A 144,179-nucleotide genomic window follows, 5' to 3' on the forward strand; every position below is an offset into this window, starting at 1 on the left:
ATAAGTTAACAAATAAATATTTTCTTACTACTTTTTACTCTGCAATACAACAAACTTAATAAGTTTAGTACTGTAAAAAGCTTGTTGAGGATTTTTTTGCAGCAACAGGATTGGAGGATGGTATCGCACGTGTTAACCGCCTCAAATCGAGCAAAAACAAAACAAATTTGTCAAACTCGAACAAATTTGTCAAACTTGAACATTATCCATAATGAGTAATGCGCTAAAAAACTGAAAAAAGTTGACATTTCTAATCCTTTGCAAGTTACTTTATATATATATATATAGAGAGAGAAAGTCAGTTTTGCAGCTAACACCCTAGCTAAAATAGAAATAAAATGTTTACTAAAATTTTTCTAATTTATGAGATTTTGAATTTGACATACATAATAGTCCCTTCGTACACGGGCACATGGAATGTGTTTAAATTTTAAATTTATTTTTTGTAATAAAAATAATGTAGTAGACCTTTTTATGGGTATGCAAAATTTTATTAAAATAATAATTTTATTAAAATATAAAATAGGACTGGTGTACACAAATGTACACATCGTGTTTCAATTATTATTTTGTTTAAGTTTCATAGTGAAAAATCAACAAAACAAAGTGTGTACGTTTGTACACATGGTGTACAAAGGGGTTAGAAGAAGCTTCTAGACATTGAGTTTTATAATATATTTTGATAAAATTTCTTATTACGCAAGGTTATCGTAATTGTTAATTTTTTATTATATAGATTAGTGAAACACATTAATATATAAATAATTGAAAATGCTATAAAAAATAAGTGATTTTATCTTTGTGCTCTTTAAAAAAAAGGTAATTGGTTTAAAATCCCAGCTTCCATCCACAAATTGTCATAAATTTACCAGTTTTACTTGGTTAAATAAGAGAAGAAGCAGCTGAATCTTGCTAAACACCATGCAAGGTAAAAATACCGAGAAATTTATTAGACATTTACATTTAGCCATGTTTATATTCAAGCAATTTTTTTTTTACAAAACCTTGTCTTTCGACTTAAGGATGAACATAGTTAAGGTTAGAGTTAGTATAAAGACAAGCAATTTCATTTGTAAAACACTGAAAAATCCAAATTGCAACCCCAACGACATTTTTTAAAAAATCCCCTTTATACAATAATTTACATAATTTATTTGTTTATTTTTTCTTCTCCGGATATACCATATAAAATATACATTTATTATTGTGAAAAAAATACATATATATACAAAGTTATTACGTATCAGATTGATAAAATACATTAATATAGTATTAATACATTATTATAATATTGATGCAAGCTTTAATGTAAATTTTAATATACCAGGCCCGTTGCAACCGGGGGGTCAACAGGGGCATACCCCCCCCCCCCCCCCCAATAAAGCAAAAAAAAGTCTTTAAAATTATTTTGGAGCCCCTTAATACAGCACTGCCCCCCCCCCATCTTAATATAATTTTTGTTCCTACGGGTCTGTATAGTAACTGTATATATATATATATATATATATATATATATATATATATATATATATATATATATATATATATATATATATATATATATATAGTTTATATATATACAGTTAAATATATACAGTTATATATATATATATATATATATATATATATATATATATATATATATATATATATATGTGTATATATATATATATATGTGTATATATATATATATATATATATATTTGTGGGGTGGTAAAAACAACTTATTTTAAAAATGTCAGCTGACAACCCCTAAATGTGTTTTATATAATAAAATAATACTGGATTTAAAAAATTTTTGAATAAAAAATATTTTTACGGGTACCACAAGGCCCTTATACATCAAACAGGTTCCTAATATTATAAAAAAAAAAGTTTTTCAAAAGTTTATCATGTTGGGGCTCAAATGAAGCAAAATTATGTAAAAATTTCAAAAATAATCATTGTTTTATAAAAAGCAGAGATAAAAAAATTATAATTAAAAAAATCTTGTTAAATTCCCCTTTTTTGGTTTTAAATTAAAAAATGTCATTTTCTATTTACTAAAATCTAAAATAATTTATTATATAAAACACATTTAGGGGTTGTCAGCAGACATTTTTAAAATAAGTTGTTTTTAGCACCACCCTAATATATATATATATATATATATATATATATATATATATATATATATATATATATATATATATATATATATATATATACAGTATCGGACAAAACGAGTGCAACCAAATAATGTTAATTTAGTTTCTTTATATAAAAGTGCTTCCTTTTTTTCAATTTAGAGAAATAACTATCTAACTGTTTAGAGACAAAGTTCTTCAAGTTTTATTCATCACAAAGTTCATTATTTGTACACGAAAATTAATAAATTAATCAAAAGTAATAAAAAAAGTTGATTTCCTTCTGGACAAAACAAGTGCAACTCGACAAAATGTTGACCAAGCAGTATTTCGCTATCAATATTTCGTGGCGAATCCTTTGTTTTCGATCACAGCCTTGCATCTTCGAGGCATAGATTCGATAAGGTGATCAATGAAACTTTGTGGAATTGCTGCCCAGCTCTTTTGGATTTGTTTAATCAGTTGATCCTTATTACGAACACCTTCACGATTAATTCTGCGGTTGACGATCTCCCACAGGTTCTCGATAGGGTTGAGATCCGGAAATTGAGGCGGCCTATCCATCACCAATTGGTGGTTGACTTGAAACCACTGCTTGACTATTTTGCAGTGTGTTTCGGATCGTTGTCATGCTGAAAAACCCATTTTATTGGCATATTTCATTCAGCATGAGCTAACATAACATCTTTCAGGATATTTTTATACATGAAACGGTCCATTATTCCATAGTTTCGATGTATGGGACCTAGACCGTTAGCAGAAAAACACCCCCAGACCATTACATTGCCTCCACCATGCTTCACAGTCTTATGGCAGTAACGTAAATCGAGGCGTTTTTCGGCCGGTCGATGTACACGGCAAATGCCATTGCTCCCAATGATGTTGAACTTCGATTCATCACTGAACAGGACAGTTCGCCATTTCTGCACATTCCAGTCAATATGAGATGTAGCAAACAGGAGTCTTTACTTCTGGTTTTTTAGTGAAATCAGCGGTTTCTTTGCAGGGCGTCGAGAAAACAATCCGGCTTCAACAGCACGTCGTCTGATTGTTCGGTCCGATACAGGCAGCTCCTTCTTGACGGATCTGACAATCATAGAATCCTCTCTAGAAGTGGTGGAACGCGGTCTTCCACTTTTGTTATCTGCTGCCAACTTCCCCGTAGAACGATATTTGGAACATAGTCTAGATACGATCCATTTTTTCACGCGATATTTATCACAAATACTTTTTTGTGACATTTCACTTACGTAATCGCCAATAATTTTCTTTCTTAGTTCCAATCCAAGACTGTCGGGAGCCATTTTTGCACTTGAAGTCATAAAAATAATAAAAATAAATAATCACGCTTCTCAAGGCTTACCGTGTTACATTTACCTTGTGATGATACAATAATGCTCTGTGGAACACTAAGTCTTGGTTGGATGTGGGCTGTATTGATGTAATGAAACACTTGTTGTATTTCACTTTTTGTATTGATGTTCTTCGATAAAACACTTTGATAAAACTCACTTCGATAAACTGTATTGATAATACTGACTGATTGACTTCCATATACTGACTGAATTACATGTCGATTTACATGTCTCTTATACAGTAAAATGAACCTGTGTGAACCTGTTCTAAAAGATTCTAGATGCTTCTTTTCGATGCTTCTGGAAGCTTCTGGATGCGTCTGAATGTTTCTGGATATTTTTGGATGCTACTGGATGCTTCCAGATGCTTCTTCTGGAAACTTCTGGAAGCTTCTGCATGCTTCTAAAAACTTCTGGAAACTTCTGGAAACTTCTGGATACTTCCTTTAATTATTAAAAAACTTCCGTGACGTTGACACGGACCAGACTTAAGAAAATGAAACAAACCAAAAAAGTTGCACTTGTTTTGTCCACTGAAAAATGGCACTAGTCAACGAAATTCTACCTGTGTGCTGTCACCTGTCAGCTGATTGCTCATGTCATGGCATGCTATGACTCCAGACTCCTGAACTGTTTGCTGTGGTAGTATAGTTTGTTTCGTTTTTAAGACATGTAAAATTAGGAACACTTTTTAGCATTGTTCGATGTTGGTTGCAAATGTTTTGTCCAATACTGTATATATATATATATATATATATATATATATATATATATATATATATATATATATATATATATTCATATATATATATATATATATATATATATATATATATATATATATATATATATATATATATATATGAATATATATATATATATATATATATATATATATATATATATATATATATATATATATATATATATATACATATAGATATATATTTCTCAACTTTAGTACCTAAAAAAAGAAAATCAAAGAAAATTCAGCATTTTTGGTATCAAATTAAAAACAAAATCTTTTCGCAGGTTCCCTTAACAGCGCCATATGTTGCATATTTATGTAAATGTAAAAAGTTAATTTAATTAAATTTAGAAATAATTATTTTGTAATTAGCTTTGTAATTACTATTTCTACTGTTATTATATTACTATTATTTTTTTTTTTTTAATACTTTTTATGTTTTTTTATTTTTTATTTATCGTAATCATTTTTACACACTAAGAATATGCAGCTTTGTTTGCAGTTTAAGCGACAATATTCCATTTAAGTCTTTTAATTTTTGATTTTTCAAGTTTTTCCATGTTTTTGGGCCTTGTGACATAATTGAAAATTCAGAACCCCGGGTTTTAGTTTTTTTAATATAACAGTTATGGAAGCTATTTGATCGCAGATTATAACTTCGAGAAAATGATGACGAAAATCTGTCTAAAAAATAATAATCTGATGTAAATTAAGTTTTCCGAGTTTAAGACTTTCATATTTGTCATTGCATTAAAAGGATTGTCCATTTTACTTAGATAATGAATTACTATACAAGCATGGTTTTGAAAGCCTTGTAGTTTAATTAATTTTGTTTTTTGTGTTTATTAGCCTACACTATATTAGCATATGTGAGATGACTATGACTTGGACTAAAGTAAAGTTTTTTTTCTTAAACAGAAATCAAGAAACGGGCGACATTTATATAAAATACCTATTGGAGCTGATATTTTTGATTCAATGTGTCCGATATGATTCCTCCAATGATAAATTTTCATTAATTTGAACACCAAGAAACTTTGCATATTTTCCCCGTTTTATTCGTATGTTGTTAATGAGCAAATCTGAAACTTTTAACGGTAGAGACATTGATTGACCTGTTTTATGAAATAAGATGTATTTAGTTTTTTCACAGTTTAAGGATAGTTTATTTACTCCAAACCATAAATTAAATTTTTAACGGTAGAGACATTGATTGACCTGTTTTATGAAATAAGATGTATTTAGTTTTTTCACAGTTTAAGGATAGTTTATTTACTCCAAACCATAAATGAAATTTTTATAGTTCACTATTCATTGTTCCGAACATTGATTTTAAGTTACTATGATTATAAAACAAAGTTGTGCCATCAGCATACATTATTGGAGATACTATAGATGATGCTTTATGCATATCATTGATATAAATTAAAAACAATAACGGTCCTAAGATTGAGCCTTAAGGGACCCCACACTCAATATCAAGAACACTCGACTCTTTCTTTATTAAAAACTGCTTTCTGTTACTCAGATTTTTATCCATTTATGCATTAATCCTTTGATACCATAATGTTTTAATTTTGATAGTAAGATGTTGTGGTCAACTGTATCAAATGCCTTTGAAAGGTCTTTAAATACTCCCAGTGCATGATCTCCTTTATCAAAAAATTGAAATATTTTATAAGTAAGTTTAATGATAGCATGCTCTGTTGAACAACTTTTTTAAAAACCAAATTTATTTTCATATAAAAGTTTGTTTAACTTTAAGTAATTATAAATTCGATTGTAGGTTACTTTTTCATAAACTTTAGAGAACACTAATAGAAGGGAAATTGGACTGTAGTTAGACATATTATTACAATCTCCATTTTTATAAACAGGATTGACTTTAGAAACTTTTAACATATCAGGAATAGTACTATGTTCAAAAGAAGATAATATTAGATGAAATAAGGGTTTTCTAATACATTCAATGACGTGTATTGCTACATTTTTTTTTTTTTTTTTCAATTTAGGTGCCCCAAGAAGACCTAACGGTCATATCAAAGAGCACCGCGGAAGTGCATTTAATCAGGAAGTTCACGCCTCCTTCCTTACCGTGACGCGAAAATATGTCCAGACCTAGTTTTGAACCTGGATCTCCTGCTTCTAAAGCAAGCGCTCTAACCATTGCAGCACGGCCGCTCAATGTTACATTGCTAGTAATGTTGTCATATCCGCATGGCTTATTTCGCGTTAGTTCAGTCAGAGCTTTGTTAAATTCTTTATGGGATATTTTTTCATTTGATATACATGGTAGAGGTTTTTCTCCAATAAATTCATCAAACTACTTATTTGGCATCACTATTGTTGAAGCTAAAGACTGAGACCAAGATTTACAAAGTGTTTGTTAAGTTCATGGTAAATATCTGATTCATTTGTAATGTATTTAAAATATGTACAATGAAAATAAAAATGTACAAAATATGTACAAAATGAAAAAATAAAATGTACAAAATGTTACAAAAATAAAATGTAACAAAATGTAACAAATGTAAGAAAGTGTAACAAAAATAAAATGTACAAAATAAAAAAGTGCAAAATATTTTTTGAGGTATGCTAAAGGATTTCTTATTTTCTCTACTAGCTACTTCGTTTATAATCGACCATGTTTTTTTTATGTCTATGTTATTTTTATTTAGCAGATTAGAATGATAGATTATTTTACCTTGTCTAATACTTTTTTGAAAAAACTGTTTTTAGGCTTTGTATGTTTTTTCATCACCTTCATCCTTTGATTTCAAATATTTTATGTAAAATTTTTGCTTTCTTTTAAACGATTTTATAAGATTACTCGTCATCCATAGATTTTTTTTAACTTTTTGTTTTTTACTTATGATGTTATTACTGGACAGACAGTATCAAAAATACATTAAAAAGCAGCCGTAAAGTTGTTGAATGCCTGATTTTGATCCTTAGCTGAGTATACATTTTTCCAGGAGTCCTAAAATAGTATATATTTTAAATTATTGAAAATTTTTTAGTAAGATTTCTTTTAGTGACAAGACATTTTTTATCATCGCTATAGAATATTACGTGTACTGTGAAAAATTGGAAAATAATCAGAAAAATCAGCAATTATAAGAGTTGTTTGTTAAAATATTGTGATTGGCAGAAGTTTTTTGCGTAATTCCTGTTGGTTTAAAAATAGTATGAACTTTATTAAATTCAAGTAATGAATCAAAAAAAGTTTTAATGTTGGAAAACTTTTCGTAATCTAAAGCATCTATATTTATATCACCTGCAAAAAATATATATTTATAATGTTTACACATTCGTAATGTTATGCTTTTCAAGCAATTAATAAAATTATTCTGATTGCCACAAGGCGGTCGATATAATGAGGGAATATGTAATGATTTGTTAGTTTTATTTCAAACTTCTATGCATATGGTTTCGATATGTTTATTTGTTTTGTTAAATGTTGTTTTTTTTAATTCAAAATTTTCACGAATGTAGATAGCAACTCCGCCTCCAATCCCCCTCACTCGTGGTTGGCTAATCAATTTATAAAATGATAAATTATAAAGAGAATTTTCTAACAAAGGCATATTCGTTTCCTGCCATGTTTCTGAAATACAAATTATATCAAACAGATAATTTAAAGAGTAATAGAATTTTTTAAACGTTTCGAAATTTTTACTCATCGAGCTCATGTTTACACTTAAAATGCTGAAATTTTCTTTGACTTTATCTTTAATAAATTTATCAGGTTTATAGTATTCATTGCCTAGGCATTTAGCATTTAAATTGTTTATAAAACTGTATTCATGAGTTTTTAAGTTTTCTAAAATAGGAATTATAAAGTTTTCAAAGTTATTTGTTGGATTGTTATAAATTGTCGATTTTAGTCATATTGCTTTTTATCATTTAAAATTTAAATCAAGAAATTCAAAAACAAATTATTAAAGCTTACTTAAGTTACTTTGTCTCCAGCTTTACCCTCAATCGGTATTTTTTTAACGATTAGACATCTTCACCCTTTTCAACTCTCGCTGCTTCAATGAGCTAATTTAAATTCAAAAATAATAAACTCAGTCTCTATTTTAACTATTTAAAGCCTATTATCCACATAAATACAAAAGTTAAATTTTTAGCTATCTTTCTAAATGGAATGTTTCCACTGTGGGTGGGGAACCGGGGAAATCTCTAGATTGTATAAATTTTTTCGCATTTTTGTCTTATGATTATAACGTGGTCTCGCTATAGACTACAATGGCAATTCTTTTATTTTTTATCACAGAAGTTTTTTATAAAACTAAAAGTATTTAACGTTGCTCCTGTTGCTAGATTAACATTAGGATATTATCGATTACCATTGATCAATATTATCCATACAGCATGGCATTGGTTATCATTCGTAATATTGGTTATTTTGAAAGTTTTTGTAAAAAACTAATTAAACACTTTAGTAAATAAAAGATAAAAAAAAATTTAAATTAGAGCTAGCAACTTTTTTGCTATATTTGTAAAAAATTATGAAAGGAAAAAAAATTGCTTTGTTGCTTTACTCAGAAGCAACGGGGGCCTGCCTTCTAGGATTGTTGGTTGCTACAACTATTCTGTTCTTTACAAGGCTTGTTTTCGTACTCTCATTCTTCCAGCTTAACATGCTTGCAAAGCATTGGGAGACGTTTCATGATTCTAATCGTTTATATTTCCTTCGGGTTTTAACTTATTGTAATCCAAATATTTCAATGTTCGAAAGGAGTCGAATAAACATCAATTTAATAAAACACATATAATATTTCCCCAATGGCTACAATATCTGCAACAAAACAAATTTAAAACTAACTAATTTTTATATTTGTATTAATTATACAACTAATTATGATTAATTAAAGAGCGGCAGTTTCAAATTGCTCGGGATAATCAAGTCCCAAATATTTCGCGCGAAATGTTATGATTTGCAAAAATATCATCTTTTACTATAAATTATCTTTTATTGTACCTGCTAGCAAGATATGGCTCCAACTACTCCCAGACAAACTAAAAAACGTCCAAAAACTACTACTCCGCGTAAGAATTTTTAAGCATATTTTTTAAAAAAGTTTTCATATAATTTCATTTTTTTGTTTTGAAATAAATATAAAATTTAAACAAAAAAGTTTTAACTTTGGAAATAATAAAAAAAAGAAGCCTTTTTTGATCACTATTTTTGTAAATACAGTTGTATATTAAATAATTTATTTTTTATTTTTGTGGCACTCAAAAAATGTATCATCATTTTTGGCTTATTTATGTTGTGTTTATTTTAGCAACTCTAAAATTATAAACTTAGTGACATCATTTGTAGTGTTGTGTCCATTCAGTTATTATTATTGAGTTCATTTACTATTTATTTTCGTTAAGTCGTTACATATTCAATGGTATTTTAAAGTTGAAGTATAAATTTCTACTTTTAGGACCTATAGCCCGTTTAGATAATCTGAGGCTTAGGCTTGGTTTAAATTTTCTCTAGAATTGCAACAACCTAAGTGTAAAGTTTGCAAGGTTGTGTGAAAAACTTACAGCTCAATAATATGCATTATGAGAACTTATAAATGTAGCATAAAATTGACATTCTAAAATGCAAATCTTAACTCATAGGTTGTAGAAACTAGAAAAAAGCCTTCAATCCTTGTTTCCATGAATTGAAAGCTTTTGATTTGCTTTTTTGATTCTGGATTCAAAACTTCACCTGAAATCTTGTGCAAATTGAATGCTCAATCTAAAATAAATTTTACAACCGTTGCTAATAGTCACATTTTAAACATTAAATTTGTAAAATTGTTTATCTGTATGTAATTGATGTACTATTCATTTGTGTGTAATTAATGTGCTTTTTTTAAAAAAACAAAACAAAAAACAAACAACAACAACATGTTATGTTATCAAATCAATCTGGTGATATTGTTAAAGCAGTTAATCATCCTAATAATAATGAAAAGAAAAAGAAAATAAAAGTTCTAATATTCAATTATCTTATAAAGATTTGTTGCTACCATTAAATGTTGAATTTCAAGAGTCTAATATAAGAAAATTAGTTGAATTGTTTTGTAGATCACTAATGCAGTAGAGGTGGTAAAACTGCCCTAAAAACTTGTTTTCCTAAAAAACTGCTTTGTTTTACCAAGTTTAAGTTCGGAGTTTAGGTTGATAAAGAGTTGCAAATAAACTTAGGAAAAAAAAAAGATAAGCCTTAACTATAGAAGGTCCCTTCAAAAGTAAATAAAAATACATTTGAACATTAAATTTATTTTGCAAAGGTTAACTTAAAATAATTAGTAACCTTTCTATTCCTTTAAAGTGACTCACATTAGCAATTGAAGCTCTTTTTAAACAGGATGCTGATTTAATTTCTTTTTAAATTGTAGTTAAATTTAGTAGAAAACAGTTAGATAAAGCAAACACCAATTAGTTTACTTGTAACAATTTGACAAAAGAATCATTGAAAAGAGAAATGTAGACTTCTCCTAGTCAAATAATTGCCCAACTGATTATTTTTGAAAAAAAGTTTTCATATAGTTTCATTTTTTTGATTTAAAATAAATATAAAGTTTAAACAAAAAAGTTTGCTCGCTTTTAGTTGTTAACTTTTAGTAGGCTTTTAGTTAACAATAAAGGTTTACATTACATCTGTTATGAAGGTCTACATCAGTGATGTTTTTAATCAAGACAATCATGATTTATTGTTCAATGGAGTTATAAGAAAACCACAATCCAGAAGTACAGAGACCATAGGAAAGTCCATATTTAGGCATAATGTAATGTACATAGGACAATAATTTGAACTTAATAAAGATTAACTCTCAATACACTGTTAAAAAGATAATTTAATACTGAATAATATATATATTTCAAAAATTCATTTAATTTATTATCACACTTTGATTATCGAAATTATAAGTTAGTTATAAACTTATTCAATGCAATATGTTGTATACAGTATTTTGCAGCCGGAATTAGGAAAAATTAGGTTGACAATAATTTGCCGACCTTAATCTGTGTGAGGTCGGCATTGCCGAATGCTGACCCTAATTCTGAGTGTTGATTTTGTATAATAGTATAAAACTTAATATCTGAATATTTGCTAACAAGTTGTAATTTTTTTCATTTTTTTATGGGTCTTTTTTATTAAATCATTTTTTTTTTGTGAGTTTCTGTCATTTTTTCTTTTTTTTTTTTCAAATTTTTTACAAATGGTTTTTTTTTTTAATTTGAATTGAGTTAAGGTGTATTTCACTTCCAATTTATATAATTTTTTTTTTTAATTATTTTTGATAATTTAAATAAATTTGACAATAACTACTCTCGTTCAACCTGTTTTTAAAAGTTTAATTAAAATATTGCAATTGCTAATAATGATTGATAAGCTCAAATAAGTTTTGAAGTAAACCATACAATAGAATAAATGTAAGTATCAGTAAAATTACTGATAACTATTTTCAATTTTTAATAAGTAAATTTATAGATGACCTAGGGCGGATCCAGCATTTTTCGGTGTTTGAGATAACTTGAGCTAACTTCCAGGCATGAAGCAAACTCTAAACATTTTTATGTCAAATAAGGGTACTTTGCAAAATATTGCGATGGTTGTAGTTTGGGAACAAAAAGCCAAAAAATTTGCAACACCCTTGCCTTTTACGTGTGAGTAACAAGTTAATAAAATATTTTTTTTACTATTAACTAAATTAATATTCTTTGATAAATTTTAAATTTCATGCTATAATCTTTTAGTATTTGAAAGTTATGACCATGCTTAGTTTGAATCCCCTCAATTTGAGAGGGTTACAATTTTTTTGTGCTTAATTTTTGAAAACTAAGAGATTTTTTTGTGCATAATTTTTGAAAACTAAGAGATTTTTCTATGAAATTTAAAATCTATTGATTAATTTTTATTTAGTTAGAATATTTATTTAGTTAGAATAATAAAAAATATTTTTTCAACTTGTTGCTCTAACATAAGATTTTTTGCCAGATAATAATGTCATTATAATTATGCATTGCATTTTGGGATTGCCTGGGAGCAAACAAAAGTTAAATTCGTAAATATCCTGCTGTTTTCTAATTAGTTTTTTAAAAGTTGACCATTATTATCAATTTGGTTTACAACTATTTTTTTTTTTTATTCTCAACACGTTTTTTTAATTGGTAAGAGTGATCATTGTGCAGTTTTTGGTTTTATTTTCATACTTTTCTTGGTATCGACAATCGTTGATACAAAGAAAAGTTTGTTTTGAAATAACATGTTCGGAAGACATTTAGTTTCAGCGAATTAAAATTTTTTACTTGTAAAGAGAAATATTTTTCCACATGGAGTAAAATTATTAACAGAGAAATAGTCGACTCTTTTCAAATCACATTTTTTGACTATGGGAAGCCAACTGAGCTATCCCCTCATCCAAGGTTATATTTGAAAGGATACAAAATATCTCCTCAAAATAAAGGAAAATTACCAATGCCTCGATATACACCTATTAAAGTTTCTAAAAAACAAAAAAATACACATTTTTCAAGTACCTGTACCACTACTAGTAGCAGTATCAATAATGACAACATTCCCCAACAGTCTTCTCTGTCAATATCTCCTCCATGTCTATCATCAGCAGCATCTGATCAGCAACTTTCTCCACAACAACTCAATTTGATTACTAACACACTAGCAACTTATCTAACACCAACAACACTTTATAAACAAAGCAGTCATAAAAGATTAACATGGGAGGCAGTGCCTTCTTTACCCAAAGTCATAAAATTTTATACTGGGTGTCCAAATGAAAATGTTTTTTTTATATATTGTCAGCTGTGTTCAAGCATAAACATAAAAAAGCTAAACATAAAAAAGTTTCTTACTTTATGGATCATAAACGTTTATTTAAACCAAAGTAATATCAATTTAGTCCTGCTAGTAAACCTTCAAGTAGAAAGAAACCTGGTCCAGCACGACAGCTTTTTGTTGAAGATGAAGTGTTACTTACTTTAATCGGTATTCGACTTGACTCACCATTGGGTCATTCCATGTCAAATCAACTAAAAAAAATAATTCGGCATCATACCATCTCAGATTTTGCTGATTTTTGAAATACAAGCTTGAATTAATGAATGAAAACTTCACTCCAAATTTTAGTGTCTGACTCCTTACGGTTTCAGAGATACTGATACTTAGTCCCAGTCTCTTTTTCAACTTTTTTTTCAGCGCCATTTATTTTTAGGCTCATTGCACGACACAATTAGCTTTAACTTATGAAATACTTGTTTAATAGTGGTAAAAATTTCTACCTAACTATTTTTTAGGGAGAGGAACTCAAAAATTATGAGTAAAATACACAAAAATTTAAGCTTCTATATGAAAATTCAATTTTAAAATGGTGTAACACTTTTCGTAAGTTTTTTGATGCCCCGTACAAAAAAATGTTTATCTCGAGATGCCTAAAAGATAAAATTCTGAAATTTTTTCCTAATGTTCTATATGTAATAAGCTTCATAATACAAAAAAACTGCAAGGGTTTTTTTTTTAAATCATATTTATTCGCATTCAAAGTCTTATAATAATAAACCCAAAACATTTCGAAATTACACTAAAACCATGAAAATAATTAAATTGTAATGAGAAAAACTAAAACTGAAAGGCAATAAGAATTGATAATCTTCGACATTTAGTAAAAATTAAAAATCTTTGAAAGATAACAAATTAGTTCTCTGGTTTAAAGTTTACCCAGCTATCTTCAATGCTCTGGTGATCTATTTCACTGATTTTGTATTGTCTTCCTGTAACAGTTGTTGGAATATTAATCATTAACAATAAGTTTGTTGATGGAACCCAGCACACATCATCTCTTGAAGGCCAATAATATGACCTTGAAGGGTAACATGGATGCATGAATCTAACTAGAAAGTCTTTATTTTCAACATCAGTTTCCTCAACTAGTCCGATCCATGGATTGTTATCATATATCAAACATACAAATGCGCCAATGCTTATATTAGACAAGAATTCTTTAGTAATCTCATCAGTTTGAAAATTAAAAACAAATGAATACTCCAATTGTTAAGAAACAACTTTAGTTCCAATTTTTGTGTTACTTATTGGAACAAAATTGTGATAGGTGCGAGTGGCTGGTAACGCTTTTGCAGTTGCATATCTTTGCTCCATTTCACTTCGAATTATTGTGTTTGACTCCTTAGATATGTAATAAAAATTAATTCCTATGATTTTATTTTGGCAAAAATTAAACATTGCAGATGCTGTAAGAATATGATTTGTTGTTGTTCGATGAAGGCTAGCAATTGAAGTTAGTCTTTTTACAGTCCCGCCAATACCATCACAGGGTGATTTACTGTGACTTGTTGCAAAGAAAGACCATATACATTTCATAGCAAAATCTTGTTAATGGTGGCATATATTTATGAAGTGTTTGCAGTTTTTGTACTGGCCAGCACACCCATCTGAAAAGTAATGGACAGTTTCTATTTTATGAGAAATATTGCTTTTAATATGTTCAATTGCTAGCTTCATCACATGATAAACCATATCTACATCATGCAGTAAATCATCTGAGATTAAACATAATGAATCAAATTTGAGGACATTATTTTCTTTATAATAAATTACTGTTGGATGCAATGATGCTTGAATTTTGTTCCAGTGAAAACTTTGTATTTTGTCTTGTATAACAAACTCATAATTTTCTGAGAAATATAACTTTCTTAAAGAAGCATCTTGACTTTTTGCAATGTAAGAATGAACAGTAAGTTTTTGTAACTTATTTTTCATTATATTAAGTATCATACCGATCAACTGCACTAATCATTAACTATTAAGTATCATACCGATCAACTGCACTAATCATTAACTTGACATTTTGATGGTAGGTGCACACGCATACTGTATGCATACCAGATGCTCCTACTGTAATGCACCATTTTGGACGATGTAAGCAAAAGTTAGAAAAACAAGTCTTTATATCTGGATAACAGGTTTTAAACTTTGCATATAGCTCTTTTAGATTTGAGAGAATCAAACGCTTTTGCATGTGAGATCTTCGAGCTATACTAACAAAATCTTTTTTACCAGACATTAGTCTGCTATTTTCATCATTACAATAAAATTCAATAATTTTATCTACTGATTCTTGAGGTATTTTCTTTCCTCTTTTTTTTCAGGAAAAGATAAAATACCATTTTTCTGCAGCAATTTGTGTGATATCTGCACCATGTAATTAGTAACATTAAATTCTTTTTCTATATCTTTGTGAGACCAAGAAATTGGAACCAGTGTTGTAAGTTGAATTTTACGATTGAAAATTAATATTTTTTCTTTGATTTTTCTAATCCATGTCATTTGCTTTACCTTTGAAGGAATTGAAGGAATCTTCTTGGCTTAACTCTTCAGGATCTATATTTAAAGTCCTTGCAATGCCTAACTTTACTGTTTTTTGAACATGTAACAATTTTTTTTTGCTAAGAGCAACTCTAGAGTGACTATTTACTGCATGCATTTTGAGAGGATTTATGTTCATAGTCGTCAAAGAAGAATTAAGATTTTTTTTAACAACTCATTTGTATTAAGTTCATTATCTTCATCTTCATAAACTTGGCTACAAGTTGGTTCTCTTTGTCCATCATCCTTAAATGACATCAATTTAATCATACATGAGGGACATATCTTTTCTCCAGGAATAACATTAATACCAATATTTTTCAATTTCCCAGCAAGTTGCATATTAATTTCTTTACATCCTCCTAAAAACATGAGTGATAACTACTGCTTCAGTGAATATTTTGTAAAAATATATATAATTTATATACAATTACAACAAAGTTTTCAAAAAGTTTCATGATTAAGTAATAATACCTTTTTTTCTTTTTCCTTTGTGTGAGTTAAATGGATCATAGCAAGTTATGTGGATTGCGGGATAACGTTTTAAATAAACATATTCATGGTGTAGGCAAACCGTTGCATTTTCATCAAATTGAATGCCAGAACGACTAATTATCAAGTCTTTTTCAACATCATTAAGACTTGAAACTTTCTTGATATCATGGGATTTTACATATGTTTGTTTGTTACAAATTTCTTTATTTGTTATTCCAATTGAACATATTTCTTTATCATTCATATTTTTTAGTTCTGTAAGAAACAATTTTAGAATAGTTATTGTTTGAAGATTTGAAAATAGAAAATCCTTTAGCTATTAATCATAATGATCTTAGATGTGAAATGCAAACAAGTTTATATGTTCTAAAAAATAGTTAGGTAGAAATTTTTACCACAATTAAACAAGTATTTCATAAGTTAAAGCTAATTGTGTCATGCAATGAGCCAAAAAAATAAATGGCGCTGAAAATAAAAGTTAAAAAAGAGATTGGGACCAAGTATCAGTATCTCTGAAACAGTAAGGAATCAGACACTTAAATTTGGAGTGAAGTTTTCTTTCATTAATTCAAGCTTGTATTCCAAAAATCAGCAAAATCTGAGATGGCATGGTGCCGAGCATAAATTGAATTGAGCTGGAATGACCCCATTACAAGATTTAGCATTTCGCTTTAAAATTTCAGTAAGGGCTGTTGTGTTTGCTCTTAAATTTTTGGTTATTATTGTACTATGTTATGAGTTAGATTAATTTTTTACTTATATTTGCATTTTAATATCTTTGCTTGCACAATTAAGTATCATTTATTTTGAAAAACTGCAGTATTAAAGACAAAATAAGCTTTAATTTTCAGGATATATTGTCACATTGATTTATTTATACATCTACAATAATCATTATAGGCATGCAAACATAATAAGGTGTCAAATGTCCAGGGGCGTTCTCCTCTGAAGTGTATCATTGCAAGCGCGTAGCATGTGATAGAATACACCCCACACATTTTTTTATAAGGGATGCGGTTTAAAATCCCCAGTGACAAGGACAAAATCAGTAATTAAATTCCAGATGGCAAGAACAAGATCAGATAATGAATGCCAAATATCTAAGGCCGCATTAGACACTTAATTTCACTCTTGTTCTCACCATCTACCATTTGACGGCTGATGTCAAATGCCAAATTTAGCATTTGACATCAATAGGATTTGACATCAATACAATGTACAGTTTTATTACTTTTTATAAATATTTTTAACAAGCATTACTTTTTGTTATTTTTGCTAATTTGCCCGAGTATCTAACTTACAAGTTTCCGCATTTTAAAGAATATTTATATGATTGTCAGGGTTATTAGGGTGTATCAACTTTCACCTTTTGTTTAGTTTCTATGTACAGTTTTTTATTTATTGTAAATATTATTTAAAATAAAGTAATTTTAATTACAAAATACATACATTTAGCTACATTTTGTTACCCCATAGTTTTTCTTTTAAAATAAATCAAACTTGGTATTAAAAAAAGCGTAATTTATTATGGATTTAAAAAAAATAACCATTTGAAACATTTGTTGTCAAATAGCTTTGAGTCTAAACTTTCGCGAATATATCTAGTCCTTCATATGTGTATTCTACATAATTTAATAGATGACCCTGATTTTTCCAAAATTCAACCCTATTTCCCTGGTAGTTCTTTTTTTTTTTTTTTTTTTTTGCAGACATTTGAATTCCCTGACATTTCCCTAATCCCTGCATATGATATTATTATTTTATATATTATTACAATAAATTGTCACAAAGTGCTCGGGTATAAAAGTTTAATAATGTCAAAGTTTGTATTAAAAAAAAAAACGAAATAAAGATATTATGCCAAATAAAGAAATTCTAATTAAGTAAATAGTCACAGATGTAAATTGAAAATAAATAAATAGTCACAGATATAAATTGAAAATAAATAAAAAACTATACAAAGTAGTGTACTGCTAATAATTATTACTATGCTGTTGATATTTCTATAATGATAAATAGTAACACTCCTATTGAGACTTTTACTTTGTCTTTATGGATTACTTTTTTGTAACCACCTCTCGTGGAAACACTATAAACAAACAATTCCAAAGTTAGCATCTGCTAAGGTTGTCATTCATTAAAACGTGCTCACCATTTTCTTACTCCTGATTCCTACAAATTTCTTAATTGTCCCTGTATGGAATACTGTTGTCACATTTGGGCTAGTTCTTCCAATGATGCCTTTCTCTTCTTAAATGATAAAACTTATTATAAATATAGTTGGGCCAGTTTTAGCTTCTAAGCTTGACCCTGTGTCCCATGGTCGTAATATTGCATCTCTTTCTCTTTTTTAAAATACTATTGTTCCATGAACCAAATTTTTTTATTTATTATGCGTGACTTGTCATTCAGCAAAATCGCTTGGTTTAAATATAAAAATAGTGTTATTGCAGCATCAGTATCCATATCAATAAACATAATTTTACTGTATCTATTTCTTCTCTATTTTGTAACTCCTATTGAAATAGTGGTTGCTAACATTGTTGTTATTTCAATAGGAGTTACAAAAATGCATTGTAAATGTAGTTGGACCTGCTCTATCTGCCAGGTTTGGGCCTCTCTCCCATCATCGTAAAGTTTTATCTCTTTCTCTTTTCTTTAAATACTATTATGGTCGCTGCTCAAAGGGGAGCTATTATCTCTAGTTGCATCAACCAAAACTTATTCTTGCTTGACTCATCATTAAGCTAAGAGTCATCCTTTTACTGTATCTGTCTCTGCATAGTCTAAAAAAAATTTTTTTGTCTAGTTTTTTTCTTGCACTTTAACCTTTTGGAACCCTCTCCCATCTTCATGTTTACGTGACTTATACAACCTACAACTTTTCAAATCTTCTGTCAACTGTTTCTTTGCTCTTTAACTCTATTTTTTGTTTTCTAGTAACTCTCAACTTAGCAGTAGTTGCTTGCTGCCTTGTTGGGAGTGAATCAGAATAAAAAATAAGTTGTTCAAAAAATCAAATTGGTTTTAAAAAAAGTTGTGTTCCAGTACGTGAACTTTTTGTTGAATTTATTTGAACCATATTTTGATATCGGGAATTATATGGCAATTAATTCTGTTAATTTATATTATTTTAGACTTATGAAGGGCCTTTTGCTGCATGTTGAACAACACTAGTTATTGTTTTCATTGATATTTAAATGCATGAGTTAAAAACCATATTTCTTAAATTATTGAGATTTGTTCTAAATTGATTTTTCATAGAACTTTTACATTTAAAATGGATAACTAACAATTGATATTGTAAGGCATCATAATTTGTCAGTTGTAGCTAGATAAATTTTTTTGTTTGTCTAGCCTAATTCTTCTGATTTTTATTTAAATTATTTGAAAATGTGTTCAACTCCGATTGAAAGATTTTTTGTTTAGTGGCATCTTTTGGATGTCAAAAAAAAAAGGTTCAGCATTTTTGGCATAGAGAGTTTTCTTTAGAGTATAGCCATAATAGGTTGTAAATTTGAAGCTAACCATAATAGATTGTAATTTAACTCAATAAGAAAAACTCAAAACTTGTATAAGCTTATAATCAGTTTTAACAAACTATTTTTAACATAACAATATTGATAAAACATGATTATAACATTGTTAACACTAACTTGACTAATTTTTAACCAAAAATTAAATTTTTAATGCCTAAAAATTAATGAACTCTTTTTAAAATGATAATTTAAAATTAAATTTAAAGTCAATGCATTTTTAAAATTCAAACTTGCAAGTAAAAAAATTACCTGCTAATGTTAATTTGTTTAAAATTATGCTTGCATGCACAGGTTTACATTCAAATAAAAAAAGAAGTTTGATAATATCCAAGTAATTTAATGTTAATTTTTTTGTAAATATCAAAACAAATTTATACAATATTTTAAAAATTTAAACTGAATACTTAATACTAAAAGAAATCCTTTTATGAATTTTATGGAAAAATGAAAACCTTGTTTGTCTCTTTTTATTTTTCTTTAAGATGGGTTGAGGTAATCAAACGTCAACCTGTCTATAACAGTGCAATAATAGAAAAGGAAAAAAAAAATTGGAAGCGCACAATTGGTAATTTGATCAAAGCATTATATTTCAACCAATGACCTGTGGGTCACCACAGGTCATTGGTTGTTATGTGCATTATGTAGATAGGTTAAATTTGAAATTTTAGACTTCCAAGTACAACATTTCAGAAGTTATAGCCTTAGAAACATGACACAGTGGCCCTCCTCGATTTACAAATAGTCAAAACAGACTGCTTTAAAGCTGTATATCTCTTTCCTCACTTTCAACAAGCGTCTCATTTTTTCTAAAACTATTTCTGGATAGTTCTCTCTTTAAAAAAGTGATTTTTTTTAACTTGTGTTTAATTAGAAAAAAATTATGACCTCAACTTTGGAAAAAATCCTAAAATTGCTAAAATATGCTAAAATGAAACTAAATGTAGCATTATTCTAATCATCCACAAGTCTTTACCGATAAGTTTTCTGATTAGGTATTGTCTGCAATAAATGGGCAAAATATTGGCAGTCTCAAAATATTGCCAAAATATTGGCAGAACTCAAATATATCTAAAAGCAAAATGTCCACTCGCCTAAAAAGTCCAATTTTCAGCGATTTTGAGATGCTTGTAAATTTTTCCAACATTTTATTTTGATCTAAGATTAACAGCATGTAAGACCATTAGACTCAACTATCTGAAAATGCAAACATTATAAACTTGTCAAATTCACACCAAAAATGCCAGCATTTTTAAATAACTTTATTTTTCAATTATCAACTGTTGAATGTGTTACTAGAAACCAGTGTCCCTCTAATCTGCCAACTGGCCTATGTGAAGGGTGCATCAAATTATAATTCATTTCTTAATAAAAAGAAAGATGTGATTGATTTTCCTTTCCTTGATCTGGTCTTTATAGTAGATAGGGGCACAAAGAAATGGGGTAAGATATTAGGTATATAAATTTCAAAATTAATTTAAAGACCTTCATTATGGTTCAAATGAAGGTCTCTAAATTAATTTTGAAATTTATATACCTAATATCTAAATTATTTTCAAAATTAAACCATTATTTCTTTAAATTCTATTTTATTAAAGGTAATCAGTGGTCTGTATGTGTTCTGGACCCTCTCCCCCTACTCACTAAGGTGTTGGTGAGGGGTGGCACTAATCAAGGGGGGCGGGGCAACCATTTTACAAAGATGCAAGCATTCATTTTCTAACATGAAACATTCATGATTCATTTTCTAATGAATATACAGTTAAGGCTATTAGATCTTTATTGCATTTTTTCATGCTTTTACCATAAGATTCGAATTTTGATAGTGACTATCAAAAATGTGTGCCAGATTTTCCAGCAAATATACAATGTTATGATCTTAAAAGGGAATTAACAAAAGTTAAATGCCCCCCCCCTCCTTTGATTAGTGCTACCCCGAACCCCTCCCCCCACTTGTTCACTATTTTTTTAAAAAAAAATAGTGAACAAGTGCATTTAAATAAAAAAATGTTCTCAGTTTAATACATCAATTGATATATATTGTATATATATATGTATTAATATATTGTGTGTGTGTGTGTGTGTGTGTATATATATATATATATATATATATATATATATATATATATATATATATATATATATATATATATATATATATATATATATATATATATATATATATATATATATATATTAAAGTAGTTTGTTTTAAACATTTAAACTATTTTAAACGCTTATTTAAATTTAAAATGATCTTATTACATCTTAAAATTTAATATTTATTTAATATATATCATTATATAATATATTTAATATATATCATTATTATTTGTAAAACCTTGTTTTTCAAAACTCTGATTTTTTTTCATTCGATCAAACATGACCAGCAAGAAAACGTTTTGGGAAGTCAACTAAAAGATAATTAAATAAGGACACTTGAAATTTTATGATAAACTGCTAGTGTATAAAATTTTGCATTTGCTTTTTCCCTTATATATTTGTTCAAAATATTTAGTCATCAATATACCAATTGATCTGCCTCTTTTATTTTTACCTGATTTGATTTAAAAGCAGTCATACATGTTATGTGGTACATCTTCTGTTAGGAGGTTGTTACAGTTTTATTATCTTTATTTAATTTTTCTTCCCTACTTTGTCATTTATATGTTTGAATACATATTTATATTATTTATTTTATTTATATATACTGTTTAATTGGAGAACACATGTATAGAGTTATGTATTTTATATCAAGAAGATGTTTCTTGAGGTGTCGGAAAAAAGTTTTAACAAATTAAAAAACTTATTTTGTTTTGACTATATAAGCTTATAAAGCAATGTGGCGACACTGCAACCAAAATGTAAATTTAAAGAAAAAAATTGTTTCCTAAGGTGTTTCATAAAAGAAAATATTTTTAATTAATTTTCTCCTGTGCCCTTTTTTTTTTTGACAATTTGTAGAGCAAGATCTTAGCTCTGTTTCAAATATCGCGTCAAGAAAATTTGTCTGATCTTATGTGCTTTTTTTTGTCAAATAGAATAGATGTTTTTAAATAAGTTAGAAATAATGTAAGAAGTTCCTATTAGAATTGATGTGAAAACACACTTTTATAAATGAATAGTTGTTAACTTAATTTATTGTGCATTTTTAGTATATTTTTTTTTATATGTTATACAAAAAGATGAAAAATGTTTAAAAGAGTTTAAGTTTGGACTTTAAAACTTGGTTTCATGATTTGGTCAAATATTGTCAGTCACGTGGGGCTGAAAATTTTATTAAAACTATTACCATCCTCTTCTAAGATAAAGTTTCTTTTTTTAATACAAGATATAATATAATATATTTTTATATCATATTTAAAGTAATGTAATGTATTTTAATAAATTGTATTAAATTGAATTCATAAATTGTTAGTTTTTTAAATAGCTTTATTTAATCTAGAATCAGAAGTCTCTGAAAGATCAGCTCATCAATCTTCAGACTTGCATTCTTTATCAGATGATGTTTCTTTACAGCCACCATCACAGCGCAGGCGTATAGATAAAGATGCACCAAGCTCGCCTCTTCCTGAAGTTCCAGCCTCTCCTAATACTTCCCAACAAGACCATGGAGTGCTTGATACTTCAATGAACAGTCGTACAGGCATACTGAATACAAGTGAAATTGATCCTCAAAGTTCACCATTAAACTATGGAACTCCTTCTTCACGAATGGGAAGTGTGAGGAGTACATCGTAAGTTATTTGTGTCAATGGTAAAAGGATCACAACCTGTTTGAGTTGTTTTGCCTTTATCGGGTGATTTATTTGTAGCATACTATGATATGAGTTCGGAAAAATAATATATGTCAAGGGATAGTTGCAGGGTTGGTTGTATACATTAAGGTAGCCCTTAAAGTAATTTAAAAAAATATGTTTAAAATTTTTATTTTTTAACATGTTTTTTATTTATCAATGGTATTTTAATAAATTATTATACTAAATGAAATGTTAACAAACAAAACAAACATGGAGTAAATGTAAATAGATCTCAACTCAGTTTACATATTTTGTTTGTTAAAACGTAAATGGCTTCATGAGCATATTTTAAAGTACTGCATTGTAATTTAATTTTTTTAATTTAGAACCACGTTGAAAATTATTTACACGATATAATTATAGCAAAAGTTACTAATAAATTACCAATAAGATATTCTTAAACATAAAATTTATGTTTATAAATAAAATTTATGTTATAAGAACTGTAATATTGAATTAATAAGAATCAAAAAGTTAGTGAAAAAAATTCTTTTGGCGGTTTTTTAAAAGTTACATTTGCACATTTGTAATCTATGATGCAAAAAAGATTTTGTGGTTACCTAATGATTTAGCAAATAAAAAAATAATTGTATTTGTAAAACATTGCAAAATCATTTTATGTGCCTTCAAATTAAATTTTTTGTTTTTAAAATCACACTTAATTGAAAGTTTTTTAATTAAAAAGATTCAAATGAAATATGATAACAAGTTTAAAATTAAAGAATTTTTGTTTTTAATTCAGTGAATTTTTAATTTAAAATAAATTATTTTAATCTATTTTTTTTAATCACAAAAAAGCACTATTTTACAAATGTGGTGAAAAGTTTTTTTAAAATAATTAATTACAACTTAATGTTTTTTAAATAAGAATCACATAAACTAGTGTAGAGTGGAGCACCATGACACACTTTTGGTCTTTGCTTCAATTTTTTTAAATACGCCTTTTTTTAGGCAATTAGTTTAATATGTAGAATAAATTTATACCTTCAAAATTAAATTTATAAATAACCAAAATATAATGGTTTTAAATTGTGAGCATATTTAAAGTAAAATTAGAAGTTTGTTTCAATGCGTATTTTTAGTACCAAATTGTTTTTCCAATTATTTTGTTTAATGAAATAAAGAGCCCATAGATTGTAGTTTACAAAACTATTGTTTTGATGTCTCTATCGGTAAGCAACAATGTTGCTTACTGATAGACACATACCTTTAAACTTATGAACTTTAAAAACTAATAAATTACTTTGTAATTAAAAAAAAGCACACATTTTGACCCCTCTCCCAGACCTATTGATGTCAAATGATAAATTTTTTTTCAAAACATTACTCTAGTAGTAGCTGTTGCACCATATGAAGTGGCTGTCACAACTCTAAAGATGCCTCCACAATTACAATGTTTTATGGTGCCCCACTACTCAAAAATGGTACCTCCCACCTATTACATTTTAAAGTTACATTACATATTGTAATAAAAACAAGATTCGTTTTGTTACGTGCAAAATGTCTGTTATTTTTACGTAACTGAGACATAACATTTTACATAACACTTTAACGTAACGCTTCGTGCAAAATGCCTGTTATTTTTACGTAACTGAGATGTAACATATTACATAACAATATGTAACAATTTGACCTAATGAGATGTAACATTGTAACTGTGGTATCTTTCTAATTAAATATTTTTTTTTAGATAGGTTCATGTATAGGGATTTAGGGTAATATATAGGGATGGAGGGGGAAAGAGATGTAGGTTTAAAGAAATGACTTAGTGATAGAGAGAAGTCAAGTTGGTAAGATAGATTAGAGAGTGTTGACAGATATTGTACCGCATGTTAGAATGTGCAAACTTTATAAATAATTGTCTAAAGCTAATTAACGTATTTAATTTAAATATTATGTCACAAGAAACGTTGGCATTTTATATACATTTTTGGTTGTGGGTTTATAAAAACTTGTCAAGTATTATGCTTGTATTATTCACTAAAACAAATGTAACAAAATCTAAATATGAGATGTAGTTAAAAATCGTCTTAAATATAGATTTTTTTAATGTTAAGTTAAGTTTTAGTTTACACTTTTTGAAAGTTGCACTTTTATAAGTTTAAATAAAATAATTGGGACCTAACTTTGCGATTTGAAACTTTGTATTTTTTTTGTGACTAATTAGTAAAATAAACAATGATAATTTGCAGTTTTTTTAAAAAAAGATTTTAGTTACAAATGTCTTGACAAAAGCATTATTATATACCGTAACTCATGAGTTACAGTATTTAACAAAATTGTTTTATTAACAATATTATTTAAGTATTTGATTATTTATGTATTTGACTTTTGAAATAACACTAACAATAACACGCTTTCCAAAACTATTGTAATTAAGAAATTAAAAAAAAAATTTACCCACTCTTGTGGGTTAGTTTTTAAAAATACTTTCTAAGGGAAATACAGCTTTTAAAGATTTAAAAGTAATGTAATGAAAAACATTTAAAAAAAGTACCTTTAAAAGTTAAAATAACTTATGGTACTTGAGCAATCTAAGGCATTTATTACCTTTAAAAGTATAACCAATCAAGACGTAGCGTAATGTAAAACATTTAAGAATTAAAATGTAGTTAAAATACGTCACAAATATAAATTTTTTTACGTTACATAACGTCTTCTTTTTTTTTCAAAGTGTGACAAATTAAGACATAGCGTAACGTTAAAAAAAATCTATTTGAGACGTCTTTTAGTTACTTCTCAAATCTAGATTTAGTTATGTTATGTCTCAATTGGTTACACTTTATAAAGTTAAGAAAAAACATTCGAGAAGTAATGTTGTTTGTTGAGACTTTATTTTTTTTTTATGACTAAGTAACCAATTGAGACAAAGCTATTTTACAATAAAAATAAAATAAAAGATAGTATTTAGCAATGCGGCAATTATAAACAAACATTTATTGCATTATCAAGTTTATTTACTTTATACTTAGTTAAAAATTAGAGAATGTAACCTTGTTACCAATTATAACCGATTGAGACGTAACGTAACTTTAAAATGTTATAGGGGTCCTCTACTACTCAAAACATGGTACCTTTCCTACATCAAAAGACAATTTAAATATTCTAATAGATATAAGTTTTAGCCTAATGCAAATAACTTAACACAGGTAAAATTAATATTTCATATGTTAAATGCATACAGCTTAATACTTCTTAACAAAGTCTGGTAAAGATTAATTAAGAAATAACAGTTTTAAATGTTTACATAATCTAAAATTAACAAAATCTTTTAGATTTTGAATTTTGAATTCAAACAACTTTTGTAAAAAAAAAAAATCTCAAGGTGTTAGTCAAGGTCCTTGATCTTAAAAATAAATTTTTTCAATTCTGATTTCTTCTTTTAGTTAATGTCTAACTTGTATTATTATTTCTATTTTAATGCTATAATATTCTAATTATATCAGCATTCGGTTGCTCTCAAAGTTTATTTGAGGGTACCAGTTTTCTAAATTTCATTTATTTTAGTTTTTACTTAATTTTATCCCAAAGCTTAAGGTTTCAAATTTGTTGTAAAAAAGATTTCTGGAAATAAAAAATAATGTTTGATAATATTATATAAGAATAATCACATGATGGAAAAATAAAACTAATTTTACTCACATTATCACATAAATGAAACTAATTTTACACACAAAACTTGTGTCATTTTGGCATAATATTTTAATTAAAGTTAAAAATAAGATATGGTTTTTTTAACCACTTATTAAAAATATTTTATCAAAAAGTTTAATTGTATTTTATATATTTTATGAATGCTAATTTAGTTACACTAAACATTTATTTATAAATGTTTAGCATAACTAAATTGATTAAATAAAAATAAAATACTATTTTAAATAGTAATTTATTCAATACTCATTAAATAAATTTTGATTTAATTTATGATAGTTAGATTTTTTAATACTCAGATACTAACTACTAAAATATAGTTGAATTGTTTTTCAAATAAGATTGTTAGGTGTTTAAATAAATCATATTTCAGTTTTTATTTCGATTTAAATATTAGCAATTGCTCAATTTTTTGAGCAATCAATTTTTAAATCAAAATAATTGTAGCTATAAAGTATCGAGAGTTATTTTGATTTAAAATAATTTATTATAAAATTATCTACAATTATTTTTAATAAATATAAAGTTATTTTTATTAATATATAAATTTATTATAAAATATCTACAATTATTTTGTTTTCTAAATAATGTTTACATTTAAGCGTACCTAAAATATTTTATGTATAATCATGTATAAAATTTGAATTATAATATTTTTTGAAAATTTTTTTTATGAAGCTGAAACTTTTCTCAGATATTTCTCTATGGTATGTAGATCACATAAAAAATTTTTTTTTACATAATTCACAATAGGAGAACCCTATTTTTCAGGCCCTACTGAAATGGTAGTTTTAAAGAAAAGATTTGTTACTGGCTTTGTTTTGGTTAGTTAAATCAAACAACTTGACAATATTTATAACTGTTTCTTTAAAACCCATTAGTTTTAGATATTTTTTATACTCATATATTAAATCTTTTATATTATTACTGCATTATTAGATGGCCTGCATAGTTTGAGGGAAATACAAATTTGTTGTAGTAATACAGAACTACAGTTGTGGATTTTTTTTTAATATTTTTTATCAAAACTTGTTTAAAGTTTTCAGGTTTAATCTTGAAAAAACTTTTATCATAATGGATGAGTAACAAATCACTCTGGTGTTTGTTTTGATGCTTTGCTAGCCTTTAATACGACAAAATCTTGTTTGAAAAAATAAACACACTTCCCACCTGATCAATCAAAAGGTCATTGTACCTGACTGTAACTTCCACAAAAACAACATTGGTTTTTCCTTTATAGTATTCAGTATAGTACCACAAGAATTTCCAAAGTTTGTTCAAAATAATCTGATTATCATTCTTGAACCTTTTTTTTTTTTTAATGTTTTTAGTAGAGGAACACCTGCTCGTTTACGTAGTGATGTAAGAAGCAACAAAACTTATAGACAAGTTAATGTAGGAGCTGCTGAACAGGTAGTTTAGTTTTTTATTAAATCTTTAATTGTATTAGTTAATTTAATTTAGTCTTTATATTCAATTTTTTATTAAATCTTTAATATCATTAGTAAATTTATTTTTATCTTTTTATACAATTTTTTTTATAATGACGTTTTTATAATAGCTAAGATTTTTATAATAAATTTTATAATATAATACTTTTATTAGAATAATACAATATCATGGCTCCTATGGCCTGTTATCCTGTTTTTTTCCATTTTGGCCTGTTTTCCTGTTTTTTAGCCAGTTTTTAAAGCAATAGCTTGTTTTTTTAAGTCTGACCACATTTATTTATAAAAGTATTTATGTTTATGTTTTGTAATGAACAAAGTTAAAGTTTGTATAGGAAGTTATTTGCAACAGAAAGTTACAAGTGAAGTTATAATAGCAAATGATTAATTGATGTCATAATATAATTGCTTGTGAATAATTCTATGTATATAAAAGAAACAGTTTAAATATCTGAGGAAATGATACAAAACTGGAAAGATATCCAAGGTTTACAAGTTCTTACTCTTACTGCAATTTTATTGGGGAGTTTTATATCAGAGTTTTGTTTATCATAGATATGTTAGCTGAAACCAGTTTTACGGAATCATGGGAAATATCATTAGAAAGCTATTTCAATATAAAAGTTCTAAATAGAATGATCACTTAAAACATTTTTGGCAGAGTACAAGTTATTGTTTTTATTTTTTAGTTAAATAGCTTAAATTTATTCAAAGTAAATATTTCAATATGGGAATGACCATGTATCAATTATCCTGGGTAAAGAGTTTTCTATTGATCAAAGCTTCAAGTCTAATAACTATGGCTTTTGTAGGTTTTGTTCTGCAGACATAAACATTTCAGCTAATGTAAGCCAGATTAGTCTTCATTTGAAGTTGAAGAAACATGAAGAAAACACAATCAGCTAGATCACAAATTTGTGACAAGTTCAGATGGTTTAGATCTTCAAAAAGCATGACATTATGCACCAAAGTACAAGTAGTTATGGCTGAAATTGTTTGTTGTTTATATATTATTGACTTAAACTGTGCATTGCTGCAGCTGATAGTGACGATACTAAAAATAAATGTATGTTTCCAGATTCTGAAATTGTTGAAGCGTATCAGCAAAAATTGGTGACATAATATACTTAATTTTTAAATGTTTTAAAACTGGCAACCCTTACATCTTAGAGCTTTTACTAAATATATGAGACCAATTTTAGAATATTGTTCTCCAGTTTGGTTGCCACACCAAAGCGGATTAATTACATTAGTTGAAAGTATCCAAAGAAAATTAGGAACCTTAAAAATTTGTTTTATCATAATCAACTACAGTTGATTGGTTTAGAATCACTTGAAGTTGAGCATCTTAAAAATGACTTAGTAACATGTTTTTAAAATTTTTCACTAACTGGTTTGTACAAAACAATCCATTTTCTATGTAATTGACAGCAATAGCTACACCCAGGGTAACATTTATAAAATAGGCAAACAGATTTGTTGCTTAGATTCAATATAGTTTTTCTTACAGAGTTGCTGACATATAGAATAATACGACCTAGAAAGCTTTGCATGCAAAAATATTTTGTTTAAAATATTATGTTTAAAAATAAAATGAACTCGTTTGACTTCAACAAATATTTATTCTAAAAAGAACAACTATTTGTTTCTTTATAATTTTGTAATAGCTTTTGTGGTGATGCATTTTTAATTTATTTATAGACATGCTGTCAGTGTCCATCTTTGTAGGGGTTTATGTGTATTTGATATTCTAATAAATATCAATCAATTAACTACTTTTTTTTGGTAACGTTAGCGACCATCTTCTCTTGTTACTAGTATCACATTGCGACCATCGACTATCTTCTCTTGTTACTAGTATCACATAGCAACCATCCTCTCTTGTTACTAGTATCACATTGCTTTTGGTCTTCAGATTTACTTGCAAAGAAATTTTTTCTTGTCATAGTTGTTTGTTACTTGCATGTTTTTTTATGAACTAAACAAACTTTCTGGTGCTCTACAAATCATCACAGCAGACAGAATCTATTAAACCATTAATTAACATCTTCACTAGAAACACCAACAATGTTGAAATGGATTCAGCTATTGGGACAAACAAGGTTAGGAAGTGTCAGATTACGGTCCATATTAAAAACTTGTGGGTGAACTGCGTCTAAATATCTCTGGCTAAACATTGATAGGCAAGTATTTTTTATTTCTCCTTTATTGATATTAGCCAGAACATTGTCTGCTAATGCAAGAACAACTATTTGTTTATCTAAATGCCATGTTGATGTTTTAAGCTTTTTACTAGAGCATTTTCAAGGTTTTTCAGCCCATAAGATTCTTTTAATGCCACCGTATCGCATCTTGGAGCAGAGGCTTTTATCTAATTTTTAGGAACACTGGGGGCATGTGTGAAAGTTACAATGAAGCTGCCATCATTAAAATTTTCCTCCTTGTCCACTGTCAGTATCTGGTCAGTAACCTTGGTCATCTGAATTGTTAAAATATATTTTTTTTTTTTTTTTTTTTTTTTTTTTTTTTTTTGTTATTTCACCTCCCCAAGGCCCAGAAGGCCACTACAGACAAGGAGGCTACTTAATTGTGGTTATAACCCTCTCTCAACTCTATAACTCCGAAACACGAACCTTGACGAACAAGGCCGCTGCGCGGAGAAACAAGTTGAAACAAGTTGAGCGCGGTACTACCAGGGACGTGGTGGGGATCGAACTCGGAACCTCTCGCTTATGAAGCGAGCGCTCTACCACTACACCACTACCGCATTAATTTTGCATCAGCCATGAGTCTTGTTCTTGGATTGCACCCAGTTGTCTACAGAAAAAGTGTGTAATTGCACACTATTACTGACCACATATTTAATTTGTTTTTGTAACAACTTGACAATGGTGTTTTAGATTTTTGAAAACATTTGAGAAATGCACTGAAATTAAGTAATAAAGGGAAAAACTGCTTTTAATGATTGTGTACTATGTATGTACTAATGTATGTACTATTATGTACTAATGATTGTGTACTATAAAAAAACATTTTACTTGAATTATCAAAAGATATACACTAAAAAATTTTTGTAATAGTATTTTAATACAATTCGTTCAATTAATTTTAAAAACAGCGAAACCAAAACAATAAGTTTACTACTGCAAAAATATTAACAGTCAAAACTTACATATTTTTAATTGCTATTTTTTTAAACACCAGGTAATTTAAGGATTATAAATGATAAAAAAAGTTTAAAAAAATTAAGGTCCAAAAAATTTGCGTGGTAATTTAGAAAGCAACCAATAAAAAATTATGCTAAAGCTATTTGCGCATTGTATGAAAAGTTGTATGAAAAAGCAACCAATGAAAAATTATGCTATATCTATTTGCACATTGTATGAAGCATTAATATTGTTTTTTGTTTAGGGAAAAAGTTTAAGGAGTTATTTATTTAAAAATTTAAATGTTTTAAATCAGAAATTAGTTAATTGATAATAAAAATAATGCTAAAAAGATGTTTTAAAATAATTTATTAGAGTTTTTTTGTTTTAAAATAACTTTAAAAAGTTTAAATTGTTTTTTATATATTTTTAAACACCTGTCTTAAAATTTTGTATACATATGTGCAAAAGAGTTACAAGCATTTAATTTATTAGAAAATATTGAATAAAATTTAAATAAAATATAAAAGTATTTTGAATCTTATTTAACAATTTCTTTTATTTAAAATATTTGATCACTGTTAAATTCATTTAAACTGTTGTGATTAGTGGTTGTTTTTTAATAATTATATCGTACTTTATAGTGCTTTATTTTTCTAGTTTTATCTGTTGATTTATAAAATGAATAAAGTATTAAAGTTTAAATCATAATCTTTAATAATAATAAAAGTAATGGTAATAATATGGTTTTACAATAAGGTTTTAATTCATAATTCAAGATCAACATAAATATTGTTGAATAACATAATAAAAATTTGTTGAATAACAGCTATTGAGTTTAGTGATCAAATCATTTTTATTGTTTTTAAAAAGCTGAAGACTTAAAGACAGAAAGCATTTCCAGATATCGCAATTCGCGATCACTTATTCGAGCCCTATGATTACATGAATTTAATAATCGAATACATTACAAAGATATTTTTTATAATTCCTCGTAAACTTTCTAATGAAGTGTTTTTACACTATACTAAACACTTTTAAATAAAATTTAAAACATTAAATCATAGAATGTTTAATAAATTTTTTATTTATTTCCAAAGTATTTTCTATGATGAATGTAAATGTTTTAAAACAATTTCTTTGATTAATTTTATAAACAACGAGTACAACGATATGTTTCAATAAACTTTTTTTAGATTCATAAAGGTAATATAGTCGAAAACATAACAAGGTTTTTTGTTTCTTTTGTAAACTTTCTATTAAATGTTTTTATAGTCCCCTTTAAGTATAAAAACACTTAATTAGAGGGTTTACAAAACAACAACAACAAAAATTTTAAACCCTTTATATAAAGTAACAGATATTAATGATTGTTTTAAATAAAAAACATTAAACATAAATTAATAAAAAATATAAAAAAATTTGTTTATTTTATGATTACAATTTTGTGATTGATTTTAGTTTATGATTAGTTTTCTATTTAAAAGAGTTCTCCTAATATTATATATTAGAAATGATCAAAGTTAAAGATATTTAATCTTAACATAATTATAAGCGTAATTAAATAATTTTCTATTAGAGTTTTAATTTTTCAGTTTTATATTAGTTTTGATTTTTAATTATTTTTTAATTTCTCCTTTATTAAGATTTTTTTCCTTTTTTTAAAGTAAAGCTTTTTTATAATTTTGGCCAGATCTTTTTAAATTCAATGTAAAGTGATTTTTGTGAACCCTTAGTACTGCTAAACAAAACTTATTTAATGTTATTAATAAATAATGCCAGTCTATAATTTATAACAGAGATATTTTTCTGCTCATAAATTTGCTTCACAAGTTTAGTGTCAATGTGCAATATTCATCTTTTGCTTTTCAACTTATCTATGATTTCATTTCTAATAAAATCACCCTATTATCTGAAATCAGGTGTGTATAAGTATAAGTTGTACCAGGCGTACCTAAAATAATTATATTATGAAATTTAAATTTTATTTTTATTTTCATAAATTAAAATTAAAAAAAAAAAAAAATATGTAGTTAGGTTTTTAAATGTAGTATTAAAAAGCATTAGAACCTTAAACTGTTTATAGTGGTAGGAGGCTCTATCTGGTAGACCATTAATGATCAGTTTCAGGAAATACCAAGTTCTCATTAAATTAGTAGAACTACAATACATCTTTATTTCATTTTTTTCATTTTAGTCTATATTTTATATATCTGGTAAAATAAAACTAGTATTTTCATAAAACGTATAAAAATACTAGTAAATAAAACAATGTAAAATTTAATTGGGCAGTGATGAATCAGTAAAATAGAATTTGGCTGTGACTGATTGGTGTGATTTGCTAAATAAAAAATGACTAGAGATAGTATTTGAAATATCCAGGTAAAAAGGCTAAATAAAATCATCAAGTTTCAAATATTCATGTCCAATATCCTTTTTAAATGTCAAAAATTCATCCAATTTTTTTTCTCTAAATTTAGAGAATGTATGAAATTTTGAAATTTTTTTAATGTTATTATTCATACTAGAAGCTTGATTCCAAATTTTTCAAAAAATATTTATTGATTTTCTAGATCATGGATTTCAAAGTTTGACTAAATTTTTAGAAATATTGCGTAAATGTAGTCAGATGTATTTTTTAGACTTTAAAATAGAACAAAGTACATGCTTTCAAATGGTTTTTTTTTTTACTTGATTATTAACTAGTTCAGAACTAAAAATGATAAAATTAGTAAAGTAAACATTTTGGCTAAATATCACGTATCGAAATTACACAAAAATAGATTTTTTGTCATTTTTGAGCTTTATTTTCACCTAAAGCCACAAGTATTCAGTAGTTTTTTTAATCTACCATAAAGAAAATAACAACATCTAACATAGACGATTTCTTTTTTTGATTAAAAGCCTTTTTCTGTATGAGGCAGAACTTATAAGTTTCTTCAAAATTTTTAGTTATTTGATATGTTGTTGCTATTAATACTAGAAGATCTATTTAGAAATATTTTACAAAAATACTTATTTGTTCTCTAGAAATTTTACAAATATTTTAGGATTATCACTAGAATGGGATTAACTGTGTCTGTAGTACTGTTATTACTGTAATGTCTGTATTATCGTTATATTGTACAAAAATATTTGAATTCCATCAATATAAAAACATAATTTACTAAACTCAGTCCTGCAAAAAGTTGGTTTTATGCATTTCTATGTCATCATGAACAGCTATTTCAAAAACGTGGTAAATAATTAAGTCTGTCTAGAGAGGTAACTGAAAAAACCATAAGAGATTGGTTTGCTGATATTCCGATGCTTTTGAGAGAAAATGCTTATTGTTTGAATGATTCAAAGCACCATTTTAATACGGAAATTTTTTATTTATTTTCAATTGTGATATCTGAAATGCAGAAGTGTATTCAAAAAGTAAAAGAGCAAGAATCTAAAAATAGAGAAAAATAAATTAAAAAAACAATTGGCTACAGAAAAAAAGTTAAAAATGGCTACAGAGAAAAAGTTGCTTAAAATAAAAGTAAAACTTAAAAGTTTTAAAGAGAAAGAAAAAAAAAAGTTGTAAAAGGAAAGGAAAGTCATGAAGTTGTATCTGAAATTGAATTGCATTCAAATGTTGAGAATAAGGTAGATTATAAATAGTACTTTATTATGATTTCTACCATGATTATCTGAGTCTTATTTCTATAATTTTAGCACTTTTTAGTTTAAGAATTTAAAGGATATGTACTAGAATGATGAAAAAATACATTAATCTCTTATTTCAATTCATATTAGTATTTATATTTATATATAATTAATAATATTTTTACCTTTATTTTTATTTACATATCTAAAAGTGTTTGATAAAATGTTACAAATGCATAATTCTTTCATTTTTAATCATGAGTGCATAATAAACCAGACAAACAATTTTTAGAATATATGATAAGGGTCAACAATGTATACGATAAGAGTGAAACACATGCAATAAGCATTGAAACCTGCATTTTGAAAATTTTGGTTGAAATAAGTATGTAAATGATTTATATTTCAAAATGATTTTAAACAATGAAAAATCAATTTTGTGTACTTTTGAAGCATGATATTTAGACTAGCTGTCTGCCAATCATATAAAATTTATTCTTTTTGAGGTCTGAGATCAACTAGCTAATATATATAATTTTATTAATTAGCTGACATAACATATCAACTATTCTCTTTTAGGTCTTAGATCAGCTAGCTAATGTATAATAATGAAAAAACCATGGGAAAGTATGGGCTTTGTTCTAATTTCAAGTTTGAAAATGCGTTTGACATCATTAGGTCAATAATCCTAGAAACTTTGTCAAACTTTGTAGTCCAATATCTAAAAAACAATAAATATTATTAAAAAAAATATTTTAAAATTAATCTTCTAGTATGAATAGCCAAATATAGATTAAAATTTAGTTTTCATTTAGATGTGATTTTTATCTGATCTCAACTACTTTAATTTTTCAACAGTCTGATGCAAATGATCCTTTATCAAGTGATATTCAAAGTGAGCCGAAACTTGTCATTTGGGGTACAGACGTTGTTGTAACTGACACAAAAGAAAGGTTTCGTCAGTTTGTTTTAACATACATCGATGATGACTTTGATGTAAATAATGAATATGAACAAGACAAACCATTGTATATTCAAAAGCTTGAAGAGGTAAAAAAAAAAAAATAATTAGTTTTATTAACTTTTTGCTGTTGTATAAGAAGATATGCAATTTAAATTGTTATTAAATTTTTATTCTATAATTATATTTGCTGAAAAAATTTAAATTTTATCATTTGGTGTTTGAAAGTTATGGTCCTTTGTTTTTAATATCCATATATCTTGATACTTAGCATCTTTGTTCAACATTAGTATAAACATAAACTGTATTTTTTGATTTAGATTAGCATCACTGAAAATGCTTTTTTAAATATTGATTGCAAACACTTAAAGAAGTACCACAGTGATTTGTACAGACAGTTGATAAGTTATCCACAAGAAGTTATACCAACATTTGATGTTGCAATTAATGAATTATTTGAAGAAAAGTTTCCAGATACTGCTCTTAATCATCAGATACAAGTATTTGTTGTTTGTTTAGTTTTTAACTTTTGAACTTTATTTAGTATTTTTAAAAAAAATTTAAAATTATTTTTCAGGTTCGTACTTTCAATGTTGATAAAACAATGAATATGCGCTCATTAAACCCAGAAGGTAAAATATTTACATTGGTGTGTATATCTAGTAACAGTAATGCAAGAATTAGTATAATGTAGTTTCGATTTTTTGTTTTTGTTTTGTAGTATTGATAATTTGTTTGTATTTCATGCTTTTTTATAAATGTATTTAAATATTATTTTATAGATATTGACCAAATGATAACTATAAGTGGGATGATAATAAGAACTTCCAGTATTATCCCAGAGATGAGCGAAGGTTTGTAAAAGGTTTTTAATGTAAAAACATGTCAAGGTGTTTTTACATTAAAAAGTTTTTTTAATGTAAAAACACCTTGAGTTTTTTTTATAGTCAATTTTAGTTAAGGTTTTTTTTTTACACATTCAGGACTTTTTATATCAATGTATGTCTTAATACTTAAATTTAAAAAGTTAATCTACTATAGTAATAAAAAGGTTTTCTTAATTTTTTTATATTTCAGCATTTTTTAAGTGTAATGTATGTCACATGACTCAAACTGTGGAAATTGACAGGGGAACTATTGTTGAACCAACTTCTTGTTCAAACTGTAATACTCAACAAGGAATGGCACTGATACACAATCGCTCTCGATTTACTGACAAACAAATGGTCAAAATGCAAGAATCTCCTGATGATATGCCTGCTGGACAGACACCACATACTGTTATTATGTATGCATACAGTGATCTTGTAGATACTGTTCAGGCTGGTGACAGGTGTGTTTAGTTTATTTTCTAATTTGAAAATATCTAAGTAAACATTTTTAATTTTTTAATTATAAAATTTGTAATACTTATTCATAATATGAATTTTTAATTTTTTTTTTTTAATTTTATTATCTAATATTATTAAATAGGAAGAGGATGTTGTTTTTTTAGTTGTTATAGTTTGTTTACAAAGTAAAAAGAAAATTCAGATATATGAATTTGAGCAAAGCTATGAAGTTTTATAGATTTATGTTATCATAAGTAATTTTTTATGGTACCAGACGACCAAGTTTTGTGAAGGGTGACTAAAAATATTCCTTTAGTGCAATTAAGTTGCCTGAAAGGGCTACTATGAAATTTTATCAGCGGTTCTAGTTTTGTTTTTTTAAAATTCAAGAATTTTATAAAAAGAAAAGTAACTATCTAAAATAATAAAACTACATTTTTAAAATCGCAGTGTCAAAGTTTGTTTTCTGCATTTTCTATTATTAATTAGAACAGAAAACTGAACGATTGTTTACATGTAATTAAAATACTTCATAAATAAAAACTTGAAAAAGTTTTATTGTGTAAATAAAAATATTATTTTATTTTTATTTTTTTACAAATTTTATATAAGAATATAATTTTATAAAGTAATAAAACTAAATTTGCCAAAAAATATTTTGACAGGCCTTGTTAAGAAGTGTTATGCAGCCCCCTTTTTCACAAATGTCAAAAGTGTTCAGTTAGGCAAAAGCTTTTTTTTTGTGGAATGTTGTATGTATTATTTTTTAACATCGTTTATGTGACGCTCATTCAGAAAATAATAGGTTGTAAAGAAAAAGTACTTAACCTAAACTGAGAATTTTTTAAAGATACAAAATTGTTTTATTAAAAAAAAACTTAATTTTTAAAAAATTGTTTTATAAAAAAACAAAGTTCTGTTAGTGATACCATCTCATCAATTATTTACCCAATACTTTTACCTGATTATCTTAAGCATTTTAAATAATTCTATACTTTTAATTCTATATTTTTATATATGAATAATTTTAGTGCTGCTATTATTATTTTCATTTTTAGTGTCACTCTTTCAATCAGTCTACTGTTTAGTTCACACCATTGTTAACATTTGTTTTCTAATTAATTTGAATATTATTATGATATTAGATATAGTATTATTAATGTTATTACTAATATTAGTTTTCCAACATTTTTTATTTTTATTTCAATAATTGCAATAAAAAATTTTGTTGTTCATAGGTATGCAAATTTTTGTTGATAATGTAACAGCAAATATTATTAATTAACAAAAAAAAAAAAGTATTAAGATCAAACTAGTAGGATACCTGTTGGATATTTGTATTGGAATTTCAAAAATTATTCTTTGTTATTTCAGGAAATAATTATTTTCATGGAAATTCATGTTTATCTGGTGTAGCTGGTACTTCTGTACAGATTAATAAAAAAATTTAAATTCACTTAGTGTAAAGTTGATAAAAGTAAAAAAAGCAAAAAGTTATTTAAAAAAAAAGCAACAAACTGCAAATATGTTATATTTAAAAAGCAAGTAACAAAAAAAACGCAATTAGAAGAAAAATTCCACATTTAAAGGGCCATACTGATCTGTTTGGTAAAGCATTCCTTGTTCTGAATGGCCGAGAAGGAGACTTAAAATGATTTTGTTTTTTTAGATTTTCATTCTGCCCACTCATATTGTCTAGCAACAAAAAACTAACATGTATATTCTGCAAACAGGAAAATGTTGAACATTATTTTATTTGCCATAATATGAACATAATTATTTGACACATTATTGCAAGTAAAATCATGTAGAGAGTTCTTAAGCTATTAAAACAAGAATAGGCAAGGTCTATATCAAATGGATGTAATGTGGGATGAGATTATCAATTGCAACTTAAAGAAAGACTAGAGAATAATGCACCAAAGCAACAGGAGTTAGTTGGCAACAGTGTGTAATCAGAGTTACTAAAGTTCCTAGAGACAGGGTAAAAGTTTTGGCTCATACTAAAAATAAAGTTACTCGATTTTTTCTCAACCAAAAGTCATAAAAGGAACTTGAGCAGGACAAGTTTGTTTAATTAATTTCAGGTGAGTTGCTTTATGTGAATTTTTACAATTTTGATACCAAACCATATCAGTTGTAATTTTTTTTTATGTGCTTTCCTATTGTTTGCAAATGTATCAGTACTATATAAAAACACCTAAATTACATTTTATCTTTATTTTGTGAATATGCCAGAAGGTCACCAGTATTAGTAATAAACTGACAATAAAAAATTGAGACTAAAAAAGTAGATATTTGGATGTTAGTACATCTTCTCCATACTGCGGCCCTGTTATTAACTTCTATGGTGATAACAGGTAATACAGAGTTAATTGTAGTATTGCTTTCAAATTATAACCAAATCATGGAAGTTGATCTAGAATTGAAATTTGGATTTCTTCCCAAGCTGGAAAAACAACATTTCTTCAACATCTAAAAAAAAATGGCATACAAACTCAATGAGGTATTTTTTATTTGTTTTCTGGGTGATGGTGCCTTTTCAACAAAGTATAATGGTTATAAATGTTTTTAAAACTGTATTTATTTCAAAATACTATAGATATTACAAAGGCAGCTCAGAAATTTGCTTGCTTGCTTTATGACAAAAATGGTTATCACAGTCTTGACATTGTTAGATTAAAGGCTTTTTGCCCATATACAAAATATAGAGAGTGCTTTCAACTAACAATCCATTTACTTCACACTTAAAAAGATGTCTATATCAGGCTAATATCTTGGCATCAAAACATATGCAAGTTACAGAATTCAGAGAACTACAGAAAAACTTTTCATGCAAATGTAACAGAGTGAAATTTAAATACACAAGAATAGGCAAATACAAATGTAAGCAATGTCATTATGTCATAGTGTCAATGTCATGTTTAAGACATTTGACTTTTATGAAGTGAAATTCAAATTAATATACAAAACAGTTTGCAACAAATTTAACATAAATTTACCCCTTTTCTGGTATGGAAATCTCAGTTCCTTAGAAGTTATGAAGACAAGCCATTATCCGCAGATTAGAAATATAATCTGAAATTAATGTAATCATATACCCATATAATCATAAAAGTTTTAAATCTGTTGATAAGAACAGTAAAAATTTGTGTTTTTTTGCCAAATTTTTATGATTGCACATCATTCTATTTAAACCAAATATTTTTGTTTTTTCTATAAAGGAGGGGGCGGGAGAAGGATGCTACCAAACTCTTACTTAAAAAAGCAAATATTTCTACTTGGACCCGAAATATCACCCAGAACCTAATGTACCAAACAATACCAAATACAAAACTTTTACAACAATTTTATTTGACTGAGATCCCAATGAATCTCAGCTTTTCTTAATAGGTAGCCGGGCAGGACAACTAGACAGTCTGTTACTTAAAAAAGAGTGTTTATTATTAAAACCTTATTTTGAACTATGAAAATTTTGTGTTGGTTATGAAATAACACTTCAAGTCTTATAAAAAAATCAAAATAATGGTTACTTCAGTGCCAATTTGCCCCACGCTTTTCTTATACACATTTAACGTATAAAAGTAAGAATTTTTTTCACAAAATTCTTACTTTTATACTTTAAATATACTGCGTAGGCGTCATAAACTTTAATTGTGTTATGTTATTATACTAATAACAGATACATTCCACATTTTTATTTCAAATAATGATTTCAAAATAATTGATGTTGGCAATTTTTTGTTAACTTTATCAGTATTGAAATTGAAAAACATTGAATTTTATCTATCATTGTTATACTATTGTTATTTATCACTGTTGTATTATTTTACACTCATGTCAATATTGATTGTTTTTTTACTTTAATTTTAAATTTAGAGTAACAGTAACAGGAATATATCGCGCTACTCCACTTCGTGTGAATCCACGCATGAGAAATGTTAAAGCTGTGTACAAGACATATATTGATGTTATTCATTTTCGAAAGTCTGATAAACGAAAATTGTATGAAAGAGACTCAGACAGGTTTGAGCTTTAAGTTTTTAATTATGTGAAAAGAACTCAAATAAGGTTTAAAAATTTAGTTATGTAAAAAGAAAATAGAGTTTTAAAATTTTGTTTTTTAAAGGAGTTTTTACATTTAAGGTTTTGAAAATAAAAATAGTTTTTTAACTTTTAAAAAGAAACAATCACATCCCTTATATTTTTTTTATATACAAAAAATGGATTATATGTTAAAGTTAAAGTAATTTATATTTTTACTTTCAATAGTCAAGTAACATTTACCCAAGAAAGAATTGAATATTTAAATAAACTTTCAAAGATGCCAGATATTTATGAAAGACTTGCCAAGGCATTAGGTAGACTATTTTTTTATTTTTTTTATTTTCTATTTCAATATAATTTGTTTTAAATTACCTATCTATTAGCCCCAAGCATCTATGAAAATATTGATATCAAAAAAGGCATTTTATTGCAGCTTTTTGGTGGTACAGCTAAAGATTTTACGCATGCTGGTCGTGGAAAGTTTAGGTAATGTTTATTTTAATTTCAGTTTACAATTTTATTACAACTTCATAATACTTGTTCCATTTTTTAAAAATACAAATATACAATATACAATTATAAATCTAATGAAACTATCTGCTTATCTAACATCTTTTTCTTAATTTTTTTACAATTTCTATTTGTGTTAATGTGTATTGTAGTAAATAAAGAAGCAAACAGTTATTATTTTCTCAACTACATTTTTAGATCAGAAATAAACATTCTTTTATGTGGTGACCCAGGGACAAGTAAATCACAACTATTACAAGTATATAACTTTTGTTTCTGCTTATTCTTTAAGTTTGTGTTTAACTATAAAGTGTAGTTTTTATTTCTTTGGTAGTATGTTCACAACCTTGTCCCTCGTGGTCAATATACTTCTGGAAAAGGTTCGTCAGCAGTTGGTTTGACAGCATATGTAACTCGAGATCCAGAAACAAACCAACTAGTTTTGCAAACGTGAGTTTTAGTTTAAAAAAGTTTTAGTTCAGTAGTGGTCTAAGTTTTTTATTGTTTAAGAGGTAAGTTGCTATATAATGCAAATAGTCAAGTTGCTATATGTTAAATAATTTTTTATATTTTTAAATAAAATTTAAATAAAAAGTTTTTTTTTAATAAAAGTTATATATATAATTTTATGTTTTAAAATCCCACAATACTATTAAAGTTTGTTTTCTTTGCTTAAATTTTACATTTACAAACTTATTTAAACATGCAGTCTTGCAAATAGTCTCTCTGAAGAAACAGATAAAACTTGGGCAGATATTAGTTTTCTTGCTATACAGCATATACCCTGGAAAATCCTTACAATATAGAACACAATGCGTTAAAATAAATATATCTGTGATTCAATGTGCAGTCGATGATATAAATGGTATAAATGCATCATTACTATGGCTCCAAATATCTGTTGTAAATGAAATATGATCATGGTTTATAATTTTCCATATGATAATGGTAGTATTATTTTCCTAAAAAATTTTCTACTTGGAATTAGATATTGAAGTTGCAAGTGAGCAACCAATTCAATAAACTGATCTCCAACTACATAAAAATGTTGGTTGTCTCTAGCAATTAATTTTAATATTCTTTGATTAACTTTAGAGGAATGCAAGTCCTTTATGTTCCAAACTTTTTTAGGAACAAAACCATTAATGCTATTTTGTGTCTGCAACTTAATTGTTTTTAGTTTTTCTCTTGTGGTATCTCAGCTTTTGATTTTTTTTCTCTTTTCTGTTCTTCTTGTTTAGCTTCATCATATGTATTCAAATAATATTTTTTTATATTGAGTGGTGTTGTGCTAATATTTTTTGTGGTGCTAACACATATAACATTTTTATGGCATAATTTACATTCTGCTTATGTATCTTTGGCATCATTTGTTTCAAAATATCTCCTAACAAATGAGGAGAATAAAGACATTTTTAGAATTTTGAATATTACTAATAAATTTTAAATAGTTAAAAATTATAGGATGCCTAATACAGTAAATACTTCTATTTTAACCTAAAATGTGTGTGTGTTTGTGTGTATATATATATATGTGTGTGTGTGTGTGTGTGTGTGTGTGTGTGTGTGTGTGTGTGTGTGTGTGTGTATATGTGTATATATATATGTGTGTGTGTGTGTATATATATATATATATATATATATATATATATATATATATATATATATATTATAGATTATAAATATATATTATATAGCCACGATACTGAGGTGCAGGGTTTCATTTTAATCTTGAAGGTAAAAAATAACATAAATATATCTTGTTCTGGCCAAAATTCTATTGACAGTTCTGGTAAATCCGGTTCCGGACTGACATCAGATTACTTATCTAAAGGTGACATCAGACTACTTATCTAAACCCGCAATACAAGTTAAATGCACAAATTTTAATTTTTGATGATATAAGTTAAAACAACTAAACTTTTAAAATATTTTGTAGTTTTATAAATTTTGACATTTAGTTTTTAAAAAGTTGTTTATGACTAACTTACTTTCAAAAGTTTGGTGCATATCTAATATTTATCATTAATACATTATTTAATGATGGTTAATAAATTCCACTTGATTTTAAAATCATTTTGTTGCAAATAAGTTAAAAGCTTTTCACTATAAGTGATGCTATTAGATTTTAAATAACTCTAGATAATATTCATAGTTTTTTTGGTTTTTTTAATGTCTTTTAATGCTGCTCCTAGTGTGATTGGGAAAAATTCATGGAAAAAAACTTGTAAGACAAATTGTTTTCGTAGATCTTCAACAAGGTCTAACAAGTTTACAAAAAATGCCAACATCAATTGTAAATAAGTTTAAAGCATTAAGTAATCAAGCAAAAAGTAGAACTAAGGAGGGAAATTAATAGCCACTGAACTTGCTGAGTTATTTTTTCCAATTCAAGCAGAAGAAAACACAAATAATTATAATCACTGCACTTTCCACTAAAAGTTCAGAAACAGGCAATGAGCCAAAAAGAAAATATTAAACATTTGGAGCATTGTTAGAGGAAAACAAGTTTCTTCAAGAAAAGCAACCAAAAAATGCCAAACAAAAGAAAAATCTTGTTGACATTTTAACACTAACAATATAAGCTGTTTATAAGACAACCATAAATGTAGCAAAAAAGCTTAAAAAGAAAGAAACTAAAAAATATTTACATTTTAGACGACAAAGAAATCTTTTTTTTTTTCATTATTCTTTGTTTTATTTTTTACATTTTATTTCTAACAAAGCCATTTGTAAAAAAAAATAACCAAAAAAAGTTGTCAAATGTATATTTATATATATGCTATAATAGATACATCTATAGATATCAAAGGATTTCAGGTCAGCACAAGTGCCGTTCTTAGCCAACACCAGGTTGGCAAAATTTTGCTTTTGATTTTCTGCATCCTGTTAAAAATTAATGATTAAATACAAAAGCTTTTTTAAAAAATAAATGTTCTGTTACAAATTACAAATTGTTTAGAGAATTCTTTGTGTAACATTTGTTCTTGTAAGGCAGTTCTTAATTTTAATTGCTTTAATAAAAAATTTATTTTAAACTTTAATGTTTCATAATTAATGTTTTTTAAATGCTTCTTTTTCCGTGTATCATAACATAACTATATTTAGACTAAACTTTCCTATTAAACTATTTTAAATAACATTAAATACCCATAAACATGTTTAAAAAAATGCTATTGCAATTTATTTGATGTTAATTGACTTCAAACTAACGTGTTTAACTTTTGATTCGATATCGCAAGGAGTATCTACCAAGATGTCTTTATATAAGGTGTATATATTTATAATTTAAAGCTGAGACCAATTCAGACTATAAGTAAATAATAAAAAAATGCTGTTTAGTATTTATAAAATATAATGTTATTCTTTAGCTCAGTCTGAATATTGTTGTGGAAAATGTATAAAACTATTTTTAATTTTAAATCCATTTTTTTCAAGTTTTGTTGTTTCTATGTCTACATTTTTTTACTATGTAATCTGTTTTAGAGAATTTATATCCCAAGGAGTTTTAATAAACATGATTTTTTCAAAGCTAGTTTCAAAACTGCGCTATCTTGGTTAACCTAAAACATTTCACTTTATTGAAACCTAGTCAAAAGGTTGCACCAAATAATTGAATTATTCATCGGTTAATGTTTTGCAGCTTATTATTTTAAAAAGAGTTATTTGCTAACTGATTGTCTTTTTCAGTTTATTCTAATAACATTCAGAATATTGAAATAGACATTCAGACAGCTGTATTTCAACACGATACGTATACACATATATGATATACGTGTGTATATACGATACGTATATACACACACACACACATAATTAAGTAATTTTAAATGTATTCTACAAAATAATTTCTAGGGTAATATAATATCAATATACGATATTACTCTAGAAATTTTTTTGTTTTATCAATATTTTTATAAAATTAAAATAAAAATCACCAATAAAAATCAAACATCAAGATTTGAAAAAATTGATAATTACTCTACATAGGGAAAACTTTACTGACCCTATATAAATCAGCAGTTGTGTTCAAAAAAGAAAACGAAGTACTAAATCAGCTTTGAGTGCAGAAGCTGATATAGATAGGACTAGGCTCTCGTGAGCGCTCGCTTCATAAGTGAGAGGTTCCGAGTTCAATCCCCACCATATCCTTGGTAGTACTGCGCTCAACTTAATTCTCTGCGTAGCAGATTTCTTAGCAAGGTTTGTGTTTCGGAATTCGGAGTCGAGAGAAGGTTACAACCATAGTTAATTAGCCTCCTCGTCTGTAGTAGCCTTCTTGGCCTTAAGGAGGTGAATTAACAAACAAACAAACAAACAAAAATGCGTGAGAGTTCAGTATGGTGTCATACCTGACATTTTTGAAAGCGCTAGGGTAATAGCTTACTTAGTTTCCTTCTAGTATTATTACTAACTTTCGGTATATTTATTTTATCAGTCAACAGTTGCACAAAAAGATTGTCAATTTTACAGGTCAGAAAGATCACATAATAAATTCATTTCAGCTTAACTATGGGCATCTCCATATAGCTATTTGGATTTTGTTTAAATTTTATGGTTTAGTTTTATTATAACTATGTCAAATGATTATATATATATACACATATATATGTATGTTTATATATATATACACACATACACACACACACATATATATATATATATATATATATATATATATATATATATATATATATATATATATATATATATATATATATATATATACACACACACATAACAATAGAGAGATTAAAAGATAGATATGTACATTTAATATATTTGTTTTAAACATTAGTTTTATTTGAAAAACGTTAAAAGAAAAGAAAAGAAAAATTTTTTTTTTTAAATATAACTTAACATTAAAAAAAAACTCAACAGAAAAAAGTTTACTAAATTTAATTTTGTAAAAGTATATTTTACATTATTTTTAATAGATTTTTTAAATAATATATTAAGTGATATGGATTAGATTTTTATTAAATAATCATTATTTTATTTAAGAGGAGCACTTGTGTTAAGTGATAATGGCATTTGTTGCATTGATGAGTTTGATAAAATGTCCGAAAGTACAAGGTCTGTTCTTCATGAAGTTATGGTAAGTAAGAATGTTTTAATGCAGTTTTTATTTTTTCAAATGTTTTTAATATATATTCAACATACTATAATTACCACTTGTGAAAAAAAAAGAGCATATTTTTAATGTTTAGGTTTAAAATACAAGTTTGTCATCAAATGATTTTTGATTTATTAGTAATCGCATATTTTCATAGTATTCATAAGTAATTGTATATAGTACTTATTAATTACATTATATGCTATTTAATACATGACATTCTCAATATTTATAACAAATAGCAACAGTCTTCACTGTATGTAATTTACGATGGAGATCTTCAGGCAGGCATGTGCAGTTTTACAAATTTTATTTGGTAGTATAATTAAAGTAAAAAGAGCACACTTCTTATTTTGATAATTTCTATAAAAAAAGACAAAAAGTGAAAAATCTTTATCTTTGAAATATCTTTGAAACATAAAGTAGTGTAACATATCTATATCTTTAAAGCATAAAGTAATGCTATTTAATGTGAAATCAATATTCAAAAACAAACTTAATTACTAAAACAGTAAAATGCTACGTTTGTTTTTTAAATTTTTGAGCAACCGTTGATGCTTAAATAAAGAAATGTCTTCAAACTTGAGTTTTTTTTTGTTGTTGTTGTTTTTGTTAATTTTTTACTAAGCAATCCTCGGTTTGTTGAGCCCTTATTGTATACTATAATTTTTTTGAATATTTTATGTTTATAAAATTATTTAAAAAACATTTTAGGAGCAACAAACACTTTCTATTGCAAAAGCTGGAATCATTTGTCAATTAAATGCTCGTACTTCTATCTTGGCAGCAGCGAATCCACAAAAATCGCAATGGGATCCTAACCTTACTACAGTAGAAAATATTCAATTACCACATACGTTGTTATCGAGGTATAATGACAACAATTTTTAATTACTGTAGAATGACTTCAAAATTTTCAACTTGTTTTTTAATGTAATCATTGCTATGTAACTAGCATAGTAACATAGTTGCTTTTAATATTTTCTAACCTAATCAGTTTATTTCAGTTTATTATATATAGAGAGGTCAATTTATTATATATATCAGAGAAAATGTGAGGCACAAGGCAACTTATATATTAGTTGCCCTAATATATTAGTTTACTTCTTACTTTCTAGTTATTACTGATTTTAAAAAAAAGTCCTTGAATTTGGAAAGTGGGCTTTAATTTTTGTGAGGCCCAAATCAGATAGTGTATATATATATATTTGTGTGCGTGTGTGTATATATATACACACACACACACACACACACACACACACACACACACACACACACACACACACACACACACACACACACACATATATATATATATAGATAGATAGATAGATAGATAGATAGATAGATAGATATATATATAGATATATATATATAGATATATATATATATATATATATATATATATATATATATATATATATATATATATATATATATATATATATATAGATATATATATAGATATAGATATATATATAGATATATATATATATATAGATATAGATATATATATAGATATATATATATATAGATATATATATATATAGATATATATATAGATAGATAGATATATATAGATAGATAGATAGATAGATAGATATATATATAGATAGATAGATATAGATATAGATATATTCATATTCATATATGGTTATTAAATTTTTATTCAGATAATTTTATTAATGTATTAGTTGATTTAGTTGACAATCAAATTATTTTAGACTCTAATATTAACATAGTATTTTGTTATTCAATCATATCGAATGAAAAGATAATTGATAATATTTAATAGGATATAAAATGTCCTGGAAAATGTAACAAAAAGTCCTGGAATTTAACTTATAAAATTTTGTGGCTACCGTAATGGTGGACTTCTCATATTTTGTTCAATATGCTAAAATATGAATTTGTACCAAGTTTTAGATCATTTGATGATCTTTTAACCCTCGTCCAACACATATAACAAGGTCCCATAGATCATAATGTTGTAATGATTATGGCAGTGTTGTTTTATCATTTTTTGTGGGCTTTGATTCCTCAGTTTAGTTCAAACAACAGTTTCTTTCACTGCATATAACATATTGTTAATCTTTTTTTATATGATAAAATGTAACTTATTATATGACATACTTTTACAATACATTCTTATGCATAATATCTATACACTGGTATGCATATATCGTGTTCAACCTTTGGTGGCAAACTTTTATAATAACTTTTAGTATTTAATAAATATTTTTGATATGTCTCATTCTTTATAATGCTGTTGCTTTGTTGTTAGTCTACTTTTTTGTATATACAATTCAACTCTAATTTTAATTTTTGCACATACAATTCAACTTGAATTTTTTTTAAATTATGTTTAGATTTTAAAGGTGGTTTGAATTTGATCAAAATTAATAGGTTTAAATTTGATTAAAATTAATTAAGGTTTCAATTCAACTAAAAAGAAAATGCTCAAAATCACTTGAAACTCCATATTACTAGTTACATCTTAATTCAAAATGCTGCACAGTTTGTAAATTCCAATTTTTACATTAGTGGTTGTTAAATGAAAATTTATTTTTAGCTTTTTTTCTAATTTAGATTTGACTTTCTAATTTAGATTTGACTTGATATTTTTAATGCTGGATCCTCAAGATGAGCATTTTGATAGAAGATTAGCATCACATTTAGTTTCACTTTATCATATGTCCGATGTAGAAGCAGATGCTGAATCAGTGGTAAAATTATACTTATATAGTAACAATATACATTGTGGTGTTAAAAAATGTTACTTGTATAGCTTTTAGTAATCAAGTTTTAATAATATCATAAATATTAAACTGACTACTGCCAAGTTTATATATATACATTTTATATACCCGGTACCCGGTTCGGACCCGGGGACCCAGTAATTTGGTGGTTTTACTGGGTACCTGGAAGCAGCTATTTTGTTGATGTACCTGGAAGCGGCTATTTTGTTGATGCACCTGGTACCAGGTATCTTTAAAAATATTTTTAACAGACATAGACCTTTAAGTGCTGTAACTAATAAAAATAATTTAAAAAATTTTGTTTTAGTGTTACTTTAAACTGTGTAGAAATATTATTAACCAGTTAAAAAATATTGCTTCAACCAATAAACTTCTTGATAGTTTCAGATGTTGATAATTCCTATCTACTTAATCTAGACTGTCTCATTTAAATTACGTTTTCAATTATATTTTTGCTATAATATATTGAACAACAATAATAGCAGATAATATTGCAAAAAAGAAACTAATTTATACAGGTATAAAAACTGTAAAGTAAAACAAAATAATATGAGAATACACAAGAGAAAGATACATTTTCTGCAATTTTAATTACAAAAAATAAATGAAAGTTTAATACTTTGCGTAGGTCATTTTAAATTAGGTTTTTGCTAAATGATCGTTTACAAAAAACAAACTTTTAATCAACATAGACGATTTTCAACTGAATTTTTTTCCCATGAAGTTTAGGAGGTCGGGTGAGAAATCAATGGTTTTTTCGTACAGGACCGACAACACAGTTTTCAAAGTGGGGGGCACACTACCTCATTTTGCAAAAAATTCCTCAATTTTTTATAAAAATCATCAATCTTTTAAAAAAAAAGAAAAACAGGGGAGTGGGTGTGTCCCCTCAGAAACGAGAGGTGGCGCAAAACAAAGAAATATTGCATAATTTTAGGGGGTTTTAATTATTTTTTAGCCATTATTTAAAATCTAAATTCTGTTCAAATGAAGTTTTCAATCAATTATTGTCTAAAAAATTATTTGATCGTCTACTTTTTAATTATTTCTAACTCTGATAACATTTTTCATTTGTCACAAACAAAAAATCATAAAAGGAAATTAAAATAAAATACATCAAAAATGTGTCTTAATTATTTTTTATTTGTTTGAATTTTTTTTAGTTTTACTTTTTTTACCGAAGTTTTAAATCTTTGGTTTTAAGATAAGATTGTTTGTCTAGAAGAAAAAAAATTGTTGAATTTATGATAAAATCGTGTGTATTATTGACTGTAAAACATGGTGGATTTAGTGTTAAGGAGTTGTGCTGTTTTGGTTAGAATGCCGCAAGTGGCTTTGTAAAAATAGAAGGAGAAATGACAAAAGTAATTTACTTGTAAAATTATGCTACACCTTCGTAAAGATGGGTTAAAGCTATTCATTTTTTCAAAAGAAAATTACTTGAAGCTTAATTCTATAAACATATTTTTCAAAAACTTAAGTTATTTGAATGAGTTTAAGAACAAACAAATATTAAATAAAATGATTTAGCCTCCCCAATCACAAGATCTCTCTGCTATCGGATTTTTATGGGAGGAAATAAAAGTAATGTCAAAAACTAATGTCAAATGTCGCAAAAGATGTGGACAAAACTTATTAGTTAGTGGCATAAAATTGACTTTGACAAATTGGATAAGTCGATAAAGATAACATAAAAATCAGGTAGACTTTGCTTACAGTTTTACTCCCAATAGTAAGTAAAACTATGATATCTTATTTCAAAAAGTCTGATCGTTCGAATAATTATGGTCGTTGGTGTATATATATCAAGCTTTCCTTATAGTTAAGTATTATTTTTACAAATTTGTATTTGCAATTTTAAATAGGATATGAGTACTCTAAAGGACTATATATCATATGCCAAAAATAATATAGTACCAAAACTCAGTGAAGAAGCTGGACAACTCTTGATAAGTTCTTATGTTGGTAAGTTTTAATTTGTGTTAATTATTATTGTTATTAAAATAATTTTTAATTAAAAAAATTTTTTTTTTTTAAATGATTTTATGTTAAAAGTTTTAACCAAGCTTTTTTGTTTTTAAAAAGATATGCGAAAAGCAGGGGGAAGTCGAGGAGCAGTATCTGCATATCCTCGTCAATTAGAAGCTTTGATCCGAATGGCTGAAGCACATGCAAAAATGAGGTTTAAATTTTTTTATTTTTTATTTTGTAAATAATATCTAGTATTTATAAATAAACCAAAATGATAAAATTAACATTTGCAAAGCAATAAAAATAAACATAGTTTTATAAAAAACAATGATTTTACAAAATATATTTTTTTGCATAAATTTTGTGGAAAAAAGGATGCATGTAAAAGTTTTTCGAATAATGATACAGGTTTTTGAGAATAAAAAATAATAATAAAAAGTTTTAAAATTATATATTGCGCCTAACATGATTGTTATAACATTAATTATATATATATATATATAAATGACATTATGCATTAGTGTTATATTGGTAGAGTGCTTGCTTTATAAGCAAGAGGTTCTGAGTTGGATCGCCGCCATGTCCTTGGCAGTACTGCACCCAACCTGTTTCTCTATGCAGCGGCCTTATTTGTCAAGGTGCATGTTCAGGAGTTATATAGTTAATAGAGGGTTTTAACTACAAAAAGCCTCCACAATTGTGATGTCTAACTAATAACCTAACCCTATTACGCATGTAATAGTAAATGATTCTGAGGAGAAGTTTATTACTTCCACTACATAAATTATGATTAAACAAAAGTAATAATGATTTTCTTTATCTTATATCATTTTGTGTTGGTTTACTTTAAGTATTGGTTTATCTATGCTTACATATGTAACTCTAAGAATTGGAAAAAATGAGGTCCTTAAACTTTTAAAGGTTGACACAAAGAGGTTATGATAAAACATTGAAACAAGGTCAGCAATTTTTTGCCGACATCAAACACTTTTAGGTTTTAGGAATGCCGACCCTAATTTCGAGGATATATGTGTGTATGTGTATATATATATATATATATATATATATATATATATATATATATATATATATATATATTTGTTTTCAAATAAGTTTAACTTTTTTATTCAATGAAGATTTATGGTTAATTCTTTATATTTATTGCTTATGTGTTTTGTTTGTTTTAGGTATGCTTTAACAATAAAATTACTTTTGACTGTAATTTATGCATAATCTTTTTCTCCTTAATATAAATCTGTGTTCATTCTGAACATCTGTTCATTTTTCTTTGATTTTTATTACTTATTCTCCTTTATATAAAAAGTTCAGTTAAATGCAGTCACGCAGTATTGGGAGTCGACTAGTAGAACAAGATATAATAACTCATTTTTGCTTATTTTAGTAGTATTTGTAAAAAAGAGAATGTGATTTTGAGTTTTAAGATAATAAGGTAGTCTAAAGTTTGAGGTACAAATACATTTGCAATCTATTTTTGGACTTTGCCTTTAAGGGCATCAATAGAAGAATGTGGTAAGATTTTGGTTAAATAGGTGCCATTTAAAAGTAAAATTGTCAGCAAGATTGTCGATATAGATAAGAAGCATTACTGAACCTATGGTGGAAGTTTATGGTACCCCAGAAGTTATTGGAAATGAAAGAGAGTCCATTAAGGATATCTTTAATACAGTGATAAGAAGCTGAGATGATTTACCGAGAAGCTTGATTTAGAATTATAAGATGATTTTCTTGCAAGAATTTTTGGAATTCTAGAAGTTCTCTTAAAACTGCTTTGAGTTCCTGAAAATTTCTGTCTTTTTTTTTCAAATGATTTGTGATAAAAAATACATAAAATTTTAGAAACAGCAGCGTATGTTAGGAGCTATATTTTCTATTACTAAAATTTTTATAAAATAGATCTGTATTTATAATAAGTTTTTTTTTTTTTTAAAGTAATTGTGGAATTTTAATTCATTTAAATTTTTTAGAGTATTTAGAATTTCTTTAAGAAGTTAATTAATGTAAATTCTGTTTTTAAAGTTTACAAAATGTTCTGTAAAAACCAAACATTTTAACATAAATAATGCAAATGTTTTAACAACAAAGCTGTAGAAACAAGCTCTTGGTTAACAATTAATTTTTTTTTGTGAACCAGGAGCTAATTGTAATTCTTTTTCCTCATATTTAAACACTAATCTGTATTATTTATTTTTTTATTTAATTTTATTTGCAACTCACCTAGCTATAAACTATGAAGCACAACTCTTATCCACTACACAAAGAAACAGGTTAGGTGCAATACTTTCAGAGACATATACACTGAGAAATATATATCTTTATGTTTAATGCCATCTGTTATCTGCACATCTTTATCTTTAATTCTATTGTTTTTTTAGGGTATATACACAAAATGCTACTGCACATACTTTTGAAGATTTTTTATTTTATTGCGTTTTTAAATTGTCTAAAATAAGCTAATTTTTTTTTATAGGTTCTCAAAATTTGTCCAAGTAGTAGACGTTGAGGAAGCAAAAAGGTTGTTATATTTTTTTTATTTTAATGTATGTTACTTAAGTTATCTCTAAACTCTGTTTATAGCTCTATATTTGTTTTTCTTTGCATTGGCATTTATATTTTATGATTTTTATTTTTACTTAAAAGTTGTACCTGTATCCTTTTTGTGGCATTCTTTATTAATTTTCAGAGGGAGCTTCCTAATAGTAGATCAAAATATTACTTAAAATTAATGAACTCTGGACTTTTTAAGTATAGAGTAGAGAGTAACATTATAACTAGAATTCTGATATTACCATAGTTAGTGCGGTAATAAATGCAAAATTTTTTAATTAATTACAGTAATACTAATAACGGGCTTAGTGATTCTGTGATAGCGCTAATAGGTGTTAAATATGATAGTTAAGAAACAGAGTATAACCAACATTATACAGTTATTAATACATGGCTTGAAATATTATGTTATTTCTGTATGGTTTGAACAAATTATTGGTATGCATAACCATTTAATTGAACCATGGACAGTTTTAATTTATGAATTGACAAAAAATGGTTAAAATACAAGATTTTTCTATATTTTAGTTATTCAGATGTAGTTTACTGGTTTGTTAAGTTTACTTTATTGATGGGAACGGGGTGAGAATAAAAATTTTTTTATGGGTATCCCAGCAAACTTGCCATACTTGTTCCATGGATGGCCTACCATCGGTGTCATGGCTGGTCCACCATTGGCCGACAAGCATGGCCTAAGCCAAGTGTTGCTCACAGTTTAATGAATGGCCCATGCATGGCAGTTGATTTTTAACAAGCGTTTAGCCGTTGCTTCACTAGTGCTCATTTTTATGATATTTTTGATTCCTTTTATATTTGTTTATTTATATTTAATTACTTTTAACCAGCGTTGCTTTGCCATTGCTCATTTTTATGTTAATTTTGCTTTTTTTATTTTTATTTAGTTACGTCTATTATAACTAATACTTAGCACATAAGAGAATTTAAATTAAAACTCCTCTTTTTTCTTTAATTCTAAGATGTAATAAATTGCCTGAGGAAAAATATGAAAATAAGTCAATGTATAAGTCACTCAAAAAAGGTATACACAAAAATGTATAATTGATGAAATATTTCAAAATGTTATATAATGGAATTTAAAAAGTATCAATATATAACATATTGCAAAAAAAAGTCCACTGTTTTTTGCAATATGTTATATATTGATAAATATTTTATATTTCAATAAAAGTTATTTAAAACACAATTCATATTCAAATAAAGGTTTAGAATTAGCAAAAGCTTGGCCATCATTTATTCGATCTTATGGTGCTAACTATCGAAACTCCTTGACTTCACATTTTACTGCAATCTTTCTCGCATGTCAAACCATGCTTTCACATTTTACTGCAATCTTTCTCGCATGTTAACCAACATTTGATGCATCATTTAACATCTGCTTTATATCCACCTTTCTCATACTTTCAAAATGTGAATGTTAAATTGATAAAAATAAATATTTAGCAGCTATTCACTTAATTGTCACCAAAAAAAGTTGTACTTACTGACGACAATGAATGGAACTTTGAGCTTTTCAAATAAAGGTTTAGTTGTACACATGTCATGTCACATTTATTTTTTCAGTTGATCGTCAACATCATTATCATCAAAAACTTGTCTTGCTTTTTTCACAACTCGACTAGTTGCCAAATAATAATTTGTGTCATATAAATGAAAATAATTTCCAGTTGAATAAGATTTTAATGCCTAAACTAAGTTATTTATCAGGCTTTTCAATTTATTTAAATCATTTCATTAATAAATTCAATTACAATAAAAGTTACATTACAAAAAGTCGTGTAATAACAAGTCATTTAAAAAACCCGAACAGCCTACACACATTTGGAGTATATGTGTTTCTTGATATTTCTTGTGATAAAATGGCTAAAATGGCTAGATATGTTCAACTATCATTCAAATCTAAAAGTTCTTACATATAATAGAAAAAATTAACATTATGATCCACGATTTCATGGCATATTTTGAACTTTTATATAGCCCTTAAAGATAAAGATAAATTGTTTAGTACAATAAATAAGCAATAACTATTAACTAACAATAATCAGAAAAATATGTATTGCATTTTTATAAGTGACTAGGACATACTATATCTCTTTCGCTTAATTTCTATCTAGAGTATCTGATGATTATGTAGCTTTAGCATTCAACATTTTGTAATCATCTGAGTATAAGTGGCGATACAAAAAATATTGAACAAAAAGCATTAAAATTGGTTAGTTGCAATCAATATATTTTAGTTATAGTTTAAAAATATAAATGCCTACAAATAAAATATAAATGCATACAAATACACTGGTTAAAAACTTAAACCAGTGATTTCAAAGAAAAATATTTAAAAAATAAGGAAAAACTTTTCACTAAAATCTCTGAAAGATTTAAGAAATTAACCAAAAAAATAATTTTCAAAACTCAAAATTTCAAAACAGATAATATTTATGCCTTAATCCGGCACTGAAATAATTGCTATTATATGTATGTTTGTATGTATGTATAGTAAACTATAAAAAATGAGAATTATTGTATAAAAAAAATGTTATAACTAAGTAATGAAAGAAAACCATTGTAAAGTATAAAATAAAGCAATTGATTTTAAAGCAATTTAGATATAACTTATATTATAAATATGGTACAAGCTATGAAAATATATTATATAATAGTACTATAAACCATGCCAAGTAATAATGTTATGTATTACATTAAACTATAATTTGTTGTTATATTATATTATAACCTGTTCTGAATTACAAGGTTTCTTATTATTTGTTAATGAACTCAAATAAATTTATAACAAATAGAAATCAATACTTAAGAAATAATAAGGAAACTGACGTTAGTTAAAAAGTTAAAGATGGCAAATTTTATAAAATAGCTCACGCGCAAATGGAAAAATGATAAGATTTAGTAGAGGTTGATAGGCGGGGCTAGAAAATTTATAATACTTTATATATTATAATTTTATGCTTACATTTACTATTTATTAAATACTTGCATGCATTTACATATTTTTAAACTCTAATTTACTTCCAGAAAGATTGCAACCACTAATAAGTTATGAGTTTTTTTTAAATAGAGAATAAGTTAAAATACTAGAATAACTGAAGACTTAAAAAGTTGTAAGTTGTATAAAAAAAGAAAACATGAAGATGAGTAACATAAAGAGTTATAAGTTGTTGTTTTTTATGTTATATAGGAAAGTAACTGGGATAATAAAAGTTTTTATTGCATGAAGGGACAGATGAAGTAAAAGGATGCAACTTGTTGAATAAAAAACCAAGCAAGAATGAGTTTTGGTTTACTGTTATAGAGATAATAGCTCGTTTGAGCATTGACCATGATTGTATTAGTAGTAAAAAGAAAGAAACACAACCTTACAACAATGGGAGAGTGGCTCAAGCTTGGCAGATAAAACAGGTCTAATTACATTTGCAATGTGACTTTAATGAGTCTAAATTAAATTTGCAATGTTAATTTAGACTTTGTCTGAGAGTAAGAGAGTTGTTGTTCATCAATATAGGAATGCCAACAATATTGCAATATTTTTTTGCAGTAAATAGATAAGTTTAGTTGTCTAACAAAACGTTTGGATTTTAAGTCCAGAATTTAAATCCATAGGCCAATTACAGAAAATTTAAAAATGGCTGCTTGTTCTAAACAATTAAAATCTGCAGTTAAAAAGAAATAGTTTCATAACCTTAAAACCTTTATATAAAGAAACTAATAACAGAGTGAATACTAATCACAGGATAGTGGATAGATCAAAGTGTTTTCTAGAGTTTTGAAAAATTGGAACCACTTATTTAGCACTTTTTAAAAGTTAGTTATTTATTTTTTTTTAATTGAAGAAAGTTCTGGAGAACACTTTTTTAAGACTATGATCAAAATCTATCTAGAGCACAAACTGTAGATGTGTTCAATTGAGAACTAACTTAAGCATTGGAAGCCAGAGTGATTTCGATATTTAACAAAGCGTTAATCTGTTTAACTGTCAGGAAGAGTATGACCATTATATTCAAAAGTCAAATTAGAGTAAGATTTCTTTGCAAATAACTCAATTACAATTGTAATGTAAAAAAATTAGACCCATGAATTAGAGATTAAATGTTAGACTTACTTTAGACACTGTTAAAGATTAACCAAAAGTTTCTATAACCTAACATCTGAGGTAAAATACAATATTTAGTAAACTGAAAATAACAGAGCATAAAAGAGGAAAGCTAAAGCCTTATGATGATGATGATGATGATGATGATGATGATGATGATGATGATGATGATGATGATGATGATGATGATGATGATGATGATGATGATTATCATCATCATCAGGCTTTAACCTTCCTCTTTTATGCTGTTAAAGATGATGATCATGATGATGATTATGATGATCATGTTGATCATAATGATGTTTTTATTTGCATATATATATACAAAATATAACATGAATTTTGAATTAAAAAAATATACTTTAGGATGTATAAGTGTTTATGCAGCCCCAGTCACAAACCTGGCCCCGGTCACTTACTATGCCATTCACCAACCAATGAAAGTAAGTTTACTGGGTATGATGTGGGACAGAGACTGCATAAAGCTTTATATAAAAACAAAGTGCATTTATTTTATTTTCTACAAATACAAAACCTGGCCCCGGTCACTTACTATGCCATTCATCAACCAATGAAAGCAAGTTTACTGGGTATGATGTGGGACAGAGACTGCATAAAGCTTTATATAAAAACAAAGTGCATTTATTTTATTTTCTACGAATACGAATAAGTGCTTTGTCATTAACAATAGAAACTTACGCTTTTTTAACTTTAACAAAAAATAACATAATTGGTTTTATTGTTAGAACCTGTTATTTATTTATCAGTAAAAATTTTATACTAATCATTTTATTAATTTTTTTCTAACTTTAGTTTTAAAAGATTTTTTTTTGTAGGTATTTTTTGTAAATTTTCTATTTATAAACTAAATTAAGTTTTTACAATGAATCATTACTCTTTACTTAAGCTATAGTTTAAGCTTATAGCTTATAGTTTTACTTAAGCTATAGATTTAATGTCTTGAATATCTTTTTACTTGTTTAGTTAAACCAAATGATGATCATTGCAGTGCACGAAAGTCCATATTTATATTTAAATGTTTTGCTTAGATTACATCGTGAAGCTTTGAAACAATCTGCAATGGATCCAAAGACTGGTATGATTGATATCAATATTCTCACCACAGGGTTAAGCATTACAGATCGAAAAAGAAGAATTGATGCATCTAAAGCCTTACTAGAATTGTTAAAAGCTAAAGGTCGAGTTCCAACAATAAACTATTACAAGCTTTTTGAGGAGTTTAGAGAACAATCTGAAGCAGTAAGAATCTTAATTTTAAATTTAAATTTTAAATTAAATATAGATTTGAAGTAGCACACATATGCTAAAAATACCATAAGAAGTCTATTAAAATAGGACTTTATTTTACATTAATATTTATAAATTCTTTTTCTAATGAAAAAGAAATATCTCTCAAACACACACTCATAAAAACTTATGTGTATGAGTGTTTTGGTTTGTGTAAATATACTAGATTAGGCAATCAAGTTGCTTAAAATAAAATTGTTGTAAAAATAATAATGTTGTTGATTACATAAAAAAAAGATAAAAGAATTGCTTGACTAATTTTAAATTTATGTATTTATATATATATATTTATTTATATGTGTGTATAAAACTATTATTATATTTACTGCTAATTGTTAAATATATTTTGAATATATTTCATAGATGAGTTTTTTCATGGAATTCTTGAAATTTATTCAAAACTCCTTTAATTTTCCAGAAATTTCCGGATGTTTTATGTTATTTATTTTTAAAATGTTATGTAAAATTTTAAATACCTTTGCATTTAAAATAAGTATGTTTTCTATAATTGAAATCTTCACAAGATCAATTTTCGTAACAAGTTTTTCTTTTTAATTCATTCAAACTTTTTCAAATATTAGAAATTTAAAAATTTTAGAAATTCGTTTTTGTAAAAAGTTAAATAATCTAAACTCCGTTGTAAAAGTTTTTTACAAAAGTGTTTGTTGTCAATTAATACAATCAAGAAGAAAAAATAATAAAATGGAAGTTAAGAGTTTATCTGACATTTCTGAGACAAAAATATTAAAAACAAGTTCCGCTGGAATTGGCTTCAAGAAAAAGATAATAGTGAAACACTCTGGAGTATCATTCAGCCTATATAAGAAAGATAGATAAGGCTGGAGCAGTAAGTTTATTCTCTAACTGAACATTTAAATATGTGATTTCATCATAATTAAATATTATTTGATTTTATGTTTTAAGTACAATGTACAATATGTAGTAAAGATTTTTATTATGGAAGATAAAAAATCTTTACTTAGCCACTCAGTATAAAAAACATCAAAACTGCGCAATGATCAAGTCGAACCAAGCTACAACGTCATTATTTTTTACTAATTTAAAAATTAACAAATTAACCATTAAACCTATTGTAAGTTTTAAAGACCAGACATCAAATGCAGAAGCTACAACACTTGCATATATTTGTGAACACAATCTTCCAATATCTTTAACATCCCATATGATTGAGTACGCAATGGAAATGTCTAAAGATCATTGTGTTTTAAAAAAATTTAAAAAATGTTTAGAACAACTGCTTTGTATAAGCTGCGAGAAGAGTTAGATGAAGCTTTTCATGTGGATCTTGTTTATAAAATGAAAGTAAAAATGTTTTTCCTTAACATAGATGAGTGCTTCTTAGCAAAAAATGAGAAAGTTCTCAGTATACTCATAGCATATTTTTGTGACAAAGTTAATAAAGTTGTATTAAAACACTATGCATTATCGCTTGTTACGGTAAATGCTGAAAATCTTTTTAATGTTGTTATTCATTTATTTAACAAAGAAGCAATTCCATTAAGTAATCTAGTTTTCAATTTATCAGATTCTACCAATTATATAAGGGGAAAAATTGGGTGGGTTTGAAACAAGATTAAGAAAAGCGGTTCCTCGCATACTTGATATTAATGGCGATAATTTTCATCATGTGCTCAATGTTGTCAAAAAGTTTACTTCTTTTTTCGGCAAAGTAGTTGAAAATTTACTGGATGATATCTTTATTGATTTAAAGTTTAGTCCAGATCTTTGCACATTTCTAAAAAATTTTGTCAAATCACAGGTGTCATATAACACTCCAAAGCAATGGGTTTCTCGTCAGTGGTTGTCTGTTTTAGATTGTGCTCTACCTATGCTTGAGATGATGCTTTCACCTTAATTTATTCTACAGTTATTGTTATCAAAACAGGACATCTCTCTGTATAAAGATGAAAATGACAAGATTTTAAAGAGGCTTTCAAATGAAAGTAAAAACCTAATAGAAAAAAGAAAGTGTAAAATGCAGCAGAAAAAGCTAACAAAACAAGGTGCTGAAAGAAAATCTTGGATTGTTAAAAGTTTATTTTTCCAACGTAATGAAACCTTAATTAATATTAATTTGTTCATTGAAATTCTTCCTATTTTTAATCATTTATTTTAGCTTTTAAACAAAAAGAACCGTTAGTCCACTGAAATTATGACGAGCAAATTGAACTGGTGAAAACAATTTTAACTTGTTTTATTAAACCAAAGATGATAAAAAGTACAACAGGAACAAAGTTAAAATTTTTAATTCTTAAAGTTAAAAAAATGTATCGCTATTCGAATAACATATACCAAGTAATGCTGAAAAGTATTTGTCAAGAATAATTATTTGAAATCCTGACTTCAAATCATCGTTTTTAAAGACTTTGCTAAAAGCTTACCGTGAATCATCAGTTTACTTACATAATAAATTTCCTTTTAACAACCCTTAATTTAAACGCCTCTCTGTGATCTACTTAATGTCTCAAGGTCATGAAATAATAGAGAGAATGCTAAAAAAAAAATTCCCAACTTTCCCACTGTAGATATAAATAAAGTAGTATTTAATTAAAAAGTTATGCAACTTCAGATAGATATATCACTTCCACCCGTATTTGTTGATGGAAAGCCCGTACGTCTTGACTATTGATGAGCAGATGTTTTGTGTAAGTGTAAAAAATATTTAGAGCTTAGTGAAATTTTCAATGTGAAACAAAACCACACCACTAGGGTACTTTGAATGACGAGATATATTACATGACCCAGTCAGTTACCAAAAACATCTGTGGTCATTTGCAAACTTTTGCAATTTGCATTTAGAATTCCATTTTTTTAAATAGCAAATGCTATTTTAAAAAATGGAATTTCATCGAAAAAACAGAAAAGTTGAAAAATGTTTTTATAATATAAACTAAACGCAGAAACAAAAGATCACCTCACATGAATGGTGCAAAACAGTTAAAGAACCTATTAATGTCATGCAAAAAAAGAAAAGCTGACAAATGTTTTGCATCAGAAAGTTATAAGAATAAAAAGTATCAATTTCTGAACCACTGTCTGACATTCTATATTTAAAAAGTAAATAAGTTATTGGCCATGGTTATGGTTCCTACACCGTATCCCAAAGTAAAATGGTTATTCTTCCGACATACATGCACAGTATTCATGCGCATGTTTGCTAATCAAATTTTTTAGGGAAAATAATATATAAATAATAATAATGTCAACAATATATTGATCTAGTTCAATGGAAGTTAAAATCTTCTTTATTTGAGGGAGTATTTTAATGTTTTATTTATAGTATTTTAAACAGTATTTTAATGTTTTATCTCCAATTTTAAAGTTTCATAGAATAAGTGCATCAATCCATACATGAATTGACTGATTTAAATGTGGTCACAGTGGAGTATACTGACTTAAATAGGGATAGGCACTGTGGAGTGTAAATACATCAACAGACTTAAATAGGCATAGGCACAGTAGCGTGTACATGCATTGACTGACTTAAATAAGGATAATATACGCAAGTACAACTAAGAAAAAATTAGTTGTACACGCATGTATGTCAGAAGAATAGCTTTTTTACTTTAGGATTCGGTGTCGGAACAATAACTACGGCCTAAATTATTATGCTTTGCAGATTGCTTACGGCAAAACTGAGACATATTTGACTTTAGAGAATTTTAGAGAAGTATAATTATTCTGTAGTTTTTAGTTACTTTGTTTATCCCTTTACCAAAGTTCCAGAGTTTACCCACATACCTTTTGGTGAAAAAACAACATGCTGCCGGAAAAACGTTTTTCTTTTTTATTAATATTGTGTTTTTTCCTCCAAATTTTGGTTATTTATGTTATTAGTTTACCTTATACATATTAAACATAACATGTTTTTAGTTTTTCATAATGTTATTACTGTCCAAGCCATTCCGCTTTTTAAACTATACAGTTCCTGAAGAAATGATGTTGCAGCTTTGTTATTTTGTGTTTAAATATTTGTTGACATTCTAATATACCTTATAAGTATCTTTATAATTATTATAGATTTAATTATTAACCGTTTTTCTTATATTCCAGCACTTTTAGATTCATAATATATTTAAAAGGGATAAATGGCATTATTAGTTACTAAGAAAACCAGAAAATCTAAGATAAGTGAATAACCTCCAAACTGAGCTTCCAGCATAGCGTGATTGTTTGCAGTGATGTCATGATCTGTAATTTATAAATGCAAGTTTTTTCTAAAATTGCACATGCACTAAAACTCATAATTGTAGTGCTAAAAGCTATAGAACTAAAACTCGGTCTGCAATTATCTAAGGATAGCTCAACACAAAGCATGCTAATGATTTAAACTTAATAAACTTTTGGACATTGCCCCTTGCACAGAACTTTGTAATGTCTTTCCAAATGCAACTTTATTTTCAGAATGCGGCAAAAAGAGATTTAGATTTTTAAAAAAACCAAGCTAGAAAAACAGAGTTTCTTCTATGCAAGAATTTAATCGGGTTGCTAAAGAGACTGTAAAACCCAAAAAAAAAGGTTCGAAAATTACTTAAGTCAAATGACTCAATTAGCAATGAAAAGAAACTTCCAAAACTAAGTAAGTAAAAGTCATAGGTTTATATTGGAAGCATTTTCTCCTTCCGCTGTTAAATTTGTTGTGGAAAGTATGAATTTTGCAACCAAAATTAATAATTACAATGTTGGTATTGTCAGTGCTAGTGGTAAAGTCAGTGATAGTAAAAAGAAACCAATATTAAAAAAACAAAAGAAATAACAGAACTTATATATTGGTAATGGTACTGTTGCCTCTGCCAGATTTTGTGTGTCATCAACCACTAATGCTGCTATTATTAATGGTTTACAGAAATATATAATGAAGGCAGGAAAACTTTTTAAAGATAAAAACAACATTACATGTGATATAAAAGTTTTGTTCCAAAAAGCATACTTTAAAGTATTCTATAATAGAATAATTTTTGTTGATAATAGAAAAGATAAAACTTTAATTCTTGTCCATGATAAGGCAACAGACACCTTCAGAAAAAAAAATATCAAAGGGAATCATACCACTGTGACACCCGAGAGGTTGCTACCTTATATTCGTTATACATCAATGTCTAAATCAGCCAAGTAATTTGCAGGATTATTTAACTGATTAATTGAAAGAGCTAAAGATCTTAATCTCCAACTAATTGGTAGTGATCCTTCAAATGAAATGTCTGGGTGCAGAGATTAAATGTTTCATTTTGCTGAAGAACTTCTTAATTTAAACATCTTCTGCTGACTTTACATTAATAAACTTCTATTTTGTCATAGTTTAGGAAAATTTGATAACCAACCATCGAGTTTGCTTACAGGAGAATGAGTGTAAACCAAGTTTATGTCCATTCTCCTCCTGGACTCTTTATTTATTTATTTTTGATAAAATCTTTACTGATATCTTGTTGATATTAGTAAAGATTTTATCAAATAAATGAGCATTGATAGTTTTAGTCAAAGTATTTGAATTCAATATTAAAAGGAAAGCTTGGTTCTGAATTAGTAACTCTTAAATGTGGTAGATTGTCTTACAGTTGATGGGTTACTTGTGGCTTGAGGTGCTTGCATGAGCTATATGAGCATGCATGATCTTTTACCTGGGAATGCGGAGATCTTAAGGCTGCTTGCAGCTTGGGTGACACCGTTTTATCTTCCATTGCTCTTTGAGTTTAAAGTAAAGCTTGACGTTTGTCCGACTCAATGCATTGAGAGTTTTTCCGTTAAAGCTTTCTCTATATTCATTACTCACTTAAAGCTTCCCCGATATTAATTTTGGTAAAATTATCCTTGACCCAAAGCGTCAATGAAAGTTTTATTAAATGTTTATGTAAACTTTATCTGTTATATTATAGAGAGTTTATTTTTACTTTATAATATTTTAATATGTAATATTATTTGTTTACAAGCTTTTAAAATTGAGCTCAAGTAAAAAATGTTCCATTTTTTAATAAATAAAAGTATTTCAATCCCGTTTTCCCGGCAGCAAACATTAGTATTTTTAGAAATATTAGAAATATTATCAAAATTGAATTTCCCATACTGACATACTGAAATCTTTTTTTTTTTTAATTTCTTATTCCTTTATTATATACCCTATTATATGTATGTTATGAAAAAAGCAAACATTCTATATGTAAAATTTCATGTCAAGTATAACATTTTTGGTTTCGCGCTCACATTCAAAAAACCATATTTATTTTTAAAAGTATTTTTTTTTTTTTTTTTAATCTTAAGTCAGGAAGTTAACTCGTATTGCTTTTGTAACTTTGTTTAATACAAAAACATTAATGAACTAAAACATATATTTTAAAATTTTTAATATAAGAAAATTTTAAAATTTTTAATATAAGAAAATTTTAAAATTTTAATATAACAAAATTTTAATTTTTTCAATATTTCGCCGCTTTATTTATATTTAATTTTGATTTTAAAGCTCTTCATTTACTCTTAAATTTACCATTGAAATTTTTGAAAATGTTTATGTGAATGTTAAATTATGCTCACTATTATCTATTTTAAAAAATTTGGATGAAGAACATCGTGTTAAAAAAAAGATATTACTTTTCTGGTGTAATAAGCAACCAAATAAATGATTTATCTAATTTAGTTTATTGCTTATATTTGCATTTTTATTTCGTTTATTGCTTAAACTCTTGTATGTTTAGAAAATAAGTCGTTCCTTATTTGATGATGCGTTAAGAATACTGAAAGATGACGATCTGATTCTTATGCCTGATGATCGAAAAACTATACGGTTGATTTGATTGTTTTGAGAGCCGATTGGGGTTTTGGCTCTAAAATCTAAATACTCAAATTGGGCAGTCGAGACGCTTTTGGGATTATTTTAAAATGGGAAGTCAAGACAACAGACTTTCTATTATTTCAAACAACACACTCGGGACAATTTATTTTTATCATTTGAACAATGATGTAAAGTCATATGACGGTATTGTAAAATAACTTTTGACTGACTAAATAAAGTGTATATATTGGAAAAGGTTTTTTTTTTTTTTTTTTGTTATTGGCTATTGTCATTTTAACACTAGTTCGGTTATTGTTTAGGCTTTAAAACCAAAAGGTTATTTAAATTTTAAAATGTGTATTAAATTAAATAATTTTTGTTTTAAAGTTAGAAATTAAGTATTTTTTTAAAGAATGAATATATTTTACTCAAAACATTAACTTTTTATGACAGAATTTTTTTATATATAAAAAATACAAAACGTTGCGACATCTAATATTTCAATCAATATTAATTTATTTAATAGATAATCAAAATAATATCAATCGATAAAATAAAGTGTATATCGAAAAAAAAATTATTGTTATTTCAATTAGCACTTAAACAATAATTAATTTAAAAAAGTTCTGAAACAACTCTCCACTTTAACTTCTGTCTAACACCTTGTTTATACAAAACCAAACAGATTTGCATTTAAAAAACTCGGGTTTTTTAAAGATAAATGCCTCCTGGACATATATAAACATGGAATTGGCAATATGGTCAAAAGAATATTTATTAATTTTTTTTTATTTCTGGTTTATTTGCATTTAAAAATAAGAAATACAAAAAGGTGATAAAGGTAATATCAAAATTTCTCATGTAACACCGAAATAAAAATATCTAGTTGAAATAGTGTGCAAGGGTGATTTGATACGTAAATTAAGTAAGAAGGAGCAAATGTAAAAAAACTCTGCTAAAGGTAGATCGTCAAGGTTGTTTATAATTCTATAGGTCGTTACAAGATCAAATTTTGTTCTACAGCATTCAAGAGATTCTAGATTGGATATATTGAATCTCGAAGAGTAATCAATATAAAGAATACAACATCTTTTAGAGACTAAAAGTGTCTAAAAGATTTCGGAATTTTTTCTAAGCAATATAAATCTTTTAAAAGATGGGGGTTCCACACAGAGGTACAAGCTTCTATGATAGGTCGAACCTAAACTTTATAGGCTTTGATCAGAAGCTGGGAATCGTTTCTGATGAAGGATTTTAAAAGTAAGTAGCTACGAAAAAGTTCCTTGCTTGAAATGAAAGAATAGTGATTAGAAAACTTTATATCCGAAGATACGACTATACCAAAATTCTAAATTAAATTAATAGATTCAATAGATGTACCAATGTTCATTGAGTATTAGTTTAATGGTAAAGATAGCATAGTGTAGATAAAAACATCTTTGGTATATATCTCAGAAAATTTAAATTATCAACTTTTCTGGTCAATCCGACATTGCTGATTCTAAAAATAAGATAAAATATAGACAAAACAGTATCTAAATTACTCTAATTTAGCATTTAAAAATGTTTATAATTTTTTAGCTTCTTAGTAACGGTCTTAGCAACAGTATGTTCATTCAGTATGGAAATTAACTTTATAACTTTATAGAGTTTTTTGTTTTGACTTGTGAATGCTTCTGGAACTTTCAAGATTTTATAGTAATTGTTTAAATTAGTTTTTATTCTTTTAATGAGTTTTTCTCAAATTCGCATTTTTTTTACTTTGATCCGAAATAACTTAAAATCTGTTTTATCGAATTTATTGAAATTTTCAAGATTCATTCTTTACATGAAAGTCTATGTTCTGAACTTAAAATGTTAAATTTTTTTTTTACTTATTTTTATATGCATTTTTATACATCTTTTTGGGGAAATTACCCAAATTGTTGTAATTAAGCAAATTAAAGTTATCTTTTTGATTTACATGTATTAACTTATTTCTTGTTCAGAACATGCACTGCACCACTATTGAGTAGTTTGCAAATTTTTATCTTTTTGCAATCAAAAGATATATTGGACCAAAAAATCTGCATAATTTGGGTATTTCCCTAATTAATTTTAAGAGCAATTCTTTTTTTGTCATTATAAACCTAAAAGATATAATTATAAACAAATACTTGAAGAAATAATTTTTTAAGGTATGTAACACCTTAAGCTGAAAAACTTTTGACCATTCTGAAAAATATTTTAAGGTATTGATAAGGTGTGTTTTATTTCCAAAATTGCTTGCTTAATATAACTTGCTGCCGTCAGCAAACAACTTAATGCTGCAATCACCATCAACACATGAAGTTATATCGTATATAAAAACTAAAAATAAGATAGGTTTAAGATTACATTATTTAAAGAGCTTAAGTGTGTTTTCAAACTTAAGAAAGGTGCAATACCATTATTTAAAATTATATAATTGTTTAAGAGATGTGATTTTTTACAATCATCTGTGCTAAGAGAACCATCTGATCGTAATAGATCGTAATGCAACAGAACTACAACATTTGGTTTTCGTCTCTACAAAAGAATAAAACTGGGGAATATTAGCTTTATTGACTAAATCTACTAAATTTATTTTAATGAATGTATTACCAGTTCTTCTGTATTCTCTATCGAGAATGCGTTTTTTGGAAGATAATTTCCTAATGGCTAGAGGTTGGAAGTTATTTTTTCTATTGCAATATACTCACGGTGCATAGGAACATACTCTAAGACCTTGCAACACATCCCCAGAAATTTTTTTTTTGATTATCATTAGAAAACATTTCCTCATTCAAAAAATGTAAGCGACAACTTTTTTTAGTTGGGGCCTGGGGAGATATCCCATATTTTAGGGGAGTGTCCAGGGATTTTTTTGTTCAAGATAGGTAACTAAGAGGCATGGAGCATACTCAAATTTCTAGTATGTTGATACTGGTGTCGAATGAGAATGACTTGCAAAAAATTAGGGTAATTGGAGCTAAACCAACCCCACCCCAACCCCTAACTGCCCCTTTCTAGAACTACGTCTCCTTTAATCGTAAAATTATTTTTGTTCTATCATAAACTATATCAAAATTCAACAGATTTCAAATTTCATCGTTTAAGATTTATAAACATGCAAAGCTTAAAATTACTCCCTGAAATAACTTTAATTGGTCTCAACTTTTAAACGAAAAATTTTTTTTTGATGTAATTTGAAATCTGTCGATGAATTTTGATCTAGTTTAATATAAAACAAGCAAAAAGTTGAAAAGTGTTTTTAGGAACCATAACCTAGGGGGGATTCGGGGGATCGTTTCGAACACCACAAAATCATGCCCATGCCCCAGTATTTAGATTTTCAGAAATGTTTGTGATAGATTTATCAAATTTTTTTTTTAAGTTTTTAAAAATGTTTGTTTAACATTGAAATTTACAGACGGATAAGTAATTTTCATTACTTACTATTTACATTTTTATTGAAATAAAAACAAAGCAAAGCAACCTTTAATTATTAACAATTAGTAAAAGCTAGCAGTTGCTAATTGTTAACAGTTGCATAATAACTCCTTGCACGCGATGATATACAAACTGAAAGCATGTTTATGCCATTATATTGACATTTGATTGATATGACCGATATATCATGCCAATATTATCAATCTATATCAGAATTTTTTTATTTGAAGCATTGATTTAAAATGCCTAAACATGCAAAAGAACATAGTGATTTTATTAAAAAATTTTGCATTTGCTGCTTTAGGAAAGGCAAGGATTTAAGACCAATAAATAATGCTGAAATAACTTATTTAAATCTAAATAAAAAGAAAAATGACTACTCAAACCTTATCAAAACTATATTCTGGAAAGGTTATTCAGCGGATAACCCTGATCTTCCTACCATGCTTTGCTCAAAATGTAGAAGAAGGTTTGCAGGGACTGATCCTTAATTCATTATACGGCCGTGTTATGAAGGTAATTTTAACTATATTGATGTTTAATTTACTTCAGTTAAAATTTAGTTTCGCTATTTTAGTTATTATAGGTGCTATAAGTATGCTATAAAATTTAGACCTGAATACCAGAGTTATTAGAGGGAGAAAATGTGAATGTTTTATTTGTGAAAATGGGCGCAAATCAAAAATAGAAAAAACATTGGGTCCTATGGTTGAATGTGTGTCGGGAAAACTTGTTTATCAAGGCGCTGAAGATGTTTCAAATAAATCTGCAGAAAGACTAATTTGTCAAGATTGCTATGCTCAAGTGAGACAAGGAGTTCCACATCCCTGTACGAAATTAGAAAGACAAAAGAATTTGACTGCCATTGTAAAATCAACATCCCCAACAACGCAAGGAAAAGTTCTGTCCAGCTCTATCAACGATTTCAGCACAAATGACTCAGGGAATACCTTAGCTTTAAAAACTTTTGGTCCGAAGCAACTCACTGTCTCTTTCAGAAAGACTGAGGTTAAGAAACCTTTCTTTCTTTAGATAAATTGAACAAACTTCAATTAAAACTACATTCCAGGTAAGTTTTTTTTGCTTAAAAATACTTTTAAAAATAAATTTGTTATGAGTTTAAAGCCAATCTTTGCAATAACTTCATTATGATTTCTAAGTAATCGCAACATGATTGAAGTTGCACGATTTCTGAGAAGTGAGGCAGGACGAAAAAGTGTGGAATCTGATTTCAATATTACACTGATTGAGAACAACAAAATGATTGGAAAATTATTCAATTGTGATAAACTCCTATTGCTATTAGAACTAAATGAAAGCGAAGAGGTAAGTAAATTATTACCAAAAAGAAATATTTTTATAGTTAGATTGCAATTTGTATCATTCATTTTGATTTTTATGAATGTATAGCTGGTAGAAAAAGATACTCCTATTGTGTATTGCAGTGACATTGAAGAGCTTGTAGCAATGGTACTTCATCACAGAAGTCAAGGAACAAATGATGCTGATATCAAACTAAGAGTAGATAGAGGGCAGGGATTCCTTAAAGTTACACTGTCAATAACCCTAAAACCGGAGTTAAAAAATAACAAAACTCCAGAGAAACTGAGCAAGTGTTACGAATATGCGTGCAAAGATTTTAAAGATTCAAGCGTCCACATTTTGCCTTCATTGAACTTAAAATACCATAATATGCGGTTAATTTTGGATAAATTAAACATTTCATCCTTAGATTACACAGTATCTGAAGATCTAAAGGTTTTGCTTCAAACGGTTGGAAAACAAACTGCAACATCAAAGCATCCTTGTTCGTATTGCATGCCTTTATCTCCTGACTTTCAAAAAGCTGATCATTATACTCTAGAGTCTTTTAGTAGATTGTACGACCAATGTGTGGCTGATGGTACAAGTTAAAAAAAAAAAAAGTACACAAATATTATTAATCCCCCTTTATTAACAGGCGACAAAAACAAAAAAATACTAGAACTTGTAAATATTCCTGGTCTACATATACTGCTAGGTGTTGTAGAAAAAACTTTAAAAGAGATTGAAAAAAATTTATTTGAAAACAAGGAGTGTGGGTCACAGTTTGTTAACCAATATCTGTCTAAGATAAACACCTGCAGAGTGTCCTACCAAGGGCAGCATCGTTTAGAAGGCAATGCTTGTAATAAATTGCTTAAAAACATAGACAGCTTTGAACTGCTTTCTCAAGAGTCTAGTCTTGGAGATTCCACTTTTTTGAATTTGAAATCTGTTGATGAATTTTGATATAATTTATGATAGAAAAAAAAATATTACGATTGAAGAAGACGTAGTTTTAGGAAGGAGGCAGTTAGGGGTTGGGTCGGGGTCGGGATTGGGTTAGCTCCAACTACCCTAATTTTTTGCAAGTCATCTTCATTCGACACCAGTATCAACATACTAGAAATTTGAGTATGCTCCATGCCTCTTAGTTACCTATCTTGAACAAAAAAATTCCTGGGCACTCCTCTAAAATATGGGATTTCTCCCCAGACTCCTACTAAAAAAAGTTGTCGTTTACATTTTTTGAAAGAGGAAATGTTTTCTAATGATAATCAAAATAATTTCTGGGGATGTGTTGCAAGGTCTTAGAGCATGTTCCTATGCACCGTGTACTGCGACATGTACGGAAATAAATGAGTATAAATTTTTACAAATAATTTGCCAGAATTCTTCAAAATCTTGATTTTGCTTGAGAAGCATATAGCAGTTTATATATTGTAAATCTGATTGTTTAACGTTGTAATCACCTTTGTAAAAGTTGTATTTATTAAATTTTTAATTGATTTAGATTTCTTCAAGTTACAATTGAAAACGATTATACAGTGGTCGCAAGTGCTTGTGAATGGGCAATAGCTTCTACATTAAAAATCTTTTTCGAGTTATTGGTCATTATTAGATCTAGGAGTTTATTATGTCGTGTTCAAATACAAGCTGGCCTAAAGCTTGTATTTGAACTCGACACAATAAACTCTTAGATCTAGGAGTTTATTATGTCGAAATCAAATACAAGCTGGCTTAAAGCATTTGCCAAACACATTTTTACAAATAGGTTATGGGACGAACCTCTAAAACTAATTGGGATTGACCAGTTTATGAGTGGTAGGTTAAAGTCACCTGCTATGATACATGTAGAGTTGCACTTAAAGTAATTTTCTAAATTTACTTGCACAAAGTTCTGGTTCTTAAAATACTGGTGGCAGCACATCATGGCTGAAGACAACTTTTTAAACTGGAGGATGGAAAGGAGGGGGGGGGGGAGCTTTGAACAGGAGGGGCGCCAGCAATTTGTCTCTTAATAAAACTTTTTAATTTTCCGTTGTAATACCTACATCTTATGCATAGAGCGATATAATATGTTTTTAAAAGTTTCATTAATTTACCTTCAAGTGTCAAATATCCTGTATTCGTAGTATTGTTCGAGTTATAACTTATTTTTTTTAAATTTGCTTGCAAACCTCACCTGCACAAAGGTCAATGAATACATTATGAAAACGATACACGGTTTTCGAAACTCAATTTTTGTAATGCAAAATATATACACAAAAATATACAGAACAAAAAATTTCGAGTAAACAAACCGATTATCTTTGTAAAATACATGCAAAACATCTAATTAAATGAGTAATAATAACGATTTTAGTTCTCCGAACACAATCTATGGACGACTTTAAAGTATTTAGTGTAATAGGATTAAAATCTTTTCTACCAGTACGTAATAAATTAACATTTGGATCGAATTTAAGATAATTTGGATAAATTTTAACAAGGAAGTATACTCTTCATTACCTACCAATCCATTGGTTTGAACTGAACAATGAGGTTTGAACTACCTGGTTAACTGTTGTTTACACAGTGCTCAGTGATAAGACCGTTAGAACTTCTGGAAGAAGATAAATAACTAAAAAAAGCAACAACTTAACAAATCATTTCGATGATGCATATATGGTTAGAGCTGGCATTAAGTATGCTAGGATATTCTATATCCTAGCATATTTGATGCCAGCTCTTACCATCTATGCATCATTATAACCTTTCTTGTTATTTTTTATAGTAAACCATATGGTGACTTTGAACTTATTATAAAGAATACTTAAACTACTAATAAAGGATAAGGAACAGGATATAAAAAGATTCCATTAATTGTGAACCAAAACTGTAACAAAAATAATGACAGATTATTTTGTTGTAGTAAAAAACTGTAACAAAAATAGCGACAGATTATTTTGTTGTAATAAAAAACTGTAACAAAAATAACGACAGATTATTTTGTTGCAATATATGAAAACTGTTATTGTTTTTTAAAACAAAAACTACAAATATGAAAAATATACAAATATGCTTGAGTAATATTTTTAACAATGGTTAGCATTTTGTTTATTCTATAACATGGTAGAGTGGTATAAATCTAATGATATCGAAAATGATGCTTTTTGATATGCTCCTCACTAAACAGCTGTTTTTGTTCACAGCCATAGTGATATTAGTCAGACTTCTCAAAACTAGGTATGAGTGACTTATATCACTATGAATCTCAGGGGCTCATATATCTTCGCCGAAAAACAAAACTATAAGTACAAGTTTTGTAAAAAAAAATGATAAGTACAAGTTTTGTTTTTAGATTTAAAATATATAAAATATGTATATATATATATATATATATATATATATATATATATATATATATATATATATATATATATATATATATATATATATATATATTAGCCCATCCCATTTTGACTCTCATCAACAAATTTTAATACGCGGAGTGTCATAAAATATTCCCAAGGTATTGATATTTATATGAAATTTTTTTACTTTTTATTTTGGATTATATATACTCGCCCCATTTTTTTAAAGTTTAAATTTTTTTATATTTTTTGAGTTTTTAAGGGCATTTTTAAACAACCGGTGCGAATAGAAATTTAAAAATCATTAACTCCTTAATAACGTCATTACAAATGGAAGGTTTTTTATCTCTACCGATTGTTACTACTATTTTTATTACTACTATTTTTGTTAACTGGTGGGTATATGAAATTAAAAAAACGTGGTTTTTAAACACAATAGTGTTGAGACCCAATTCAAAACAATTAGAAATTTGTTAGATGCTTTTGATCTCATAAAGTTCAACCACTTCAAACCCTGATACAAATACTTCAGTGTAAAATACCTTTTTGCACCCAAAAAAAGATTAAATTTTTAATTTTAAAATTATTTTCATTTAGACTTTTGAGAAGTGCAGAAATTATTGTGAACTTGCGGAAAAAATTAACAAACATGGAGCTGTTTTACACGCCTTTATTTTCATGAAATTCAAGTTACATTTCTCTCAAATCAGGCAGGTTTTTATTTTGAGTAATAAAATACTCAAAGAGATCAATAGAATGGCTGACTGCATTTCTCTTTCCAAGGCATCGCGGTTTTTTACTTGCGACTTTTCTTATTCTGCAATTTTTAAAGGAAAACTTAATTTCATAAGTTTTGATATTTTAGTCTTATTATTTATGTCATAATTAACAAATAATTTATGTCATAAGTAACAAATAATTTATGTAATAAGTAACAAATTGTTTTAAAACAATGGTTTGCAAAAGGTTTAAAATCAGATATATAATAAAAAGAAAATAACTCTAAACCAATTTATTTTTCCAATGACAGACTTTTCTTAAAATCAGCAAAAATATAATAAAAATGAAATCAATAGAAACTTTGATTTTATGATGTCAATATTAAATGTAATAAGTTTTTAGCAGTGTCATTTTAAACCTTATATTATCTACATTCAGGGCCAGCGCCAGCATTTTTTGGTCTTTGAGATAGCTAACTTCTAGACATGGAGCAAACTCCAAAGATTTATATGTTTATACTTATGTCAAATAAGATTGTTTTGCAAAAAATTGCGATGATTGGAGCTTGGTATCAAAAAAGCCCCAAATTTTTTGCTTAGCCTGCCCCAAACGTGAGAGCAACAAGTTGATAAAATATTTTTTGTACCATTTTCAAATAGACTTATATTTATAGATAAATTTTAAGTTTCATAGTATTATCTCTTAGCGTTCAGAAATTATGAACATATAAAATTTGCAACCCCCTCAAACTGAGGGGTGTTTAAACTTTCTATGGTCATAATTTTCGAATGCTATACTATTTTACAATGAAAATTAAAATTTATTGATGAATATAAGTTTAGTTAAATATAGTGCAAAAAATATTTCATCAACTTGTTGCTCTCACGTTTTGGGCAGGCTAGGCAAAAAACTTGGGCCTTTTTTGTTCCCAAGCTCCAATCATCGCAATTGTTTGCAAAGCATTCTTATTTGACATAAGTATAAACATATAAATGTTTGGAGTTTGCTCCATGTCTGGAAGTTAGCTATCTCATAGGCCAAAAAATGCTGGCGCCGGCCATGTCTACATTGCATTATTTTTAATTAAACTTTTTAAGGTCAACAAGACTATTAGCAGATGTATATAGTGCCTGCTGCAGAGGTGAAATTCAAATCATGGTAAACCCATAGATGTGTTTGGGGCTAGGGGTGGTACTTTTACTTATTTTGATGTAAAAACGCGAATTACTTTTTAGCGTAAATTACTTTACATAATTCATATAAAAATATATAATTTACTTACATTTAAAAGTAATTCGTTATTTTTTACATAAATTATATAACGTGTAAAACTTAATTACTTAAGTTAAGTTTTTTAAACAAGTAACAGTTACTTAAAAAAGTAATTTACTTTTATAATTGAAAATTATTCGCATTTTTACTTCGCAAATATAATATTTAAAAAATATAACACTTACTTTACAAAGTAAAATAAAACTACATCATAACAACAAATTACTTTTACGTGTAAAAGTAACTAATTAACAAAAACAGCTTACATAAAAGTAATTAAAAAAAAAATTGTTATTTACTTTTACAAAAAGTAAATTTTTTCTTTGAAATTTTATACTTTACTTTGAAAGTAAGTAAAATGTAAGTTATATTATTTACTTTCTCAAAGAACAGTCATTTCATGTTGATTTAACATAAATTTTGAGATAGGTATTCAAATTCATTGTCTGTTTGAGGGCTGTTCTGGGTAATACTTCAGGTAATACTCTGAGGAATGTGGATATTGTTTGTGGTGGGGCAATGGGAAAGGATCTTTTTGCACGTATATCACAAAGGGTAGTTCTAATATAATTAGGGCCAAATATAGTCAACATGCGGGTACACCATGCCGCATGAGTGCTAATAGGGGCTGCTAAACAATCATTTTTTTGTTTGTTTGTTTGTTTGTTTGTTGAGCAGAAATAGGCTTATGACCATAATGAAACTTTGGCGGCAGGGGGGGCGAAGGGGAAGGGGCATAATTTCTATGGGTAATTCATGCATGTGTAAACCTTGACTAAGTCACTGTTCGTTAAAGTGCGCTTTTTCTCCAGTTTTCTGTCTTTGTATTTGCCTTTTCAATCAAATATTTTGTTATGGTAATATGGCGCAATATAACATTTTTGGCATCCGCAAGGACGTCGACTGCTAAAACAGTTTTCAAAAAAATATAATTCATTTAAACTATCTGATATAATTTATAAGATTAAAGAGATGTTTATAAGATGTAATCTTTTGTTGCGTTTTATCATATATAATCTATTTAAAAAAAAAAAAGGAAAGGAAAGGCTGTTCAATCTTCTACTATAGGTTGTGGGCACCCTAATAACCTTCGTTTTTGTTGCGTTGGTGGCCAACCCGCACAAAGATGATTAGAAAAATAAAATTTTATTCAATTAAAATAGTGTTTTAGAATAAACTCGTATTTTTTTTTTTCAAACGTTCCAGACTACCCCCAGACTAGCTAGAGCTCTGAAACTTCCAGCATTTGTGTAAATTTAATAAAATTACATCTTAAAATTGTTTCAAAGCCAAATGAAGAACTCCAATCTTTTGAATTTTGATTTTACTTGATCTTTCAGACTTTACTTTGATTTTACTTTATCTTGACAGCATTTTCTAAATTTGTTCACTGCTAGCTTCTTATATAAACTCTTATTTTTTAATATACTTTAATATATATTTCAAACATTGCGTTAGCAATAAACGTAGTAATATTAAGAAAAAGTAACAATACATGTTTGTATAATTGTTATCTTACACTTTAATACAATTATAATGTAACAATTTAACGTAAAAATTTTGTAAATATTTTAATTTTTCTATACGTATGACATACGTATGTATGACAATGTAAAGCGGTTCTTGATGATAAGACCTTTTGGTCTTCTGCAAGTTTCCCGCGTTCTTCTTACAGTTCGTATTACCGAAGTTTGTTTATTATTTATGTTTGTGATTTTTTTTTTTATATTTATATGTATATTCAATCTTAACGAATCTTTATTATGTAATCACGGAAATGTATACTATGGAACAAAAAATACATAACAAAAAAAAAAAAAAATTTGTGTAGTCCCGATGATCATGCCTGTTAAATTTGTTTCCTGGGCAAGGGGATCGTAGCCTTATTTTTTTTCTCTAATATTTTGTTTTTCTTTAAAATTGGAGTAAATAAATTTTTAGAAAGAAAGATTTTTTTGCAAAAAGGCTTTGAAAAGGCATTTTTTTGATTTATTTGTTTAGTATTAATTTTTTTGTCCAAAACAAATAGGTTAGTAGCCCTGATAAAAATTTATCGTAGAAAAGCCGGACATATTTGTTGCGATGCTGCTGCTTTTCGCTTCTTTTATTCAGCGTGGTTGTTGTCTGGGCCGTCCCGAAGAGATCTCTCATTGAGGGGGAAGGGGGAGGGGTCGTATGTGTTTTTTGCCAACTCGAGAAACACACACACGCACACACACAAAAGGGTCCTCGATATTTAACATTTGCCAACCATACTTCAAAACTTGTCAACTGAAATGCTAAATGGACAAATGTGCTAACTCAAATGCATATATAACAGGTGGGGGGGGGGGGATAACTCCTTCACCCCCTGTTCGGGACGGCTCTGGTCAACAACTACTCTAACAGAAATAAAAAAAAAAAAATTAATTTATTTATTAATAGCTATTGTAAAACTGTTGTCTGGAATGAACTAATTTCAATCATTCCAGACAACAATTATTCCTTTGTTATTCTATAATCTTACAGTTATTCTAGTTAGTCATTTCCAGAAATAACTTACATTTTGGTTAGATTGATATTTAACAACATCCACGCCGAATAAAAAAAGCCAAAATACAAAACTTAGAATAAATTTTTCAAAATGCAGAGCCATTTCCAAAGCAAGAACAACAAACCTGACAGTCTGTTAAAAAACTTTTAAATAACTAATGTAAATAACATCAAGATTAATTTAAAAAAAAAAAAAATTAAAGTTAAAAAAGTAAAAGTATTTAACTTAAAAAAAGTTTATAACTTTTCATAACCTCAACAACCGCTTATTTTAATTCATTCAATATAGCGAATTTAGAAGGATGGTTCAAAAAAGCACACTTTCAAATATATGATCGATTTCAATTTATGATCGATTGTGAAGAAAGGTGTCTTGATGTTATTTTATCATACAGATGAAATAACTTCAGTAAATTTTTGTTAATTTTTTTACTTTGAATTTTCAAAAATTTAAAGTAAAAAAATTACCAAAAAAAAAGTAAAAAAGTTAACAAAAGTGCAAATATTTAACAAATATTTAAACAACCAGATTCCAATCACATATTTAAAATCAGGCCCGTAGCAAGCTTTTTGTTTTTGTTTGAAAATTTAATTTTATGTAATGACCTGGAGCAAACTCAAAACAATTATATATTTATAGTTTATAACATTTATATATAACTTATATATAAATTTAGTTTAAATTTAGTTTAAAATGTTGAAAAAATGTGCTTATATTATAAGCACATTTTTCAACATTTTAAACTAAGTTTAAGTTCTTAAAAAGTCATATAATGTCATGCAATAATCTCTTAGTTTTCAAAAACTATGACCATACAAATTTTGAGCAACCTCCCCAATCATTTAGGGGATTTAAAATATTATCTTTAATTATGTTATAAGTTCGTCCGACAATCGAATTCTATTCCTCATTCAAAGGTTCGGAGCAAAGGTTCATTTAACTCTTATCAATGACGTCTTATCATGACTTAATATTTGTTGAAAAATAACGAAAAAGTTAAGTTTTCATAAGAGACTTTAATCTATAAGATCATTTGTATTTTTCAAACAATATTATAATATCGTTCAAATTATTTATTTTTTATTATTATTATTATTAATTTGATAATTATCAAATTAATTTTTTTTTCAAATTTATATCCGTCATAAATTTTTGTTATTTTTTATTACAAAAAAACATTCTTTAATGCAGTAGTTGATTTTTAATTTTATTAATATATAATAGTTTTTTATTTTTCTAAATTTGCCGCTACAAATTATTACTTTTTTTTTGTAAAATATGCGAATGATAAATGGCGGTGGCGAGAAGAAGACAAAAATAGTCTTATCGCCAAGCCCCTAAATATCCGTACATAATAAAGTCATTAAAAACTTGTCATTAAAAATTGATGATCATGTGTTTTTCTGAAGTTTGAGTTTGATAAGTTTATTTTAGTTATGTTATAGTTATACATTTATATATTTATATAGTTTATATATTAATATATAATATACTAATAGTTTATATATAAATATATTTTATATTATTAGTTTATATATTAGTATATTATAGTTATACATTTATATATTTATATAGTTTACATATTAGTATATTATATGCTAATAGTTTATATATTAATATATTATATATAAATATATTATAGTTATATATTTATTTAGTTATACAATCATAGTTTTGTATTTTTTGGGAATAAATCTAAAAAATTAATACATGTGTAGCTGAAATACCAAATTCTCCTGTTTTAGTATGTTATTTTAGAAAAAGAGAAATCATTTTCTAAAATAACATACTAAAACAGAAGAAATGTTGCATAAATAACAGAAATTTAGAATAATTTTATTTTTTTAACATATTAATAATATGGTTTAAAAAATATTATCCATGAAAATGTAAATTAAATAAAATACAAAATTTAATTTTAAACTGATTTATATACAAGTATTGCGTGATATTATACCACGTGAAAAACAATGTAAAAAGGTTTCATAATTTGAAAATGCGGCGGTTCCTTTTATCACCAAACCAATTAGAATTACTTAATCAACAGTATCTTTAACTAATAGTATTATTATTGCGTAAATTTTGAGATGAAATATTATCATAATTATGAAAAATCAATGATTTTGGTTAATAAGTGCCAAACTTAAGTATGTTCTTGTTTATATCACATTAGAATGTTTAAGAAAATGTTGAAACAATCACCTTATTTGGTTTGGGTGTAAACTTTATATAATCATATTCTTTGAGTTTTAAATTTTAAAACCTGTCGACTTAAATCTAGTGTAAGAAAATAAAAAGTAAAAGTTACTAATTTGTTGCTAGGGATGATAAATGTTTTAGGGTTGTTTTTTTTCCAGGCTCCTATCACTGGATGCGTAGATTAAAATTATTTCTTAATCTAAGTATAAATCATTGCTTAGCTACGGGTTAAGTATAAATCGGGTTAAGTATAATACGGGTTAAGTATAAATCTACGGGTTATGCAAGTTACTATTTAAAATAATTTATTTTTAATTAGTTACTTTAAAAGGTAAATGTAAATTACAGTTTGAGGAACTTTTATATTATGCAATGTAATTTTCAAAAGTAATTAACTTTTAAATGCAAAAGTAAGCGTTCAAAAATTATGACCATATAAAACTTGTAACCCCCTCAAATTGAGGGAAGTTTAAACTTTATATCGTCATAATTTATGAACGCTAAGAGATAATACTATGAAATTTAAAATTTATTTATGAGTTTAAACTTAGTTAAGAAAAGCAAAAAAGTTATTTTACCAACTTGTTGCTCCCCCATTTAGGGCAAGGGAGATGAAATTTTAAGGCTTTTTTTGTTCCCAGCCTCCAATCATCGCAATATTTTGCAAAGTATACAAATTTTTGGAACTTGCACCATGTCTGTTAGCTATTTCAAACACCAAAAAATGCTGGATCCTTCACTGATCTGTAGTTCAATGCCACTCTATGCTTTTTTTCGACATGAAACAAGCATAAACTTCCAAGTTAAATGCTCTTCTGCGGTGCACTTGGATGCGACCATTAGGTCTTCTTGGAGCATCTAAAATAACCAAAGAAAAAATGTGTATATATATTTTTAAATCACATTGATACGTTTTGATCTAGTTTTATTTACAACAAAAAATCAAAAGTACTTTATCCAATCTTTTAAGGAAACTATTTTGGATTTAGATTTGTCTGATCCAAGGCTCTATTTACAGTATTTTAAAAAAATATCATTTGATACTTAATGAGATAAAAATCATAAAATTTGTTGTATGACTGAGAAAAAGCTCAAAGATCAACAAAAAAATCACAATAGCCAAAGTGTTAATTTATCTATCGTTATTAGTGAAAGATAGGTACAACATATTTCTTAAATTATTAGACACAGTGTTTTTTTTTGAAAAAGAACACATTTAGAAATTATCGTTTAACAAAATATCAGGGTTTGCCATTAGATCTATTCGCGCCAATGCTTGGAAATTGCTCTAAATTTAGTTAAAAATCATAAACTTCGAACAATCTGCGCAAATACTTCTATCAAGAAAAAATAACAAATAAAAAAATATTTCATATAAATATTTTTTTATTTGTTATTATCATATAAAACGTTTAGGCCACTCATTTGCCATTCCGCATAAAAATTGGTTGTCGAAAAAAGTTTATGGGATTGGCTAATATATATTTATATATGTATTTATATATACATATATATATAAAGATATATATATATATATAAATATATATATACATATATATATATATATATATATATATATATATATATATATATATATATATATATATATATATATATATATATATATATATATATATATATATATATATATATATATAAATATAAAGAAAAAGATCGTCTATTAAGTTTTTGTTTAAATTTTTGATTTCTGAAGTATGTATTGTTTTTTGTTTGTCGGATATCTTTCATTATTTTTTTTTTATATTTTATGAGTTATAGTGTCTTTCGGATAAGGAATATAAAAATTTATTGTATAACAACTCCTTAAAATGCATTTGATCATGGAATATTATTTAAGTAGTTTGTTGATTGACTTTCGTCCATAATTGTATCAGTTGTTTTAATATATGAATCAAACTTAATTCCAGCAAACCTTTTTTGCTGTTAGGTTTGGAAAAAAAAATCTTTTGAGTTTTTCAGCTATAACTACTGATTTTTTTTTATGAAATGATTTTACATTTTTTTTCCTTTCGCTTTTAATTTTAGCTAACTCTGTTCTCTTTCTTGTTTTATTATAAGTGAGTCTTATAGTTATTAATTTTTAACGAGTCTAAACATGATGTTGAGTAACATGTTTTTCTTTGTTTTTTATTTTCAAGCACCCTCTAAATTAAGTTAAAGATTGTAAATCAAAGTTTACGTTTTATACGCACTTTTTCTCGCAAAAAAATCGTATCAAGAAGACTGTATTGTAAAGTGAACTTAGCAATCCTCTAAAAGATGAGTAACTTCAAGTCTCAGGAGATGTAGTATTAATGGCAGCAAAAATGTATATATATATATATATATATATATATATATATATATATATATATATATATATATATATATATATATATATATATATATATATATATATATATATACATACCGGAACCATATTGCAAGAATGAAATTATCTTGTTTGCTTCATTTTTTGAATTTTTAAATAAAACAATTTCAAAAATAAATATTTTAGGAGACGGTAGATAAAAAGTTTTGTATTACTAATTTTTTCTCTGCAACTTTTTACTTATAATTTAGGTTTTAATTCAGAAAAAAAAACACATTTTTACGGTAACAACACAACTCTTATTGTAGACATTAATTATCAAAGAAAATAAAAATTTGTCTAAAAAGAAAAATTTTACTCACTTAATGTGAATTTAAATAAAATACTTGTCAAGTTTATATGATAATATATATTTATCTTAATTTGATGTTCCCATTTAAAATTTCCCCATATCACATATCTTTATTTATTTTTGCTAAAGACGTACAAACTGATGTTTGTACGTCTTTACCTTAAATATCAATATCTTCCATCTTGCACGCATGTCTACCTTAAATATCAATACCTTCCATCTTGCACGCATGTCTACCTTAAATATCAATACCTTCCATCTTGCACGCATGTCTACCTTAAATATCAATACCTTCTATCTTGCACGCATGTCTACCTTAAATATCAATACCTTCTATCTTGCACGCATGTCTAGGATTTTCTTTTTATCATGCATAGTTTTACATTTCTCAAGATTGAAGTTCAAAAGCGTTTATTGTGTCTAAAACTTTAGAAAATTTAAGTTTATACGCTGTTTTTTTAATTCAAAAACGTGGTTCAGACTAAAAGCTTAGAGATTAAACCAATTTAGGAAAATTTGGAAATAATTTTTTATTATGGGTTTAAAATGGTTTTAACATCCATTATAAGAAATCTATTTTTAAAATTGAGGAAATGACTTTTACAGTTCAACCTTTAAAAAAACAAATTCAAATATAAGTAAAAAACGGAAGAAGTTTCCCACTTAGTGTATAAATGTATACAAGCTACAAGAAAAATATATTAAAAAAAAAGGAAAATTTTAAATCTGGGGTTATGTTGTCAAGATTCAAATATTTGAACAAGAGCTATAACTTCCTTCCAAAGTGAAAACAAAAAAGAATATTAAGAAAACATTTAGTCTAGCCTTATGCTTCCATTCTTAAAATTTTCGAACAACAACTGTAGTTTCCTTCCGAATTGCTTATAAATGACAAATAGTTTACGCCTTTTTACATAATCCTACTCATATTTTTCATTGAATACTTCACATCCGTCTCTAGTAAATAAAACAATTTTTTTGTTAAAAATATCAAATTTAATTTAGTTTCAAAGTTTGAAAGTTGTAAATAAAACACTAGTTAAATATTTTCTAATGATTTTTCAATTTATTCAATTGTATTCGCACTTTAATAAGTTTTTGTTTTTATCCAAGTTCCTAGTTACAAACACTACCCTAGTTACAAACATTTAAAATGAAATCTAAAGTATAATACGTTTTTCAAAAATTTTCTATAAATGAAATGGCAAATAAAAAACGCTTTAAAAACTGTATAATTTATTTAATATAAAGTGTTTTTCTTTATTTCTTCAAGGAAAATGAAATCATGATGACATCACTTATGTTGCAAAACATGTTTGTATTTATTTCTTGAAATTCAGAAAAAAACATAAGTGAAATGAAAAGATGCAAATAAAGGTCATGATAGAATGAACGTAATTTGTTCGCATACAAAGCCATTAGATTTAGAAAATGGTATTATTTTTGGAATTTTGCTTTGTATAGCTACATGTGCAGCTACGTTTTGCAACGTTCTGGTTTTAACGATTCTTATCAAAATGTGGAAAAAATCGGCGTCAAACCATATTTTACTGTCACTTGCCATTGCTGACGTTCTTGTTGGTCTCATACTTGGTCCGATCACAGTTTTGCAGCTTTTCGATGTTGAAATATCGAAAGACTGTACAGCAAATTTTATTCGCGGTTATTTTCTAATTTTTCTTGTCGGATCATCTCTGCTCACATTGGCTTTGGTATCATACGATCGATATTTGTTGCTGACAAAACTATCAAATTATAACAAGTATATGACAATTAATAAGGCTATTTTTTTAATAGTATTTTCGTGGGTTTTTCCAGGTTTGATTCCGATTACTAAAAGAATATACATGCTCTACTCTATCTTATGCATAATTATGTACACACTTCCGTTGATTGCCTTGGTGACGTTTTATTTACTTATTACAAGAGAAGTGCGTAAACGAGAAAAAGATCTATTTTACAAAAAATATAACAGTTCTAAAAAATATTGTCCTGCAGAGCTCAATATTCATTCCGATGCTGAAGGTATTCGTCATCCTAATGCCGAGAGTTTCCGAAAACATTTCATACATTTAAAGTTAGCTAAGTCCATTACTGTCTTAATTGCATGTTATTTTGCTTGTATATTTCCGCTAAATATTTGGATGTTCTTGGAATTAATTAAAGTAGAATATAGCAGACATTCCAGCAATATTTTTTACTTATGCTCTCTGTTTCTAATGCAAGTCAACTCCTGTATAAACCCTGTTATATACTTTTCAAAGCAAAAAGAGTTCAAAAAAAAGTTTAAAAATATTTTTAAACGTAGAACATCAGCAACGCCTCCTTCGGACTGAATAAAATTTGTTGAACTTTTCTTTACTTAATGTTGCGTATTGCAACCAAAAACTAAAACTTAATGTTGCGTATATGTATCATTGCAACCAAAGGCAGTGTAGTATATGTTTGTACATATAATAAATGACAATGAATTTTAATATAAGCCTAAAAGAATAATTTTGAGCAATTAATTTAACTTTTTAAAAGTTCCCTAATATCAAAAAGTGCAGTATATGTTTGTACATATAATAAACGACAATGAATTTTAAAATAAGTCTAAATGAATAATTTTTAAATGTTCCCTATATCAAAAAGTAATGTTTGTTAATAAGTGATAAAAGACATTTCTCAAGATATTCAGTGATTTAGTCAAAGTCTTTCGAGTGATGAGTGGAGCACTCTTAAGGTCATAAGAGAAAATTGCTAGTCACACGAGGACTTTGGAACAAGCTTTTAGTTTGAGCATATTTAAACTTGTTGCTGACATAGAATAATAATAATATTGGTTGCTGGACAACTGTAAGAAATCCTTTTTGCAGTACGTTTTGTTGTCTTCGATAACGCATAAATTTTCTTTGTTCAAAAGTTTGATAAACCTCCCTGCATGGGGATTGCTTTTTATTCTTCATCAATTGATTGCTTCAGATATTGCTGTTGAGTGCTTTTCTGACAAGGAAACGACTGCAATTGAACTTTTTGGCAAGGGTTTTTTGTGATTGGCATGGTTTTTTTATAATTGATCATCTGATCGAATTCACATTGTTTTTGTTTAATAAAACCTTTTATCTTCCCACAGCCTCTTTTTATTTCGATAGTTTGATTTTTCTTGTATCACTTCAACGTGTCTGTTACTAAATTTTGCAGTTTTTGAATGTGAGTTGGTAGGATATTGAAGAAAAATTTCCAAAACTTTTTCCGATCATACACTTTTTTACTCATTTTGGAATGATAAACTGATAGTAATAGTAAAGCACCAATACAATTAAGTATATGTATATAAAACGCCATTTAAAAAAATTTAAGTGTCTTTCGAGTTATAGGCTATATATAGAGGCCAGAAAATACTGAGCCCAACCGATATATATATATATATATATATATATATATATATATATATATATATATATATATATATATATATATATATATATATATATATATATATATATATATATATATATATATATATACATATATATATATATATATATATATATATATATACATATATATATATATACATATATATATATATATATATATATATATATATATATATATATATATATATATATATATATATATATATATATATATATATATATATATATATATATATATATATATATATATATATATATATATAACATAATTAGTTTTTTGTGCAGCCGTGGCGCAGTGGTTAGAGCGCGTGCTTTAGAAGCAGGAGATCCAGGTTCGAAACGAACTCTGGACTTATATTCGCATTACGGTAAGAAAGGAGGTGCGAACTTCCTAGTTAAATGCACTTACGCGGCACTCTGTGACAAGACCGTTCGGTCTTTTTGGGGCACCTTAACAATAAAATTAAATATATATATATATATACATATACATATATATATATGTAAATTAGTAAAAAAAAAAACTTATCAAACTTGAGCTAGCTTCTACAATCAGTTTCTCCTTCAGTGTTTTTTTAGTAGTTTATTGCTGCTCTGTTTTATAAGAACATTGAGCGCTCTTTTTAAATATATACACTAACATATTTGATAGCACTATAAGCACTCTAAGATTTCTCACTGTTTCTCCGTCATCTGCTTACCGTTTATGTAAAACAAAATCTTTTTGCTGGTAAGGCCATATTGCACGACTACACGTTTTAATATGTTAAACAGCAGCCTGTTTTTATTCCAATTGTTAGCATTAAGAAGATCAGTCTGACGTTTCGTTACACATTGTCTTTAAATAAATTTAAGAACATTGAATGTTTTCTAAGCTATCAGGGTTTGTGTGGAGTTATTTCAAAAACTTTACCAAAATCTATTGAAATAACATTGACTGGAATACCAGCATCGAAGTTTAAAAAAGTCTAATAAAAGGTAATAAATTAATGGAACATGATGGAACTTTGAAAAAAAAAAAAACTCTTTTGCTCTTTGCTATTTTTGTACAAATTTTCTCCATTTTTTAAAATCTTAACTTTAGTTATACTTTTCATAGTTTTAAATGAAATTGAAATTATGGAAACAATTATTTGTAGTTACTATCCTAATATTCTTTTAAGCAGCTTCATTTGCCAATAGAACAGGAAGCTGACTATTAACATTAATAACAGAGACGATTTTACAAGTGCGCGCATATGTGTGTGTGGATATGGGAGGGGTAGGGGTGGCAAGGGCGGTTTTTTGAGTGAGATAGTCGGTTAGTTGGGTATTTGAGACATTTCAGTCGAGTGAATTTTAGTTTTGGTGTTTTGTTTTTTTTATCAGGAGCCAGTTGGTACGGTTTTTAAGGATTTAACCCCCCCTCCCCCACACATTTAATTTGTAAAATCGCCTCTGCCTAATAATCCCCTAAAAATATAATGTTATAGAAACAGCATCAACATTAGCTCAATTTTTTAAGCTGAATGCATTTTATCAAGATCACGTGCGTTGTTTTTTATAACTTTTTTTTCTTTTTCTTTATTAGAAACTCTATAAATTTCATGTTACAGTTGATAATAACAACAATAATAATGAATTTGTTTGTTTATGCGACACAATGGTGGCAAAAAGTGACCAACGGAGCCGTCCAGTTACGTAGACCTGGGAGATGCGAAAATAAAAACAGGTTGTAGATGATGTCATTGAGTGAGAATCATAAATGAATGTAAAGACTGTTCTGCAGGAGGAATAAAATGTTAGGTCTAAGGGATAGAGTGAACAATAACTCACGCTCTAATCATCCTAAAAAAATGATGAAACAATTTTTAGTCAATAACTAAACAAGTTAATATAGATCCGCTGGTTCATTAAAGGCAACCATGGCTAAAATTATCGCACCTTACAAAAGAGAAGAAGATATTTTTAATCAATTTTCTTTTTTGGTGTTATGGTATATATATATATATATATATATATATATATATATATATATATATATATATATATATATATATATATATATATATATATATATATATATATACATATCCTTTATTTATATTTATTTTAGATTCTAGTTTATCATTAGATTATCTATTTTGTTATATTATAATAAATATTTGTTTTATTATTGTATCATTAGATTATCTATTTTGTTATATTATAATAAATATTTGTTTTATTATTGTATCATTAGATTATCTATTTTGTTATATTATAATAAATATTTGTTTTATTATTATATTATTAGTTTACAAAACTAATAACTAGTTTCTTAACTTATAATTTTTTTTTAAATATAAATTATAAAGTTTTTTATTCGTTTAAATATAAATTATAAAGTTTTTTATTCGTTTAATTAAGCTATAATCATTATATTGCAGTTGCCTATTTGTTTTACTGTAATTTCATTTTCACTAGTTTAAACTATGGCTTTAAACTTTCATCTGTGTAAAAAAAATGAATAAGTTGCCGCCCAATTCAATGTGATATTTGTTTTGTTTTGGACTCATTCAAAATGCAGCAGGCTTGATACTGAGAACAATTTACTCTAATTAAGTCGCTCACTGCGCCATTGTGTAAGTTGTACAACGAGTGTATTTCCATTTACAAATGTACCAGATAACAAATTCAAATTACTATTTTCTGCTGACAAAATTCTTATAACTGATGATTTACCTCCGTCAATAAATCTCTTTCCGTCTTCTCATTTAAATAAAGTTTTTAATCAAATTAATGATTATGTTTCATCTCATGTTTTAGATTCAGATGAAGAAGCCCATGCGTCAATAGACATAGTTTGCAAATATTATGATATAAGTAAATTCTGTTCACTAAACTTTGAAAAAATTAATGCTCTCTCTTTATTTCATCTAAACATATTATCTTTGCAAAAACACTCTGAGGAGTTAAACGTATTACTATTGTTAATGAGTTTTGAACTTTCCATTATTGGTATAACTGAAACACGATTAAAAAAAGGAACACCATCAATTCATCCAATCCTCATTGATAACTACAACATTTAGCACACACCAACTGAACCTTCTTGTGAAGGTACATTATTATACGTATCAAAAAAGTTAATATATAAACGAAGAGATGATTTAATGATTTATACACCACATTATTTAGAACCAACATTTGTTGAAATAATTTTTTCTAAAAAATCTAATATTATTGTTGGTTGCATTTATAAACACCCTTGCATGGATATAAAGCGATTTTACAATTATCATGTCTGTCCTACTTCAAAAAATAAATATTGAAAATAAATCGGTTTTCTTACTAGGTGATTATAATATTGATCTGATACAATCAAATAATGACACTGCAACGTCTGATTTTTTAAACTTGCTTTCTTTTTATAATATTCGCCCTTTTATCACTTTGCCTACCAGAATTACTAACCACTCTGCTCCAATCATTGACAATACTTTTTCTAATTTAATAACTAATGAAATTATTTCAGGAAATTTGACAACTTCAGTTTCTGATCACTTACCTCAATTTTGTATTTGTCCTAATTTTAATAAGTTATTTATACCACGCAATCACAATTTATATCGCTGCAATTTTAAAAATTTTAATAAAATAAACTTCAAATCAGATTTATTAAGAATTAATTGGGATAATTTTATAGAGAACAGTGATGTTAACTCTTGTTTCCGAACATTTATTTCTGAAACAACCTTGATTTTGAACCGCTAAGCCCCACTTAAAAAAATTAGGTTTAAGAACTTCAAGCGTCGATTTAAACCTTGGATTACAAAGGGAATCTTAAAATCGATTCAAATCGACACAATCTTTTAAAAAAAATTTTAAGATCAAAAGATATTAGGAATATAAACAAGTTTAAAACTGGTTTCAAACAATATAAATACATGGTAATTACCTTAATTAAGCTCAGTAAAAAAATGCACTTTAAAAAGTACTTTACAGAAAATGTAAAAAACCTTCGCGAAATTCTGAATGGAATTAGTAACTTAATAAATGTCAAAAACTCTAATCACTCATTTCCCAATTGTTTACAAGATAATGGCACATATATAACTGAACCAAATCTTATCTCTAAAAAGTTTAACACTTTTTTTACAAACGTCGCACAAAAACTTAAATCCAATATTCATTCGTCTAAGCTATACAAATTTCGTCTAAACTATACAAAATATCTTAAATATCCAAATTTACATAGCCTAATCCTCCAACAAATATTCCTGAAGTTTCACCTCTTATGTCTAATTTGAAGCCGAGAAAATCAATAGGCCCAAATAGCATTCCCACAAACATTCTTATCGATTTTAACTATGAATTTTCAAATATTCTTTTTAAACTATTTAATATATCATTCTTAAATGGAACTTTTCCGAATGTTCTAAAATTATCTTGTATTGTTTCAATATTTAAAAACTCTAAATTTTTATCTACTAACTACAGACCTATTTCTCATTAGTAAACTTCTTGAAAAACTTATATATTCTCGAGTGCACTCTTTTCTTAACTCTTTTAACTGTTTAAATGAATTTCAATTTGGTTTTCCTTCAAAACATTCTACCTGCCATGCGCTGATAAGTATAACTGAAAAAATCAGGAAAGCTCTCGACACTGGTTATTTTGTTTGTGGTATTTTACAAATTTACAAAGAGCTTTTGATACTGTTGATCATAACATTTTGATTTCTAAATTAGAACACTATGGTTTTCGTGGTGTTGAAAGTGGCTGGTTTCGCTCTTATCTTACAGATCGGAAACAATTTGTGAGTATTAATGGTTATAATTCTACTAATAAATCTGTTGAGTGCGGTGTTCCTCAAGGTTCTGTTCTTGGTCCTCTTTTGTTCTTAATTTATGTTAATGACATAAACAACTCTATTCGCTTCTCGTCATTTCATCTTTTTGCTGATGACACAAACCTATTGCATATCAACAAATCGTATAATTCTCTATGTAAAAACATAAATTCGGATGTAAAAGGTATTGTTCACTGGTTAAATGCTAACTTAATATGTTTAAACACAAAAAAGATGATCTAATCTTTTTTTCATCTTCTAGAAAAAAACACAATTAAAACAACAATTCTAAAATTCAAATTAAGATTAATAATAAACGGTTATATCCTACAAAAGTTTTTAAATATCTCGGTGTTTTGATTGACTGCAATCTCTCGTGGAATTTTCATATTGATGAGCTACGCAAGAAACTAACTCGAGCTTACGGCACACCTTCAATAATTCGTCATTATGTCGATAAATTCACACTAAAGAATATTTACTGTGCATTATTTTTATTGCATCTTAGTTATAACAGTAAAATTTGACCCCAAATTTTACTGTTTTTTTAAGTTATGTAAATAAATTAAAAAAACAGTAAAATTTATGTTTTTTAAATTTATTATGTTAATAAATTAAAAAAACATAAATTATACTATTAAAATTAGTATGACCAATGACGGCGAATAGCATAATTAGATACACCAGTAAGTGAAAGAGATTTAGGCGTGGTTATTTCATCCGAACTTAAATGACATGATCAAATGATTTCAGCGATGGCAAAAGCGCAGAAAACTTTGGGTCTAATTAAACGTACATTTACATACTTTGATGTGGAAACGGTGAAATTACTATATAGGAGATTTGTTAGACCGCTTCTTGAGTTTGATATACCTGCATGGAAACCTTATTTACAACGGGATATTAATGCGTTAGAGAAAGTGCGAAGAAGAGCAACGAAGTTAGTTCCACAACTTAAAACGATTTCTTAAAAAAAAAAGACTAAAAGCAATTGGTTTAAAATAATTGGAAAAAAGAAGAGCAAGAGGAGATCTTATAAAGAAATACAGATTTAAGCAAAATATTGACCAAATAAGCTAGTACAAAAATCCACAATCGGCATCATCATTGACTCGTTCAGGCCCGGCTTTTTTAGTTCAGGGCAACAAATACAGGTTAGAGAGAGAATATGTACCATCGTGTTTCCCAAGATATAATTTCTTCACCAACAGAGATTGTAATAATTGGAATTTGTTACCAAATAAATTCATAGAAGCAAGATCGTTGAATGTTTTCAAAGTGCGATTAGATTAATATATTTGATAGCTTGTGTTTTAAATTGTGGGCACACCTTCTCTATTTTGGAAAATAGCAATACTTTTTTTTTTACCAAAAATATTCATTTATTCATCAATTGCTTGACTTGCCCCGTACAGTTGCTTAACTTATCCCGTTGGGGCATATTGAATAGCTCGGTAAAATTTAGGCAATATCTTCCCAAGCAAATAGAAAATGTACTTTTTCTCAACTAATTTTTTAAAATTGTTAAAATAAAAAAAGTTACGTTATCTTTTCAATAGTGAAAAGTTATGTAAATCCGACGCACGGTTTATGAAATGTGTTAGACTAAAAATTATGAGTATTTAAATATTTTCATTTTTAACTGAACTCAAGTTATGAGTTCAGTTAAGAATACAAATGTAAAACCAAAAGTAGAATAAAACTCAATAAAAACAAACTTTTGTAATTATTTCATGTGTCGTGAGCTTCTTTTCACTAAAACCCAAAGTCTAGTGATAGACCGGAACTAATATTTTGCCGGAACCGAAACCAAACCGAAAATTGATTTTTATTATTCATAACCGGAACCGGAACAGAAAATAAACCAGGACAAGGAATCGAAACCGGAACCGAAAATCAATAATATATATGTATATATATATATATATATATAATATTTTTTTTTTTTTTTTTTTTTTCGTAAGTTTTTGTTTACATTTGACGTAATATATATAAATTACATACTTTTTTCAAATACAAACAAGGCTTCTAAAAGAAGATCAAATGATCTTATCGTCAGATACCTTTTACAAAACAGAGTACGTAAAGTTTTATAAAAACGCCTTTTTACAATAAGAGAACGTAAAAAATTAACATAAAAATATTAAAATAGTACTTAGATAAATAGGAACAAATTGTCAACAAGTATAAAACAAAGATTGAACATACATTTCAAAATTATTATATATCATAAGACAAATTAAAAATATTCTAAGATATTTTCAATAGAGAGAATGAGATCTTTTAATTTAATTTTAAAAACAGAATAAGTTAGGGGTAAGCCGAAGTTAGGCAAAATAATTTTGTTCCAGAGATGAGCTGCACGATAAGTGATACAGAATTGATTGAACTTTGTTCGACAGAGTGGTTTATTTAAATAGTTATTATTCCTCATGTTAAACTTGCTTAATGGTTTCAAAATAAAAAGGTCTTTAAAAATTAGGGCAGATAAATCATACTTCCACATATAAACAAAAGATAAATTTTTATATACGTTTAGTTTATAAACATTGAGGATTTTCATTTGATTGAAAAATATTGAGGAATTTGAGAACCGATCCGCAAAATTAATTACACGGATCGCATGTTTCTGACGGCGATGGAGACATTGTAACTTGCTTTGATCAGTACTACCCCAGGCAATAATTCCATAACTTATATAACTATGAATAAAAGAATAATAAAGTTTAGTTAAATTATTTTTATCTAAATGAGTACGCGCCTTATATAGAATTCCAATACTTTTTGAAACTTTCGAGCAGACATAGTTAATATGATGTTTCCATGTGATGTTCTCGTCAATGAAAACCCCCAGGTATTTAGTTACAGAATCTCTTTTTATTTCATTATGGTCAATAAAAATTTTTGGTAAATTTTAGGGTAGAGAACGTTTTTTGGAGAGCGGGTGGAAAAAAATCCATTTTGTTTTGTTTACATTTAATGTTAATATGTTACTTTTAAACCATTTAGATATGTTTTGAAGTTCTTTGTTCATAACGGAGAATAGTAGGTAGATGTCACTGTTAGATAGAAATAAGTTTATGTCATCAGCAAACATAATACTTAGAAGATTTGATGCTTTATGCAAGTCGTTAATATAGGGGAACATGGGGCAAGATGACGAACGTTTCGAAAAACGTCTGTATCTTAGTCAATATCTGTCCCAAAAATTAAAACTTGATTTAAAAGTGATAAAAAATCATTCCGCGTCACTGATGTATCAAAAAATCACTCTAAAAGTAGAAAATAGCTAAGGAAAAACTCATTAAACGATGTTGACTCAAATGGTCATTTTGCCCCGCATACGGGGCAAGATGACGATTTGAGTTAACAAAGTTTAAAACTTTAAGAAAAGAAAACTCTATGAAGCTATAAATGCCTCAAAAACCATCATCACAAATTCTTTTTTATTAAAAAAGTAATACAAATAAAGGTGTAACTTTTAAAACTAATAAATTATACATTTATATTGGTCAATGCAAAAAAAAAACAATAACAACCTAGTAATCAGTTTGTAGCAAACTCCAACGCAACAAAATAAAACTATTATCAAACAAATATTGTATTTCGTAATAAAATAATGACTGAACAATACAAGAATAGCAAACAGTACAAGTAAACTTCCGTTTAATATAGATTACGGACAAGCCATCTTGCCCCGGTCATCTTGCCCCAGGCTAATACAATCTTTAAAGTGAATCAGAATCAGTACATAATCAAATTATCATAGCCTAATACTTCTTGTATGGCTTCCATTTTCATCAAATTAAATAAAAATTTCTCGCTTACCTTTAGCTGTTGATGTAGCGATGTAATAAATCAAGTAAAACGAGGATAAAAAGTTTTTTTCTCAATGTCGGAAAAACTTTTTAATACTTAACTTTCGTCACAAAAATAATATTTAAAAAGAAACCATTGATAAATCTAGTAAAACTAAACTACTTCCCTTTCAGCTAAAGTCAACTGTTATATTTAGTTTTGCTTAAGAGATAACTGTAGGTTGTCATCTTGCCCCATTCGTCATCTTACCCCATGTTCCCCTATATTAAGAACAAAAGAGGGCCTAAGATGGAACCTTGCGGAACACCACAGGAAACATTTAAAAACTGTGTATGATTAAGATCATTACAAGAAACAAATTGTTTTCTGTTGGATAAATAACTTTGAAACCATTTACTAACTCTTTCATTTATTCCGTAATAATTAAGTTTATAAAGTAAAATATCATGATCCACAGTATCAAATGCTTTTGAAAGATCGATAAAAATTCCTAATGTAAATTGAGATTTTTCAAAAGAATTGGAAATCTCACGTACCAACTGAATAATTGCATGCTCGGTTGAGTTATTCTTCTTAAAGCCAAACTGATTGTTGTATAATAAATTATTTAAACTAAAATAATTAAATACTCTATTGAACATGATTCTTTCTAGTATTTTTGAAAATATAGATAAGATAGAGATAGGCCGGTAATTACTAATGTCAGATTTGTCATCACCTTTAAATAGTGGAATAACTTTAGCAATTTTCAATTGATCAGGAAAGACTCCTTGTTCGATTGATGATTTAAAGACTTTAAAAAGAATATATTTTAATTGTTCAAAGCAATCTAAAATTAAGTTACCATTGATTTCGTCCGGTCCAACTGCTTTATTTTTTTTTAGTATTTTAAAGGCTTTTTCGAACTCATCAAATAGTAACTCTTTAGATAACTCACCCGAGTGAATGCAATTATCCATCGGTACTAGAAAATCTTTAAATGATGTTTCAGTGTTAGGAATTAATTTAGATAGTTTAGGGCCAATTTCAACAAAGAATTTGTTAAATTCGTGAGCTATTGTTTGAGAATTACTTATATTATTGTTATCTACTTTGATCATGTGTGGCAGGGAACCTGAGCACGGTTTTGATTTACCGATAATTTCTTTTATTATTTCCCAGGAGCGTTTACAAGTATTTTTGGCTTTATTGAGAATTTTAGAATAGTAATGTTTTTTTAAGTTTTTTCGAACTTTTTCAAAAAGATTTTTGTAGTCTTTGTATATTTTCTCATTGGCGAATGATTTGTTTTTTAGATATTTTATGTATAATTTCTGCTTAACTTTTGATGATTTTTTAAAACCTTTGGTAATCCAGGGAGAATTAATGTTTTTTTGATTTAATATTTTTTCATGTAAAGGAAAATTGGCATCATAAACTGAGTAAAATGTATTAAAAAAATCATCGTAAATTTTGTTTGCGTTATCACTAAAGTCGATGTTCTTCCAATGAAGTAATGATAATTGTGTTTTAAATTGCTCAACATTTTTTTGGTTAAAGTTGCGTAATTTAACTTTTATGTTAGTTTTGGTCATAATTTTAGAGTTGAAGTTTATGATAAAAAAGATAGGAAAATGGTCAGATATGTCTGTTTTTAAAATACCTTTATTTAAGTCACTGTTAAAAATATCAGTTGTTAGAATGTTATCAATTAGAGTAGCCGATTTAGGAGTTACTCTGGTAGGGCGATTTATTAAAGGAATGGCTCCCATTTCAAAAATAGAATCATAAAAATTTTTAACTTTAATGTTCGTAAAGTAATGGAAGCAATTCATATTGAAATCCCCATATTGAAATAAAAAGAATAAAATTCTTTTTTTTTCAACAATGCCTATTTTGAAAAGGTTTTCTTCAAAATACATGCTCATGTTCTCGGCCACACCATTTGGGGGCCTATAGCAACAGCTCAGTAAAATGTTTTGTGATTGATTGTTTAGAATTTCAATAGTTAAAATTTCTTTGTCGCCGTCAGAAACACTCAAATCATTCCTAATATAATGCCCAATATTTTTCTTTACATAAATAAGAACTCCTCCACCGCGTTTATTGATAAGTCTTTCTTGAGAAATTAAATCAAAGTAAGGAAGAATAAAATTTGAAGTAGTTTTTAAATCTTTTTCAGTTATCCAGCTTTCGGTTAAACAAATTATATTAAAAAAATTGTTGGTTTCTTGTAACAAATTGAGAAGATTTTCAAAATTGCGGTTTAGGCTTCTAATATTTATATGAAGAATTGTTAGTTGATCAAACTTATTGCTTTTTGTATAATTATAAAAAAATTCTTCTAATTTGTTAAGATAGTAATAAGAACAATCCGTAATGTCATTGAAATAATTAATATCTGGATCAAATTTTTCATCAGATGCTGAAAAATTACAACTAAACGATTTAAAATCATTTGTTACAGACATTTTGATTGCGTTATAAATTAGAAGAACTTTCTTAACACTGTAAGTAAAAAAAAATTGTAAAAAAAATTATTTATTTATTATTTAAAATATATATATATATATATATATATATATATATATACATATATATATATACATATATATTATTGATTTTCGAATCCGGTTTCGATTCCTTGTCCTGGTTTATTTTCTGTTATATATATATTTTATATGTTCTATATATATATATATATATATATATATATATATATATATATATATATATATATATATATATATATATATATATATATATATATATATATATATATATATATATATATATATATATATGTATATATATATATATATATATATGTGTATATATATATATATATATACATTGTTTTTTTTTAAAGTATAAAAATAACTAATAACAGAATCCAAGAACTGGAAGATTTTCTCGACAAAAAAAGAAGTTTTTTCAAATTTTCTGAACGAATTCTGTTTCTTTCGTTTAAGTGAATAACTCCAACTGTAGTAAGACTGTAGTAATCAAAAAAGAACTATTTTCACATCAAAAACCCAGCTTCATTGACAATAGACCACGGTTGGAGGTTAAGAACCATCATTTGAAATATTGAGTTGTGAAATTTTTTGGCTTTTTCAGAATTAGAGTCAATTTTTGAAGAAGCTTGAACCCATTTTGGAATTGTATATTTTAAAATCTCAATTCTTTGTTTTTTTGATCGTATATTGAAGATTGGAACTGTCTTTCTCTTGTTTAATTTCAATTCAGCTTCTTCGTTGGCTTTTGGATTTCCTAAACTTTCTGGAGTAAGTTTGATGTCATGATGACGATTCTTCAGGTGTGACGTTAGTCCATATAACTCTTATTTTTTGGGGTCGTCTGATCCTCTTGAAACTTTGCTGTTACTTATTTTGCACTGAACTATTCTTAGATTGTTGGCTTCAATTACGAAGTATTTCCATCCTAAACTTGTTTTTCATTTTGAATTCATTTTATTAGAATGAAATATAAGACGGTTTTTCAATGTTGCTGGTTTGCGTCAAATACGAGTGTTAAAAATATAATTGACAAGTTTTTTGCATTTCCAATATTTATTGTAATAATTGCTACACAAAAATTCCCTTTGGACAATAATTAACAATATGCTCTCTTTGGACAAATATTAACGATTTCAACAAGTAGTTGTCCAATAGGACATGGTTTTCCAAGTTAAATTCTCGCGTGAATGCAATTAAAAACTGTTGCGCTAAACTTAAAAAAGAGTTGATTGAAGAGAAACAATAATAATTTAACACTTTATAGATTATATAAAATTAGGATAAAAGTTAGATTTTTTTAATTAATTGTAATATATATATATATCTATTTATGTAAAAGTTATACTCATAACAACAATATTATCTTTCAAATAATAACGATAAAAAAAACTTTACAAGATATGAATATTTTATTAAATAAGAAAGTTATTTCGTTTTCAAACAAAGCAAAATCTTATTTCCGTTAATTCTCAAGCTTATCATTTAATTTAAAAAATTTGGTTTTAAATTATTTTATGAAAATGATAAAGCTTAATAAAGCTTGAAGATATCTATTTTCGGTAGCATTTTGAACCGAAATTCCGGCCGAAACCGAAATCTTAAATAATACCGGAACCGGAACAGGCGCCGAAAAAATCGGTCATAGTTGTGGCCGGAAAATGAACCGAACCGAATTTCGGTCGATTACTACCTAAGACACAACATGTAAATAAATGCAAGAGACCATAAATTCCATTAAAGAAAGAAATCGCTTGGAAACCGAGTTTTTAATAAATTAGATGCATTGAAAACACTTTTAAATTTAATGTAATAATTTTTTTAACTATTTAAATGTTTTAGTTATTTTATTTATTCCATAATAAGTTCTCAAGACAATTCCTCAACTAATTGACTCAATACAATTTCTGAACTAGACTTAAAAAGTTCAAAATTAGAAATAACAATGTTAATGTCAGTAACTCACATTACCTTAAAATAAAACAAAATAAAAAAAAACCTAACAACTTATTAAAAAAAACCTTTGTTGAAAGTTGTTTAGCCAAAAGATCTTTTTGAGCTACATATATGAATCCAGTATAAAGATGCAATCCCAGATAAATATAAACTTTTACAAATACCAACGTCTGTACTTTGCGAGAGTAGTTTCAAGGAATATTAGGTATACAATGAGACAAAAAAAAAATATTGATTTGGATTAATTTATTACCAAACTAAATTTAAAAAAATGAAAAATGCATCAAATAAATATTGATTAGTCTTGAAACGACAACGACAATTGTTGTCTTTATTCATAGTGGTTGCAATACTTGCGTATCATGATCATGGTGTTTTTTTTTGTTTTGTTTTTTGTAGATCTATTATTAGTTTTAAAAACTTAGACATGTCTGTCCAAGGTGTTATTTTTATTAAGGTGAATTCTAAAATTCATAGTGCAAGAGATAGAATAACAATACTACTACTACTACTACTACTACTACTACTACTACTACTACTACTACTACTACTACTACTAAAATAACAATACTACTACTACTGAAATAACAACACTACCAGGCCCGTAGGAACAAAAATTATATTTAGAGGGGCAATCCCAGTGAAAAATAAAACCGCGTCCCACATGGGTTCCGCGTGGGTTCCGTGTGGGATTGATGGGATTTACGTGGGACGGATTTTCCCATGTGGTATCCGTATGGAAATTTGTTACCTTAAACCCATGTGGGTAATCCCACATGGGTTACATGTGGGAACCATATGGTATTTACACACATGGGAAATCCCACGTGGGTTTCATGTGGTATTTGCATGGGAATTAATTTGAAAGCTGGAAACTAAAAAAAAAACTTTTTAAAAAAAACTAAATAAAATTTTTAAATCAACATTGCTTTGCGTTACGTTTATACTGTGTAAAAATATTTTATATTAATATAGAGAATGGCAAGCAAGTATGTAAAAGCCACGAATAATGTTTATCTTTCTTTAAAGAAATAAGATTAAGATTTGTGCAAATAGACGTATTATTAGGATAATATAATAGTTATTCGAATATAGATCTTGAGTATATTATCTGCAAACAATTAACTGATGAATGTTCAAATGTTGTCAAAAACCAAGCATGCATGCATGGGACACTACAGTGTCCCACAAAGAAATGCAGGTTTGAAAGTCAAAGAATTCCCAATTTTCTTTGTTAAAAAAGAAAAAAATAGGGTGGTGGTGGTTGGGGAGATTAGTTTCTGTAACTTTTTTTATGCTCCAAAACTTTTAACTTTAGATATAATAAGGTCCTTATGACTTAAAGAACTTACAAACTACATTGAGGAACAAAAACAGGATATTAACAGAAACTTTTCAATTTTTAATCTGGAGTACCACAGTGTTATTGGGAATAAAGCCTCTGGGTCCAGTTTTCAAAGTAATATAATCTAAAGTAATGTTTAAATAAAATAGTATGCTTTAAAATGCATATAGTTATACATATAACTCCTGATATAGTTATACATATAACTCCTGATAGTTAACTATATGTATAACTAGTTATACATATAATTTGTTATAAAAACTTATTTTTTAAGGTTATGCTTGAACAAATTAATACCAATTAATTCAAATTTAAGATTTAGTTAAAGTTCAAGTTAAAGTTCTTATTTATTCATTGTTTTTGTTAATTTTATATTTATTTGTTCAAATTTGTTAATTAGTACTATTTCTTACTACAGTAAGAATGTTTATCATTGTTGAATGTGATTTTATTTGTTAATTTTATTTTCAACATATTTTACATTTTACAACACCCTTTACATTTTAAATGATGACAGCTTTACTTTTCTATTGATGTTAAATTTATTACGTTTTAATAACTCAGATTGTATCATAACTGAATTATTGTAAGCTTTGTAGGGGTTTGTTGTATATCAAATGGTGTTTTAAATAAAGTAAAAATAATATATATATATATATATATATATATATATATATATATATATATATATATATATATATATATATATATATATATATATATATATATGTATATATATATATATATATATGTATATATATATATATATATATATATATATATATATATATATATATATATATATATATATATATATATATATATATATATATATGCACAACATTAAAACAATAAAATTGATACAGAATTTCACTTTAAAACGAATACCATTAACATTGTGATGATAATAGCATTAGGAAACTAGTATTTATGTATTAATATTATACTATAAATAAATAGTTTTTTAATTCATTTTATAAAATAGAGACTGACAACTGATAATTAAATACAAATATACAAATAAAATACAAGAAATAAATACAAATTATAAAAATCATGTAAACTTCATTTATTATTTCTAAATACTATATTAATGTTAATCTACAAAGTTAAAATCAATTAAGAGCATTGTTATTAGTTCTTTTGCGATTCGCACTTCCACTTCTGTCTCTCAAATTTATAAAATAGGTGGTCAAAGCTTGCTCAATAGGTAGGTTCTCAGCATAACAATGCTTTTTTCTTACACTTTCTAAAGAGAAATATGGCAAATTGATTACTTATTTTACCTAAATCTTAGGATCATCTATGCATAATGATGTCAGATGATGACCCGGTTTATTGAACACCTTTACCCTTTATCAAACTCAGTCAATTTATTGCCATCTCCCATTGAAAATGATGTCAGTTTTTGTTATCATATTATGGTATATCTAAATTGTTAATATAATATAAAAAATGCATATACCATCAATTTTTTTCTGGTTCAATTATACATTTATTCTCAACAGTACTAAAAGTAAAAAAAAAAAACACAAATTGTTCTTTCAGATAAGCAAGCTAATTTCTGAATTTAAATTGTTTTTCCTATGATCCTCTACAGTTTTAAGCAACAAAAGCAAGAAGTTTTTAGACCATATTGTTGGTGTAAATACCTCTAAAACCTGCTCATAGCTAGCATAAATTGTTTTACTTTTTTTTTTAATTCAATTTTTTAATTAACATTATTTTGGTCTCAACATTCCCTCCCATTGTTAATTATTGTTAAACTCACACTGCCCCTCTATCTACTGGCATCATGATCCCATAGCCTAAATACTATATATATATATATATATATATATATATATATATATATATATATATATATATATATTTATATATATATATATATATATATATATATATATATAATTTTTACTTTATTTACAACACCATTTGATATACAACAAATTCTTACAAAGCTTACAATAATTCAGTAATATTCAATCTGAGTTATTGAAACGTAATAAATTTAACATCAATAGAAAAGTAAAGCTGTCATCATTTAAAATGTAAAGGGTGTTGTCAAAATATGTTGAAAGTAAAATTAAGTTACTAATAAAATTACGTTCAACAATGATAAATATTCTTACTGTAGTAAGAATTAGTACTAGTTAACAAATTTGAACAAATAAATATAAAATAGTGAAAAAACAATGAACAAATAAGAACTTGAACTTGAACTAAATCTTGAATTTGAATTAATTGGTACTAATTTGTTCAAGCATAACCTTAAAAAATAAGTTTATATAATAAATTTTATGTATAACTAGTTATACATATAGTTAACTATCAGGAGTTATATGTATAACTGCATGCATTTTAAAGCATTTTATTTAATTTATATATTACTTTAGATCATATTACTATGAATACTGGACCCAGCGACTTTATTCCCAATTACACTGTGGTACTCCAGATTAAAAATTGAAAAGTTTCTGTTAATATCCTGTTTTTGTTCCTTAATGTAGTTTGTAAGTCCCTTAAGTCATAAGGACCTTATTATATCTAAAGTTAAAAGTTTTGGAGCATAAAAAAAGTTACAGAAACTTATCTCCCCCCTATTTTAATATTTTTTTATTAAAGAAAATTTGACTTTCAAACCAGCATTTCTTTGTGGGACACTGCAGTGTCCCATGCATGCATGCTTGGTTTTTGACAACATTTGAACTTGCATCAGTCAATTGTTTGCAGATAATATACTCAAGAACTATATTCAAATAACATATGAACATGTTAGAGAATGTTCATATGATATTTGAACATCACAAATTTAATAATATTGTTGTGATATGTTATATAAATAATACCATAATAAATTATGATATGAAAATAAGATAGGATATAAAGGCAATGATCAAAGAATAAATTTACTTATAGAAATTTAGATTTTTGTTTATTAGTTTCAGAATATTATATTATGTGTGACCGCGGCCTTCTATAATAACAGGCCTTGACATCGCGCAACAAATTTGTTAATCTGAAGGCCAATCCCTAATACTGTGTTTACATTTTCATCTTTTAACATTAGACAAAAGTTTGTGTTCGCGCTTTTTTAATTAATCTTTAAAATTTGATTGGTTTATAAATTAGATAGCGCAACTTCAAGACGATAACGTTGTAAGTTTCAAGGCGTTAACATTGTAAGGTAATAATATTGTCAAACTAATGATTAGTTTTTTTAAATGCCTTAAAAATGCCTTTGAAATGCTGTGTATCTCTTTGCAAGTCGAACTATCTCAACTACAACAAAAATATCAATTTATACAACTACAACTACAATATCAATTACAACTACAACGAAGTTTATTTGATTGTTTGTGTATTGACTACAAGTTGCCAAGTATAAGGACTTTAACACGATTGACTTTAAAAATAAGCTCAATGGAGGACCTAAGTTTCATAAATAGTATTTTTATGAATTTAAATCCTTTAAAAAGAATTTCCATACTACTAATTGATGAGGTCTATGTCAAAGCTTCATTAATTTACCAAAGAGGTGCTTTGTTTGGTCAAGCAGTAAACTACCCTGAAAAGTTAGCTAAAACAAATTTATCATTTATGATTAAATGTCTTTTTGGAGGTCCAGAATTTATATGAAGAGCTCAACCTGTTGCAAATCTTTCCTCTGAATTTCAGTTTGCTCAATGTCAACAAATTATCTATACAATAAATAATATTGAAAATAGTAAGACACTGGTAATAATTACTGATGGTAACCGTGTAAATCAAAGATTTTTTGGAATGTTTAAAACAGTTGTTAGTAAACCATGGTTAACAACATCAGGTATATATTTATTGTATGATTATGTGCATCTACTAAAATCTATATGAAACAATTGGTTGACAAAAAAGACTGGGGAACTTCAACTTTTGAACAATAAAGAACTGGCTTTGGCTAAGTGGAGTGATTTAGAAACTATATATAAAACTGAGTGCAATAGTCTTTTTAAACTCTCTTAACTTACAGCTAAATCAGTTTATCCAAAACCAATAGAGAGACAATCTGTAAAGTTTTGTTTGTCTGTTTTTTGCAAAGAAACACTAGCTGCATTAAGAACGCATCAAGAGATCGAAAATAAAGCATTTGAAGGTACTGCTGTATTTATTGAAAAATAATTTTTTTTCGAATGTTGTTAATGTCAAAGCACCTGGTGCTGGCATTCGGTTTAGAAATGAATTATGCGAAGAAATCCACTCAGTTGGTGATCAACAGTTACAACTGCTACGAGTTATGGCTTTATTGATCTTGTAGAAACTTTGTTGAGTAATGGAGCAAAGTATGTCTTATTAGGTTGGTCTTCAACAGATCTACTTGAAAAAGCTTTTTCTAAGCTTTGACAGGGATCTGGAGGTACTTACTTTATAAACGCTAAATCTGTAATTGAAAAAATTAATATTCAACTTACTAAGTTGATATTACAACTTGACATTCCTGTTGATGGTATCGATGGTCATACTTGTGACATATGTTTTAGAGATATTTCTACTGATGAAAAAGAACTTCTGGATAATATACATGATCTTGAAAGCTCAGTTAATAAATCTACATTAGTGGCTATAGTTTACATAGCTGGCTATGTGCAAAAAAGCGAAATAAAAATTTATGATGATTCTACCAATTATTATTATAAATATGGAAGTTATCTGTATAGCCTAAACAGAGGCGGGCTTGAAATTCCTTCTGATGCTCTTTTCTAATGGTCAATATTTTGCTTTTTTTTTTCAAGGTGCTACTGACCCTTTATACAGAACATTTTGTGTTACTCAGTTTTAGTTCATTGCTGCTAAATATTAATTTAAAATCACAAAAAAACAATGCAGAGTATATTCTAATATTCTGCTAAAGAATTACTCACTAATTACCACTCCCAAAATACTAAAGCTATCATAATTTATGTGAAAATTAGTTTTGTAATTTATTATGCTATTTACTTGTTATGTTTTTTATTTTCTCATTAGCCTATATGTCTTTCAATATGTTTGGATTTGTAAATATTTACCCTGTTGAGATATATTGATAAAACTTTTTTTTTGCTTGAATCAACTTTTGTTGGTGTTTTTTATTGTTGGTGATTTTTATTGTTACCATTTTTAGCAAAAAAAAATTAAAAATACAGTTATCTTTTTAATATATAAATATATACTTTGTTATGGTTCTGCTTGTTATTGATACTATTTAATATTACATAAATATTCTTAATGAAATTTGAAATAGGAAAAATATGATTATCTTTTAACAACTTTTTGGTTTTCTTTTTATATTTCCGTCTTTACTAGAGATTATTATTAGAAAACATAGACTGCCATTACACCCTACCTAATATAAAAATATATAAATATAAGTAAAAGTGAAAGTTTAATCGGCCTTCAGTTTTTACGGCATTTCGCGATGTCAAGGCCTGTTATTATAGAAGGCCGTGTGTGTGACGAAAAAGTAAAGATACTTTTGCATCCAGTGGCTATTGCACCCAACGTCTACATCATTGAAAAAGTAGGTTTTTACATTTTTGTTTTTGTTTTTTTGTTTAACTACTTATCCTAAGTGATCACTTTTTTTTCAGGATTCTCCTCATGGGTTCAAGCTCATTACGCATAATATGTGTTCAATTACCCATAATACGTTAGTCATTGTAAGTAATAAATTAGGAAATAATTATTTGTGAAATATTGTAGTCATTAATGACTTCAACCTGGCTAATAATTAAAATTGCTCGACTAATAAGGTTCCTTATTAAAATTGCTCTCTTTTTCTCTCTCTCTCTCTCTCTCTCTCTCTCTCTCTCTCTCTTTATATATATATATATATATATATATATATATATATATATATATATATATATATATATATATATATATATATATATATATATATATATATATATATATATATATATATTTATATATATTTGTATTTATATTTTTTTTTTAGAAAATGTTTGAAGAAAGTTAGAAGATACTAAAAACCTTGGTATTATGCAAGCCGAAGCGATTTAATTAATTCAATCACAAAAAACGGCGTGTAAATCGCAAAAGAAAAAATAATTTTTTTAATATTCATCTTGGATGTATTGATTAATAGCATTTATTTTAAAATAAATTCATTTTGCAACACGTTTTTTAATTTTATAAAATTTCGTCATAATAGTTTATGGTAAATCCCACATAGGTTATAGGTGAAAAACATCACATGTAAAAGATCAAAAATGCTACACATTTTGAATACCAAATGGGATAAAGTAGCAATTACCAGATTAAGTTAAGCCTCTCTGAAAGCTTCGATGATTAATTTTAAATTACTATTTAAGTAATTTTTAAATTAAAAGAATTTTAAAAATTATCATAGAAGCATTCGGACTTTCATTTGTCTAGTATTGACTACTTTTATACCATTTGGATTAAAATATGTGGCATTTAAGATCTATAACATGTAGTATTTTCCACCTATATCCCATGTAGGATTTACCACATAAAACCCATGTGGGATTTACCATATGAAACCCACATGGGACAAAATAATAATCCCCATATGGGTTACATATGGTAAAAACCCACGCGTATCCCATATGGGATTTACCATATGGAATCCATGTGGGATTTACCATATGAAACCCACATGGGACAAAATAATAATCCCCACATGGGTTACATATGGAAAAAATCCACGCGTATCCCATGTGCGCTTTTTCACTGGGATGCTGGATTAAGGAGCCCCGAAATAGTTTTAGGGACCTTAATTTTTTTTTTTTTCATTTTCTCTGTCAATTTTTTCAAAATTATTTATTTGAAAAATTGTTGGAGGGCTAAATGTCTCCTGCTGCCTCCTCCCCCGTTTGGTACGGACATGACTACTATTACTAAAATAACAATACTACTACTAAAATAGTAATACCACAACTATTAAAATAACAATACTACTATTATTAAAATTTCTATATTAGCTGGTTTTATTGCAGATCTTGATGTCTTATTAAACTTTTCCAAAAGATTTTATTGATTTTAATTCATGTTACATACTCAAGGGAATAAATTGTATTATGTTAACAAGTACAATTTAATCACTTTTGATAAAATGATGCAATCATTTTTGTGTGTAATCGTTTTTCCCTGATTTCACAGGATTTTTATTTCATTTATTACTCTCTTTTATTTGTCTCTGATAATGAAAACTTTGTAAACTCTTTTACTTTATATTTTTTTAACAGATTCCATAACTGGAGCTTGAGAAGCTATAACTTTTTTTTTCTAATCTTCGTATCTATATAAGCAGGGTGTATTTAATGTTTTAATATAAATAAGACAAACAAATTTTGCTCAGAGTTTCGTTACCTAATGTTTTTGATTCGAATCTGATATGAAATTCTTAAGATATTTATATTTTTACAAAAACATTTTTAACTTATAAAAAAAAGCTTGTCTAAGATATACGAAGTTAATGATCAGTTAAAATTAATTTGTAGTTCAGTTCTTATTTTATCATTATAAAATTGATTTTTATTTCTGAATAATAAACCTCTTAAAGATCTAGACAGAGGACTAGAATTAGGGTGTATGGGAAGTTCGTGTACCAAGGGCCTCCATGTCCCTAGGGCTACCCCACTTTATTTGAAAACTATAAAGTTCTATGTAATGCGAGGTGATTAGTTTTGAAAACATATTTTTTTTTAATTTTGATTCTCAGAGAATCAAAACTTGCGTTGCTACGGCAAGTTATAATCGGAAAACGCTTTAATGATAAAGTAAGTTTTTGCCGTTGGTATCTTAGATTGTTTTACAATCCTAAAGGAAATGATTTTCTATAAGTTCTTGTATATTATATTGTTTGTTACTTTAGTAGTAAATGCAATGTTTAATGCGGTGTAGTACGGAAAGTACCCATTTAACAAAATTGAACGGAAATTTTTCACATTTTAAAATAAATTTTGGAAAACGGAAATTTCCGTCGGAAAAAGGTTTCATTATGGAAGAAAAAGTAAAATTTTGGCATACAAACTTGTCACATTAATAAGTAATTTTAGCTGGCGTGTTAGCTTCTCAAAGTTAATACGCCAGAAAAAAGCTATGCGAAGTTAACACGCTTTCTAAAATTACTTAAAAATGTAACAAGTTTGTATGCTAAAATTTTGCTTTAGCTTCTATATATAAAGATATATAATTGGGGCTTAATGATAAGACTAATTTTGTCTTCTTCTAGCCCTTTCATGTAAATTTTTATTTTATTAACTACGATTGTAAAAATTTTTTTACTAACTGGCAAATACATAACATTATTATAAAAAGCCTACATTAAAAAATCCTTTTCCCGCTGAAAAACTTGGATACAATTCTAGACATAAAATTGCTATTTTGTGCCTCAAATTGAAATAGTACAATAAATACTGACTCCACACAGCCTTTACTTAAAAAATACAAACCAAATATAAACTCCACTACATACTGTAATACCATATTTTGTAGATCAAAATTTAGACACTTTTTTTGTTAAACAGCCATGTTCTAGTTCCTTATTACTCAGTGTCAACTTCAGTCCAAAAAAATATTGACTTTATGATTGAACCAGTATCAGTAGTTGTAAAAGTAGTAGATGAAAACGAAAGTTATATTAATCCACTTTCTAATCTTAATGAGTTGTTTTTTATAAGTAACCTAAAAAAAACTTATATTGGCAAATTACAAAAATTAAATCATTATCTTTTTTTTCAAAACAGAAAATTACAAATTCAGGTAATTATAATTAAAAACAAAGTCAAAAATAATCTTCAAAACAAAGTCTACAAACAATTATTTACAATTGATAAAAAGTGTAACTTTTGCTCAAACATTCCTTCAGTGAAATTTTTAACAATCTCCATGACCTTATAAAACCAATTGTACATTATTGTTTTAATTTCAGCCGAAAAAAAGTAGTAGATACAGAAAAGTATGTTCAAAAGATGAATATTACCTGTTCTGTTGAAATTACGCCTTGGATCGTAAAGCAATGACATTGTTGGTAGATTCAATGTTTTTCTTTGTATTGATTTGAAATGTTTAAATCTTTGATAAAAGGCATATCACAATACGTTAAATCATTTGTTTAGTTTCCAGATGAAGAAAAAGTTCGTTTGAATCTCCCTGATTATTTTAAAGATAATCCAAGTCTGTTTTAAAGATAATCAAGTCTGTTAGGAATATTTTATAGAAACACTAAAACATTTAGAACTACAAAGTACAACATGGTCTGAATACAAGCACCACAATATAATAAAGTTCCTTGTATCAGTTACCTCTAGTTCTTTCATAAATTTTGTTACAGAAACATATACTGGAAGAATGTCAGATAAAGCAATAACATTGGATTGTGGCTACCTTCCTAAATTCCCTCCTTATTCATCAATTATGACTGATAAAGGTTTTAATATTGCTAGTGAGTATGCTGCTTATAGAATTACCTTTATTTCACCACCTGGCAAATGAGGAACTTCTCAAATGATACCCAAAGAAGTAGTAAAAACAAGTAATATTGCTATAATAAAGTAATAATATTTAAAATTAAAACTTTTACTTATGATTTTTTTCCAGCGACGATGTATATAGTTAGCGATTATTTTGGAAAGTTGAAAAGTATTATTCAAGCATATTTGTAGTCATATTTTTGTTTTATAAAACAGTATTAAGTTGTTTTATTTATAACAACAAAATAATCACATTGTCATTATTTTTGTTACAATTTTGGTTCACGATTAATTTAATAGAATCTTTTTATATCCTGTTGCTCCTAATCCTTTATTAGTAGTTAGAGTATTCTTTATAATAAGTTCAAAGTCGCTATATCCCAGTAGGCACGGTACGTTTTTAAAACGTTTTTTAAACGTTTTTTAGACGTTTTTATAAGGTTTAAACCTAATAAAAACGTCCAAAGAACGTTTTAAAAACGTACTGTGCCCATTGGGATGGTTTACTATACAAAATGTCAATTATAAATCTTTAATAGGCTAAGAGATGGGGAGGAACAAAAATATCCTGGGTCTATTGGCTATTGAAGGCCTGAAAGCAAAACTGTATACTTCTTAGCTGTCATCTTCTTGCTGGCTACAAATCTCTCATTTCCTACTTAGGATATTCTATATCCAGAAATGAAATATCCTGAATCGAATAAAATATTCTAGCATATTTGATTCTAGATCTAACCATATATGCATCATTTCAATGATTTGTTAAGCTGTTGCTTTTTTTAGTTATTCATCTCCTTCCTGAAGTTCTAACGGTCTTATCACAGAGCATTGAGTAAACAACACTTAACCAGGTAATTCAAACCTCATTCCTTACCAATGGATTGGTAGGTAATAAGGCGTGTACTTCCTTGTTAAATTCTATCCAAATTGTCTTAAATTCAATCCAAATGTAGAACTAAATGAAGAATGAAGTAAATGAAAAAAGAGGTTTATAGTTTTTATCAAAAGCGAATTTATAAAAAAAGTTGTTCAAGTTTAGTTGATCTTCATGAAATAAATGTACGTTCACATTAAAACAGTATTTGTATATTTCTTCCCATTTTATAGCTTCACAGTAGATATATATATATTTTGTATGTTAGTTCACTTCCCTAAGGCTGAGAAGGCTATGGTTGAGGAGGCTACAATATTTGTGGTTACAACCCTCTCTCAACTATATAACTCTGAAACACGAACAATAAATACAATAAATACTTTAAAAAAACTCAAATTTTATTATCGCCTACAATTATTAGAGTAATTCCACTCTGCAATTTTAACTACATAAATCAAGCAATTATTTGCGCAAAAATGCAGAACGGAGTCTTAAAAAAAATAGTTTTTTTATTTTTATCTGTTTGAAAGACATCCTGTAAATATTTGTGATATCATCTCCAATCAGTAGATGATCTGCATGAAACAAACAGATTCTATTTTACATTGGTGGAAGGTTTGAAAAGTATTTTTTTGTCCAACTTTATTATTATTTCTTTTTCACAATTTTTTTTTAATAATTCAAACAGACACTGTTGTTTAAATGTTCTATTTGTGATGGTTTATATTAACTATTCATCGTTGTCTGTGAGTTCTTCAACGGAGTTATTCAGTTTTTTTGCAATCTTGCTTTTTTTTTTTTAATTTTTTAACTTCATAAAATGCTGATTTAATTTTGTCAATAGCTGCAGCTTTTTTAATCTACTGTTTTTCAAGTCTGTTGAATTGTTTGTTGAATTATTGTTTTTTTGTAACCAAATGTTGTTACTTCAGCATATTTATTTGAAGGATTTTTTGTTATTATTAAATTAAAATGCAAAAAGGTGTAAAAAAGTTGTTTTTTTTTTAACCAAATAAAGTCAGAATTTAAAAATCAAATGTGCATAATTAAAAAATGCGCATAATTAGCGCCTTGTTGGAGCTTTCAAACTAAATAAAGCTTGACCAATTTAAATTTATCTTCATGTAGCTTGTATTTGAAATAAGTTTTAATTGTTTAATCTATCGATATTTAAAATTTAAACTGCATTGAAATATTATTAAAGTTGTCTTTTAAAGTACAACAACATTGTTTCCCAAATGAGCTGATCTTAGCTAGATTATTCCTTACCAAAGGAGTACAACAACATTGTTAACCAAAGAAGCTGATAATTTTGGAAAAATATTTTAAAAATTCTTATGTCTAGTTACAAAAGTAAAATTGATATTAAAAATCGAGTGCTAGAAAAAGCAGCAACCGTGGCGAAGTGGTAGCACGCTTGCCTCAGAAACAAAGGATCCCTGGTTCAAACCCCACCTCTGGGCAAGTTTTGCGATATCGGATAGGAATGAGGCGTGAACTTCCAATTTAATGCTCATCCACGGTGCTCTGTGATAAGACCGTAAGGACTTCTTGAGGAACCTAAATAAAAAAAATAATAATAAATAAAAGAAATTTGATGAGCTCAGGGGTGAAAATGTTAAGAAAAAGGTAAAAATGTAATGTTAGAACTATATTGGAAAGTTGTGAATGTAGCCATGCAATTCGTATGGCAATAAGAATTAGTGTGAACTAAATAGTTTTTATTGCTTTTTAGCAAAGGTTCATTTAGACTGTTATATTTTGCAAGTCAAAGGTTTTAATGTTAGTTTTAAAAGTAAAAGAACAGTAAAAATTTGACTTGACCACCAAAATGACGTCACTCTCTTTTTCTCAGACTTGAGACTTAGAAAAAGAGAGTGACGTCATTTTGGTGGTTTCGTTGTAAAAACAAAGAGTTTGTTTTTTAACACTATAAATATGAATACTAAAAAAAGAAATAAAATGGTCGACTAGATGCAGAGAATACTTGATTGAAAGAAACTAGAAGAACTGGAATTAATGAGTTGTTAACATCATGTTATGCACCATCGAATACCTGTTTATACGCAAATGTTTATTCCGGAACTTTCGAACAACAAATCAGTGCAGATCGGGCATTTGATTGTAATTAATAAATCTATAACGTTTGTAAAAAACCGGAGAAATTTGTTTTCGTCTAACAGTATATAATAATTGTATACTACGCTATTATTATGCTAAACTATTCACTCTTTTTTCTTTTTATAATAACTTTATTTCTACATATAAGTTTATTCTTTTGCAACGGAATTTTTTTTACTAGTTAACGTATTTAAGATATTTTTCAAGTTTTCTAGTTTACTAGTTTGATATCAAGGTTTAATATCAAGGATAAAGGAAAGTTTGGCTCAAACAAGATAATAGCTTAGTAGTTGGGACTCGGACTCCCACTTCCCGCCTTTCTTAATCCTTACAAAACAGTTTTAAATGCCTTAATAGATTTTAGATGAATAGAACAATCTTTTAGACTAATATATGATTTTTATCAAAATCATATATTCTTACTTACAATTTATAGTTAAAATTTAAACATTTGATTAAAGAATTATTTCGTCTTTTCAATTTTAGTTTTCGTTATTACAATTAATATGTTAAAAGTAAAAGTCAATATAGAACTGCATTTTAAAAACAAGTAAAAACACATAAAAGTTAAAATTTAAAGATATGAGTGCATTAAAGCACTCTCTTTACCCCGTGATATGAGTGCGTTAAAGCACTCTCTTTACCGCGTGAGATTTGTTGCAATAAAGCACTCTCTTTACCGCGTGATATGAGTGCGTTCAAGCACTCTCTTTACTGCGTGAGATTTGTTGCAATAAAGTATTTAAGACAAATTTTTAAGGTATTTAGGCTAGAGCAAAAAAGTTTTTAACTGTTAGGTTGCATCTACAATTCGTAATTTTTATTTATAAAGAATATATTAGGATAAAGTAAACGAATTAGTATAAGTTTTAATTTGCTCTCTGGATTTCAGTAATACCACCCCTAACAATCCAAACATCAATCTCTCCAGAACTATTAGCCTGGCTTTCATACCCAGTGTTAAAGGTTAAATACGAATAAACTAGATCTAAGCTATAAACCAAGAAAAAATAAAAACAGAAGAAAATGTGAAATATGAAATTATAAATCATAATAAAAATAAAATCTAAAGAGAAAAAAATCGATAAAAATCCACAGCAAATCAAATATAGAAAATAGAAAATAAGAAAATGTAAAACGTAGAAAAGTATTTTGAACAAAACTTTTTATCTTCTATTTAGCTTTTATTTATTCAAGTTTTTTCTTACTTTTACATTTTTACCCACAAAACTCTAAAATTCTAATAAGTTCTTAAATATATAACTGTTTCTAGTTACGCTTCTAGTTTTCGAACAATATAATTTCTGTAATTTAATTGAATAACGTAGCAAAACTTGAAAACATTTTAATCAAACAATGCAAAATGAAGAACAATTTTGGTAACATCAGAGTTATGTAACTTATGTATAAAATTACAAAGTCATAATTGATCCCATCTGGTTGTGAAAAATCGCTTTATCTTTGTAATAACTTTTTTTAAACAAAAAAGGAGGTTCTGCGTAAGGTTCCCAACAACCACCTTGGGTTTTTTCATCAGCAAAAGCGTTTTATAGTTTAGTCTAATATTTTATTTTGAATTTTTATTTTGTTGTTATAATAATTTCTTCGCAATAAATTTTGAAAATATGCGAAGTTTAAAAATACATAATCTTTTGAAGATCAAAAGACTGTTTACATGTTTTACAAATAAACAGGAAAACAGGAGATAAAAGGAAAGTAATCAGATAAATAATATAAATTTTGTGTCGATAATAATTTTTCGATCACTTTCCAATAGATTAGAGTTAATAGGAAAAAAAAAACCCTTTAAATGTTTGCGTATATTAAGGTGTTGCGGTTCATGAAATTAGCAAATAATGAGATCCAATTATGACTCAAAAAAAAAAAAAAAGATACAATAAAGACTCAATAAAAAGATTGCTCAACAGCTACAAAAAATAATAATAAATATAAAAAATAATAATAAATACATTGTCTTCTTATCTCAAACTACTTTTAGTTAAAATAAAGGAAGAAACAATGCAACATTTATTTATTATGCAACATTTATTCATTATTTATAAATTGCTTATAAAATCATTTTTAGTTCATAAACTAAATTTAATCGCGTAGTTACAGATCTCAGGTAAGGTCTTCATGAATATTTTAGTCTTTTTCAAAGCCAATAATAATATACGTTGTGAAATTTAGTATTGTCTGGCTGAAAAATAAATTTAATTTTACCAAAAAAAGATTATTTTAAAATCATAACTAAATATTATTATAATCTATTATGTTTTATCATATATGTTATTATTTTATTATATATGTTATTAAGTTATAAATAAAACTTGACTTGTCACTAGTTAAATGTGAACAATTGAAAAGCTTAGTGCTAAAAGTAGTCACAAAATAAATTTTTTGAGAAAATCTACTTTGATCAGAAATTTTAAATTTTTAACTTTTTTTAACCTGTTATATCTTTGATCAAAAAAGATTTTCTTAAAACATTTACTTTGTGACTTAAGTACTTTTAGCATTAAGCTCTTCAATTATTAGATATTTTATTCTTGAACTAGAAAAGAAACTAATTATAAGTAATCTTATTGAAAGTACAAATTTTCAATTTTCAAAAGTATTGTGAGCATCATAAAAAAAAAATATGTAATTTATACTTGCAAAGTCAAACACTTGCAGAGCCTAATAAACAATTGTAGAGGCAATTGTACAATTGAGGTAATTGTAGAAAACAATTGTACAATTGTAGAGGCAATTAAACAATTGTAGAGGCAATTAAACAATTGTAGAGGCAATTAAACAATTGTAGAGGCAATTAAACAATTGCACAGAATGTTAAAAGCATAATAATAATTATTTTGTTTAATTTACTTTTTGTAAAAATTGAAACAAATAGTCAAAATCTAAAAAATTTAAAACAAAACTACTCAAAAATGATATGTTGGCGAATAAAATTAAATCATTTATCAAATTTGACAATCTTGGGGATCGTTCTTTGTGTTGCAACAGTTGTAGCAACAGTTACTAACATGCTTGTGTTGGTGATTATAGCTCGCATGAAGAAAAGATCTATATCTTACCATATTTTACTTTCGCTTGCAACTGCTGACCTTTTTGTTGGAATAATCCTTGGTTCAATTACAGCAGTTCAAGTTTTCGATCTCATGTTATTAGAAAACTGTTTAACCCATACCATTCGTAGTTACTTTCTAATTTTGCTGGTTGGCTCCTCATTGTCAAGTTTAGCATTAGTTGCATATGATCGGTATTTGTTACTAACCAAGCTACATAACTACAATAAATACATGACGAAAAAAAAAGCTATTACTTTTATTTTATTATCATGGTTTATTCCTGGAATAATACCAATTGCTCGGCAGTTTAATATGACGACATTTGTCGTTTTACGTGTCGCTGTCTATACTCTGCCATTACTGGCTTTAATCGTATTCTATTTTTTAATTACGATGGATGTTCGGAAAAAAGAAAGAAATCTTTCACGTCATCAAATAAATCAAAACGTTGCTAGTAGCGATAACTCCTCCTCTTGCGAAAATTCGAACAGTCATGAAACAGCAGTTGTCGAGATAAAACGTCATTACAATTTCTTAAAATCAGGAAGAAAAATAAAACATATAAAACTTGCTAAGTCCGTATTACTTTTAATCGTGTGTTATTTTGTATCAATTTTCCCTTTAAACATTTGGATGATACTAGAATTGGCAAATTTAAACGAAAAAATGTATAGTAACTTGGCACATCAAATATTTTATTTCGGAGCAATCTTCCTTATGCAAGTTAACTCGTGTGTAAACCCTGTAATTTACTATTTAAAAAAGAAAGAAATCAGGAGAGGCTTTCACCAAATTTTCAAAAAATGACTTTAAGATTAGTATTTTATTTATTTTTTAAAAAATCTTTGAATAATATTGATTTTTTCAAATATAAAAATATTTAATGCGTTCAGCTTTACGTGAATTTGTAAGTTTGAGAAAAAATACTCAAGTTTTTATTCATGTAAAACTGACTTATTACTGAATAAAAACAACTACTTTTTCTTATTCACCCGTTGTGCGTCTGAAACTTCATTCTAAATGTGACTCAAACTTCTTTAAAATGCGTTTAGACGTATTGCAATCGTGACCAAGTAAAATTTATTAGCCCTTTAATTTAAATAAAGACCTCTTAATACAATGTTAATAAAAATTTCTGCCGTTTAATAAAAATTAATTTTTATTAAACGGCAAAAAATTTACATAATTTTTAAATCGTCGCATACCAGTCTGAAATCGTTCGTTGCATTGGAGAGAAATTTTGACGGTAGTGACTTCGAACGGCGTAAGCAAAGAAGAGCTGATTTTAGTATAATAAAAGAGAGTTTAACTCTAATATAAGTTAAAACTTTATTGTATCTTTCTCCTGACTTTTCAGCTATTTGTTCGGCTAGATGTTTGTGGTATTTCCTATTCCGCCGATTATGGAGAAATAAGTGGCGCAAAGGTTCCGCGTTCGATATTTATAACTCTTTCGTTATAACTTTTCTTGTTTTCATTTCCTTGTTTGGTGTATATTTTATAATAATTCTATTTGTGATAGTGAATTTGGGTTCGTGACTTGCACATGAAACCAATTCTTTTGTGCTTTTCGCCAGAACGGGCTCGAATATCTAGTCTAGCCTCATCTGCCTCATTTCCTTTTTTCTCAAAAATTTCACCATTTATTTGCTGAAGTGGTGGCTCTATTTGGACATCTTTGCAGATTTTCTGAAGCATATTACTCTCAAAATTGCGTATGTTTTTATTACGATAATGACGAACTCTCCTTTTTTACATTTTTAAAATATCAAGGATTTGTATTAAATAAAGCTGAATTCCTCGATGCGTTGTGTATCCGATACAATCGAGATACCAGTGGATTACCACCAAACTGTCCATGTGGAAAAATATTTAACGAATTGGAAGAGTAAACAATTGCCTCTCAATAGGTGTTATAGTTATTCCCAGTATAAATGTTAAAAGTTTTGACTTATGTCATCTAAAGGTTTTAAAAACATTTTAATTTCTTGCAGAATCCTCAGATATTAAATGAATTTATGTTTTTGACAATGAATGCAAGCAGAATATGCGGCATGTGGTTGTGTTTCAGCAAATATTGACAAGCGTTCTATCCCTTTACACCGTCTACAAACCTTTTCGTTGATGTATTTTTCATTAAAATCTTCACTTCCAATTGCAGCTCCCAGTTTTCTTTTCCCTTCAGTTGTAACCTTGATTTCAGTTGCTTTAAATATAACTTTAGCCTCGTTAAGTTTGGTTATATCTTTGACAATAGTCCATGACTTTGATTCATTAACAAAATATTATATTTTGCCCCTTCAGAAACGATGGTGTTCCACCATGTTTTTAGTGATGAAAGTTTGCCTGCACATGATACATCGTTAGCGTACCATATCTATTTTACAAGTTCTGGTTGCTTTTTTGAAATGTTTATTAATTGGTTTAGTTCAAGTGCGTAAAAAGTCATTGCAAGGTTGTCGCCTTGGGTAGTACCTTCAGTCGATATTATATCATTACTGCTGAGTATTATCAAGGGGGAAAAAATACGATATGTGTTTATTAAAATTTCAGAAATTGGAGGGCATATGTATTGGATATTTTGTAGTGCGGTTTTTCTGTTTAGCGAATTAAATGCGTTCTTTGCGTCAACACGAATTACAGCGTCATTATCTTCATTTAAAAATAATTCTTTCATTGCATGAGTTTCAGCCTCTGCTCCACCCTCTAAACCGGTGCATGCTTGCAATGGCCTTGCAGCTTCTTGAATGTCGGAATTTAGAAGTCATCCTATCATTTTCCCAATTATTTGTCGCAGAACTTCTCCAATACCAATCGGTCTAACTCCACCTTCAGCTTTGCTTAAAAGAATCAAAAGACAAGCTGTTAATGAATCAAAGGTGGATGGATCGACAATTGAAGTTGCAAGTTTTTTCGCTAGGATTGCAATTTCTTCGCCTCTTTTTGATATTTTTTTCTTGCTAATATAAGTTTGTATTGATCGGCGTCAAGACTTGAAGCACCTGCTGCGCCTCTAGTTAAACGCGCTGCCTTTTTTACCATCAATTCATCTAAGCTTTCAAAATAAGTGACTGAAGTATCTTGTAAGAGATAAGATCTTTTAGTACGGTACCGTTGATGGGTAACAGACCGCTTTTGCAATCATCGGATATAAATTTTAATGCATTGCGAACTTTACCTTCAAACATTAACTTTGAAAACATTTTAGCGAAATCTTTTTTAGAACGAGGTTTTGATAAAAGAATCTTTTTTAATATATTTTTACCTTCTTGTATTAACTCATAAACATCACCATTTCTCCTCATAATTAAACGGTTTTGTAGTTTAAAAAGATTTTCTTTTGCTTTGCTATTTGTAAGAATAACGAAGGAAGTAACATGTATACTTTTATAGCAATTTAGTGAAGATCGGAATTTATGTTATATTGGGTTAGCCAGAATATAAGTTCTCATAAAATCTTTTGCTGCTTTTCCAGAAGGAATCTCAAATATGTTTATCCGTCATTTTAACACTTCATCACATCCTTTGTTTATATTGGTAAAGAAATCTGAGCTACTCAAATTGTTAAATGTTCCACTTTCTGATAACTTGAACAAATTCAGAAAGATTAGGAATAATTTCATTATCTTAAACAAATTCAGAAAGATTAGGAATAGTTGCATTAATGTTATTTGATTTATAACATAACTTGTTCGTGGTTTGTTCTTCGACTGCATTAGTATTTTTGTTACAGTGGGCATTGACAACTTTTTGAGTGATAGGTGGCGCTTTTCTCTGTGATGATACGTTTGTTGTATTTTTCAAATGCTTACTTAATTGAAACTTTGATAATTTATTTGTTTGTTTTTGCATTCTACTTTATTCTAAATTGTTTCATTTTGAAATAAGGATCGTGACAACTTTCTCTTATTATTATTGTTTTCAGCTTTTTATAAATATCTTTTACTGACTTGTAGAACTCAATCAAAAAGTGAGTGCTTTTATATCAAATCATAAAGTTATGTTACCAGTTTTATGTAATTTTTAACATATGATATTAGTTACCGAATATAATTGCATGGTTATATGGAAATTAAACCTTATACCTATAAGTTATTAAAATAAAAAAAACATTCTGCGCTTATTTGTGCAACAATTGTTTTTCTTCTTTTTTTACAGAACGGCTCCGTCGATTTACCGGATAGCTTTTTTTGATACATGGGTTCAAACCCAGAGAAATTTTAAGTTTGATGAAATGATGAGTTACGTTATTGAAAAAATAGGCAACATTGGATCGTTTGATGCTGTTTTAAAGTGTTTAAAAATTAAAAAGACAAGCTTTTATCAAACATTTGAGAAAAAATTGGACTAAGACAAGAAGACATCGGCAGCGCTTCATGGACACCTACTCTACTTGGATAAATAAAAACTTTGAATTTACTAATCCTATATTTCAAGTGTGCTAAATTACTCTTAACAAAATATAACAAATATCAGACTTGGCTGGCCAACAAAATCTTTTAGTACATCCGGTCTTCAAGCCTAAAAATACAAAATGCATTATCTACTAGAGTCAAGTAGATAAGAGCAAGTATGGTCATGGCAACAAAGTCGAGGAAAGAAGGAAATTTAACAGCTTCAATTTTTAAAGATGTTTCGATTTCATCTCCAAAACTAGGTACAATTTTAAAAAAGACACGAAAGTCATTTCTAAATCATGGCGGATTAAATTTGTAAACAAATATTTTTAACTTTTCTTTTTTTAAATGAAGTAAATATATTTTAAATTTAAATACTATTTATGTAGAAGTGTTAAGCGAAAATTAGAATACTTGTAAAATAATAATTTATGTTTCCTTAACTTATTTTGATTAAAAAGGGATTAAAGTTTTGAATAGAAAAGTAAAATGACAGACGCTTTTGATGCTTTTTTATGAATTAAAATACTTTTTAATAAACATAGGTTCATAAAAAAATTTTCATAAGTATTTTATAATTATTAAAACTTGTTTTTAAATTAACTTTAATTTATTGGGAACTTTTGACTCCCATTTTTAACTTTAATTGCACACATCGGCTTCAGCTTTTGCCTTTTTTTACAAATGGAAGACTATTGTTATGAACAAAAAAAAACGGCTTCATTTTTTGTCCAATGAAATCCCGCAAGTTAAACATCTAGTTTATATAATATATCATTGGTACTAATAGTTAATGCTAATCTCTCCACTCGTTTTTTTCAAAAAATTCTCAAGCAATCTAATAGCTTAAATTACAAGCTGTATCTTTCGTATCACAGAGTTAACGAGGCCAAGTTTTGTGTTATCTTAAAAAAGTTATAATAACAAAAACATCTGCAGAAATACCTCTACAAGTTCTCATTGATCACATAGTTTTTCACTTTTGTAAAATTTAAGAAGTGAGCGATTAATTACATATACATGTAGCTAAAGAATTGTCGATTGAGATTGAGATGCGATGAGTCAGATAAATAGAATCAACAGATTAAACTTTGATAATTTACCTCGATATTTTGCATGATTATTGGAAAAGTTTACAATGCGCTATCATCGTGTTCTTCCGCACAATGCTGCTACTTAAGTGGGGCAAAACCTACTGAAATAAATAATATAAATACATCATCAAGAAGAGAAGTAAACAAAGATTATTTTTCATTTGGATTATCACTTCTTCATGCCTGGATTAAAACTTTTGAATGTACTTTTCACATTTCATACCGCTTAGGTATTAAAACATGGCAAGCAAGACGGAATAAAAACAGAGATGAATTGGTCTTTTTAGTTAATGTACCCAAAAAGCAAACTGGTAATACAAATGATGGAAACTCTGCTCGTAAATTTTTCAGGAACGCAGCGAAGTCAGCTGAGATAAGAGAAGTGCACTTGGACTTATTTAAGCGCTTGAGAATTATTCTAGAATTCATAAGCTCGTGTCATGAAATTAATTTGGATTAATTCGAAATCTACGCAAGAGAAACTCAAGACATTGAACAATATGTATCTTATGTTAGTCTTAAAATTTTGTTTCATGGCAGAGAAACTATTCGGAAGCAGGTCAAGAAGCGAAATAAACACAACAAGCAGTACAGGGAACAAATTAAGAGGAAAACATCACAAATAGACACAAATGAGGATTTGTTAAACAGGCTTTTGGTTACTTCAGATCCTGCTATAGTAAGTTTAAGAGCATGCCCAAAAACTAAGCTTAAAATGAATACTCTATTATTTTATTTATTACAAAACGAGCAAAGTGAGACAGTTTTAGAAAGTAAATATTCCATGGACACATCTGAGGGCTCATTTGAAGAAAATATCAGTACTAGTGATCTCAACTAATCGAGTAATTTATTTTATCTGATTAAAATTATATTTTCTTATTTAAATGTAAAAAAATAGTTTTCAACTAAAAATTTTACGTCAATTTTTTTTTAAATAAAATGAGTAAATTCTTGATTTACTCATTTATTTTTTATTATTTAGCATTTTATGATTTTTATGCCTTTAATTGTGCTATAAATAAGCAAAACTATAGTTTATTTTCGAATTAATAATTTTTTCCTTCTATATTGTTAAAATGCCACTGTGTGGCATACCGGTGCTGATCCACTGTAAAATCTAATGTAGCTTGCTGCCATTGCAAAAACGGATGAAAGTGTGCTATACTGTTTTTTGTTGGCTTGTCGCCGGCGTCCTTTAAGGACAGAATCATAAAGGCTTATCTGTACCGTAATACCATAAAAAATTATTTGCTGCAACGCCAACTAAGTCACTTGCTTCTCTTTAATTCCCAAATCTTTTCGGCTAGAAATAATATCCCATATAAAATTCTGAGAAGAAGCTGTTTCAAATGCGATTTTTATTTTATCTAGTTTTTTAACGTATATTCTGCTGTTCTTACAATTAAAAAAATAAAAATACAAAGAAACGTTTTCATAAAATTAAAAAAAAAAAACGATTAATATAAACAGACAGGGACTCAAAGAAGATATGGATGACCAAAATCATTACAATCTTTTCATAGAACCCCTATTTGGGCTTTTAACAAGTTTAAAGTAAATAAAAATTGTTAAATAAGATTATATGAAACTCCGTTAAAATATCTCCGTTATATATTTAGAGTAAAAGACAATAAATAGAATAAACTCCTATAAATATAAATTAAGTTAAATAAAAATTTAATATAATATAAGAAATTAGGTTTAACAAAAAGATTTGCAAAAAAGGTTTGAATATCAAATTTCAAAGCTTTCATTTGATTAAAAAATTTCTTTTTTTATATAAGACTTAAATAAATTTACTGATTTCACCATATTGAAATGGCTATTTTCAAACCTGCTCCACATCATAGGCCCTCGGTATGGCATAGGTCCTCGGTATGGCATTGGGCCCTCGGCTTGTTATGCTGTACTCTTTATATTTAGTTAATTTCTGAAGCCGTGTGAGCTCTTATTAGTTTTAAGAAAATAGTTATTATTTTGATTTATTTTAAATTTTATTTCAAAGTTGTTTGGTGTAAGATATTAAACATGAAGATTATGTGTTGAAATCTGTTAATCTCTCATATACATTCAACATTTTCATTTTCCTCATTAATGGCTTTGCGTGCTCAAATCTATTTTTTTGGTATATAATTCTGCTAGCTTGTTTTGCACACTAAATATCTTATTAACTTTAGCAGGTTGTGTGCTAGCCCACGCAATGCTACCATAATTAATGTAGCTATGAATTAAGCTAAAGTATATTAATTTAAGACTTGAGAATTAATGAATGGGCTAATTCTTTAGATTATGCCAATTGTTTTGTTTGTTTTTGATTCGATATGTTTTATCATAAAATATATCGAATCAAAAACAAAAAAAAATTATATTCTTTCTCACATAATATGTGAAAATGCCAAGATAAGTTTTTATCTACAAAACCTCCTAGGTGTTAGGTATAATTTAATAGTTATAATATAATAGTAAATATAATAGGAAATAGGTATAATTCAATGATTAATGGTATGCAGCAGTAGTATTTAAATTGGTGTTTGTTTTTTGTTTGCGTTTTTCATTTTAGATAATCTTACTTTCTTTTTTTTTGGGCAACAGATTTGTGATGGTAATTCATTTTTTATTTGGCTACTAAATAGGAGTTTATGTAAATTGACATCCAGTAAATAATATATTTTGTAGATAAAAGGTATAAATCATATAATATATTAAGCAACACAATGTGTTTGACACGGAACTCTTGGCAGCCATTGCAACGGAGGTAATGGCGAGAAAGAGTCGCAGTACTTTTTTTTAAGAAAATGTGAACGAAAGTGTATGCAAATATCTAACTTACGTAAACTTTAAATTACGTAATGCTAAAAAATCAAGTTTTGCAGATTTACTTTTACTTGAAAACTGCATTGCGGCAACATCACGATAATTTGTGGCAACATCACCAAAATTTTGATTTATAAAACTTTTTTGTCGTTATAAAAAGTTTTTGTTTACTAAATAGTGTTAAAATTTTTATTGAACAATACGTCTTAGTGGCCAAAGTGTTTAGCTCGCAGCGTTTCTAAAGTTCATTGCCGTGGTTTAAATCCTACCACTGGGACCTTTAAAAATCTTTTTCGATTTTTAAAATACAGAGTAAAATACTTTTGAAGTTTCATAGACATTATATGCATAATATATATAAAGATATTTTATACTATAACAAACGAAAGAGAGAGATTATTTTAAAAACTTAAAATTTCTAAAAACATCAAATCACCGGTAGAAATTTCAGAAATTGGTTGCGCATATGTCATGATAGAGATACCTATGTTATTATTGTTCTCAGGTAATTAATAAGTCCTAATAAGCTGCGGATGTATATATAAGGAAAAATTATAGTAATGTTCGGTGTGGAATAGAGTTACTAAGACCCGTATATTTACGGGTCTGGTCAACTAGTAAAAACACATTGATTGTAATGAAGGTGAATGTTATCAGGCAGTATATGTAAAGTTTAAAGCCATGCTTAGAACATGTATCTTGCTGGCTGACATTTATATCAGATGGCTAAAACCTTAACAACTTGACCAACCAGCTGATACTGACTGACCAATAAAGTTGCTGGCTTCTGGCTGCGCAAATCGCTCTGAAATATAATTAGTATTGTTTTCGACAAAAAGAAGACAAATTTAAGTTTAAATTAAGACAACTTTAGTTTTTCACTTAAAATTAAAAATCAAATTAAACTGATATTGTCATGAATAAAGAGAGTCATGTTCATGTTGGACGAACTTAAATTGTTTCTTTTTGAGTTCAAAATCAATCCAGTTAATGAAAACATGGACTCCACTGATACACTAGAGGTTGGTATACTAAAATACTCTTTTGCAAGCACTGCGAAGTTTGCATACTTTGCATGATCATTTCGCCAAAACAATAAACAATCCAGTTCTTTATCTGTCGTAGGTGTATGAGATAAATTGCTCTACTTTCGAATCAATTTGATAACTTTTTTCTGCAGAAGTAACACTATTCTTCATCTCTTGAAGTAGTTGTCGTTTAGCACTAGGACATATTTTTGAATCTTTATCATTTTCTTACTCTGATATAACTAAAAACAGATAAATTTAATAAAAAGTGATATCAATAATAAACAAATGATACTTGATGAACTCAATGAGTTAGTAAAGTATTTCAAAATGTCTAACAATTATAAATAATAATATATAACAATATAAAATAATTAATAGTTTTTATAATAAAATTTAATTGTGTTTCAGTAATTTTTTCCAAAACAAAAACTTTTTTTATTGATATTATTAGTTGTATAGACATAGAATACCTTGAATTAAATCTAGTTGGGTCACTTTTATGTTTAAAGCATTCTCCAAAAAACTTTCCTTTATTTCATCTCTTGTATATAAAATTTTTGTGGTTGGATCTATAAAATAGCATATTTTTGCAGAAGTTGACAACTTAAGTCTTTGGTTAATTTTTTTGGAGCAATATTCTTTCAGTTTTTTTATTTCATTCAAATCACAAGAATTAGTTGAAAGAAGCTTTAGTATTTTATCTAAACAAAGGTCTTGTCTACCAATTTCTGGTACATTGTCTACAAAATTTCTACAGGATCTAATAACTGGTCAATTGATTCTTTCATAAAAAGAGCACTGTTCCATCTTGTGCCTATTTGCTGTTTTAGACTTCTACGCTGTCTTTTTATGAAATTATCATCAAATTTTTCTTTACAAACAATATCTAAATTGTTTGCTTCAATCATGTTTGCTTCATCATAAATTTGAATGAGAAATTGCTGCTCTAAATCATCAATGTCTTTCACTTCAGCAAGAATTCGAAGATTATTATATAATTTTATGTCTGCTTTACGATGCGATTCCTCTAAAAGTAAAGTTGACTTAAAGTTTAGGCAGGTTACAATTCGTCTGCATTTTTCTAACAAACATTTTGTTTCAGTACAATTGTTTATGCCATCACATGTCAATATTAAATGCAAGATATGAGCTAGACAATGTTGTGGATCTTTTGAGCCTAAAAGTCTAGAGGTTTTCATCATATTTACTGCACCATCGTGCACAGTATGTAGCCTCACATCTCTACAACGCCTCTGAAAAAATTCTTGAACAATGTCTTTGATAAGTTTATGACAACTTTCACCTGTATGACTTTCTAAAGGCAAACAAGCCAAAGTAAACAATTTATGCCAGTTTTTATTAATAATGGAACACTTCAGATCCATATAATTAACTTTTTTGTACTTGTCAGTCCAACCATCAAATAAAATTGTTGCTGCATCAATCTCTTTTAAACTTTCCAACACAGATCGCCTAAAAGGATTTATACATATCAGGTAATGCAACTTGGCTCGCAGCAGAACCTGTGGGAAGTTTTAACCCAATGTTTTTTTAAAAAAACTTTTTAATCTTTCATTATCAACATGAGAAAATGGTAGTAGATCTGTAAAAAACCAAAGGACAAGATCACGACTTAAATCATATTTTGATGAACTAGCTATCTACGTAAAAGTTGATCATTTTTCATTTTAACGGTTTGTCTGTTAATATTTTGTGAACAAGAAATAGATGACTTTTCAAATTACTGCTTGATGTAGAAATTCTAACCTTGTGAATTTTCGATAAATGCCCTGCACCTGAAGACTTGACTTTTTGCTTTTCTATCAAAAAACATTGGCTACAGTAATTATGTTCATCGATTATAATTTTGCAATTTTGTGTCAATATTTGACCATTGTATTTTAATATTAATGATGAATCTGTGATTGTTTTTTTAAATGGGCTACACGGTTTAATGTTCAAGTATTTTAAAGAACTGTTATGTGAAATACGAGATTCTTCTCGATCCATTACTAAGTAAAACAAACTCTGTTTGTGTTTAATTTAGTTTAATTAAATTGAAAAATGTTAGAGCGATAAAAAAAGTTTATAAGCCAACAATAAAAAAACGCAGTATTCAAGATATGAAAGAAGTGGCGGACGTTGATATAATTATATAAAGGAAGGGATGCTTTGTTATTATTTTGTCTCAGAGAGAATCTATATAGCTCATCGAAAAGCTACTCACACAAAAAAAGAGCTCGAAATAACATGTTTCTTTTAAGTTAAACAAGAGGACTTTAGGTTATTAAAATCTTCTCTTTTTTTCCAGCCAACAATAGTAATTTTGAAATCGGCTGCGGCTAAACATATTATTCGATTGATTGATTGGTTTGGCTTAGAAGTTGTTAATAACGCAAAGTGGCGGCTGAAAAAAGTAGGTGCAAGTAGCTGCGGCTTCTCGCTAATGGCGGTGGCTTTGACCTCTAGCAATAACGCATTGTTTTCTAGTAAAAAATTTTGAACCAGTTTAGTGCAATACCTTTTATCCCATATTTTTCCATTTTCCTAATTAAGATAGCGTGATCTACTGTGTCAAACGCCTTAGATAAATCAACAAAGACTCCAAGGACGTATTTTTTGTTTTCAAAGGAGTAATTTATATTATTTATAAGATCAAGAATTGCGTGTTCGGTTAAATGTTGCTTTTGGAAGCCAAACTGTTTTTCATTTAGGATTTTGTTATTTGTTGGATATTTATACAATTTATTGTATACTACTCTCTCAGAAATTTTTGAAAATACAGGAAGAACTGAGATAGGTTTGTAGTTATTTAGTGTAAATGAATCCCCGGTTTTTAATATTGGTATTACCTTAGGTATTTTTAATTTACTCGGTACAGATCCTGTAATAATTGAAGATTTAAATATTTCATAGATTGGTTGTTTTTTCACCAGAAACACATTTACAACTATATAGCTACAAATGCCGTCTATTCCAGGAATTTTATTCGTTTTAAGCGAGTTTTTTGCAATTTCTAGTTCTTCATGGTTTAGTCCAGAAAAATATTTAAACAGAAATGTTGATTTGTGATAGAGGTTTCAAAGGAGATATCAGGGCAATGAATTTGTAAAGCCATGTTTGCAAAAAATTTATTGAAGTTTTCAGCGATAAAAATTTGTCAATATATTCAGTTTCGTTAACAATAATTTTATCGGGTAATTATTTGATTTTGTATGTTTTTACCTATTATTTCTTTCAATATGTTCCAGGTTTTTTTAATATCACTTTTGCTTTTTTGTAGTTGTTTTGAATAATACTTACTTTTTTTGAATTCTTTCTAATTTTTTCAAATAGATTTTTGTATTCCTTATATGTAGTTAAGTTAGTTTCGTTTCTGTTTTTTAAATACTTGGTATAGAGTTGTTGCTTTGTTTTTGATGATTTTTTAATCCCGTGAGTTATCCTTGGGCAGTTTAAATGTTTTAGCTTTTTTTCTTTCTCTTCTACAGGGAAGTGTTTATTGTAGTGATCTAGAAAAATATTTATAAATAAATTATATGCAGAGTTGTGTCCAAGGTCACATTCTTGATACACTCCATCCCAATTTACTACCGAAAGCGAGTCTTTAAAGTTTTTAATAGAGAACTGATTGATTTTTCTTTTATAAATTTTGGTTTTAGGATTGTTATAGGTTCTTAAATCTTGAGATAATGAAAAATAAATAGGAAATAATCTGATATATTGGTTTTAATAATACCTACTTTTAAAGAGCTTTCTAGAAATGTATTTGTTAATATATTGTCTAAAGAGACGGAGGTTGGGGTTACCCGGGTAGGTTTGTTGATGATTGGGAGGATACACAATTGAAACAGATTATCAAAAAAGAGTTTAGTAATCGCATTTTCTTTGTAGTTTAGCCTGTTAATATTTAAATCCCCTATAAAGAAAATATTTTTTCTCTTGTCAGTTATTTTGAGAAAGATTTCGTTTAAAAAATTTGAAAATTTAATTACGTCACCTTCTGGAGGTCTATAGCAAGTTGAAATTATAATGTTTTTTGATTTATTACCCGTTATCTCAATAGTAAAGACTTCGGTATCAGTGTCAGAGATGGAGAGGTCTTGTCTTACTTTGATCACTTGATTATTTTGAATATACGTTGCTATCCCTCCTCCTCTTTTGTTTGTTTTCCTTCAAAAAATATTAGTTTTTAATTTGGAATTTGAAAATTTGAGTTCCTTTGAAATGATTTATCAGAACACCATGTTTCGGTTATGCAAATCATACTAAAAGAGTAATTGCAATCTATTAGAAAGTGTTTTAGTTTATCAAAATTTTTATTTATACTTCTTATATTTATGTGTATTGCAGTAAAATTATTTTTTAAAGTTTCAAGTTCAATTTTAAAAGTTTCTGTTTCAAAATATTTCGAATCAAAATTATTTCTGTGAAAAATTTGCGTATCAGAGTCGTAATAATCATTAGTAAAATATTATTAGCAGTTTCGAAGACGTTGCAACGCAGCGTTTCAAAATCTTTTATTTTGTTTTTGTTTTCGTTAGTCTTTGAGTAAAATGAAAACATGCAACCATAATAAAAAATGTACAAAACTATTTCACAAAGCTCCGTTAAGTACTTTGTTAAAATTAAAATTATTTACGAAAATCTCTGACGAATATTTTATCATATTTAATAATAGCAAATTTAACTTACTTTCGAAATATTTCACCATCTTCCTATAGGTTTTTTCTTATTTCCATCGTTTCGTGCGCGTAGTCTTGATTAGTAAATATTCCGGTTCCTTCGAGTTTTTTTGATAGCGTTAAGATTTTATTTTTATTTTTATTTTAAAAGCCTAGTAGTTTAATAATTATATTTCTTGGAGATTTATCTTCATTTATTTTCCCAATACGGTGAGCTCTTTCAATTATTACGTCTTCTGAGATTCCCAGTTTGTTTCTAAATAGATCTTTAACTTTCTTTGCACAATCATTTCAAGATTCCATGGGCAGCTCAGTTAAGCCATCAATCCTTAAGTTATTACGGCGTGAACGATATTCAAGGTCAATATATATTTTTTAATTTTTAATTTCCCTGGCCATCAGACTGTTTGTTTTGTTGGAAGTATAACTATTCATGGCTGCCCCTGGTCAAGCCCCATATTTCTAATATTTAATAGCAGAAAAAAAGATATGAATTTTATGTTTTACTTTAATTACACTAGTGGGCCTTGTTACCCAACGGGCCTAAATACTCTCCGATACCTTAAGCCATGGCCTAGAGGCCCTGCAATAAAAGGGGCTCAAAAATCGAATTGCAATAGAAAGTAATTAAAAAAAAAGCAATTTACTTTTTGTTTTTTTCACTTTCTATTTAAACATTTTTTTAGTTGAATAAGGTTGACAAATTGATTTTTTTAATTGACGTTGACGTGTAAATATTTATTGAACGTTCGTATAAATATTATAGTCGAACGACTAATTTAAGAAAAACATTTGGTTCTTTAATATGAATGATAACTTTAACGATTAATCAACTCAATGATTTTATTTAACCTTTAACACTTTTTTATTACGTTACATTTTTATTATAAGTTCAACCAAGGCCTTCAAAAATATTTGATTTTAGAAGGCCTTGATTCAACACATCAAATAAAGAAAATAATTAGGGCTGTTATGCAATTAATTGATGTTTACAACAGTCGTAAACATTTAACTGCAAAACAGCCTGATCTATTTTTTTTGTTTGATATTAAAAAAACCGCGTAATTTAAAATTTTGTTTTCTTATCTTTTGTGCCTACCGTAAACTAGGGTAGCTTTAGCCCTCAAAACAACTTTGACCTGAACAGAATTCTTTGTTTCTTTTTAAACTTTTTGTGGCAAATCGGGGAAAACTTATTTGTTATTTAGTTTAATTAAACTACGAGTATTACGATTCTATTTTGTTTTGGAAGCTTAAAGAATAGTAACAGGGCTCAAAAAATAGGAGGGCCTTTGGCGCACTACATGGGGTGTTTTTCACTCGGGCTAATGTCAAAAAGTTTAGTAAAAAAAACTGCTATAAAATAGTTAAAACAATTATTTCTAAGTATTATGGTAGTTTATGCGTTGTAACAATAAAAATTTGAATTTTGTATTAGCATTACAAATTATAGACCAAATCATGGAAGTAGAAAACATGTTACCTGTACTTTAGAACAGGTACATCATAATGCATTAGAAGTCTTAAAATCGGTTTGATAGCCCTTAGACAAAAAGCCTTAAAATACAAAAAATCCAGATCAGTTTTACGGATAAAATGAAAAACGCACAAAACATAATGGTTGGCAATTATTTGCATTTTTTTTTTTTTTTCGGTATACCGTATAACATTTTTTTATCGTGAAAAAGAAAATTTATATACAAAAACATTAGAAATTTTAATATAAATTTTGAAATAATAACTATTATATATATTTATTTTTCCAAATTACAATATGTGTATACCACCTAAAAAATACAATATGTGTATAACACCTATTGCATATGATATTTTATAATAGTATTTTTTGATTATTATATAGTGCATATAGCTATTTATTTTTATATTTTTTCTTCAAGAATAGTGTTATTTTTCAAATTTAGGTTTTTTGTGTTGGGGGCTCTTTCATAAATTACGTACGCAGGTGTGGAAGGAGGGTGGTTGGAGGGGAGCAACCTAAAAAATGTTTATTTGCGTAAAAGGAAGAGGGGGAGGTACTGAAGGTAGCAAGTACGACTATCTCTCGTTTTTTATTTCTCCTTAAACTTTATTTCTTTTTTTTAACAAAAGTATTGCACTTCACGAGTTTAAAAAATTAATATTACGTTATTTATTATAATTTTATTAATCCCCCTCTGTAAATATGTTTACAAGATAAAAATACAAATTAACAAATATAGTTTAAAATTGAGTAAGAATAAAAGAAGATTAAAATAAAATAAAAAAAGATCAGTTAGAAATGTTTTTTTCAAGAATTATTTTAAGAATTGTTTGCTGTTGCTTGCATTCCAACATTGCACTGCTTGTCCCAAAATTTAAGAAAATACATTTTCTAAATCTCTAATTTTAACTTTTTTCTTAACCAGCATTAGGCTTTTCATATTCTATCTATGAATGTTGCATAATTGAAAAACTTAGTGCTAAAAGTCCATAAGTCACAAAAAAATGTTTTAAAAAAATTTACTTTGACCAGAGGTATAACACTTTAAAATAAGGTTTTAAAATGGCTGATCATAATAGATTTTCTCAAAACATTTATTTTGTGATTGAATTACTTTTAGCACTAAGCTCTTCAATTCCTATATGTCATCGAAAAAAGAGTGTTTAATTGAGAAAAAATTAAACTGGGAGTTAATCATTTCAAAAATTCTCTATGCTGATATAAGTTTTATACTTTGGTTAGAAACAAACCAAAAGCTCATTTTCGATCGAGATTTTTAAATAGAGATTTATAAGGTCAACAATTTTTAAAGCCTATTTATGGATTTTATGTGTATTATAGAAAGTTTTGTATTTATCAGTGACTGAAATAATTATTTTGAAATTTTTAAGGCAGATTTTCACTGAATATTTTTTTTTTAGTTTCAAGGTATAAAGATGATAACAAGTAAAAATAAAAAACGAGGGAAGGGGAGGTTATTAAGCTTAGGGTGGGTGGGAAAATTTTCCAAAAATTATTATCCGCCCCCCTCCTTTTATTAAGGGCTCGAGAATACATAGATTTATTTTGTTTTGCTGTATGTAAGTTGGCATCTCCTACTCTTTAAATAGAGAGTTTATATAACTTTTACTATAATTGGAGTCATTTAAAAACGATTTAACTGGATTCTTTCCAAGTTTGTCAAGGCTTTCATTGTAAAATCTTTATTTTCACAGAGCTTTATACCGTGAATTAGATACGGAACTGCAAATGATTTCTACAACTGGATAATGGAACTTGGATGTGCAAACCGAACTGTTTGAAAATTTGATACTTTAGTATCAATATTTGTTCTATAAAGTAAGACAAAAGTTGATTTTTTGAGTCCCAAGTAAAGCCCAGATGATTAAGTTTATCATGAGGTTATGTAACGGAAAAATGTTGAATTAACTTAAAGTTTTGTTGTTTTTAATGCTTTGAAAAATTAAAGGTAGGAAATAGTTTGGGAGAGAGGAAGAGAGAGGGTAGGGGGCGGGAAGAGAGGTTGGTTGGTGAATTTGTAATAAATAATGTGTACGTACGTATCGACAGCATTAATGTGTACGTACTTTATGGATGCCCCTTAATTTTAAAGTGATGAAATGAATGTAAAAAAATGACTGTAAAGAAAAATAAAAATCTTGTACTATTATTAAACAAAGCAACATCAATAAAAGATGAAAGCTTTTTACATATTTATTCAGTTCATTTATTTATAAAATATATTGTTAGAAACAAAGAACGTTTACTATTTATTAGATTTTTTGTCGAAGCAGGGCTTTTTTGTCAAAGCTTTATTTAAGATCCTTTAAAGGGTTATTATATAAATCATACCTTCGATGTTCGAATACTGGCATACTTTCGCGAATAGAATCAACTAAACTTAAATCAATGCTAGCAATACATATGTCGTTTTCTTTTTCACATTCTGCCACTATTTTTCCCCAAGGATCAACTACTAAAGCATGACCATAACTTGTCCTCTTTTCGTTGTGTTTCCCAGTTTGTGCTGCAGCTATTACATAGCATTGATTTTCAATCGCACGCGCTCTTAGTAAAATGTGCCAATGGGCTAGCCCAGTTGTAAAGGTGAATGCGGAAGGAAAAGTGAGGATTTGAGCTCCAAGTTGTCGATTGACTATGGAAATTTCTGGAAAACGTAAATCATAACAACAAAGCAGTCCTATTTTACCAACAGGAGTATCAACTGGTTTTTCAATTATTTTACCTGAGGTCACGTATGAGCTTTCTTTTAATACAGTTCCAGGTATGTCAACATCAAATAGATGGACTTTTCTGTATACGCTTACTAATTCACCGTTCGCATTTATAATGATGTGCGAATTGTAAATAAAACTGTCAGAAGTACAACACTTTTCATGGAACCCTCCCATAGACAACCATAAAGATTTCTCTTTTGCCAGGTTTTTGTAATGTTTTATTGTATTGCCTTCTAAACTTTCAGCCATTTTAACAGAGTCGGTTTTGTTTTCTGCGATATAATCAAAACATTCGGGAAGAAAAACAATTTTGGCTTCCTCGTCGTAAGCCTTGTTTATTAGTTCAGTGCAAATTCGAGTGTTTCTTTCTTTGTCGCCTGTGGAATTCATTTGACAAATTGCAACTCGCTGTTTGGATAGACATGTTGAGATATTTCCAAACATTATTTTAAAAAGGACTGATTGAACAGATGCTTTACAAAGCATATAATCTTAGTTGCCTGAAAACAAAAATATATCTAATTTTGAAAAAATTATCAGTGGCCGTATTCACATCTCTTCGTTAAAATTTGCAATTTTATAATTTTTTTAAAATCGCATTGTAAGGAAAAAAGTACTATTTATAAAATTGTACTTTTAAATACTTGTTGTTTCATTTAAAAGTTGAACATTTTTCAACTAACACTCCAACTTAACTCTTAATGGAGAGATGTGAATACGGCGACAGAAAGATACAACATTAACCGAAATTATATATATATATATATATATATATATATATATATATATATATATAGACACACACACACACACACACACACACACACACACACACACACACACACACACACACACACACACACACCTATAGTATCACTTACGGGGACAGATTTTACAAAAAAAAAAAGAACACTTACGGGGACATTTTAGTGTACCCGTTAATTTTTTGTCCCCGAAAGCATCTTTTATAGAGAACGAAAAGTTCATACATCGACTATTAAATAGCCCGACTCGCAGCGGAGTGCTGCTATATCGACTGAAGGTTTGGTTTGGGTCAGCATCAAAGTCAGGCTTAGAGTTAGGGTTACGGCAAGGTTTAAATGTGGTTATATTACTGTAATTAATCGTTTTTGTAAATAGATGATTATAAAAATGAAATTTATTTAATAAATAAAAATGACAAAAATTAATATAAAAAACGTATTTTTATTATAAAAAAAAATAAATTTAAATATGTATAAATAAAAATATGATAAAAATTAAAAAATAATTATATTTATGATAAAAATAGTATAGAAAAAGGTGAAAAAACAAAACAAAACGGGAACAAAAAATAACATGTCCCCGTAAGCGCCGACTAGGAGTGCGAGTATATGTGTATATGCGTATTTATGCATGTATGTATGTATATACATATACATAAATATATATATATATATATATATATATATATACATATATATATATATATACATATATATATATATATATATACATATATATATATACATATATATACATATATATATATACATATATATATATACATATATATATATACATATATATATATACATATATATATATACATATATATATATATATATATATATATATATATATATATATATATATATATATATATATATACACACACACATATATATAATATATATAAATAATATATATATATATATATATGTATATATATATATATATGTATATATATGTATATATGTATATATATGTATATATGTATATATATATATATATATATATATATATATATATATATATATATATATATATATATATATATATATATATATATATATATATATATATATATATATATGAAGACTCCACGGTATGAAACGGCAGTCACATTTTGAAAATTTTGACTTTTTACTCTTTCTAGCTTTATTAACCACAATAGTTATATAGTTAACAGTATATTGCAATAATTGCAATATACTTCAAAAATGCACACATTTTCCCTAAAAATTCAAAACCTATATTGGTTTAAAAGTTTATCAACAAATTATCTTAAATGAAAGAATGTGACCCTGCCGTTTCTTCTCGTAGAGTCTTCATATATTTGGTTTATTTACAAGATATGTAATTTCTTTTCGTACCACAAGCTAGATAAACGATATTTACAACGTTAATCGCATTATTACATCGTTCATAATTTATAAAAAGCCTAAGTCTAGGGTCTAAAAGTAAATTATTTATTTTATAAATATGCTAAATTACATATTATGTAATATATACAATTACGTTAGAATGAAAATCAAATTCTTTGTCTTGGAAAAAATTCATCCCAAAACGAACTGTATTGAAAACATTTTAAAAATCTCTTAAGAAATATTCTCAAGTCTAAAATTTTTAAATAGTTTCTATAATGTATTAAATCAGCACTATAGTCTTTTTCACCAGCTGCAAAATTTCTGTTAGTTATCTAGATCAATTACTCCGAAAAACGCATTTGCATTAGGAATAATACGTGAACTAAATAATCTGACGATTATTTAGTTTACAGGAAGAGGTTTTTCATTTTCATCGTTTTCTTTGATTTCATTTTCTAGCTCTTTAAGACCTTCTGGTAGTGTAGTATCCTCTTCTTCACCGCCTGTTCCTGCAACAAATTCTTCATAAGTTGATATTTCTTTAAAAGGTCTAGGACCAAGTAACTCGATCATGTCTTGTCGCTTTAAAACTTCCTGTTCTAGCAAACGCAATGCTACCTATTAAAGTGAAGAAAAAATATTTTTTTTTTCAAAACTAACTTGATTTCTTTTTTCTCTCTTCATTATTTATAAAGAAATTTTAAAAAAATAGTGTGCCTGAAGTCAAAAAAAACAACACAATTCTGATTTGTTACACACGTGAAATTAAATGTTTAAAAAAAAAAAATAAAATCAAGTTTAGGAGAGAGTCAAACCGCGTACGTACTCACTGTCTTTAACACCCCCCCCCCTTGTACGCGCTCGTACGCTTTTGACCCCCCCCCCATATACCTGCATACGTACTTTATGAATGGCCCATAGTTAAAAGAAGTAAAAAACTTGATATTTTAAAGAAATCTGAAAAGGTGAGATTTTTATTTATAATAATAATATTACAAGGTTATAGCTATGGATTTATTAAAAAAAAAAAAAAGGAATGCAGTATTAAGTCGCATTATAGTGGCCTTTGAATTGATTGTTTCTAAAATAATTAATGTGATTATTTTAGAAACTTTGTTTTACTGTTATTTGTGAACTTAGATTTACTGTTAGTGAACATAATTTGATTCGAATGGAGACTTTCGATGACGTCAAATATATTGAAAAAAAAAAGAAATCTGACTTTTTTGTTTAAATTTAAAAAAAATTTTAATAAATAAATAATAATAAAATAATATAACTAATTTGAGAATATATTATTTTGGTTTAAATATCAGCTAAAAAAATTTTCCACTGAGTTTTAAATGAATAGGGTAGGGTGGGGCAAGATGACCCGTGGGGCAAGAAGTCTTTTTGCTTATGTGAGAGCATCATAGAACGGTAATGTTTTATCCCTCTATAATACTATTCATAAAGTTAAAACAAAATCGTGGAATAAAAAATGTTTTTAATATTGCTGGTAGGTGAGGTTTAAATCGGTTTTTTACTTTTTGGAGTATTATGTTAGTAAGATGCTTCTAATTTTGAATGTTTATTGGATTGGCAATACTTATGCGATTAAGGTAAGAAATGTGTTGTTTTATAGAGAATTTATCCCACAATAGAATGTAGTCAAGAAATTTTATAACTTAGCAATAAAATTAATTTTATTTGTATTAAACTTGTACTCACTACAGATGAGGCAAGATGTCCTCGGTTACGTGGGGTAAGATGCCCTCAAAGGGTTTCTTGCGTCGTGGTTTTACGGAATTTCTACCATTTTAAAAGTGTGTTTAGAACATCAAAACGTTTATTAATTTAGTTATTGACAATGTTTATATGTTGGTTTATATGTTGATAACTATTATACATATTTATAAATAGCTTTTTAAAGTAATTTTATATATTAAGTAAATGCTATAATGTATATGCAAAGTAAAATAAAGCTGTATCACATGCTATTGCTGCAATTCAATACATATTTGTAAAACTTTTACAAATATGCATTGCATTCAGCTGAATAAAGTTGTATAAATACAACTTCATATATTATTACATGCGCATAATACAATTTTTAATAAAAGGAGTTGTGTTTAGCATGCAACGTCATATTAATAATTGCAACATCGTGTTATTGTTAATAATCTTGAGTAATTTTGTATGTACATCTAACTTTAGTAAGTTCTTATTTAACTCAAAGAGAGTTAATTTATAGATGTTATGTAATGTATAAAATAATAATGAATTGAATAATTATATAATACTGTGTATGTATTTGTATGTTTATATAATCAAAATTTTAGGGTTTTAATATTTCTTTAGATACATATTTAAATATTACAAATAATGGTGAGAAATTATGTGCGAAAAACACAGAGAGGTGCAACAAATGATAGAATAAAGTCAGCATTAGATGTAATAAAGATGGGCTGCAGTCTAAAGAATGTTGCATCAGAATTTAGTATTAATAAAAAAACATTACAACATCGAGATGGAAAAGTAAAAGTAGCTGGTGGTTTGTCTCTAGGTGGAAAATTTCCTGTTTTTAGTAAAGAATTTGAATTAAAGATTGTTACACAAGTTCGGATTATGGAAACAGCATTATTTGGCTTGACAACAATCGATGTGCGTCGCCTAGCATATGATTTTGCTAAACAAATGGGAATCGATTATCCTTTTAATAAAGAGTCAAAAATAGCAGGAGTGGATTGGCTGCGAGGATTCATGTCTCGCAATCCACAACTTTCTATTCAAACTCCACAAGCCATCAGTATAAGCAGAGCCATTGGCTTCAATAAAAAGTAAATCAGTTTTTTTCAGTATACAAGTCATTATTTGAGGAACATAAGTTTTCAGCCAAACAGCTCTGGAATATGGATGAAACTGGAATCACAAATGTCCATAAGCCAGGAAAAATAATTGCAACGAAAGGCAAACGACAAGTTTCGAAAATAACTAGTGGAGAAAGAGGTGCTACTGTGACAGTTGTGTGTGCAATGAGTGCAAGTGGCACTTATGTCCCACCCTTATTTATATTTCCCCATAAGCGAATGACTGATAGGCTGGCTGTTGGTGCACCTTCAGGCTCAATTATTAGAGTTAGCTCCAGTGGATGGACTGATTCATCTTTATTCATTGAATGGTTAACACATTTTGTTGCTGTGACTCATGCATCTAAAACTAATGAGCAATTAATTGTACTTGATGTTCATCACAGTCACAAAACACTTGAGGCCATTAACTTTTGTCGTGACAATGGGATCCATCTCATAACTCTTCCACCTCATTGTACACACAAGATGCAACCTTTAGATCGTACATTTTTTAAACCATTGAAAGTTGGCTACAATACAGCAGCAAGCAACTGGATGTTATCCCATCAGGGGCGTAGAATTTCAGTTTTTGACATGGCAGGTATTTTTGCAACTGCCTACAACTTTACTGCAAACATTGACATAGCAATCAATGGTTTTAGATGCTCTGGTTTATACCCAATAAATGACCTTACTTTTAATGATGAAGCCTTTGAAGCAGCTTTGCTCACTAATGAAGCTGAGCCATTGAAAATCTGTCAGCATTCTAGTGAATTGCCTAATTTGCCTCTTGTTGCACCTATACAGTTGGCAAATGTCATGAGCACAACAACTACTGCTGCAAAATTGAAGGCTGTTGATGATGCAGTTTTGCCAATTGTTGATGAGTATCTTGGCCTTAATTCTCCCTTAAATGTTTTGGAAAAGATTTCTCTGCGTCCCAAAATTCCTGTTTTAAGACAATGAAAGAGAAAGACAGAGTCAGTTGAAAACCTTACTTCTTCACCTTTCAAGAAGCGACTAGAAGAGCATGAAAACAATGTAAAAAAAAAGCAAGAAGCAGTCATATTGCGTAAAGAAAAAGCTGCACTTGATAAGGTGATCAAGCAAAAAATGAAATCAATAAATTTGAAGACAAAAAAGGTGAAAAAGCCTGAAAAGCAGAAAGACCTAATGGCATAAAGAAACAAATGAAAAGGAAGAAAGATATGGTTTCTGCCTCTGAAAGTTTTATCACTGATACAACTCTATGCACCATATGCTCTTGTCCATACAATGTGCCACCATTTGATGATTGGACACAATGTAGTAAATGTACATCTTGGTACTACTTTTCATGTGGTCCAGATGATTCAGACTTATGCTACTACTGTGACTCATAATGTATATGTTATTTGAACATTTATGTTATAAATTTATGTGATATAAATTTAAAAAAATTATTTATTTTCAAGACAATTGCATAGAATAATTGCAGTGTTTATATTTCAGTTATTTTAATAAAATGTAAAGAGTTTTTATAAAGAACTAATAATAGCTTTTATTTTAACTGATAGTTATTTTTAGCAACTGTTTTAAAGGTTTGGGGCAAGATGCACTCTAAGGAGCATCTTGCCCCACGGCTGGGGCAAGATGTCTCCTTGCACAGTTATTAGTTTTTTTAATTTTAAAGTTTATCACCAGTAAAAAAGTAGTTATTTTATCTTACCAATGTCTTCTCTTATAAGTAAACTTTGATATTAAAAAGAAAAATTACAAAAAAATGTAAAAGTGTTTGTTATATATGCTAAAGTTTGTTAAGGAGGGCATCTTGCCCCACCCTACCCTACGTATTTTTTTAGTTGATTGGCGTTTCTACTTTTAGAATATAAAGCAGTATTGAAAGTTATTAAAAGAATTAAAATATTAATAAAACCATAAAAATCTTGTTTTTCTGCCATTTTTTTTTAGTTTTTTATTATACCAAAACAAATGAAAATGGCAGGAAATGAAATTTGTCGTTTTCGATCATCCTGTGCGCCGCGCGGAATTTATTTTTAAAAAAATCACAAATATAAGTATTGGTTTAAAAAGTGACAAAAATTGCAATTGTTAAATAGTATATTTAAAAATTGCAATTGTTAAATAGTATATTTAAAAATTGCAATTGTTAAATAGTATATTTAAAAATTGCAATTGTTAAATAGTATATTTAAAAATTGCAATTGTTAAATAGTATATTTAAAAATTGCAATAGTTAAATAGTATATTTAAAAATTGCAACTGTTAAATAGTATATTTAAAAATTGCAATTGTTAAATAGTATATTTAAAAATTGCAATTGTTAAATAGTATATTTAAAAATTGCAATTGTTAAATAGTATATTTAAAAATTGCAATTGTTAAATAGTATATTTAAAAATTGCAATTGTTAAATAGTATATTTAAAAATTGCAATTGTTAAATAGTATATTTAAAAATTGCATCTGTTAAATAGTATATTTAAAAATTGCAATTGTTAAATAGTATATTTAAAAATTGCAATTGTTAAATAGTATATTTAAAAATTGCATCTGTTAAATAGTATATTTAAAAATTGCAATTGTTAAATAGTATATTTAAAAATTGCAACTGTTAAATAGTATATTTAAAAATTGCAACTGTTAAATAGTATATTTAAAAAATGCAATTGTTAAATAGTATATTTAAAGCAATTATCATGTAATATCGTAAACTACAAACTATTGTGGAATAAAAGTCTTATAACACTGACCCAAAAAAAATTTCTTTTTGGAAACAAAAACAACAATGTGGTAAGTTAAAAGAGGATTGGAACTTGAAAAACGTATAGAATTAAATTTACAGACGGTTACTCAACGACTTCCAAACTTATTCGACATTTATAGTTTCACAAAAGAACGGTAAGTTAACTAGTAACTATTATTGTCACTTAGTAAAGTTCCAGAAAGAGAAAAAGAGGGTGCAGCTCAATTCCAATCTCTTAGTCAGTAACCACTTTAAAGAGAAGACCCAGGAAGACCAGCAAGCTGTGAATGTTGCTATTGCAAAATAAAAGCGTTTGCAATGTTTTACTCACAACCTCTAACTGGTTATAGGAAAGAGGCCCAAAAGAAAAAATTAGTGGATAAGTGATTTCTCTCTTTTTATACAACTAAAAATGAATTAATTTGCCCATACAAGTACAACATACTTAAAGAGACATTTGAGATTAAGTTTGGAAAAAAACATGTTCTAAGCGATCTTTTTGATTGCTTAGAACATCTT

At 27.3% G+C, this 144,179-nt stretch overlaps 4 protein-coding genes and 1 long non-coding RNA gene across 5 annotated transcripts in view; 3 read left to right on the top strand and 2 right to left on the bottom strand.

The window, feature by feature from the left end:
* The first annotated feature begins 9,097 nt into the window (after positions 1-9,097).
* Positions 9,098-67,063, top strand: LOC100202591 (DNA replication licensing factor mcm4-A). Its single transcript, XM_065819369.1, has 21 exons — positions 9,098-9,284; positions 23,104-23,395; positions 28,441-28,522; positions 36,195-36,386; positions 36,618-36,797; positions 36,875-36,929; positions 37,080-37,151; positions 37,375-37,630; positions 41,508-41,654; positions 41,901-41,989; positions 42,059-42,161; positions 42,384-42,444; positions 42,520-42,635; positions 47,190-47,283; positions 48,016-48,170; positions 49,910-50,027; positions 51,926-52,025; positions 52,146-52,242; positions 54,520-54,564; positions 59,766-59,976; positions 66,732-67,063. Exons 1-21 carry the CDS (start codon positions 9,230-9,232, stop codon positions 66,828-66,830), a joined length of 2,619 nt encoding a protein of 872 aa, XP_065675441.1. The 5' UTR covers positions 9,098-9,229; the 3' UTR covers positions 66,831-67,063.
* An 18,494-nt stretch (positions 67,064-85,557) lies between these two features.
* Positions 85,558-87,449, top strand: LOC124809820 (alpha-1A adrenergic receptor). The gene has a single exon (XM_065819916.1). The coding sequence runs from the start codon at positions 85,713-85,715 to the stop codon at positions 86,658-86,660; it is 948 nt and encodes a 315-aa protein (XP_065675988.1). The 5' UTR covers positions 85,558-85,712; the 3' UTR covers positions 86,661-87,449.
* A 17,128-nt stretch (positions 87,450-104,577) lies between these two features.
* LOC136092118 (uncharacterized) lies at positions 104,578-108,323 on the top strand. The gene is made up of 3 exons (XR_010644203.1): positions 104,578-107,707; positions 107,778-107,846; positions 108,146-108,323. It is a non-coding gene; the product is annotated as an uncharacterized LOC136092118 (long non-coding RNA).
* A 27,083-nt stretch (positions 108,324-135,406) lies between these two features.
* LOC100210236 (deaminated glutathione amidase) lies at positions 135,407-136,487 on the bottom strand. Its single transcript, XM_065819359.1, has one exon. It carries the CDS (start codon positions 136,439-136,441, stop codon positions 135,530-135,532), a length of 912 nt encoding a protein of 303 aa, XP_065675431.1. The 5' UTR covers positions 136,442-136,487; the 3' UTR covers positions 135,407-135,529.
* Positions 136,488-138,165: 1,678 nt separating this feature from the next.
* Positions 138,166-144,179, bottom strand: part of LOC100199134 (mitochondrial inner membrane m-AAA protease component AFG3L2) — a 70,656-nt gene continuing 64,642 nt past the window's right edge. Inside the window, exon 16 of the mRNA XM_065819360.1 lies at positions 138,166-138,702. Within this exon, the coding sequence (XP_065675432.1) occupies positions 138,487-138,702 (216 nt within the window). The 3' untranslated portion in view covers positions 138,166-138,486. The remainder of the gene's footprint in view (positions 138,703-144,179) is intronic.

This window comes from Hydra vulgaris, chromosome 15 (genome assembly GCF_038396675.1).
Source record: "Hydra vulgaris chromosome 15, alternate assembly HydraT2T_AEP".
Classification (NCBI taxonomy): domain Eukaryota; kingdom Metazoa; phylum Cnidaria; class Hydrozoa; order Anthoathecata; family Hydridae; genus Hydra; species Hydra vulgaris.

Bases quoted from the DNA above. Each gene is read 5' to 3' on its own strand.
- LOC100202591 (XM_065819369.1), top strand. From the start codon at position 9,230: ATGGCTCCAACTACTCCCAGACAAACTAAAAAACGTCCAAAAACTACT. The intron at 42,445-42,519 runs GTATATAACTTT...TTTCTTTGGTAG, and splicing joins GTAAATCACAACTATTACAA to TATGTTCACAACCTTGTCCC. The intron at 48,171-49,909 runs GTATAATGACAA...TTTCTAATTTAG, and splicing joins CCACATACGTTGTTATCGAG to ATTTGACTTGATATTTTTAA.
- LOC124809820 (XM_065819916.1), top strand. From the start codon at position 85,713: ATGAACGTAATTTGTTCGCATACAAAGCCATTAGATTTAGAAAATGGT.
- LOC100210236 (XM_065819359.1), bottom strand. From the start codon at position 136,441: ATGCTTTGTAAAGCATCTGTTCAATCAGTCCTTTTTAAAATAATGTTT.